This window comes from Lissotriton vulgaris, unplaced genomic scaffold (assembly GCF_964263255.1).
Source record: "Lissotriton vulgaris unplaced genomic scaffold, aLisVul1.2 SCAFFOLD_260, whole genome shotgun sequence".
NCBI classification, from domain to species: Eukaryota; Metazoa; Chordata; class Amphibia; order Caudata; family Salamandridae; genus Lissotriton; species Lissotriton vulgaris.
In genome coordinates, this window is record NW_028246903.1 from 1166284 (window position 1) to 1310462 (window position 144179).

Sequence of the window (144179 nt, forward strand, 5' to 3'; positions counted from 1 at the left end):
GTTCTACTGGAACTTTCCTGGGATTCTCCGATCCTACTCCCCCAGTCTCCTCACATTCTGCTGAATCCAGAAGGAGCTCCCCACAGGTTAGTCCAGGAGGGCTCATTGCGCCTGATGGCGTGGAGGCTCTCAGGCGTCGCTGGACGCTGCCTGGCCTTTTGAGAACAGCTGAGGACTTGCTTTCCAAGGCTCGGGCTGACAGCACGACCAAACGCTACCGATCAGCATGGCATAGGTGGAGCCGTTGGTGTGTGCGACTGGGTTTTGATCCTGTGGGGGCGGCTGTAGTTCATGTCCTGAACTTTTTGGCCGACCTAGCTCACCAAGGTCTGGCTTATCGATCGATCAATACTTTCAGGTCGGAGATCTCGGCGGGACACGACCTGGTTCAGGGTTCCCCGGTTGGTGAACACCCTTTTGTTTGCAGGCTCTTGAGAGGTATACGGCTTTCTTTCCGCCGGAGCCTCGGTATTCCGCTCTGTGGGATGTGAACTGGGTGCTGAATTTGTTCCTTTCCTGGCAACCGAACAGGTTCTTATCTCGTAAAGAGTTGACGGCTAAATTAGCCATGTTGTTGTGCCTTGTTTCATGCAGGCGAGTCTCAGACGTGCGAGCGCTGGATATCACGGCCAGGGTTTTTTCTCCAGAGGGAGTTTATTTTACCGTCAGCAGGCGGACCAAGACCCTTACTAGGGTTATTTCCTACCCAGCCTTTTAGGACTCCCCTAAACTGTGTGTGGTGCAGTGCCTCCGTGCTTATGAAGATATGACTGATGATACTCGCCCTCCGGGTAAGGGGCAGCTACTTATTGCCCTACGAAAACCGTATAAGGCAGTTACTTCGCCAACGATCGCCCGGTGGGTGCGTTGGGTGATGCAGGAGGCGGGGATCGATACCAAGCAATTTGGGGCTCACTCAGCGCGAGGAGCCATGGCCTCTAAAGCTTTTGCCCTTGGGGCTCGACTGGAGGATTTGATGAGAGCGGCTGATTGGTCCTCGGACTCCACGTTCAAGAGGTTCTATTTCAAGCCAGTTATCGATGTGGCTCGGTTGGTGGTCGATAAGCTTTGAACTGGCATAATCCGGAGCCTCCGGTCCTGACATAGAATGAGAATTTGCCTAGCCTTGGTGCTGGTAAGTTCCAATTCTATTAAGGACTCGGAGGCGAGGATTATCCCCCCCAGTGACTTCCTTGAAGTGGACCCTCCCCGTATGCATAGTAAGTAAAGCGTTTATGTTCCTTTAACGGATGTACGGCTATTGCTCTGCGATGTAATGCTCTTCCTTTTTACTGCTGACGTTCTGTTGGAACGGGATAGATCTGATGGTGTATTCTATTGCAGGTGCGGATAATTCAAAACAGGATGCGTGATTGGACTAGGGTTGAAGCTTCGCGGGAAGAAAGAGGAGGAGGCAAGAACAGCGGAGCATGATGGGAGCCACCGGTGCATGGACACTGTGATAGGACTCATGTTTGACTTTGTTTTTTCCCGAATGTTCATGGGAAAAGTAGTTTGTGATATATTTTTTCTTGCTGCTGTAGAGAATAAAGTGATGAAAGAAAGGCATAATCCTCACCTCCGAGTCCTTAATAGAATTGGAATTTACCAGCACCAAGGCTAGGCAAATTCTCATTCTCCACCTTCTACCCTCTCTGTAACATTTTCAAAGTCAGCATGCAGCAGGTGTCCCTCATTTGCAATCATGTCCACTTTATGCACTCATGGCGTCCTGTAACTGCTACTAGAATATCACAGCAATAGAGGCTTCAAGGTAATCCAAAGTAATCCACTCTTGTTGCGGTGCGGCGGCGGTGGACCTCAACTCTGAGTGGCTGTATTTATCCAGTTTGTTTTGCTTTTGATTTTGCCATTGGGTGGGCGTGTTTCACCAGTTACTTAGACGTTGTGAAGAAGTACTTATTGGATAGGGAACAGGTACCAAACCTTAGCTATGCTTTGTTAATCAGCAGAAGAGAGATGCCATTGGCATTGTTGTTCATTCCCAGTGGCATGCATATTGCTGCAATGCAATGTGTTACTACTGAGCAGCCTGATCTTCTTTTTCTTTCCCTCCTTTTCTCTATTATTTAAGTGTGAAAAATCATTGCCTCATGTACAACCGCATGCAGCCTTGTAGTTTCAAGGAAATATCAGTGGTTCTCCAAGCACGGGCGATTTGGGGGAGACCAATATCAGCAAAGCTAGTACTGCCAGTGAGGAAGAATGTGGCCTGTTCACAGTCCAGTACTGCTGCTCCAAGTACCATCCCAAGGCCATGGCCAATGCCCAATAATGTGCCCTAAGCCCTGTCTGCCACTCCTCCCAAATGGAGCCCCCTCAGGCCTATGCCTCACAGAAGCAGCCACCTCAGTTGTATCTTCAAATCAGTAGCAGAAGCTCCTCGCTTGCATATGCCTCACGTTGCTGCCAAATCTCACAGCATATTTCTCTTTTTGCTCCCAGAAGGGGAGTAGTTTGCATTCTTTTCTAGGGTCGCCAACATATTGGGTCTGGGGTATGTGGCAACATGAACTGCATAGAGCTGCCATTGCGATCCCCCTGCGAGGGCAGTATTCTCTCCCTAAACCTCAGTACTCCTCACTGTGCATCTGGAGTACAGCCTCAGGGATTACATCCACAGGCAGAGGATGATCCAGAGGGACAGTCAGAAACACAGTCATCTCTACCTCTCCACAGTCAATTGCCAGGTCCACCTCAAGCTCCTGGAGTCATGGTGAATTAGTTCTGCAAAGAGGAGCTCGATGGCCAATGTCTCAGAGAGGGCTACACTAGAGGCTCTCAAATAGGCATGGTACATCCACTCCTTAAAACCCTATAACCTCATTACTCATAACTTGAAAAAAAAATTGAAGACCATTATCTTACCCACATATAAACAGTAACTTGTCTTTGAGACACGGTTTAACTTACCGGACAGGCAGGAGATTTCTGATCCCCTATCCAGTCTATGTTAGATCTGAGCTACTCTCGGAGCTGCATTGCTGGATAGAACTTCCCAACTCTCAATCTCCTGCTACCCCAAGGTCAGCACTTTGAAGTTTGAATCTAGCCCCATATAGCTGAAAGAGTAGTGTTGTCAGGTGAGAACCAGCATGTCTCTTTTCATTTTGTTTGCAGTATTATTATTTCATCTCACAGCGTTGTCTTCAGAGATGGATGCCTTTTTTTTCCAATTTGTTTTAGTTGAAAGTGATTCATGGAAGTCAAGATGCCCTGATTTGTGATCTTAGCAATGGCAGATGAAAATTCAACTGTTGTGACACTCAGTCCACTTTCCACTGTTCTACTTTACTCTGCTGTCTTGATAGTCTTAAGATGTAAAAATGACAAAATGATGAAGTAATACATCACAGAATGTGTCACATTATGCCCTGTAATTTGCTATTTCTTTTATGCATAATTTATTCAACCCTGACACATAATTTGGCCCTTCTCAGCCGCAGAATTTCAGTGGCCCTGACTGAAAGTCTTCGATACCTATCATGGTTTCCTGGGATAGTGATGTCATGCCTTGCTGGATTTCTCTCAAAGTGGACTGAGCTGAACTCATAAGCCAGTGTTTCAAAGTTTTGGTTACATTCATCAACTTATGTCTTTCCAGCAACATGTAGAAAACATAGAAATATAGCAATGGACCAATGCACTGGAAGAAGTATGGAAACATTTAATAACAACCTGGAATCCATGTGTCTACTTGTGGCATGAAGAAACAGGAGGGCACATCAGATTCTTGTTTTTTTTAAAGAGATTTTTTTTTCAAAACACATCAATCCCTGCATCACTTCCATGATTCTCTTCCCCTCCAATTCAGAGCAAACAGATGTAAGCCAACCATTTGTTTTACCTATGAATAGGTACAGTGCAGGACAGGAGTCATACCCATGCAAGTTATCTCACTTCCAACTCCATTTTTTCAGAATGGCAAAGAAAAATGGCTACTCTATTGAGTCAAATGCCTTCTTTGCACCTAGAGATACCACTGTTATTGGTTCATGTACTGCTGTCACCAGGGCCATATGTTTATTTAGGCGTCTTAGATTTAGCTTGGTAGATTGCTGTGGAATGAATACAGACTTATCTGGATGGATCAAGTCCGTGATCACAGTCTGCAGTCTGGCTAGTGTCTTTGCAAGGCTCATGACTTCTGAACTAAGTAGGTATATCGGTTAATAAGACTCGTGAGCATCAAGGGTTTTCCTGGCATTGTGTATTAGCATGATTGTTGCAGTTCGTAGATCCATTGACAATGTCTGAAATGGAGCGCCTGCCTGTACAAAGCGTGTAGTGGCTTAACCAACTTATTTGCCAATTCATTTACAGAATTCTATGGGAAGGCCATTGGGTCCAGGCAGTTTCCCAATCTCCTTTTGTGAGATTTTCTTTCCTATCTCCCCCTCGTTTCCACCGTGTTCTCGCGAAGCACTTTGTGGGACAATCTTCAACAAAGTTGTTGAGTTCCAACAGCAGCAGTGTGAGTCATGACTGATTTGGAAGCAATCAGAAAATGTTCTGCTCTTTCTTGAGCCCCCAATACCTTCCCAACCTTGGGTACATGAATCTGTCCAAGATGTCTTTGTTCCCATTTGCGGCTGGCCAACCATGCTAGTTGTTTCCCAGCCTTGTCCCCTGTTTCATAAGGCTTTTTTGTTTGGGGAGATAGTTTGGTTTACATCTCTAAGTAGGGTAGCTTTGTATTGTTCTAATTAGCAGCTGGGGTGCAAGCGGCTCACATTGTAGGGTGCTGTACATGTTCTGCTTCTAATTTCCTGCGGTCCTGATCGAGCTTCTTCATCTGTTTCTCCCTCTCTAGTTTGTGACTTACCTTGCCAGAGATAATTACCACTCTAACAGTGGCCTTATAGGCCTCTCAGAACGTGCCCACTCCCTTTACTTACCCAGTGTTATATTTAACATAACACTTTGAGGCATCAGATCTCTTAACTCCGAAAAGGAGAGAAGGAAGCTGTTCAATCCAAGTTCTCTAGCAGATTTTAACTCCCTCAGCTACCACTTTGTGTGTTTCCATTTGATAGATGCTTCTTGTCCATTTTTTCGCCTTAATGGCTGGAAACATGTATGTGCGTCCATGAGCAGCTCACATAGCTCAATGTTTTGAGAAAAGGAGGGTATACAGTTCCAGAATTTGACATTTTAGAGAAATATACTGGCAAGAGTTTGGCTTCTGTGGGTAGAAGGGCAAAATAAGACATAAGAAAATCAAATCAAATCAAATCAAATCAAATTGATCTTTATTCGGTTGTACGTAGAACATCCATAAAAGCACAGTATATATTACATCTAAAAAAGTACAATTAAAAACAGTTGGATTAAAAAATGGTAAAATAACAACAATATGACAGTTTTCCAAGGTTCCATTCATCCCATAGATATAGACACTTTTTACTCTTTATATGGAAGCTACGACCATAAGAGTATAAGCTGCTAATGCGTAGACACGGAATGAGCCAATACAATTGAGGTAAAAAGCTTACAGGTTAAGAAAAGTGACAAACAATGCGTCAGGAATTGATATAAAAATACAGTAGAATCTAAAAGAAAATAAAACGGATCTATTTTACAGATACACAAGATACGAGTCACTGTTACTCTAAATTCTGCCTGTGCTTGATAGTCAATTTCAAGAAGTTTACTATTGATTTAGCAAAAGGTTCAACTTCTAGAAATTGAAGCGCAAGGAATGCCGGATGACACCTGCGTAAGCCCATAATTTTTAAAATAGGAGTGAGCCACTGTTTCCTCAGATCCTGGTAAAACTTGCAGAAAAGTAACGTGTGGATCGTAGTTTGGGGGGAGCAATCGTCACAGGGGCATGGTTGAGGATCTTTTTCCCAGTTATTAATCTTAGGGAAGGTGACTAGGTGGTGAAAAATGTTAAGTCTTAACCTTGTTAGAAAAAGTCTTTCATATCCTGAAAACTCGAAGGTTAAATAAGGCTGGACCATCATTGTTGTCTGAATCTGTAGTGAGTGTTGTACAGTAGATTTAGAGACCTCACTGGAAAATCAAAAATCAGGCAAATCCTTTACACCTGAAGTCGTTTAGTCTTAAAGGAATGTCTTGTTATAAACAGCTTTGGAAAGACTTGGAATGTTTTAGAAATGGTACATTTAAGCCACAGCATGAAATTATAGCAGTTTCCAGGATTGTCAGAAATGTGACTGTGCCACAGGTGGCAGTCTGATAAGTAAATGGATGGTTAGACTGATGGAGGAAGTATTGTGTATGCCTTGTGTGTTGCTTTCAGCAGTTTTCTAAGCTTTGCCCTTGCCACTTGAAGGATAACTTGCCTCCCACTTTCCTTCTGTTCTCAGGGATAGCCATATTGTGGTGCTTATGGGGGTAAGCATATGTGGAAACAGCCATTCCTGTCTCTACACTTCTCTGGTGTCAACCCACTTAGTTTCTGCAATGGTCACCTTACTGAGGTGGACTTATACATTCGAAACCCCTACTTGAATGACCAATATTAAAGAGCAACACGTCTTGCTAAGCTCAAACAAGGTGTTTGGACATTCAGAGGAAAATAAAAAGTACAGAAAATGGTTGCAGTGTTGTATGCAGTCCACAATTGCCCAACCAAAACGTTTGGGGGTAATTTGAGGGAATTACAAGATGTTCTTGCAAATTAAGTCATCAAGAAATAGGTGAAGAGAAGTCATGTAGAACAAAGTAAACAGTAAGAAACTCCAATCTTTTCTAAACTCCTTCCTTGTCTTTCCTTAAGTGGTAGTCTTCATATCACATAGAAACACGCAAGTTGGAGGACAGATTAGCCAGTAATTCCAACCAGCATCTGGGCAGTGTTTGGAGCCAGAAGTATCAGCAAGCCAAACAGGAATCCTCCATCATCTTGACTCCAAGCATTCTTATTTCTAGGTGCTGCGGTTGCTGCCTCACCCAAGTTTCTTTTCCATGATGAGCAAGGCCGAGCTTCATGCTGATTTTTCCTATGATATTCTTCTCCATAACCCCCCTCCTGAATGGTGCAACCAAGCCTAAATTGACCTTTTTGCTGTAGCTAAGGCTCGGAAATGTTGACATGTGTTAAACCAATCAATTAGGGGTTGTAAAGCACGGCTACTCACAAGTGAGGGTCTCAAGGCGCTGTTGAGGGACGGTGCTGAGTGTGGGGATCAGCAGATCAGACTAAGTGCTGCGTTCATCTGAAGAGCAAGGGCATGAGGTCCTCCCTGAATTTCGACAGCAAGGATGATTAGCTGAGGTGGATGGGCAGGGTCTCCCATGTCTTGGAGGCGAGGTAGGAGAAGTACATTCCTCCATTTCTGTCCTTGCGATTCGTGGGACGGAAGCTGGGGGAAGCAGGGCGGAGCAGAGGTGTCTGTTGGGTATGTAGAATGTGGGGTGGTGATTCGGGTATGCAGGTACGGCGTTGTGAAGGGGCTTGTATGCGTGGGTGAGGAGTTTAAAGGATATTCTGCTGTTGACTGGGAGCCAGTGAAGATAGCGGAGGTGTTGAGTAATGTGGCTGCGATGGGGGATGTTGAGATAGAAACATAAGATTGTTTGAATACTTTTTTAGCTATGTATCTTATAACTACTTGTCTCATCGCAAAAATAAGTTTATGGTTTATTTTATTTTTCTCCATTACCACTTCAATCACTGTGGCACTGACCACTGGGCTGCCTGTACCTTTGATTTTTGTTTGACACCAGATTTTTCTTCATCTTTAGAGTAATACCTTTTTAATAATCATGTAAGCATCCATTGTTCAACCAGCCTGCGCTGCTTGTGAACTGACTTGTTGTTACCTACTAAGGATCTCTACTATATTTACTGTATATGCTATATGTTTACACACTGCATATCTGATGTTGTTAAAGTATTTGGATAGTTTTCCCTAATATATACATCCCGGATGTGGTTCTTTTCTGCTGACAACTGAAGACTTGGGCTGTCACAAACGATTTCCGCCCATTGCGGAACTGAAGTGTTTTGGTGATTGAGTCACCCTTGACTGGGCATAATTTGCTAAATTATATGGACAGATGCAGCCCTCTGGTAATTTCCTAACGTCTTGGGACGGCTAAATTCTCCCGCCTGCCCAATCTATGTTTTAACGAAATATATGATTTGTATGCTGACCTATTCAAGTAAAACAGCGGGTCGCATTGTTAATCCGAATAGAATCCTTGGACTCTCAATTGAATTTTTGTCCTGATGATGACTGTGTAATTCTACAGAGGTCGAAACGCCGTTGACGCATTGTGGCCATAAAACTAATGAAGGACACATTATTTTGTTCTATGTTGTTCCCTCTATGTGACATGTATTTTTTGTCAGCCACCTGTTTGGTCTGTTTTACATATTGTCTTTGTACCAACACCCTGTATTGAGTGTCATTGTTTCATCTATTTTAAAAGAATACATTTGTCATATTTTTCCCAAAAAATTACTGTATATGGGTCCCTCTATATTTTCCTTTCCTTTTTGCCCTTTTCATTGCTATCTGAATATTGATTTAGTACCTTTTTTGTGAATGTTTTGAATTGTTGTTGCTTGACGACAACTGAAGACATGTACATGAAAGAATATTAAGACAATTTATATTTTGGAGGATGGTGGTTTGGCAGGCAGAGTGACAGAGTAATTTACCATGGCGCCTTGACCGCACCGCCTCCTGCTAAATTATTAAATGACCAGCAAGCCGGCAGTCATTTCTTAAAGCATTGCCAGGAACTGCCTTCACAGCAGTTCCTGTCCATACTGTTTGCAGTTTGATGCACGGCTCCGTAAAACATGACAGAGCTGTAAGGAAAACTGTTTTCTTTTTTATTTTGAACTAGCAGCCCGTCCCTGTCCGGGAGCAACAGGCTTCCCGACCCCCGCCTGCCCTGACATTGTCCAGCAGCCCGGGCCCCGCCCAGCCCGTCCCCCGCCTGCCCCAACCCCCACCTGCCCCGACCGCCACCTGCCCCGACATGGGTCCCCTTACCTCAGCCGCCGCTCCGCCAGCCTGTCCGCTGCTCGCACCGCCGCTGGCCTGTCCGCTGCTCCTCACGTCACCTTTCCTCCTCCCCAGCGCCATGTCCGCCGCGCTTCTGGACGCCGCTCCTCCCCGTGCTCCTGACGTGAGCACGCACGTCGCGGCCGACGCTACTTCGGAGGGACTACTTTTTTTTTACTGTAAATTTTTTAAATAACGTTTTAAAAAAAATGTATATAGCCTATAACCATCTATACACCCTGCCGATTCCAACGGTGTATCGGGTGTGTGGATTGGCGCTGTGGTTCCCGAGTTTACCTGCCTCAAAGGCTGAAAGTTCTTCCTTTATTATAGTAGTATAGAAAAGAAAATACTAAAGTGCCAGATTCACATAGTCTGTGATTCGGTCTTGGAGACACAATGCAAAAACCAGACATCTATCCTGCTGCATCTGCATCAAACCTTTATGAAGCCAACTACTCCGAAAGGTAGTCCACCGAAATAAAGGAAACAGACAATGTCCTTTCTATGCTGCATTATTTGCTTATATTTCCACCTTCTCCGATATAATACGTGCAAGTGAAGTCTTATTTGAAGCTACACATGCATTAATAACTACAGATCTGGTAACGTTTTCAATGTACCTATTGCATCCATGTGATTGCTAGAACCTTGGACCATATATGCTATTTACTGGTAGCAAAATACTGGTAGCACTTTGCAACCATTATATTTGAGACCCGTAAAGATTGTTAAAGAGCAACCAACGTACTAATAGGTTGGTTTTCAAAAATCCAAATGGGTAGTGGGTCGGAATCTGACCTACCTCATGCATATTAATGAGGTAGGCCAAAAGTTGTGATCATCTATGTTTCTTTGCCATCACAGGAATGCTGGCTGTTGAGGTCAGCAGACCACCTTGCGGCATTTTATCTGGCCATTTTTCCTACAACAAACACAGATATCTTCGTTTTTTTATTTATTTAACAACATGAAGCTATGTATGTACACTAATGTAAGCATTCCTCCATAGAAACACTCTTGATTATAGTTAGGGACAGCGAAAATGACACCACATGCTCCTTGACCTTGATGCCATCACAGAAAGGGGCACTGAATGACCTTAGTGATAGGCCACAATTGATTTTTTGAAACCTCGAGGCTGCAGCGTCCTAATAAACAGGTGTTTATAACAAATACAGATAAACAGCTACCCAATCGAACAAAAGCCAAAGGTATACAGACTTTTAAATCACCAACAGCCAGGCTGATAAAATCACAGTAGTTGCAAGCAGCAACATAGGTGCATGGTAGTGTATTGTAATTGGATAAATATAGCGCTTACTACCTCAACGAGGTATCGAAGCGTCTAGGCAGCAATTATCACCTCTTGTAATGTCTAATTGATAGCCTCGTCTTGCATGACAAGAATCCAGCACATTTGCATAGCAGGAAATGCACAGAGGTGCTTGCCACACTTCGGGCGGTGATCTCATGTCTATGGTGCAGCCAGAGGTATATTTCTTATGATAGGCCAGCACCCTGGCTTCGTGCAGAGTGGTACGTATGTGTTAATGTGAGCAGTTTAGGGAAAGTGTTAGCCTCCCGGTGTTATATGCAGCCATGCGAAAGGCTGATTTACAGCCGCTTCTTGGGGCGGTCCGCGGTCCTCGGCTCCCGGTGGGCTCTCTGGTGAGCTATGCTGATTTAATGCCATGCTTCACAGTACCACCTGCTGGGTCCCATTTCAGCTGTCATAAGAAGTCCAGGGCTTCATTAAAGTACGGGCAATTACCAGGGGGGGAGGCTTGCATCTCCGACGGAAAAGAAGCGTCTTTCAATTTAAGGGGATAACATTGAGAGCAGCCACTCGGGTATAGCAATGCATGCTACACTGGCCTTGAGATATGCAATATCTATGCAGTCCCCACATTGCAACAAATACAGACACAATAGTGCAGCGCTTTAAGGTCATGACGACAGCACAGTTAGCCATGTCCACGGTCTGTAAATGGCGGGTTACAGACGTGCACTGAACAGGATTTCCGAGTTTTTGTTTACAGAGTTTTCTGACCCGTGGAGGACACTGCTTGCTGTTGCGCAGGGAAGGCTCAGATTTCAGACGAAGTGTCTGCCAGACAATGTATGCCCGAGTCAGCCGCGGCTTTTGTAAAAAGCAGCGATTTCTACAAAAGCGCCGATTTCGCGGGCACTTTTGTAAAAATCGCGGCACTTTTACAAAAGTGCCGTTTTCGCGGCAAATCGCGAAATCGCGAAATTGCGATATCCTGGAGGGTCTGATTTCTATGCTTGGCCCAGCAAGTACCTCCTTGTGATCAATGCCTTGGCAAGTCTCATTGCTAGGGACAAAAACCCTAAATTCGGGCACAAATACCGCTTACATAAGTATTTGTAAAAAACAAATTTATACCTTGGTACCTTGTGATGCTGAATACATAGTTTATTATTTTCCAATCCTACTCATTTTGTTGCACTTGGAATTATGAAAATTGAGTGAACCTGCCGAGATTCGAACCTGTGACCATTAGGTCAAATGCAGATTCCTGAGGCAGAGGCATCATGAACCCTCCACTTTAGTAGCAGGAGTGGGGTTCTTCTGTTTGGAGACAACCGCTCATAACTAAAGCTATAAAGCAGTGGCACTCAAAGTAATGCCCAGGGGCAGCATGTGGCCCTCCTAACCTTCACATGCAGCCCTCTTAACCTTCACATGCAGCCATCTGCTGAACGACCGCTCTGGGTCTTATTTTACTTGAGAGAGAACTAACTTTATTCAATATATTGAACACACAGGGAAGCGTTTATTTTCAAGCTATAAGTGGAAGAAAAGAAGCAAATAAGACATGCTGCAGCACATAACTTTAGAAACGCATTCATTTTTTGATATCTTGCAACAAATGTTTAAAACTATGACAAATGATTTTCAAAATGTAAAAAGGTGTATTTCATTAACATGCAGAAATCTTTCACCTTAGTACAACAGATTAAATAAGTGCATTGAGAAGTATTTATTTACAAGTGATGGTTTTCAAAAATGAACTAAGAAACGTACAACCCTTCTCCCACTCTACAACAATGCCAATAATGAACTTCGAGGCAAGCCATTTGTCACAACGAACCCTTTGGATGGCCTGGATTGTTAATATACATGGACAACATTATAGTTTTTTTATTTTTTATTTGTTCGTTGTTTCAAAGCACAGATATACAGCATATATGTGGACGACATAGTACAATCTTTTAGACACAAGATCCCACACAGAACATTAATCATAGGTGCCCCTTAAATTTCTTCCTCATGTCTCCCCTGTCGATGCATCTCCATTTCCACAGTTGGTGACACACAAAGATCTCCCCTGTATTTGTTCCACTTTGACCATTTCATGTCCCACTTCTTGGGGCATCCCTGAATCTTTTAAACCTCGGTCTCTTCCTGCATGCATCTGTCCATTTCAGTCACCCACAGGGCAGTGCGGGGTGGGGTTAAACTCCCCCCATCCCTTGGCCAGTTCTCTTTTTGCTAGCGTGTATCCCAATGTAGTGAACTCTTGCTCAACTTCGGTCAGGCCAGAGTCCTCCCAGATATTCAAAAGTCCCAGCTGTGGAGTCAGCTTAATGGTTTTCCCCAGGGCTGTGCACATACGGGTCATGGCTCCTTCCCACAAGGGGCGTACCATGGGGCAGGACCACAAAGTGTGGTAGAATGTGGCTTGTTGGTCACAACCTCCCACACAGCGATCGTCAGGTCTAGACCCTATCCTTGTTTAGACAGTCCCTGTCATGTACGATCAGTGGAGTATCCTAAGCTGAATTAGTTTAAATCTTTGAGTAATTGCCGCTGCGCATGGGGACATTATCGCGACCGGCCAGTCTTCGTCGTCCATGGGTCCTACGCTGCTTTGCCACCTCTCCCTAAGCTTCGGGAAGTCGCCCGGTAGATTGTTACTCAATTTCTTATATGTCAAGGATATAGCCTTTAAGTCAAGCGGTCCATCGAGCAGGCGGTCCTCTAAGGGTGATGGCTCTGGAATGTCTTTTGGAGAAGGGAACGCAGTCTGCAGTGCATGTCTAATTTGCATGTATCTGTACGCCTCTCCCTGTGTGAGTTGATATTGCTGCTGGAGCTCGGTAAAGGTCATTATCGCCCCCTTTTTAACCAAGTCTTTGACTATGGATATCCCAAGCATATCCCATTTATCAAAACCAGGTTGGTAACCCAGCAGCCCCAGTTGTGGAGTAAACCATAATGGTTTGGCCACTGAAAGAGTGCCTGTCCAACCCAACCGAGAGGTAACTATTCGCCAGATGTCTAATGTGTGTTTGGTCGGGCCGAAGAACTTTCCCTTATTTTTCTTGCTTGTGGCATACAGGGCGCCAAGGTATCCAGATCGGTCGGTTTGATATCTATCAAGGGAATACGCCGGGTCATTCGGGGGACGGTTAATCCTGTGATTGACGGTCACCAATTGGGCCGCCCAATAATATCGCTGTATGTCAGGAAGGGCGATGCCACCATCGTACCAGCTTTTCGTCAGTTTCTGCAGAGCAATCCTAGGGGCCCTACCATCCCACAGCAATGTGCAAACCCCCCATTAATTGCTGTGAAGTACGAGCCTGGGACTCTGTAAACATTATAGTTTCGTAACTCAAACACAAGAGCCGCACTGGCGTAACAAAACTTGAGGAGGCCCTCCTGCAAGGTACTTGGAGGGGCCCTCTCCAGAATCATTCAGGAGCTCACCTACCAGAGTTTTGTGCTGAGGGTTCCCCCTGGAGTTTGTGGGCCCGCTCCTTGTGGGCTGCGGGGGCCTGTGTTACGCCACTGAAGAGATGTTTTTGTACAGTACATATCCTGAACACATCTATTTCAAGGTGCTCTTACATGTGATGATAAGGAAAAAGGAGGCAAAGAGAATCTCCCACGGTAGTGATACCAAGTAGATAAGGTCCACCGTGAGGTGTGGTAGGAGGAATAGTGAACTAGATATAACAAAATATCATCAGATCTATGACTCTTCTTGAGACTACAGACTCAATCTAGAGGGCAATATGGAATCTCAAAATTGCTCCATGTCTCACTGACTATACAATGTACATGCCTCGCTTCTCCAACCTTGCCTCGCCCCCCTTACCCCTCCAGTAAATCCCCACTCCCACCCTACTGGCATAAATGCAGCCTTTGGGCACACTGGTTACCATACTCTGTGGCCCTTGGGAACATATTTGTGAGTACCTAGGCTATAAAAGAATACCAGCCACAATAGGAGAGCGAGTTGGAGCAAGGAAGAAAGATACATAGGAAAGGAAAAGAAGGAAGGAATATTGAATAGAAAGAATGGTGAATGGAAGATAGGGTGAAAGAAAGGTATGAAGGATGGATGAATGGGTGGATGAATGAATGGGTAGGTAGATGAGGGAATGGCTAGTTGGATAGACAGGCGAAGGGATGGCAGAGTAAAGTGAATTCAGAGGATTAATGGCTATATGGATGAAAGGCTTTATCGACTGATGGGCAAGTCAAAGGATGGATGTATGGTTGGATAGATGGATTCATGCATTGATGAAGGATGTATGAAAGGATGGATGGAATGGGGAAAGATTGAATGATGGATGAACGAATGAATGGATGGCAGAATGTAAAGTAAAATAGTGGATACAAGCAGTGGATGGAAGGGTGCAAGGTTGAATGAATAGATTATTGGATTGAAGAGTCAATGGAGGCCTTCAGCAGGGGGCAGGTTCCCTTGCTTGAGGTGCTTGGAGCCATCCGTGCTTTGTTACACAGTGGAGAGTATTTACATTTTCTGACTAATCCCTTGTCCTGAAGTGCACACATTAGTACACTGAGCCACCAGATGCAGTGTGTACATGTCATCCTCTTTGTTTTCCTTTATATTTCGCTACATTTTATACCTCGGGGTAAATCGTGCCTAAATAACAACTAAACACCTGCACCAGTGTTGGTTTGCACCTTCCCACGGCCACCATCTGAAAATCTATGTTGGGTGCAGTTTGATTTATTTTTTAATATCACCGGTTGCTCTTTATTCTTACTTTGCATTTGCATGTTTGGCTTTCCTTGTGAGACGATTGAGGTAAAATCTAAAGTTTAAAAACCTGGGAAGTAGTTGTCTGAATGACATAAAACACACTTTGTTTCTGGTGAAGAGAGTTCACATCACGTTTGGAGACAAACAACCCCACAAGGACCTTTCCGCAGTATCTTCTTCAGTGACATTGCTGAACTGATTGGATGTAAGCCACGGGTCTTCATGTCTTCTTCTTACCTTGGGTGTTTATCATTTTCTGGTTGCTGAAGTGTGCAGAGGTTTTTTTTTACAACATAGATTAGAAGCATCCAGGAACAAAAGCAGGAACTATATTGATTTAAGATAAACTTGATTGCTTATATTTTGAAGCAAACAGTTTCCAAGAAGGCTGTAAAATCTATTGCTTAAGAAAATGTATGATAATGGTTAATGATTGGTGCTGTGTGGACCAGCCTTGTTAAATCCTTCCGCTGCAACCCGAGATCATGCACATGACTGTTTTTCAGTTCTGGTCTATCACTTATATTCAATTAATTTCGAGACAATTATTTTTAAAAGATAACTATGTTAATTTACAGCATGCTTAACACTTGCATGACGACCTCTGTGCTGGTGAATCTCTCCTTAGCTTCAGAAATCATAGAAATTTGATAAATTGCGAAATTATGTTCTGCAATCAATCAGTGATGAACCTGCCATTATCACAATACCACATCCCTTAAGGAGTCACCCTGTCTCACTAGTGCCTCTGGCTCGTTGAGACAATATAGAGCTAGGTGGGGTACAGCTCTTGATAATTTCACACGGTCATAGGTACATTCAAGACCCTTTAATGGATCCCTCTCCTTAAAGGCTAAGGGGCAGATTTACAACTTCTGGCGCATCTCTGCTAATCAGCAGGGATGCGCCAGAAGAGTTGCGACGCATCTGCCCACCGTGCGCCACCAGTGATGCGCCACATTTACAATACGGTGTGCTGTGTTTCACGGATGGGCAGATGCGTGTCGAATCCCCCGGCGGAAATGCGGCGCATTGCTGGAGTCGTGTTGGAAGCGCCACGCGGCTTCACCAAGGCTCTGTGGTGCCCTATGCCTAACATGCTGTGTCAATCCTTACGCCTGCTTCAAGCAGGCGCAGCGTTTTGACGCAGCATGGCCGTTAAAGTGACTCCGTGAAATCTTGTATATTTCCCTGCGTCACTTTTATGAGGCGTCCCTGTGAGGGAACGCCCACCCTGCACTGGAACACCCACATGAAGCCTGAGGCAGGTGTCATGTGGCGCAGGGGTTTACAACGTGACACATCTCCCTAGATGCGTCTCGTTGTAAATACGGTGCAACATGGCACATGATTTACTCCGCCGCTGCGTCACAGGAGTGACGCAACTGCGGCCTAAATGTGTCGCAAAGGGCTTGTAAATCTGCCCCCAAGTAGCTCATGACTCAATTTATTTGTACTATTAGATGACTTGCAATTAACACAAGGGCTCATCATAAACGTGTGTGTGTACTACACTTTTTAGAGGATCTACTTTACATGAACCTGTTCCGTGGCCGACGGGAGCCCTACCTGGCTGGTGCTGCGAACGACCGTTGGCCGACCCAGCCCCACCCGTTTTTCGAACGTTCCACACTGGCGCGGAACGTTCACAGCAGCTATGGAGTTAAACATGGAAATGGTGTTTCACTGTGATACCCCCTGTACACATGACTGAACCTCAAACTGAGGTCACTTGGAGTCTCTTTGTTCAATTGACAGTTTTTGCTAACACTAATTCTTGCCGCGGTTACAATCATAGCTTCCACTATGCGAAGGGCGTCCCACTACCACAATATAGCCCATTTTCCATTCTTATTGCACACAGTACCACGTTTAATTCCCGTTTGTTGGTTTGAGTCCATTCCCATGTTAACTTCACGATAGGGTAAGTTTTCTTGTTCTAATCATCTGTTATTATTCGTTTTTCGTCCCATATATCGAACTCTATCCTGTTGGTTTTCTAAATTCCCATCGCACCAGCAAGATCTCTTCTGCCCTCTGGTTAGTATCAATGGCATGATTTAGATTGTAGGTGGGGCAAATGAGCGTCCACTATTGCAGCAGAGTTCTCTTCACACCCATGTAGTGTAAGAAATCTAACACATATTGAGTTCTTCACCAATATGGTGGAAGCTTTTCTGCCAAATGCTCTGTATTTTGTCATAGGAGAAGCCACTGTAGAAGACTGTGGTGGAATCTACCACTAATATTGGGAATTACTTCAGCAAATGTGGGCGCTACAAACGTACTCCCAAAGTGAAGGTATGCTGCCAGGTACCACATGTACATTCCAATCATGGAGTCCCACTCTGCAACTCTGGGCAATAGCTTGCTTAATCTCCACGACGGCCCCTCGCAGCGGGATGCCTGGCTTTCACCTTGGGGATGCCCAGTAATGGGTTATCTAACAGGGGAATACCAGGACGGGTTCCCTAAGCAAGTGCTTAGAAACCGGTCGGTGATACAGCGCTATATAAATCAACTACATTTACATTTACATGTGTAGATGCACTAACTTGCTGGGTGTTTGGCCCAGCAGGTTAGTGTCACTTTATTTATCTGTCAGTGACAGTTTGACACCTTTTGTGCAGGAGATTTTACTACATGTTGTCATAACTTGCGAAATTTGCCGCAGCATAATCACACAAAATCACAGTAAAATTACGTGACATTATGCAGAATTATGTGAGGAGAATACCCCTGTATTTTGTTCTATTTTCTTAGCACAAAATGTATCCTCGCATCCAAATATGCAAAACAAATAGTGCTACATGCAATCAGACAGAACAGGAACAGCAGCAGCAGCCAGCAGCAGTCGCTCACGTTCTGTTCCTATGCTCTTGTGTATGTTTTATTGCCCGCGATTACTACGTGAACTAGTGTATTTGTGTAATTTTCAGTAATTTTGCATCGGAAAAGTAACGGGAAATTACAGAAACTACTCTGATTACTCCAATGTAATTACAATTTTGCTGAGGCCTAGTTTTGACAATAGCAACTCTGCCAGACATGGTGTTGAATCATCCACCCTAGATTGGGTGGCTGAGCCACAGTCATATTTGATGGAGTTCTCTCTACATTGGCAGGGTGGGAGGCAGAATATTTTATCAACAGGCCACCTACCTCCCTCCAAATGGGGCAGATAAGCAGCTTGTGCCACAGAAGGTTTCTCTACCATTTATTGGTAGATTTTCTGTTAATAACCTACTCTACATCAGGTCGTGCATCACCATTATGTAGCTGTATGTCTATGTCACTCAGCATCTTGTTCACTCTTTTTGATGTCATGACATTTTGAACATTTCCAATTTTCCCCACTTTAAGGAGTAAAAATGGTTTGGACTTATCCATTTCATATGAATCCATGGATCTCTGCTTTGGAAGGATGTGGTAAATGGGAAACACTGCAATGATCAAGCTACTGCCTATTCTAGGAGAAATTGACACCCACTGGTGAAACCCACCCCCCTGGATTACCCTCACTGGGACAATTATCACTGATGCTAATTTCATTATCTCCTAAAACAGGAAGTAGTACCATCTGAAAGTAGTTCCCTGGCCAGGAAACATTATGGAAATATGCATGCAATGCACCTTAACATAATCATAGTCATGGAAACACGAAAAATGCTTACAAAGTAACAATCTGATTAATGCCTATGAAGTATCTTTGAAGCATGCACTGAAATACCTTGACTATGTCCATCACATATTACCTGAAGGAGTGTCTTATTTACTCATTCTTCTTGATCTGTTGGGAGCGTTCAACATGTTTGATTGAGACATGCTTTTTTATACCCAGGAAAATCAACTAGGCTTTTCAGAATGACTATGAGCTTCTTCTCCTCATTTCTAACCTACCAACCTTAGATAGTGAGAATGGGGGTTTCATCACATGAAGATTTGCTGTGACCAGTGGTGCTCCCCAAGGATCAATACTAGGCCCTGCTCTGTTCAACTTATATATGGAGACACTAAGATTGATCATTGAAGACACAGAGGTCTCTAGACTACAATTTGTGGGTGATATGCAGGTTTAGTTAAAACACCTATTCCCGGTGAAATCATCATGCTCCAATCATATCCAGGAAAACCTCTCACTTGAATGCCAGAAACTTTTTTTTATTCTCAAGCCACAAAAAATTTAGTTGTCCTTCATTACACCTAAACACACAAATAAATTTGACACCTAGGTTGTTGTTACCGTTGAAGAGTAAAATTGCTGACATCATCCTCTTCTTCATTCCTTTTTTCAAACAAGCTCCAGCATATGCAGTCATCAGCCCCCACTCTCTCAAAACAACCAAACTTTGAACCTCCTCAGACTCTTTGAAAACTACTGTGCAAGCTCAGGACATCAGCAGCCTATACTTTGGAAATGCTATTTTAGTTGGTACCCCACAAGCATCGCTTGTCTCGCTCATGGAAGTTTTACATTCCGCGCCAGATTTGTTATTCAATTGAAAATTTTGACCACATCATGCCAATTCAATGTATACTCTATTGGCTGCTGATTGCAGCTAGAATCCATTTCAAACTGTGTTGCTGTCCCTCTAAAACAGGAACAAATCTACTTATATAACAAAACTCGTCACCATTTCAGCCGGTGCAAGGAAGCTCAGAATATATGACTGAGCAAACGTAATGGATTAGCCTAAGTGCCCTATGATTTTACCAAGCGATTTGGAGTTTGCTGCCCATAATGCATTATAATCTGTAATGTTTTAAGTAAAAAGGGTGTTTTATTAGATATATTTTAGCATTTTTTAAACTAATTTTAGTTTTTTATGTAATTTTATCAATCGGTGTTATACTGTGAAAAGGACGATTTTAAAGAATTTTATTATGTATTGATGCAATGCTTTTATGGTATATTTGACATGAACCGCATAAAGTTTGGGAAATTGAAATTGAATGGATATGACTTGCTGTACATGGAAGTTCTTGCATCAAAACTATTCATCTTCAGAAACATTCCTTCTCTGGTGTTGTGACATCTGCTTGGGACTCTCATTCACATGATAGTAGAACTAAAACCACACCTCTTCTTTGAGAAGCAACTAACAGGGCACATCTACCACTTTTTCCTGACAAAGATTAAGCTCCCCACATCTATATACTCAAATGCTTTTTCATGTTACTATTATGGCTTTCTGTTTTGCTCCTGGTGTACTGCTGCTCCAGCACAGCAACTTTGTTTGTTCAATAGTGCTCCTATCTTTTCAATGAATTTTTAAAACGTTCTATGTAAAGCACTAAAGTATTCTCTGTAGTGCAGGTGTGGAATACAAAACTGTTCAATAAGTAAATATATACATTTACCAATAAATATATGATGACATTTTAGCTGGTCTAAAATGATATGAAATCCCCAATTAGCTATTGGTATCTACATTGTACATTGGATCTGGTCACTGCATACTCAAGAAACATGGAAGGACTAGCTTTTGAAAATTCATTTGTATTGGAACTACTGTAATTTCCAACTTTATTTTGTCAGCTTGAAGTTGATTTTTTTAAACTATTTTTATTAATGTGTGCACAGTGTACAATACATTTCAAAAGTAATGCGGCACCAAGATTCCGGCCACACATTTTTGGTTGGAACAAATCAGTGTTAAAGTCAAGTATCATAGAAAATCAACAGAGTATCATTTCCATTCCAAACACCCCCTCGCCCCGGGGTCCTGAGAATCTGCCTACCCTGTGGGTATTAGATTTCCCCATTACGTGGCCTTTCCTTTAGAATGGGGTACAGTGTAAGTGTGGTATAGATACCTGTTTAGTACAAGTGGTTCCTTGCACTCTAAAACCTTTGGTAGGTTTGCCAGCTTCCCCAGGTTTTTTCCCATTTCCGCAGGCAGCCCCTACTCAAGTATATGGTTTTCTCCGCTAATCTACACAAATCTAGATCAGACTTCCATTCGGCTACTTTTGGAGGGGCGGCCAACCCCAACATTTTGCGATGTTTCGTTTTGCCACCACTGCTGCTAGAGTCAACCAAATTTTCATGTATCTAGGCCAAGCCTCCTACCCTGAGATTTGTAGTAAATAACATCTGGGTTCAATTGGGTCCAGTAATCTTGTATGATCGGACAATCCCATAACAGATGGTAGAAGGTCCCCACTTGGCACATCCTCTCTGGCACTGCCTTGTCTTTGCATGGGCCATTCAGTGCAGTACTGTTCTAGCATAATAGGCCCGATGTAAGATTTTCAGTTGAATCAATCTGAACCTGGATCTTATCGCTACCCTCCTTGGGCTCTGTATTGCTTCTACACAGTCATCATCGTCTAAGTTTCCAAGGTCGCTCTACCATGTTGTCCTCAGTGGTCCAAGCAGGTCAGGGGAGTTTCTGATTAATTTATTTAATATATTAGCAATATGGCTTGGTGGTCAAAGGGTCCGCTAAAGTTGATTTTTACCCTTGGTGGTATTTCTGAGCTGCTTTGATATAGCTCACCAGATAAAACTATGTTCCACCTGTCTATTTCTTCTGCAAATATTACCACAATGGTGGTATTTGCCAGTTGTTGTTATGCCATGTTGTCAGAAGTAGTACAAAACACCACTTCTGCTAAGATTTAGTCCAAGTGCAGTTTCAATCTTGGCAGAATGGCATTCTGTTACAAAAGGTATTTCTTCTGTTATGTATTAAAAATGCATTCATGCATATGTTACATATACAAACATATTGAATAAAGTGTAACTAGGTTCATACCATGTTCAAGCTATTAACGTGTAGTTTTGCTTTTCTACTTATAATATCATTTGAACGCACTGTCATGTGTGGCAGCATGACCTTGGTATGCTAATGATACATGTTACATGCAGGACAGGACTGGCTGTATGCAAAAATGACTGTGTTTAACATGAGAGAATATGTTTATAGGCATAGGGCCTAGACAAAAGCATAAAGTCTTTGAAGGGTAAATCTTGCAAATGTGTGCTAGATCAAAATGTTTTTAGTTTGGAAACTCCATGGGCCCGAATCACAGAACTAACTTAATACAAAATCCTAAACTTACTACCATTTTGGTATTAACAGAAGGCACTTACTCATTTTGGTATTCATAGAAGGCACTTACTCATTTTGGTATTCACAGAAGGCACTTACTCATTGATGAGTAAGTGCCTTCTGTGAATACCAAAATGAGTAAGTGCCTTCTGTTAATACCAAAATGGTAGTAAGTTTAGGATTTTGTATTAAGTTAGTTCTGTGATTCGGGCCCCATGTCTTCTGTCACCTTTTCAACTAATAGGACAGAGAAGAAAAACTTTTCACTTTTCCAGTGCATGTGGTGTCATCCCACCTGCAGGGGAAATATGACCTTGTAGACATCTGTCTCAGAAAGAAGAGGGAACAATAGCATTAGTTCGCAAAGCTTCCATATGTGTCTGCAGTGGGACATTGCAAGTTTTTGTTGCAAAGCACAAGTTGAGCCCCTCCTCGCTCAATAAGACACCATTAGCAATAAAGGTTCATAAAGTACAGGTGGAGGGGCAGGGTAAGATGCATGGACTGGTTGCTAGGGGGAGATGCTGAAGGGCTGAATTCTGGCTGCAGACACCAACACCACATAAGGTATGCGGGGAGCTTTTGATGGCTTAGGATAATTAGACTGAAATAACTAATTCTGCCATTTAGGTTGGATGACTGTAATTATTATAGATACTTTGGATAAATTAAAGACTAATAAAAAAGGATGTGTGATGAAATATGATTAGGGCTTTTTTAATTTTATTTTTCATACTATCTGCTGTGTTGTCATTGTGAGCATTCTTATACAGCCATTATATAGAGAATGACTGCATTATAAATAACCATATAATTGTGAAATGCTAATCATAGTGTGTGAGTACTCATTCAGGGTACTTGGTTGTGGCCCCACTTCATTATCACCTGCTCATAAGATATTTACAGATGGGGTTATCTTGATCCTAAAACTCCTCATCTAGCAGAGAATAACTGTCTAGAGAAGGAGTGAGAGACACCGGCCAGTTCCCCCCTTTCCCCCCCAAAAGGATATATTTTCTTATAGAGCTAAGGGGATGTACTGGGGGTGACCTCAATCATATTGAGGTTAATACAACAGCACAGTGCCATAAAATAGCATGTATTGTAATAGCAGATATGCATATGTGAGCTACACATCCAAGCAATTTGTTGTTTTCATGTAAGTGATAGCTGCAATACACTTCTCTCGTGCTCCAGGGACTGATGCAGAATTCTCTTCACTGGTGCGTCCATCAGAAGCATTGCACTGGTGCTGGAGCTTGGTTTTAGCCATGATTGAAGTTGGTGGAGAGTTTGCTGTTTATTTAGTTTCCCACACTTGCAAATGGCCATTTCCTCTTACAGCCAGGATCTTGCTTGTGAGATCATAAATGCATTGCACTCAAAAAGGTGAATAGGCAAAACAAAGTCAGTTCCCACATGTAGGCTGGCACCTTATACCGGAAAATAGGTAGAGTCAAATCCCTGTGCACTTGAAGCTGTGTGTGCTTGTGTGTCCTGAAACCTAACCATATAGCACTGGTAGGGAGTAGTCGCAGGAGTACCCTTGCCTCCCCACATGACTGTTCAGGCTGGAGTGTTATGAATTATTCTTGTCTCATGCCAAACACGTTTCAGAAGCTGACCTAAAAGGGGTCTTTTAGTTGGACTTACTTAGGGTGAACCAGTAAACAATTGGATAGCTCAAGTGAAGTCCTTGCAGTTTATGTGCTGACCCCTTGTATTGTGTCTAAGAAGGGTTCAGGTTGAAATTAATTTTGTGAATGTTCATCTCCAGGCAGCAACAAAGACAGTATTTTATAGAGGTTGAGACGTGTTTAGTTGTCTTTGTCCTTTAATTGTTGTTGCCAGCAATTTTAAAGTTAATTTTCTAGCCCTGTCGGTTTACAATATCCAATCTATCATTCATGAAGAAGCATGGTGGATCCTTGTCCCACAATGTTTTACCTTAAAATTGATCATAGTGAAAGGAAAACCCTCTGATGTTTTGGGGTCCTAAAGAGATGTAATTCTTGAGAATTATTCATAAAAGTGAAGCAATGTTAATGCAATTTGATGTTTAGTCTTTACCAAATCCTGATGAATGCTAAGTACTTCAATTGTCAGTTGGTTGTAGGTCTACAATTGCCTTTATCACTCAGAATTGCCAGATGCATCATATTTTAACAATATGTGGTCTGACTTTACTCATATTAAATTGTGAGGGATCATCAACGTGGAAAACCAGCTGTTATTAATAGATCCAATGTTGACCAAGGAGGACATGATGAGGATATACATCCAGGTTTTGTGGTTTTATTGGGAAACATTTTTAATTGAGAGCACAAACTAAGGGCCCAGTTCCGATCTTGTTCAAAAAGCATACTGAACAAACCGGTCCAAAATGCTTTCCACACTACTCGAATCGGGGGAGTCTGACCGAACGAGTATGATGCACTTGAATGCATCCGGATACGATTCGGTTTGACTCTCATTGACTTAAATGGGAGCCAGTGTACCGAACGTGTACACGGGCTCGCATTGACAAAATGGGTGGTTGGGGATAATCGTGTACCCTGTGGCGGGCACCACTTGGTTCCTGCCATACTGTGCATAGTTGGGAAGAGGGGACCCAAGGGTACCCCATGGGCCAAATTCAGGGGGCCCTGGGTGAATGGGGAACTGCTAAGGGCCCCCAAAGACCGATTCTGGCAGCTGAATTGTTCTGGTCAAACCTAAAAGGAAAAGCAGTCCGAATCACTCATTGTACTCGCTCATTCATAAAACCAAGTCTATAGAGATGCGCAAATCGGTTCCGGAAGGCTCATCCTGTCTGGAACGCCTTCCGGAATCGATTTGGGCAGTGCTTATGGTTTCCAGGCATTTTACTTGGTCGTTCTGAACTGTGAATAATTCGGTGGGAAATAAGGGCTCCGGATCGGTTTAGGCAATTCTGAATCCAATTCCGAGCCCTTCCGATCGAGATTGCAATCGGGCCCTAAATGCAAAGTCCTATCTTAAGTAAGAGAGGAAACCTCCCTTGGTCCAATGCCAATATGAAAATTTAGAGGAGGATTCACATGAGTGATGTGAAGAAACTAAGAGTAGCCAATTTTTGACTGTTCATTAGAAAACATTGATTTGCACTAAAAAGAAATGAATAATGAAAGATTTGGACATCTACTAGAAAACGATTTTAAGCTAATAGGCAACATATGTCCAAAATTAGGTGTGAGAAAGAAATTAAATAATCTCGGAAAGTAGTCTCTCGAATAGAGAGAATTAAAATCCAGTGAGGATTTAGAAAGGATTGAGCTACTGAAGAGGGAGGCATGTGTTTCTATGTTTTATACTAAAGGTCTTCCAATTAGTGTTCAAGAAATCAAGCCCACAAATGAGCTGATGGCTAAAGATGCAGGGGCTGGTGAACTGCTCTCAAAGGATGTATATTCAAGGATTCAATAACTGAAGAACTCCTGGGCCATTGACCAAGATTGAATTTCTGTCATTGTTTGGAAGCTTTATTGTGTGTATGCAATTCTTTACACCTGTCGTGTGATTAGCCATGGTAGCGCCTAGAATTCTTTCAGCACGGGAAAGCTTAAATCGGATCAGTGTTTAAGAAGAGTTAATTATTGGCACCAAGAGATCATCTGTCCACCAGCAAACTGTTAGCTGACATTATATATCTCAACATCTTACATAGGCAAATGATACTCAGAAAGCACCTGAAAGACCAGACCTGATTTGGCAAAGGGTATTTTCAAAGAACATAATATATTTGTTATGACCAGCTTGGCATGAATGGCTTGAAGGAAAAAGTAACTGCTACATTGCTGTCACACTGATTTGGAAGCAGCATTTAATCCAATTGTTTGCAGCCTGCGGTGGAAAAAATGATGTGATATGAGACTGCCTTTGGACTTTTTAGAAGGGATGCAGAGAATATATCAATATAATGAGGATGCTGAATGTATAGGTGGAGGGGTGCTATGGATGGAGAATGAAAATGGTTAATATGAAGCCACACATCACTATCTCCTTGCCCCTCGACCATTCAGTGTGTATACTGTTCGATGTTTTTCGGAAATCAATTTACAATCTCCCACCAAGTTCTGGATGCCCTGCTCCTCACTAGTACAGTGGATCTCCTGTTGATGTCATTCTGTGTCCCCCAAGCCCTAGGGGTGTCTGTGAATGATGTTTTTGAGTGCCAACCTATTAAATGCTCTGGTGACTGCTTTCTTGGTTTTGGGGCTGGGCTACCTTTGGTTGATTAGTCACCATCCTTACCGCTTACCCTGAGTGGTTCCAATCCTTACACCTGCTGTTGCTCCTAGGATCCACTCATGAGTGCAGGCGCTAAATTTGACATTGTGAGCAGGTTCAACCCAGTTTGGGGTGATTATCTTCTTGGAAAACCTCAGAATGCAAATGTGGTGTTTTCTAGATGGCTTGAATAAAGCACATGAGTGCCACTTTGATTTGATATACTGCATTTCTAAAACGATTTTGAGGGATGTAATGAAGTACAATTGTCCACTTCAAACAGCACATCTGTAGTGACTTTCACTTGAATCAAAAACAGCTGGGCTCTTGATGCTAAATGTAAAATGTGCCAGCTTGTTGGACAGTCCAGTCCCCAAATGTGGAAGAGGTTGAAATACTCATAACATTTCATTGGCATACCAACTCACTCATCCACCCGTTCAACCACTGAGCCATCCACAGAGTGACTGATGCATCCATGCCCCTACTCATATATTACTCATCCATCCATGCACTCCTTCACCCCTGCACCCTTGCATGATTTCACCCAGTCATCTATTTATACATTTACTGACCAACTCATACTTTCGTCCAGGTTCTCACTCATTGCATCCATCCAGGTACTCATGAACTCACCCTTACATCCATCCATTCGCCTTGTGATACGCCCCTGAATTCATTCATCCATACATGGGTTCATTATCAAAATCATCCACTCACCCATCCACAAAACCGCATGGACAAACTCACCAACTTTCACTTATTAGAATTGTCAATGTTTTTTGTACCAATGTCTGCAATATGCATCAGTAACTAGACAGTGGAAAACCCCTATTTTTACTGTTGTAAATATGACAGTATGTACCTCTGACTTTAAACAGAATAGAACAGCAGACACAATACAGTAACTGAATTAGGTTGTAGAATATTTACTTTGCAACACTATTTACACAGACTGAAGTCATGACATGATTTTGATTTCTCATCAGATGGCAGTAATCCAAGAATATGTCAACAAGAAGAAGTCCTAACAATGAAATTTGCAATATTGTAGAAAATGCAACTCAACATCCAGAAACAGTTGTAGTGAGTAAGGAAAGGGTGCACAGAGAGCAGCAGTTCCGTTTAAATCTCATATTTACAATCTATGGTTTATAACACCATTTAAAAAGCAATTTACTTCAGAATTACAATAACTTATTTAAAAATCCATGTTTTAAGTACCCTATTTTCATTCCCACTCTAAGGCACATTTTGGCCTTAAAGTAAGAAATACTGGCAGTTGTGGCTTCATCTGTATATCTTAATAATAGATAACAAACTTCTGGCAGACGTTAGAAAAAAATGAGCTCTGCTCTCTGAAAAGCAAACTCTTTCACTGGTGACCACCGTTGCCATGCTTTGTACCACATGGAACTATTTCACTGGGGACCCCCATTTCCACACGTTTGTCACTTATTGCATATTCTTAGTTTTGGGGAACAACAGGCAGATTTGGGTGTTTAAACGTATGCTACGGTAAATTCCATACACTTTTGCCCAGTTAACCCCTTCGATGCTCATGGCGAGCTCAGCTTGTCATGCAGTACACTGGTCGTGTGCTCATGACGAGCTGAGCTCGTCATGAACAATGGGAATAAATCAGAAGTAGCACAGAGGGGGAATTGCTGCAGCACTGATGGTGTTAAATGTTTGCAGGTTTGACATGTTGCAACTTAATGAAGCGTCAGATATTTAATACACCTGGTAATTACTGGGAGTGTTAAATCCCACCCAACTCAGAGTTCTGACTCCTGCAGAAACAGGGGCTTCCACAGAGGTCGGAAATTATCCAACAACTTGGAATCAGAACCTTAGTATATGGATCATGGAACCAAATAGTGTATGATGACACTATGGTGTCAAAGTTTGTTTCCTGTCAGTTCCACTATTCAGATCATTTTGATTCCATGACAATACTGAAATCCAATTGTATTTGACTTTCTTTTTTCTATGTACACTTTGCCTCCAGCATCTTTGTATCATCCACAAACTCAAACCTAAGCAGATGCTTTCTCTAGCTTCCTGCAAATTAAACAAGGATTTTTGCATTTTGTCATAAGCATGAGCTTTTTTTTAAATCTTAAACAAGTTGTCATCATCTTTGTTCCCCCTAGATTTGCATTTCGTTTCTTCTTCACATTACATTATTTTACAGTGGCATAATGCTAGTGTTCTGGTATTTGGGTGAGCTGAGTAGATATTTGTAGCCTGTAGAGGTTTCATAGAATTAAGCATTAAATAACAATTAACTGATTTCCTAAAGTCAGAAATATGCTCCTGTGGGGTTAGTCCTAGACTTCGAACAAAAGTCATACTTTCTTGGAGTCTACAAACAAGCATGTGTAAACATTTATGCATTTGGAATGCAACAGGACACCCGACCAATTCTATTGGTGTTCCTTCTTTCCCACTGTGTAACTCCTACCCTTAACATGAGAGAACAGCAGACTGTTTTCAGGGTGGAACACTATAAGCAAAGATTTTGTGAATTCCCACCAACTTTTGTTAATTAATCTTTGTAGTTGTTCCCACCATGGAATGCTAAACACCTTCCCTCAAAAGTGTATGTAACCATATGTAACATAACAAAAAAGCGCCATCGTTTTCTACTTTTTTTATGTTTTGTGACTAAATGTGTGGAATTTGCACCTCTAAATACTCTGATTAACACAAATAGGCATCAGTTTGGTGCACAAATAACTTGGACCCAATGCTACCAGTAAAAAAGGTGATGAAAATCTACAAGTCAAGATATGCACACCACATGGCAAAATGTAAGGACTATCTTTTCTGTGCATAAATATGGCTACTAATGAGAAACACTGAACATAAACCTAAACCCTAGCTAAAGCTAATCACAACTTTAAGGTTCTAAAACAACTGTTGGCCACAACTTAAAAGAGTCACATTGATAATACTATGTATAAAATACCATGTAAAAAGAACGTTTTTTACTTTGAATTGTGCTATAATCTGAAATGATAAACCACCAGATGTGTCCATCAGCCTTTCTGATCTCAGAAGCAATTCGAAAATCATTTCCCAAAACTCTTCACAGATCAAGAATGCTTTCTAGTTTTTTTTCTTTTTTATACTGCAGGAAGCTGTGAGACCTAATGAGAAAATCTCCAGCCACTTGACACAATACAATTGAGAACCTAGGGATTCCTAAAGATGGATGACATAGGTATAATTGGTCATTGGCCAATCATCATGTGAGACATTACAGCAACATCCCAAAAAAAGTTTATTTAAGTTTCAAGAGTCATAGACAAGGTATAGATGGATGTTGTGTTTCCCACAAGTGCTCAATGCATGTAGTAAAAGATCACCAACAGAATGTTGTGCTTCACAGTCTTCACTTTTGGAAGTCGCTTTTCTTTTATCCACGCAACAAATTAAATAGTTCACTATTCCTGCAACAAACGAGACAGTTCACGATCTCTGGCTTCCTTGCAGAAATTCCTTAATTGCAAACATAGAAGTTTATTTTTGATCAACTTAAGGGCACACCGGTGACATTTTTGGCAAAAACACACAAAGTTTCTGACTCGTTCCACCAAACAGTACTTTCTTGTAAATCAATGGCAGTGGTAGTTGCAGCATTTGTCATATGCCAACTTTGTTTTGGCATCCCAAGTTTGTTTCCTGGTGGTGGAGTCAATGTCCAGTAGAGTCAGCGTCGGCCATTTTGAATCAGTGGTAAAACCTAATGGCAGCTTAAGTTTGATTGTATGGGAGGACTTTTGTAGTTTTAAAGACAAAGCGTCCTATCAGGCACATTGCATCTTTGTTAGCGGAACAGCTCTCTCTGTTTGACTGGGTGACACATAAAGGTCACATCTTCAAAGAGTTATCTCATCTGTTTGATTTTTGACTGTACAAGTTATGAAGCTAGCAGTCGCTTATCCAATGCCAGTAATGACATCTTTGCCATCTCTGTGGAAGATTCAGGCTTCTGTTACCTAAAAGAATTGTTATCTGATGCAATTAACAGCATTTAATCACCAATTAATGTTGGAATAAATAATTGCATTTATTATTCACTGCAATGTGAAATAAAAAGTCATGTCTAGGCATTTTTTAACCATTCAGGTAAGACTAGCCAGAAACACTGACTCTGAAAAGGGGAAACATCCTTTACGACGCAACTTTTACCACGCAGTACCTTTACAACGCAGGTTTTTCAACTCAAGTCATTACAACGACTTGCGCTGGGGGGCGCTCTAGAATAGGTAATAGTTTAATTTACTATCCAATACCTTCCCTACTATCCACGGGGACTGGAGTTTGAATAGTAAATTAAACTATTCACTATCCAGCAACCCCCAATGCAAGTCGTTGTAACGACTTGCGTTGAAAAACCTGCGTTGTAAAGGCATGCGTGGTAAAAGCATGCGTTGTAACAACGTACATCCTCCAAAAAGAGTTATTCCTGGAAATGCCACAATACTGATTTTTTTAACTTTTGTACTTTAACAAATGGTAAGGCTAGGGTTGCTTCTCTCCAGAACTTGATTATCTTTTAGCCGTGGACTAGTCTCACCTTATGCTGGTATTCGGTACCAAAGATACCCCTCACATACACCCCATATTCCCCCTGACACCACTGTTCAAAAAATATTGTTTTCGGTTTCTGCTGTACATCCATGGCCCTAGTACTTTAAGTGGACAGTCTCATGATATTTGTACTGAGAGAGTGCCCGGTGCCATCTGACCACCCAAGGATATGTATTAATAAATATGTTTCATTTTGGGAAGAGGCAGCACAGCTTGAAAGTGGGCATCGATCTACTTGCGATTGTTGCCCCATCGTGACCCCATAGTACCCGTTTGTTCTCAGGGTGCCATTACTGACTTGTCGTAATTGCGGACATCTGAATGGTGTTATGCTATGAGTTGAAGCTCCCAAAATGAGGGTCGTGCAGGACAGTCGCCATGAAGATGACCACAAGCAAATCATAGCCAACTATGTTAAGGTAAGCTTTTCCTTTTCTGTGAGACCAAAGGAGACCAGGTGGGGGCAATCTAATAATTAAATAATTTGAGGCTCTCTTTGTAAGGTGAATCCAATACATGCACCTCTACAATGCCTATCATCACAATGAGGTTTTTGTATAAAAGAAGAAAAAGGTAATGGTGAGTCTTAAAAGCAAAAATGAATTGATCTGATTTTATAGCAGTTGATCTACGCTTGTGGGCTACAGGAATAAATCAGGGACACAATTTCTTGATCCGTTGGGTAATGAGGAGAAGCACCTCAAATGTTATAGGTTCTATACTAATAAACAACAAGCAAACACTAAACCTGCCCAGAAAGCTCAAAGAAGACATCTTGGTAATATCAGCCAAAGTTAGTCCTCTTTAAATGTTATTGTGCATTAAGTTTTAGACTCTAGAGTATACCCAAATGGTCTTCAAGATATTGTTAGACAGTTTTGTAGGATAGATGTACCTAACTTATCATAGGTATGTCATATAATATTAAATTAATCTTAGTTCCTCATTAGATGTCATCACTGGTTAGTGCAACATGCTATTTTACAGGCCAGGAGAGTTAGAATTTCATATATATAAATTATTTTCCTAAACTAAAAGAAGGCCATAAACAGCTAAAAAAATATAGATACATCTTTATGTTTCCCTATTATTCACAGATCACAGGTCTGATGGTTGCTGTTCATAAAAATAGATGAGACTTTTTGTGTAGTTTAATTGTGCCTTTTTTTTTTAGAACACATCTTTTAACAATCTGCTGGTCTTGGCACAACAATGTCCAATCAGTTGTTTTCTGTTCGCCTTGATGATGGGAGTCTCAACTGTTTCTCAAAACTGAGTCTTTTCAGAGTTCCCGATAGTTATTAGTACAAGGACGAGCTACATTGCTTCCTGTTTTGTGATGGTTGCTTGAGGAATTGACGATGGTTGTTTAGATATAGCAGCAATTGCACCAGGGATCACTTTATAATGCTCAGGCCCGGACACCGATGGTGGTGAAGGCTGTGGTGTTTCAGGAGTAGCTGCAAAAATATTGAGGAGAACAAAAAATCAATAGAGAGAACTATTTTCTAAACTGAAGTTGTTTTAGAACATTATTCTACAGTAGTCGTTCCCATTTTGGACTTGATTGACACATTTTAACTTTAAGAGAGTGTTTAAAAGACTTTCATATTAGTAATCATTTACAATCGTCTAAGGATGCATAAAGAAAACAGAAAGGAAGCACCTTGAGGGAAAGAACTTTGCAGGCCAGTTTCTGGTAGAAATTGGCAAAAATTAGACTCCCCTTGCTGGTTGCAGGTATGGTTCAGGTGGATGGTGGGTGGAATGGTGGGCTGATGGGGGATCTGTGATGGATACAGCTTCTATTTTAGCCTTGTGGCTTGTCTCACACCTCAAATACCCCCTCACTTGTACAAAGTCATGTTTACCGGATTGGTTGGTTGCCTCTTTTTGTGACTTTGGCCTACTGCAATTGAAGTTGGTGGGGGTTGCGAGATGTTGAAAGGATTCGATCGTGAGACACTGAAGTTAGCACCTGTGGCAATGAGGGGGAAAGTGGAGCATAGGGTTATAGCATGTGACTACGAGTGGTATGCTAGTGTTTTGCTGTGTCATGCTACAGTGGTGGACGGGTAATGGTTTTATTAATACACTCTTTCCTTTCAATCTTCCCGTGTTGTATGTCTTTTGAACACTGATGCATTTTCAATTTCTGCACATTTTACTTTTCGTGCACATTTTAAAATTGGTAATAAAACTGCTTGTGTAATGCAGCTTAAAATCGTCAGTGACACAGAAACATTTCCATAAAGGGCAAAAGAAACTTCTAACAATCAGCATCAATCCAAGGTTTTACATTAGTTCATTTGGTTTAGATCAGGACAATAACTGACCCACTAGCACAAAGTTTTATTGGAATTAGGAAATGCCTTTAAGTTGCAGGATTTGTATTCTCCAAGATAGTAAAAAGCAGTCAGCATAGAAAGATGAGACCTGATTTAGTCTTAGAGTTGCCTGAGACTGTAAATTCTTTAAACATCAGAACTTTCTGGTGGAAATTTTTATGAACCAGCTGTTTTGAAACTGATGCAGATTTTACTCTGTTGGCATTATAATGTTTGTTGAAGTTCAGGAAACAGTGTTTAAATATACATTTAAAATCTTACAAAAAGAGATACCTACACATTTGTCCATGCGCAACTAGTGTGTTGGCAACAATAACGTTTGTTGCTAGATGCTCCTGGACAAGGTGAGGATGCAGTGGATGGTGCGCGTGTGGTGTCTCGTTTGTAGATCCTAGAAAAATCCATTCAGAGAAAGTCTGTTAAAAGACCATAGGAGAAATGTCCATACATTGAGAAAGAGGCTGAACTACAGCAGATGTAGGTCTTGTTGTAAAAGTATGCCAACACAAATATTTGAGGTCAAGAATACATTAATTAAGCAGACGAAGACGACACCCAAGGTGCATTGTGGATAATAATCTTGCATGTTTGTCAGAATTATAGATCACATTAGTGAAAAAAGTTGTCATAATTACTCAATATTATGCAGCCTACCAAACCAGGTCCTTGATGAATGTACATTGTATAGTCATGAAATGGCAGTAGAGACTACCGCATAGATGACAATGTCTTCAGTAAATGCTCCTAAACATATCACTTTGTAAAACTGTTTATTAGACCTGGCGGTAGGCAGGGGCTTTTGATTTTACTAAAATTATATGTATACTATACCTACTTAAAGGGGCTCTCAGCTGGCTCTCTTATACCATTGGTCTGTTATTGTGTCATTCATATTTTCTTCCGCCCACCACAGCATATTGTATAGGGCATGGGGTCAGTCCACTTCAGGCCTTATCTAAATTTACCGTGAGGGACGACATTTTGCTCTTTCAAAAGGAGCACATCCACACACATAGCAGTGTCCTTAAGTGCCATGGAATATTGCAGCAAAATGTGTTTTTTGAGACCCAAAATGAATTTTTGTAACTTTTTCGATCAGTAGTTGAATTAATCTAGATAGCCTCTGTTCTTCCCATTCCTCTTTTGTTATTCAGGCAATACTTTTCGTAAAAACGATGTTTATCTTTGTCTGAACTTAGGGGCATATTATCAAGGGGGTTTATCTCCGCTTTATTGGCTTTAAAAGCCAAGAAAGCGGAGATAAAATTATCTCCCTATTACCTAACTGTTGCTAACACCAGTTAGCGACAGCTAGTAGGAGATAGCGACCATCTTGGGCCCCACTTTGCATGTCAGTGATATTTATCACTAATGACATGCAAAGTGGGCGTGCCAAGATGTTAGCGACTGGAAACAGTCGCTAACATCGCTATCTCCTATTATCAACTTTTGGAGATATTCGCGCTAAGCGCGAATATCTCCAAAAGCTAACACCTGCCCTGAGCAGTTCTTAGCCATGTTATCCAATGGGAGGTGGATAACATGGCTTAGAGCATTAGCTCGCTAATGCATGAATATCGCTGACTTTTCAGCGATATTCATGCATTGCGGCCGTTTTTTATTGCATTTGCAATAAACCTTGGTAATACCAAGGTTTATCTGCGATAAAAATCGCCGCAGGTATGCAATAAATTTTTGTCTCTAACCAAGCAATAGCGATAATTATCGCTATTGCTTGGTAATATGCCCCTTAGTTTTTTAATTTCATGATTATATTTCTTTAGGCATGATGATCACTGCAGCACCACAGTTGAGATTACATATTGAACTTGCTACCTAAAAAGAAAGTCAAAAGCATGCCTGGGAGACCTAGGTCCTGATTTAATTAGCGTCAGATGGCATGCATTTTGTGTTTGGACAGGGCTGCATCAGCAGGAAGGAGCCCTATACGTAACAAAATTGTTATTTATTTTATTTTCGAAAATGTAAATTGCAATGGGTCCCTCAACATGGGAGTCCACTCCCATGGCGAGGGGGCCATTTAGCAGTTTGCACTACCTTTTATCACGAGTATATTCCTGGTGGTGACAGGCAGTGAAAACTGCATTTCGCCAATCAAAATTAGGTGGGCAGAATGACATGTCAGCCACCGACAGCAATTACTCCATAGTGCCACCGGAGGTGATTTTTCACAGTGGAGACAGAGTAGTGTCAGCCTTAATTAACCTTAAGGTCTGCCCGCATTTAAATTCGGCAGGCAGACCACATTCTTGGCTGTAAGGAAACGCCATCGCTGTTGCGACGGAGTATCCTTACTACCAAGAATTTAATAAGGCCCTTACTCTTGGCTCTGCGAATAGTTGTACCTGAAGTGAAGTGAGACATATATTTAAGGAAAACCAAACTACTGATTGCCTGGAAGGCCTTGCGGCCTGATGAAAAGCCCAAGCAATATAAAACCAATTCTTACAAATGGGAAGCTGGAATGCAATGTTGTTCCAATTGTGTCTGCAAAACTAACATCTGCCTTTAAACAGTTTAATTATGGCAGTATCACATAAAGCTCAAATAAAACAACCTGTCTGAAAAAAGATTAAGTGTGTGGCTGAAATGTATTGGCAAACATTTTAGTTCAAAAGAATTTATTAGAATTTGAGGCAGTAAAGAAATAATTAAACATAATAATAACATTTTGAACAGCTGTTTTCAGCCTTCTCTCATCTTCTGTACACGTTTCGGTCTTGTATTCTGGACAAACGTATTTCAGATTTAATAGTTTGTGCACTGTTCATACTTACCTCCTAGAAGCATCTCTTGGAGCAGATTGTCAATCTTGGCCATTCCAAAGAGTTTGACAAACTGAATCTGCTCTATCATTTGCCAGGTTATGCTCTGGAGTGTAGGGAGCAGAAGCAGCAGTTCGCCGAAGCGACCCCGGGAGTCGTACTGCCTGTCGTTGATGTAGTCCTCCAGACTGACCTGCACTTGGTAGCGCATACGTTTGATTTTGGTAGGATCACTCAACCCCTTAGCATCTAAAAAAAACACAGAGAATAAACATATTTTTTTAGGATCTTCGCTTGTGTCCTTGTGGTTAGAAAACAACGAGGTATCCAGTCTTTGTAAGTAAATGAGTACTTAGAGTTTGTGTCTAACTGATCTTTCGAAAGCTAAATTTACATAGTTACACAGTTACCAAATTGAATTTTTTAGTTCAGTTTTCCACATGTTCCCGGTTACAAAGTTACACATTGTTTTTGTTGTTTTTAATTGTTTTATTAACTAACGCTCCCAATATTTTAGTAGGACTATACAGAGGAGAAACACGTTTGGTGATCTCTTTGTTTAAATTAGATTAACTTAATGTGTGAGTTGCTTCTTGTCTGCTGATCACAACAATGTTTATGAAACAATAGAACCACTTTAATTTCTGATGGCAGACAAGTATACTTTTAGTTCAAACAATTACAGTTGTCTTTGAATTTGCCTCAAATGACGATAAGGAACAGGTCGCAATCTCCCCCTGTAGCCTTTTGGCCGTAAATGATTGCACGTTATCAATTCTTAGACTTTGCCCTGATTTTGTGATATTTCAAAACACAAATAATCACATGAACTTGAATAGCAAATTACCTAATTGCCTTGTCTTGCAAGAAAAAAAACTACGATTTCTATAAATCTGCTCAAAATATTGCATCAGGTAACTTATAATTATCCCCAGATTTGAAAGTTTCACAGGAAATTCCCTTTTCTGGGATTTGCAGGCATGTCTGATTGTCATTCTGGGAAGAGGACGACATAAGAAGAACATTTGGTGAGGAGTCCAGGCTCTATTTTGTTGATGCACAATGGAAAACAGAAAAGGTTTTCCAAGTGACGAATACCAATAGTTCCAAGCCTGCTCACAATGGATCACTGAAGAGACATACTTAAGTTTGCCTCAAGAGAACAGGACCTCAGGAGCTGTAGAGCTATTTTATACACCACACTTTTCAGTGCTAGAAAGCAAAGCATGTTGAGTTTCTTCCCTGCAGGCCTTGCCCTCACTCCATGCCCCTGCACTTGTACTGATGGTAGCCTCTTCTCTGCGATCACTGCATCTAGGCATATCCCGCCGCACTAACCTTTGCCTACCAGGGAATGCTACCAGGAGGCATTCTGAATTAGCTTTTCCTGTGCTTAAGTGAGGAAAGAGTCACCTCTGGACACTTAAGGAGCCTACGGCCAGCGGGTTATTGTTGATAATTCTTGGGCAGTTACTACTGGCTATTAAGTATTCCCATGATCACAGCGAAGAGTATCACCAGTTGCTCGTCTTCAGCTGAGTTTATATGGAATGGTTGTTCCTTTTGTTTCACTCAATTCTCTTTCTATGTATTTTTTTTTACCACTAAACCTCATTGTTACCATCTTTTTTGGATCCACCATTTTCCTCGAGCTTCTCACATCGCCTATGTGGGCGATCATCTCGGACAGTGTTGAAGTAAGGCCACTCCTTGGTATAAAACCAGGTGTTTTGGGGGAAGGTGAGGTTTATGACGTAAATGATTGCACAGTCTGCTGTTGCTTATATTTTACATTTCTGAACACAGTTCATGGCTTATTGTTGAGTTGTATTTTTTTGGTCCCACTGGAGTGTATAGCGTCAACTGTTTGCTTGTTCTGCATCTCTTAACTCCTGATCCCCTACTGGCCTTTCCTAATCTACTTTGTGACAAATTCACTGTTGCTGTGCACATTCAAAGCAAGACTGTAGATCCCAGGCCACTTGTACAAACTCCATCAGAGGATCCATATGTTTTGCCCTTTGCACCACAAACCAGGACACCTATCCTCTATGTGAGGATGTGTTTGATCAGCAAGGCGGGGGCACTTTTTAACAGTGATCACCCAGAATCTCGAAAATTCCTATCACATTATGTTACAATGCATTTACATGAAGCTTAGCCCTCCATTTTCATCCGCCCCTTGCAATGGTGGGAGTTTCAAAGCCTGTCGATAGGTTTCTTTAAAAATCGAGGTGTTTCGTTGTGAGTAGGTCATGTGCTTTAACCCAGCTTCAGGCTTACATTGGGTTTGCCTATCCTGACCCTGGTTTAACTGTAAGAGCTTCTCCTAAGAGTCAAGTGTTCATTTCATGCTCTGTATGTTTGAGCATCTTAGCTACTCGGAGATCGCACATGTTTGCACAACATCCACACTGAAGCTAATGTACCACCCTTACTCCTTTATCCTGTTTTCAAGGGCGGAAATTGTTATTTTTGAGGTGTAAATAACAGTGTCTTACAGTACATATACATACCAGGGTCAAAAAATATAATTGCCTTTAGGCAGGAATATTCATTGTCATCGATCTGGAGATCTTGGAATGGTAGAACCAGTTCATCCAAAATTCTGACAGCGACACGGCCCACTTCAAGTTCTGGACAGTTTCGTGGAATTATGTGGTCATTTCCTGGAAGAAAAATTGCCATGTTACAGAAAAATGATGTTTAGGTACTTATATTAGAACAGCCCATCTGCCTACAGGCAACCCAAAACTGAAGAAGAGCAATTGAAAGTTGTGGTGAGCGGGTAAGAAGTAAGTGGACCCTACTGGGTTCTAAGCTAAGCCCCCTTACATGGGAAATCTATAAATGTCCATTAATATAGCAAGGATGGCCACTGTCTATATGCAGCCCCCCCCCCCATTCAGAGTTTGGAGATCACTGACAGAATGTTGGAAACAGAAATTTCATGGGGACAGAATATCATGTCAAAAATATTGAGGACCAATATATTGTGAAGGTAAGTGCATTCAGTAAGTACAGATTTACTATTCTTAACTCCACATCTACGGAGCTTGAGTTATATATCGTCAAGGTACATACATATGGAGTCAGATATTGTAAAACGTTGCTTACCTATAAAACCTTACCATCACAATATTTTTGTCCTTGATATTCTTGGAATTAAATTTTGTCAGCACAGTATTTTTTCTCCAATATTTTGTTTAAACACCACAGTCTGATAGTACAAAACAGCCATTATATGAGTCCTGAGCATTACTCACGCCTCTCGGCCCTGGGCCACTGCACCTTCTGCGGTGTTGCTAACTAAGCCATGGCGACTCACCATCCCTCCTTGTGACTTATGTTTTCTATTGCTGAATACTCAGAGCCATATTATATGTGTTCATTCTTACCTCCCACTCCCTCTTTGACTGCCTTACATTCATGCTCTCCTTGTCACAGATTTACTCCACTGATGCCTAGAATGGGTGTACGTATATACTTTTGCGCTTCACATCCAGAGCAGTGGTTATCATAAAATCTGTTTTTGTATACATATGTTATGTTAATTTCGATTTATATAGCGCCAAATCACTGACAGGTCTCTTAGCGCTTGCTTTGGGAACCCGTCCTGGCTTTCCCTGCGAGATAACCCCTACTGGGCATCCCCAAGGTGAAGACCAGGCATCCCATCGCGGTGGGGCTGTAGTGGAGATTAAGCAAGCTATCGCCCAGAGTTACAGAGTGTGAACCCATGATTCGAGTAGGCACCGAGGCAAGAATTATCATGTTCCTGGACATTTTTTTTTAGCTCAAGACCCTGCCGCGTCAGGAATTGAACCCTGGTCCCGGGTGTGACCTCTGCATCAGGGTCTGCCTCCTCTAACCAGTGAGCCACACTTCTCCATAACTGGTTGAATCTGCTACTCACTTACCCTTTCAATAAGAAACTGTTTTTTGTATTGGTATGGCCTCATCAGTTTTAACAGCATGTGCTGGAAAACTATTGCTTGATGTTTTAGATATGGTTTTTAAATACATTTTTTTTATTGCAAAAAGAATTCAAGCTCAAATCTGAAATGTTTACATGCAAGGAAAGACCAGGGATATCAGAAAACTGAATAGGTAGTAGATAGGGTCAGGAGAAAGCTTCCAGTTGTGTTTTCAAGAAGGGAGTGCATTTTGGATTGTGAAGAAAACCCAAAATTTGGGTGGATTCCTTCTCTGGTCGATAGCCGACATGGACATGATAAAAAGCTCCATGGTGTCGAAACAGTCACATTTCTGCATTTGATTCAAATATAACTCACCGCCATAATTAGCTACCATGAATCTTCAATACCTATACATCATTGAATTTAAAAATTAAGTATACATACATATTTTTAAATTTTTTTAAATTCTAAAGGTTTTTTATCACTCTAAACCAATATTTTGGTATTTAATATATATTTTACAAGAGGCGCTTCTATGCACATGATCATGTTGTAATTGGGGGTGGTATGCACCCACTGAATTTGTGGGAGGAGTAACATTAATTGTTTGCATCCATCCTCATCAGCCACCAGTTAGATTCATAGTAATAATCACATATCTGTTCTTCAGCGCAGTCACCAAGGAAGTAGTAAGTGGCCTTTGAAGTCTGGTTGCATGGTACTGGTACCCCACTAGAGTATGTGTGTTACCTCTTCTATAGCGCAGAGGGGGGGGGGCTCGAGCTCCAGGGGGTCCCCTCAGGAACTGGGCATGGGCAGCGAGCCCCTGGGCTGAGAGCTCCTGAGTGGGTCCGGGTCTCCATGTACTTTTCAGGGGGCCACCCTCAAGTTTCATTATAGCACTGGAATAGCGGGCCCAACAGTAAAATAGTAGGAGGCAGCTGTAAGCCGAAATGCATTGGCCATTTTAATTGGTGCATAACATTAATATTTTTTATTGAAAATAAATTGTTTTTTCTCATGCTTCTAGCAAGAGGTGTCCCTACTTTGTGGCAGAGGAATTCGACAGGCAGACAGAAAAAAACACACGTACACACACACACTCGCACCCACACACACCTGCTCCAATCCACTCACGCATGGAAATACAGCATAGCACAACATCATATTTCATTGCATTGACAACATTCCCAAAAATGTTTACCTAAAAGTAAAATATCTTTGTAAACCATTGACCGCTTGGCAGCTCCTAATAACAGGTGTTCTCCTGCATGTGCTCTTAGCAAAGCCACCTGGAAAAAAACAAAAAGCATTGATTTAGAAGCTTCGAGAAGCTATCTCCATGATGTACTGGTAACAATTCTTTAAAATATATAGAGTGGGCTTTGGCTCTGCTTAGTGGAGTATTGCTCTATCACTATTGGTTATTTGGAATATCACTCCTCCTACCTGGAAGTGTCTTCAGTGGAACACATGAGGAGTATTTTACGTCTGAAACATACACTCAAAGATCACGCAGTTACCCCCATTCACTTCCTTTTTTTTTTCTGTAATTTTTTATTGTAGAAAAATATATATTTACATGGACCATAACATATACATGGGTGGAGGAAGAAAAAGAAGAAAAAAAAGGTATCTCCTATATGTATGCTGGATAAAACGTGATCCTTTATTGTTATTGTCCCCGGTAGTGGCAAAAACAAAAGTGTAGACTTTAATGTGGTAAATAGCGTTTCTGTATGCCAAAACATCAAAACAGTATTTGTGAATGCCTATATTTACATGGGTTGGCACATTAAACTCAGAACATAAGACTTTGCCAATGCTTGTTTTTGAATACAATAAAGTGTCTACTCATGAAATTCCGCAACTTACGTTTTTTGTTGGAATAAAACATAATTATTGTTTGGATATACTACAATGTTTATGAGTAATCACAATTTAACACATGTTGTGTATATGCAGCCCATATATTTTGTTAACAAATTCTTAAGTGCAATTTGAAATAAGAGGCACATTTTAGAAGTAAATGTAAAGTACCTGCAAGCTCTTGCAAAGGGAACAAAGAATGGCCCACATAAGCAGCGGGAAAGCTCCTTGTGTGAAAGGACCATTGCTTTTTTGTTTTACACCAACACAATTCTGCTTTATGAGTTTGTGAAAAACAACCAAATGACTAGGGGTCTGAACCAACATGGAAGGCTGACAGTCATTTACTTGTTCCCACATTACAGCCACCTCTCTGATCGTTGCATTGTAGGCATTAAGGGCCATATGTATCAAGCAAATTTGCATTCGCAAACGCCGAAATTCGCAGAATTTCGGCGTTTGCGAATGCGAATTTGCTAAATGGAATGTATCAAAGAAAAGCTGGTGCAAAACAAAGAATCGCAAAATTTGCGATTCCTTATTTTGCAATTGCATTTAAGGAATCGCAAATTTTGCGATTCCTTAAATGCACTGTATGAAGCCAAAAAAAAAATACAAATTGTCGTTAAGGAATCGCTAATTACCACCAACTTCAAGTTGGTGGTAATTTGAGAATTCCTTGAAAAATGCAAATTTTTGCATTTTTTAAAGTGCCATGTGACTCACATACATGCCCTTAGGGCATGTATGTGCACCATATGTACACCCATGCTTATTTCAGGGGTGCAACAGGGTGTCCTTTGGACACCCCTGCACCCTTGAAATTATTCTCAATTTGCGATTCTCAAATTGCGAATCACAAATTGAGAATAACTTCACATTCATTCCTTTGGGCCTCCTGGCCCATAGAAATGAATGGGAAATTATTCCTTAATTGCGATTCGCAATTTGCTAATCGCAATTAAGGAATACTAAGGATTCGCAAAAGAATTGCGATTTTTTACATACATCCCAATTTGCGATTCTGAAATAGCGATTTCTAAAAAATTGCTATTTCAGAATCACAAATCTGGATGATGATACATATGGTCCTAAGATCCCTGCTAGGCAGGCACGGATTTCTAAATATTGCGGGTGATTTTCTGCAAAGGCAAGAAGGTGAAAGCCTCTGCCAACCTTATGGGCGGGTGGGGCACCTGCCAGGGTCTAAATGAACACTTAGGGGCCTTATTCTAGCACACATTTCAGTGTATACATGAAATGAAGGGCCCTTATTGGCAGAACACATTCTGCTCATGTCCCATCAGAACTTAAACTCTGTGGCATTTGTTGAGTGGTTTGAGTACTTGGAAACCGCAACCACCAAAACTCACTCAGGTTATCTCGAGCCTTCTTTCTTGTGTTATCAGCTCTTGTCAGGTAATTCCATATCATACCATTTCTATGTTTGTATTGCACCAAAGTCCAGAAGGAAGCAAGCTGCTGTGGGAATTCGAAGGTACCAAAAAATGATTCAAAGTGATAGAGTTTTAAGAATCTATTAAAAGCGAGAAATTGTTCAATTTGTCTCAGGTTGTCTGGGTGTGAGGTAAATGAGAAACATGCAATGCCTGAAAACAATATCCTTCCTGCTTTCTTCCTCTCCCTCCTGCTTTGCTTCCCTACTGATTTCTTTCTTTTTGGCAGATTAGAATAAAAGTGTATGTTTTAATAAATAAAACAAGACCAAAACAACAATAATCAGTAGAACCGGATATATGCAGGTTTAAAGATGTCAGTGAAAATAGCGCCAAAAAACCATCTGTATAGCTGGTTTCGCCGGAATGGGACAACAGCACAATCTTAGGCCTACCGCAATGGAGCTCAGGCCTGCGACAGGGACCCAGTTAGGCTCGCTGAATGAGGGTGCCTTAAATTGGGGTTGTGGAGCATTGCGAGATTCTGCGTTGAGGGCGCATCGCAGAGCCTAGGTGATGCGCCGGTTCCGAGGAGCTGCAGAACTGAGATTCGAGGTCCTGCATAGTCAAGGCTGCCATTGATGAAAGATATGCGATGTGAAGGTCTGAGCCAATGAACCTAATGGGAAGTGAGTACTGAATTGTAACAATGTTTGTAACATACAATGAATTAATTTAATGATATGAACGGGGTAAACAGGGGGTACTAACGCTGTAAATTTGATCGATTGAGAATCGGAGGGCCACTGACATGGTCTAGTGACGAATTGAGACTCCTGGCTTAAGCATGAAGTATTGTGTGATGATATTTAATTGTTGGTTGATCACTGCACTTTAAAGGACAGAAACTCACTGCACGGTTAGCATTAGTAGTTCTTTAAATTTGAGTGGTATCTGAACGTTACCTTTGTTCAACATCAGGGTTATTAAATATTAAAATAATATTTAAAGAGTGTCAGATGAAATAGTATGGCAGACATACATAATAGTTATGTTGGTTTAAAGCAAAATAGCCTGTAGAGTTTGCTTGATGGATTTACCTTTCTTCACAGAGTTGTTTTTTTCTGAAGAAGCACAACCTATGCATGAAATGTATTAGGATTACACATCTGTAAATGTTTCAATTGTGATTCAGAAGAAGTAAGTGAAAATTATTAGAAAAAGTTTGAGACATTAATAAAGCATTTTTTTTTGTGAAGAACCGATTTACCTAAATTCGTTTTGAAAGAAGAATATCGAATAGATGACAGACTTTTGTCTCATGAGTTTGTTTTGAATCTACAAGATATCTTTGTGACCATGAAAAGATTAACACCTCCCATGCTCATGACGAGCTCAGCTCATCATGAGCCACGGTTCTCGTGTGCTCATGACGAGCTACGCTTGCACGCTGGGCAAATTCCCCTGCTGTGAGAACGTTCTAAAGAAACGGGTGTGGCACTGTGCTGCATGACGAGCTGAGCTCATCATGAGCACGGGGGCGCTGTGTGCGCACCCCTCCCCCCAGCTCAGCGTGTGAATGTGCCCAGCAGGGAAGGGGTTAAGTTATAGACAGACAGAAGCACTTGAGTCTGACTGCGAGGGAATGAACATGGTCAACACACAACAGAATTCTAAAATATTGAAAAACCCATACCTCTTCACTAAATTTCCTCATCACACTAGACGTGTTCCATGCAGACCATGTGAAATTTCTCTTAGGCCCCCATATATTCTTTTCTTTTCCCACAAGTCTCAGTAGAGATTGTATGATGAAGTATGGGAGCGTTTATCCTAAGCGTCATCATCGTGGGCTGCTTGCCATCTGTAGTACAGATACTTGCCCTGAACCCTTAAAATCAGCCTTGAACCTTTGCAGAGATTGTTACGTAATAACTTTTTTCAAATCATTAATACTTTTCAAAAGATTTCCCTTCTTGTCAAAGTGTCCTAGGATGGAATTTTATCTTAAAATGCATTACTGGGTATATCCCAATGCTCTTTCCTCAGACATGATGTGAGAGACCTCTTCTAAGATGAAGCATGTTAATAGGCATTATCTTTTCAGCTGGCATCTCTACATTGTGAAATGCTCACAACTGCTATTAGTGTGGGTGTGGGTAACTTGGTTATCTAGCCTTTTTATGCGCTGATTGCTTAACTGCCTGTTCACGTTATCTTATTTTTCTTCTTTTGCATTGCCTTTGGCTGTTTGCCCAGTTTAATTTCCTTGCAGGGCTCTTTATGATGTATTATATTACTTGCCTTCTCACTGGCCAACTTGACCACTTCTTGACTTTATTTGGATGTTCTGGGTTGTTTATCTTATTTTTTAGGTCTATAGACAGATTTTGCTATCCCTCCAAAGACTTTATATTATATACAATATATCTAATTAAAGATGGGTAACCGTTAATTATAGGGATGTTTTATAACCAGGGGTTCTGAGTGACACAATACAGACAACTGAGCTAAACTCAAGTTATCTATGATGTCAATCAGAACCTCGATGTGAACACCATTCCTGTACTATACCCAGCTATAATTTGATGTTATGTATGGGCCCCAAACTCATCTTCCCCTGCTTTCAACTGCTATACAGAGGAGTAATGTGGGACCCATATATAACACAGCCTCTCCTCTCTGTCCCACTTATTTAAACTTACCTGCAGTCCATAACCAACACCCATCACCTTCCTTGCATTCCTTCCCCCTCCTGCAGCTGTGCCTTCTGCTTTCATTCAAAGCAGACAAGCAGTGATGATACTCTGTTAGCCTGGCTTGGAAGTCCTTTATGACATAGCAAGAATGGTTACTGAGTTTTCTTACAAACTGTGCTACGTCATAGCAGCGGGTTATGACATTTGGGGCCAGATTTTTTGCGAATCGCTATTTAGAATTCACAAAACGGAATGTATGTTCAAAACCGCTATTTTTTAGCGATTTATTATTATTCTTTATTTGCGAATTCGCATTTTGCGAATTCGCAAATAAAGAATAATTTTCAATGCATTCCTACGGGCCAGGAGGCCCATAGGAATGATAGTGCAATAATTCTCAAATTGCGAAATCGCAATTTGCTAATCGCAATTTGAGAATTATTTCAAGGGTGCAGGGGTGTCTCAAAGACACCCTGCTGCACCCCTGAAATTTACATGTGTGTACATGTATGTGTGTCACATGCCACCCTCACAAATGCCAAATAGGGCATTTTTAAAAGAAATCGCAAATTACCACCAAGTACAAGTTGGTGGTAATTTGCGATTTCTTAACTCAAAATCGCAATTTCAAAATGTATCATACATATCATTTAAGGAATCGCAAAATTTGCGATTCCTTAAATGCTATGGCAAAATAAAGAATTGCAAATAATTGCGATTCCTTAAATTGCAATTTTTTCATACATATGAAAAAATGCAAATCGGCCGTTTGCGAGTCGCAAAAGCCTTGATACATCTGGCCCTAAAAGATTAAAATAAATGATAGAGGTTGTGTTTGAGAGCCATACATAAAAATATACTAAAGAGAGGAACATTGGGTAAACCCTGTTCAGCAATTTGACATTTTGGCTTAGCACAAAGGACAGCATACATAAAGGGCGGAATTGTCAGCCCACGTCAGCCAGTTTTGCTGGAATTGTCATTCACGTTTTAGATCAGTCCAGGGCCCAGCAATCCAGTATTCAGAGTAGCGGCCATGTTGAGTGACAGCATTTTGTCTCTTTGCATCTTTGTCTGCACAGAAAAGATCTGAGAATCAACTGGTGTAGGCACCACCACTGGCCCCTGAGCATCGCCCTCCAAATCGCTTTGGAACGGTGTGCTACGAGAGTGTTCCAGTGTGATGAGAAACACTTTACAAAATGTTATTTTAAAAATTATAAGGACGGTTAACGATTTGACACCATGCATTTCATCATGTTTTGTGGGCACTATGCGGAGATAAGAAAAAATATTTGCTTCCAATTCTGAAAGAGGCTGGCTTTATTCAAGTCAGACCTGCTCTCATCCACCTTCAGATGTTATGTAGCACCCGCATTACTTTCCATGTGGCTAGTTTTTTAGTGGCGGCAATTAGAATTAAAATGAAAAGTATACCATTGAATGTATTATTCTGATTGTTCTTATCAACCATCTTTTTAATTCATCCAGCAGAGTATATGTTTCAAAAGAGCTTCTGCACTGAGTTTGTAAATACATCAATTACTCTATTTTATGAATGTATGTACATTTTTATGCCTTTTATGATTTTAACAAATCGAATAAAGTGTATTTGACTGACTGACTGACTGATTTGTCAGTCCAATATGTTGTTGTTCTCAGTAGGATTATTAAATAGTTTACATGGTACACTCAAATTTAACAACTGTGTCTCCTTGGCAGTAGGATTCTTTTAGTCTCATATAACCTTTTAGACATTTTCTCTTAAACTTTCATTAGATGTTTTAGAGGTAATGAAAGTGTTAATCTTCAAATATTCAACAAAAGAGTTTTCTCATCACCCAATTTTTCTTACTAAAACTAGTCACAGAACAGATACATCATCACAAGGGCAGGGCTTGGTTTCAAGATCATGTGCATAGCCCAGGGGGTAGCACGCAGGTCCATGCTATGTTAAACTGATTGCTGTTGTTGTTTTTAACCATGCATATTGGTACTTTGTATATCTATTCATGCTGCTATGTACTGTACACTTTTATGTGTTTGCTTTATGTGGTGCTTTTATGGGTGGTAGAATACCTCTGAATAACGTTTTATTGAATAGTCACAGAAAAGTGTCACATCCTTTTCTAATATATATATTCATTATGTACAACCTTGAGAGCAATAATGGATTGAAAGTGAGTCAACATTTTAATAAGTTTAGTCGATAATTTTACCCAGCTAAAGGAACCTGATTGCACATCCTATTTTTCCTTTTTTGCTGTTTGTGTGCCAATTACTCTTTTTATATTGTCTAATAGTTTGCTCAGCAAAATACTCATTGACGTGTTTCGACTTCAATTAGCTGAACACATCTTTCATGACGTCATCATCAGGACATTGAGTCACTCTTCTCTGCATGTGTTGGGAGACTTTATTTAATGAAGATTAGACATGGTTCAATAATATTCTTTTATTGACCATGTGTGTGCATTATTTGCTTGTTAGTTTATGTGTGCAGCTGTGAGGAAGATGTGTAGCAATGGAGTAGAAAGGTCAGGACTTTGGCAGGAATGGGTGCATGACAAAATGTGAAGACTTTATATATTCACAGTGGAGATCCAATTTGGCTGAGTGCTGTTTGCTCTCTGCTTATGCTTGGACAGAGAACATCAGAAAGAATAGTGAAGCTCATGCCAGGCAGTAGTGGGCATTGGCGCTAAGCGACGTGGAGACGTCTATCGTTTCTTCAGTCTCAGTATGAGTATCTACTCCCTGTTAAAGTTTATCCTTGTCTCAAAGGAGAAACGTGTGTGCACTACTTGTTACCAAGGCTGCACAATTGTAAAAGATATTACTGAACATATCTGCAGGGGCGGCCTTAGGCATGTGCAAGTTGTGCAGCTGTACAGGGCCACCAAACCCCAGGGGCCACCACGGCAATATATATGCTTAATATAATAATCCTCTGAGGATGTATACATATTTGTGTGGCGGCTCCTTGCAGGGATTTGGCGGCCTCCGGCTCTGTTCCACTTCCAAACACCCTGACCCCCCCTCTTCACTGGCCTCCGTGCTCCGCCCCGCCCGGACCCCCTCTTCTGGGGCCCCCTACCTGCGCTCCTGCGCTCCCTGCCCTCCCTGCCCAGGGCCGCCATGAGCCTAGAGCCGCCCCTGATATCTGCAATATATGAATTGCTAAATAGGTTCAAATCTGCCAATTTTATAGAATAATTATAAGAAATTATGTTTGCCATTCTCGAGGGTCAAGATTTTTTAATTTTTTTTTACAAGGAAGTGTGCTCTGCATTGAAAATGTTTGAAGACCATTGCCAGGTGTCATACTCCTGGGGGATGAGTTGTAACTACAGGTAACTATTTTGAATAAGTCTCAACATTTCTGATTTCCTCATGTTATTATTTAAACTCTTTTAACCCCTTCGATGCTGATGACGAGCTCAGCTCGTCATTAGCCACGGTGGTCGTGTGCTGATGACGAGCTGAGCTCGTCATGTAACGCGGCTTTTGGAAAAAAGCTGCGTAGCGCAAAAATAACCCCCGCACACATGTGGTTAAGGAGGATGACCGTCTTCAGTGCACAGTGGATGGGACTGCTCAAAGCAGCAACCCGCAGACCTTCAATATAGTGACACAACGACTAATAACTGCAAACCTCCTTCCATCTAACGTCTACTTTTGCAGCAAAATAGTTCAGATGTTTTGGTTTTACCAGTGCTTGTTTTCCATGTCAGCACGCTTATCATTTCCGGGCAATATTTCTTTTTAATTCCGGAGATCTTCTCGTGCTTTAGGTGTTTGCGTCCAGTGAGAACGATATGCATTTGCATAGTTTGTTTCCCGGTAGGTATTCCTTGGCACAAGTGCTTTCACAGCATTTCCCGTTTGTCGGTGTGCAGTGTTATCTGCTCGCGTGCCACCATCCTGCATTGCACAATTTCGCAATGATTAATCAGTTTTCGGTTGCATTTTAGCTGCTATGGATCTGCTAATTCCGATTCGAAGGTAAACTGTTGGCAGTTTCTTTCTGGAATAATAGAAGTGTTGATCACACCAATTAATTTCAAATTAGGCCAGCAGGGGCACTTAGCTTTTGCTTTTAAGAGAAGAGATAGCTATAGGTTCTGGATTCTGAGCACGTGCAGTTCATGCAGTGGTGCAGACCTGCAATATGTTTTTAGAAACTTGAACATACGTCTGTGCCGTAAAAAGAGCAAATACATTTGTTCCAACAAGACAAACAACACTTAAGAGTTAATGATTGCAGACGTCATTTGAAAAGTAACCAACAATCCCTGAGAACCTTAAGAATCATTGCTACCTCTGTTAAAAATCCCAAGTTTTTACAGAAACACGGGTTAATAGTTTGACAACACCAGTGTCACTCAGTAATCACCAGGGAAGCTCTTAGCTGTAGAAACCGCTGACTAATCATTAGCACTGCTTTGTGTAATTGGCAAGTCTAAGAAAAAAGCTAATTAAATATGCACGAAGAAAAATTGTGGAGGTTGGACATTCTTGAGCTAAAACTCCTTTACCATTGGTAATTAATGTGTATTCTGAAACCAGTTTTTTGTAATTGAGCATTGACTTTCAAGAAAATGCCCCTCCGAAATCGTGAGAGAATATAGGCAGGTGGTGCAAGCTATGCGTGAGTGCCAAACAAAGAGTTAAAAATACCTCATAATCATGGGGCACATTTTATTCAAGAATATCACACAGAATACTGCTGTAAGTCGATTAATTTCTTTTATCAAAATAAAAAATAATTTAGCATGGGTTGTATTTTAATATAATTGAAACCAGAATATTGTCTATCTGTAGTTATGCATTGGAGGGGGACAAGAAAATGCCAAATGGGCAAAAAAGAATTGCATGTGATCCCTTAAGAATCTAGGAGAAGACAGTTCGGAGATCAAAGTTTCAATTGCTCCTTTGAAGACACAGAGGAACGTGAAGTACCTTATTCCAACACATACGTTTAGTGGTTGGTAGCTATCAATAATGAGGATGTTTTTCATGAGGAGTTGTGATTGAAGTCGTAGGTAACAAGAGCGAAACTTGAGCTGTGGCCTATTTCTATCTGTGAAACATGAACAAGTTGTAATTGGAATTAAAAATTATGGGTCCCCATCCCAGGCCGAACCCTTCCCTACTACTACCACTACTAACTACGTTTATATAGCACCAAATGCATTGCAGTCTATTGAGTCCCCCACCTGACCGCTGCCAGTCAAAATATGACCTGGTGTCCGCCACCTACCTCAAAGCTACCGCAAGATAACCAGGTAAGAAAAAGTCAATTAACTAATGAGAACCTAGAAGTGATAACATGGAAGCTGAGAAGTACGTTTGGATCAGTGCACCTGAAAAATACTGCCTAAAAGAACAAAGGGGGTCATTACGATCACAGGCTGTCGATGGAAGTCTCACCGCCACCGTAAGGCCATTTTCCACCCGCCATATAATGATGGCAGGCGGTCCTGTGGCGATCTGAGTTCAAGCATCGGATGGGCTCCTTGAGCCCACCGGTGCTACGGAAGCCTTTCTATCCCTAAAATGGTGGCGGTGCCTACCAGGCACCGCTGTAGGGATTAGGATGGTCCCTCCCCACCGGCCTTTCCATTGCGGTTCACCTGTGTCGAAAAAGCTGGCAGGGATGGGCATTGGGGGCCCGTATTGGGCCCCCCTTCACCCAGTGCCCTTTTCTTCGGTTGTGGGGGGCACCAATGGTGCCCCCAACAGATCTCTGTACCAAGTGACAGGCACTGCATGGTGGCAGTCATGTAGTACCGGGATTAGTTACACGTCCCTTTTTTCCATTTCGGTGGGTGCTGCAGCCAGCAGCACCCGCCGCAATGGAAAAGGTGGGCATTGTGACTGCCACAGTGGTGGTCGCATTGTAATTTGGTCTGTGAGACCCCCGAACACTATGTTGGGCTGTCCCCATCTCCTTTAGGGTGGCGGGGGGACATGAGTCCACCCGCAAGTAACATACTTTCAGAAACACTACAAGACAATGGAAAACCAATCTTGAAATTAGTTTTCACATTACTTGGTCCCAGAAAGCCAGAAGAATGAATAGATATGACACTCTTTCTGACTGATTCTTTTCAGCAAAATATAGATTTACAAGTAGACAGTATTGCCTGGAATTGGAGATGACATGTGTACATAAGGATTTCCCTGAAGAATGTGTAACTCGCAAAAGCTTAGAAGAACCTTGCTTCATGTTTATTTCAGAAACACTTTTCATTTATATATGTATGTCTGTATTATTATATGTTATTTGTAATGTGCAACTCTATAGCTCCTCTCTGTTTCACATCTTATTCAATCTTTATCTGAACTATAGCATCCTTCCTGCATGAATTCCAGGTCATTGTCCACATGTGTGCAGAGGACATGCAGTAAGTAACTAATCTGAGACAAAATGTAATTGCTGGTAATTTGTGACTTTCAGGAGAATTGTAGCTGTCACACAAGCTTGTCACTTTACTCTCCGTACACGTAAACACATTCTCCAACCTTTCCTCAAAAAACCACAGTGGCAAATGTGTTAGCGCAGACCAGACTAGACTAGTGTAACGGGTCTTAATCGTGGTAGCCTAAGAAAAATATTGCCACTTTTCAAAAGATTCAGAACACCACAGTCAAATTAGTTTTTAACATGCCCAAAATTGATTGCACTTCACAATTTTCAAAGAGTAACACTGGTTAACTGTCCATTATCATGTACAATTCAAATCAACAAGTATGGTCCATTAGATCAATAATAATATTTGGCCCTTGTTCACAAAATAATCTCCCCGTCACCATGAGTATTGCAGTCCCAGCCCCATGTCCGTTTTGCTGTCCTGAAATCACAGGTATAAGAAATGTGGCATAAGAGCCTTTCAGGTGCCTGACACAGAGTTGAAATGCCAGTTCCCTCTCTGTATGCTCTGAACCAACACCCAAAAAATCTGAAACTATGATACCACCTGGCTGCATGCATTATAATTATCTGGTTGTAGATTTTTCTGGGATCCTCCCTTTTGTGTGATTGTTTTACAGGTCTGATTTAACCCCTTGGGCGCAGCCGCGATTCTGCGCCTGTGCGGCCGTTTTAATGAGTGGGCGGGTTCATGACGGCCCCCAGCCGTCATAAGCACACGCCCACCGTGATGCATGACGGACGGGGACCGTCATCAGCATGGAAGGGGTTAATGGATCCTAGCGAGTCCCCCACTCCACCCTGTGCAATTCAATGTCCATATAGCACCACAAGACGCTTAGTGGTTGTTGTGCTCATGTTTGTTGTTCTTGTCAAATAACTAGAATTGTGTCTTGGTGGGACTGACCATCAGCACGATGCTGGGCATCCAGGTCTAAATGCCCAGTCCTGAATTTCCAGCAACTACCTGAAAATATACATTACATCTATTATGTAATAAACAATAGCAATACATGTATTTTACTTTGCAAAGACTGATACAAATGTTGAACTATTTTAAAAAGACTCCATGTTAGTTTCAATTTTCCCTCTACCAGTCATATATACTGCACTCTCCCTAGATTAGTTAATCAAAAATAATTTTAATTGGAAAAATATTATGGCCCTATATTATTTCCTGATATTTAATGCTCATAATTTATTGGCAAGCAATCTAATTTAATCCTTATGTTTCTTGAATCCTAAATCATAGAAACATTGATTATTACAAGGGAATTAAAGTCAAGACTTTGGTAAGACATCCAGGAAAGAACAGAATCACTAGTTGTTTGACATTACAGTTATTCTTCACTTCCTGGACAAATTGACAGTGATGCTGGGGAAAGATAGTAGAGTGGCAATTCCGCTGAAATGTGGAAAATCTACTAAATAGGATTAAGAAAAGGCAGGCTAAAAGTAAAAACACAGCAAGAAGAATAAAGACAAAACAGAAAAGAAATAAAAAAAGAAATAGAGTGCTTTTAAGTGTTGCCCTGTGATCAGAAAATACAAATGTCGCAGTACACCACTGAAGAATGGGTAATTATTGAGGAAAAAATGTTTTATAAGCTTGGACCATAACGAGTTGAAAAACCATTTAGACAAGGTTAGAAAGTGACAAATTTATGAATGATTAAACACTTGCATCAGAGGATGTATTGGACAAAAAAGATCTGAACACAAGTTTACAAATTGAGAAAGTAATAGTTATATAATAGAGCAATAATTCTCAACCATATAAGTATAAGAAAAGGGAAGATTTACCCAGACCGAATTGAAAATTAAAACTTGGAAAATGACTGGTTGAGAAGCCACTCGTAAATGAAAGACAACCTAGCTAAAAATATTGTACAGTGTCTTTATATTACAAGCAAAACAATATAGCAGATTTTAAAGTGAGGCACAGATCAGACAAAAGTGTACACCAACTCACAGCTAAGAAATTCAAAGAGAAGTACTTTTTAGAAGATTGTTTATTCAAACAATAAAGTGGAACGTTGATTCAAGCAAGAGTGGAACATAAGTCAAATTAAAAAGCAGGTGTAAAAGGCCTTAATAGCAAGAATATATAACCTACCATCATATCATTGGGTATTGCAAGAACGTGGTGAAAGGCTCCAAAATAATGAAAGGAGGTTTTAACATTAATCAAAAGTTAGAACTAATCATCATCACAATATACTTTATTCCAGCGTACTTGACCAAGGCTAATGAGCAAATGAAGCTATTTATTAGTTTGTTTTATCTAGTAGATAGTTTCGATACAAAAATGTACTGCCATTCAAATTTGAATTAAAATAATGTCAGTTACGGCATTTATTGATATTTTGTTTCCCTGGGGAAAAGCTTTTTGAACATAACACAGAGAATATTAAAATATTGAAGGCTTCATTTAGAGTTTGGGGGGCAACTGAAATTCCTACACTTTCTGGTAGAAACTCTAAACATGCAGTTCAATCTACCACTGGATTGTTAGAGCTTTGTCCAGAAATTACAGGTTTTTCAGTTGCCTTCGAACTAAAGGAAAGACCCTCTGACATAAAATGCAGCCGCGGTCGGTAGCGAATTTCGTTGCGTGCACTGCATCACCAAATGCGATGCAGTGCACGCAACATAATTTGTTTTATTTATTTATATGTTTACTTCCCTGTAAAACTCTGTAATCCATACATTACCACCCCCCCACCTAGCCCCTCCCCTTTCCCCGTCACCGCCCTGCAGGTCATCCCACTAAAATATCCTCTTTGGGGAAAATGAATGGACTTTATGAAGTGGATAAAAGCAGCCCTTCCTAGATATCGGAGGGAAAACTATAAAGTCTGTCTTAGCCTGTGGGTTTACTTCCTAGATGAGGACCAAAACGAGTAAATAGGGATATAAAAATGATCAACTGACTCCATACTTTAAAATATGGGTCAACTATTTGCAGTGGCCAAACGCAAAGAGGAACTGGTTGTTGATAAGGCCCAAAAATAAGAAACTAACATGTTTTAATGTGAAGAATAATTGCGCATTGAAAAGAAACAGCAACGGGCCAACACAAGTGGAAAAATATAGCTCAATGTAGTTTGCAGGAAAATATGATACAGAACAACACTGCAGAATAGAATAATCAAGACATGACAGAGGAAATTATGAGGATCAACAAACGTTCTAACCATCTGCACAGGTCTGCTTTTTATCCCACAAACCATTTAAAAATGGCATCCAAAGCCACAAATTCATCAGAGTTTGGTGGGTTGATAGACTTCATTTGATGGATTCATGACATCTACAAAGAAGTAGAAGCATGTATGCAGTCTGCGAGGTACACACAGATCAGTGACAGTCTTATGTAAAGTGCTCTGGGGCGCAATGGGATTTGTGATCCTATTCTCTGCATCCCTGGGGCACTTTTGAACGACAGAATGGACCACAGGCACATGTGCAGCCACGGCCCGTGGAGGGAGTTTTGGTGGGGCGGAGAGGCGGGGCGGGGGAGGGGCAGGGTGGGGGGTGCTAAAAACTGGAGTATGGATAATTGAAGGTAAGTAAACAATTTTGTTTTATTAATTAAATTGTTTACTTACCTTCAATTATCCATACTCCAGTTTTTTAGCACCCCTCCCCCGCCCCGCCTCTCCGCCCTACCGAAACTCCCTCCACGGGCCGTGACTGCATATGTGATGCCCTTTCTTTAAACAAGGATGCTACACATGTTGCCCCAATGCTACCATTAAGGAGCGTCCCACATTTGCATATGGGCGTGGCCCCATGCAAAGGAGAGAAACAGTCTGCTTCTGCGCTTGCACCGTATTATAGATGCTAGGGCAAAGGCAGAGAGGAAGTCAGGATGTTTACTGACTGGGCTCTACAAAGCCCCAGCACGCCTTCCTGGAAGGGAAAAAGAGGGTCCTATGGAACCCATAAAAATTGCCCTACAAGCGGGTGCAGTCACTCACTGAACCTGCCAGCAGGGCGATATCTGTTTCTTTGAAAGTGCATTATGGCTGTTGCCTGTACTGTGGAAAGCGGACTGGCTGCTTCAGTATGACGGCCTATCTTTTGCTAATGCATTGCCGACAGGGCAGTTCGAGTTTACGGTGGCCCTGGTGGCAGCCTATTATCAATAATAGGGTGCACTGCCTTGTTTGTCCCTGGTGCAAACAGGGACAGTGTGCTCTTACTGTTATACAGGATCATGTATGTATGTATGTCTTTTGGTAGAAATACTTTGTGGCAAATACATTGTAGGTGAATAAAAGAAGGATTGCAATCAGGAAAAGTTTGTTTGGTAGAAATATATTTTAGGTGAGCTAAATAATTGCATGCTTAGTAGAATTATCTCTATAAAATGTGCAATTTTCATTTCTTTTTCACGTGACTGATTGGTATTTGTGCAAATGAGAAACTACCAACCTGGTCGTCCAGGGGCAGCTCACAGAATGCTGGGATATATTTAGCCCACTCCACTAGGACCAGCAGCTGTTGTTTCATAGACTCACAGACATCTGTAATGTTTGCAATCTTTTTTGCTCTTATGTCTCCATTTATTACAGACATAGACGACGTTATCTGCAAATGGGACACATTAAACACAATCATGAACATGTTGAAAATGACAACTTTTAGATCAAGCATCCATTTCACCTGAGATTCAAAGATTTTCCTGAGGAATTATGCAAGCATCCACCCCTAGGGAACATTGTATATGGTGTGTGCTAAAAATGGTTTCTATCCTAGGACAAGGGCACACGTTGCTGCATTGCTACTGTGTAGTCACCATGCTTCTTGAGAATGACTGGTAATTATGTGGGACCAGGCAGCTTACACCATAACATGTCTGATTCTGTTTGTTTTTGTTTTTAGTGATGTTTCATCAACATGCCTGGATGATCCAAAACCAATCAATAAAGGTTTCTAGCACTTAATCAGTAAGGCTGGACCAAACTATAAGCGAAACAACAAAAGCATTGCCAGTACTGATAACTTATTTACCATCTCATTCAAAACCAATCACCCGGGACACTCAAAGTGTTTGAAAAAGTTAATAAATATTTGTATTTTATTTTTAAATAAAGTTCATTATTTAACAAAAGGACTCCCTAGTTCATGTTATTACCTTCATGAGCACAAATACTTTACATTCAAGACAAAAACATAACAATACATATACTCATTTAACAACTTTGTATGAATGTTTTGTGCCTAAACAAGTTTCGTTTGTTTAAAGAAGAGTATCAGGTCTCTAGTATAACAAGCATTGACATTTCATTTTTCCATGACCTGAATACTAAAACTGTTTGGCCAAACTTCCCCCCTGGGTTTGTGTTATCACTTAAACTGACAACGGCGGTGTTCTTTTTCACCTTTTCCCTTGGGTTTCTCACTCTTTCTTCTTTTCTTCTTTTTAATGCTGTGGAATTTTAGCTCACTCAAATTCATACAAAGTCTTTAAAGGAGTATATGTATTGTTATGTTTTTGTCATGAATGTAAAGTATTTGTGTTATGGTTGTATTAGCTTTCGTGGTTCGCTAAAAGAATAACATGGACAATGCTCATGAAAGTAATAACATGATTTAGAAAGTCCTTTTGTTAAATAATGAACTTTATTTAAAAATAAAATAAAAATATTTATTAACTTTTTCAATCACTTTGAGTGTCACAGGTGATTGGTTTTGAATGAGATGGTAAATAAGTTATCAGTACTGTCAATGCATTTGTTGTTTCGTTGGATGATCCAATGGCACTATTCTGAAATTAAGCATGTCACTTTTCTACAAATACCTTTGCATATTTTAGCACCACCTGTTATATTGCACCTATCTCAGAGTTTTCAAGTAAACAATGTCAAAAGTTCATCACTCACAGCCATCATTTTTCAAGTTGACTTTTTACTCAGGGTATTGTATTATGCATGCTGTGCTTGTGGGAGAGTATTTACAGAAGTGCCGGTATTCAAACTCAGACCGCCCATGACAGCCCGATACCCCTCTACCGGAAATTGTGGAGGGGATATATATATATATATGTTTAAAAAAGTAAAAAATAATAATTTATTTTAACAGTATTTCCCATGAGGTTCTATTTTATGTCTCTGCCTCCATTTCTTTCTATTGGAGAGTGTTGCAACAGAAGTAGTTGGTCTGTGGTGCTAATATTACTCCAAGTATGAGCTGGAGTATATTTACTACTGTTTTGGGTACTTTGTGGCTGTAGTAACTTGAGAAATCCAGTATGTGAATAACAATGGGTATACTCTTTTGTGGGTGGGTGCTTGTCCTTCCCTAAATCACTCATTTTTCATCCCCAACCCCTTCTCATTTAGAACTAGATATTCCCCTTTTTCCAGCTACTCCCATGGTTTCTCTTACATTTACTAAGCAGTAAATGTATACCTGTGAGCATCTCCCTACAGAAAATAAAAGTGAGACAGAGGTGGAGATTTCCACCTGTCTGTTTATGAATTACATTGTGACATAGGTAGTGCTACTCCAGTACTACTTTACATATTACAAAATGTAGTTTATGAATCAGGCCCTTAATATTCTGTTACAATACTACCTAAGATCAGACAGGATCTGTGTGTTTAACAATTTTTATCAGTGCCATTATTTCTTGCTCAATGTCTCTCAGGGGAGCGGTGCCATAGTCCAAATCAGCTAGAACTCTTTCCTGCAATATGGGACACACATTATATTAAGATTAAATATGTTATGTTTCTATCCAGATAGATTTGGGAATTTAAATTGGGACAATAGCGACTGATGCAAGAAGGGACATAGAGTTCTGCAAGTGGAAATTGAAGGCAGATAGACAGTGGTGGAACTCTATTGTTTGTGAATTAGGCCTCATGAGGTGATGATGAGTCGTCTTTTTCCATATAGAACCATGATGTTTACTAGATGGTTAATAAACCATTTAAAGTTGGATCTTGAGATACATTGAAAATTCTGTTTAAATAGTTTGTTATCATGGCTCAATAGAAAGGGAACGTGAGGATTTCATTCACATTCATTCATATGCCATCACTCAATGGCACTCTCATACATTTTGTGCCAGTTTAATGTGGACTGAGACTCATTTCTGGGTCAAAACGTATATTGCAAGCTTGTCATAAGTAGGACCAATAGCTAGTATTATGACCAGTCTGGAACATACATTAGCACTCTGTGTTAGTAATAGTATTAGTGCCATAAAATATACCTGCTGTGAAAGGACTTCTGCTTGGATTAGTGCATTGATTGAAGGCAGACTGCTATCTTCATAACTGGACCTTCTTGTGCTTATTCTGTCTCGCTCATTCTGTACGGCTGCAAGAAGTACTTTAGTTCAATAAAATGAATCCCATTAATTTATAAACATGAATTTTTCAGATACTTATCGCATGACATGCATATAATTCACCAACATATACAACAATATATTAACCTCACGTTTCAGTTTAGTCTTGTAGCTGCATTTTGAAGGCTGGCAAAATATCTTGCTGTAGGATACTGCCCTAAATTCAGAAATTGTTCTATGGGTAAGGGCATTAAACATTATGGCACCATGGATGAAGCTTGTCACAATGGGTACAGGAGTTTTTGAAAAAATGTCATGAAAAACTGAATGTTAGTTCTTTAAAGCAGCCACCTATGGTAGGTGTCACTTATTCTGGCCTTGCCTAGTCGAAGAATTTATAAACCGGCCAGTCAGTATACTGAGTGGCCTCTTCCTGCTGATTCTCATAAAAAGCTTTCGGAGAAATTGACCATTGTACACCCTCTGTTCTCTACAGCAGTGCAAATGTAGCATTAATGAGGAGTGGCACTGTCTATTCAAAGATCTTAGAAGACAACCTGGAGTCTGATTAACAGTTATACAGACTCGTAAGATGCTTCAGCCCTCTGTTTCCTCATATGGGAAACAGACTTCTAGCCTCCTGTCCTCTGATATATCTGCTCCATCACCTCAGATGTTTATTTTGTGGCATCCCTCTCCTAAGATACTGCAGGATTGGATTATTTTCTTTAACCCCCTCCTTCTATTTGATCTCCTCCCCTCATTTGATCAAACTTCCTCTGCCTGATCTTACTCTCAATAAATTGTGAATCTGTTGTTAGTAGTGTCTTTCTCTGTTCTCTGTAAGTGGTCAGGGGCGGCTCTAGGCTCATGGCGGCCCTGGGCAGGGAGCGTAGGTAGGGGCCCCGGAAGAGGGAGTCCGGGTGGGGAGGAGCGCGGAGGCCAGTGAAGAGGGGGGATCAGGTTGTTTGGAAGTAGAAAAGAGCCGGAGGCTGCCAAATCCCTGCCAGGGGCCGCCATGCAAATATGTATCCATCCTCAGAGGATTATTATATTATGGATATATATATTGGTGTGGTGGCCCCTGGGGTTTGGTGGCCCTGTGCAGGTGCACAGCTTGAACATGCCTAAGGCCGCCCCTGAAGTGGTGCTGGTTGTCCTACGGCTATGTGATTGTAATGCCCAGGACTGGTCTGTCCATTCTGCCACTCAAGCATTTCTGCAATTCACTGCATTGGGGTGGGGGTGGAAGATTTAGGAGCAGGGTGGGACGACATGAACCAGCCACTCCCCCATTGACCCAATGCTAGTTGTGGCCTCCTGCTGTGTGGGGCTGGTTTGCAACTTTTCACCAGGGCTGATTTTTGTTTTCAGTTCGGCCTTAGTACAGTGTGCTGATACCTTTGGTGCAATGTGAGGTAAATGTAAAATGCACAATGACAAATCAGAGATTGAAAGTTTCAGTGCAGTCTATACTGCAGTTGTAAACTACCATTCTGACCTGGAAAAATAAGCCTTTTTTAAAGCCTAAACCTTCATTTTTAATACATATAAGTCACTCTTAAGGGAGGCCCTAAAGGCCCTAAAGGCTGATAGGGCATGGTATTTATAAGGTAGGACTTGTGTCTTAAAGATTTACCTGTCCTGGCTATGGAAAACTACTAAAGTCGTATTTCATTGCTGTCAGGCTATCTTTTCTATAGGCTAATACTGCATTACCTTAGTACTTTTGATAACTGCTACCGTCCGGTTGGGACCATCTAGAGAAATGCTGATTGCACTCAAATGGCTGGTAATTCAAAATCCTCATAATGGTAAAGTTGGATTTTACTTTACTATACTGAGAATTCTGCCTTAAGACATTTGGCATTTTTCTGCCTAAACCAAATGTGTCCTTCTGCCAGTGTCCAGAGGAATGTGACTATGAATGGCTCTCCTGTGGTGTTTTGTGTATTCATTCCAGATTAGAGACAAAGGACCAGATGTACGACCCTTACATTTTGTGAGTCGCAAATTGCCTAGTTTTGAGACTCGCAATTTGCGACTCGCAAAATGCAATGTACAACAGTCTAAGGCACTGTTTGTGATTCCTAATGGGGTCGCAAATTGCCTGCCTCATTAATATTCATGAGGCAGGTGCAATTTGCGACCCCATTGGGAATGGCTAGCACTCCCAGGGATGGTGGCCGCTGGGGTCAGCAGACCACCATGTCTGTGACTACTTTTTTAAATAAAGCAGTTTTTTTTAAACGCAGCCCATTTTCCTTAAAGGAAAACGAGTGCATTAAAAAAAATGAAACATTTCTGTTTCAATTTTTATGAGCAGGCAATGGTCCGTGAGACCACTGCCTGCTCTTAAAAAATATTTTCATCGCCAGTGACAAAGGGGAAGGGGTCCACTGGGGACTCCTTCCTGTTTGTGAGTGGCTTACTACCTACTTGAAGTAGGAAGTAAACTGCGAGTGTTTTGCGACCACAATTGCAACTGAATCTGCCTGGACATGTCTGAACCCTGCTACTGGCTTCTGCTGGAGGGACTCTTGATCCCGAAGAGGTGCCCACACGTCCTGGACCCTTGTCCAGCATCAGAGTGTACTCGTCCCGAAGAAAAGGTGGAGATGTGGAGAAGTGTGGCTCAATGTGGAGAAGTGTGGCTCAATGTGGAGAAGTGTGGCTCAATGATTAGAGCGGCAGACCCTGATGCAGAGGTCTAGCCCGGGACCAGGGTTCAATTCCCCGCCTCGGCGGGTCTTGGGCTCAAAATTCCACGGACCTGATAATTCTCGCCTCTGTGCCTGTTCCAATCATGGAATCCCACTCTGCAACTCTGGGCAATAGCTTGCTTAATCTCCACAACGGCCCCCACAACGCTAAGGTCACCTTGGGGTGCCCAGGAGTGGACGCCTCACAGGCAAAAGCCAGGATGGGTTCTACAGCGGTATTCGTACAAGCGCCTTGAGACCCTTGTGGGTGAGTAGTGCGCTATACAAGTATCAATTTAAGATACAGATGTTTGGAGCTCCTTGGGAACATAAAGTGACTTCTTCACATCAAGAATCGATCTCCCATGATAATTGCCAATGCAAAGATCTATTTAAACCTGCTCTTTGCGCTGACAGTGACCGTCTGCGATGACTGCCAGTGTGAGGCCTGCATATCAGCGATGTCATCAGTGATGTATTTAATGATGTCATTTGAAATATCATCAGTGATGTCATAAATGATATCGTAGTACATGTCACGAGTGATGTAATATGTGAGGTCATAAACAGTGCATGGCTGGGGCGCAAGTTAGAGTTACCTATGTTACCTATAACTCATGAATTTCTGTGTTTTTTAAAATTTATAATGTTAATGTTGTCACTGACATACTAACCTAACTATAACATTACTTTAACGTTTGTTTTGTGAATTTCTAAGGTATTTTTTAAAACAAGAACAGATCTTTTGATCACACCTAAGTATAATGTTACTTTGACTTTTTTTCAGTTAAAATTCTAGGGTTTTGTAACGTAAAGTAATATTTTGCTGCCTTACATAAAGCCAGCCCCCGCAGTGCATGGCTGAATGGTCTGGCTAGTGGGCACGCCATGCTGCAAACCCCAGACAGGCAGCCAACCCCAAACTTCTGCCATGCACCACAGAGAGTTGGCAACATTGCCTGGCAACATATCCTGGCCCAGGCCAGGGTTTGTGGCCAACCCACTAGGAGGCAGCCGACCCCCTGCTTGCCGCCAACCTGACACTGTGCACAGTCTTTCGTTGCACATGGCATACGGTTTAGCTGTAGGGACTGGTTTGCAGCCAGGCTCTGCATCCAACTCCCCACAGGTAGCCACCCAGGGGCAGCCACACGCAGCACAGAGCCTTTGCTCATTTGTGGCATGGAGTTAGCCACATGGCCTGTGTTGCCGCCAGGTCCTGTTTCCAAGTCTCCGCAGGCAGCCAACCCAATGGTGTGTACAGGCTTTGTCATCATGGCCCCTCTCCCCAAGCTTCACTAAGCCCTGGGAACCCCTTCCCCATGGGCTTTGTTTTCAAAAGGGGAGGGGCTGGACGGCCCCACTTCCTGAGCCTTTAAAAGACCCTTTTAAAGGCCCCATCGCCCTTTAACTATTTTTAAAGGGAGGGGGGCCACATCCCCCACTCCCTGAGTCTGATTATGCTCTCGGAACTTCATCCCCACTGCCTTTTTTTATTTAATGCAAGGGGGCTGCAAGGCCCCCCTCTCCGAGGCTCATTACGCGTCAGGCCCCATCCCCCTGACCTTTACTTTTGTTTTAAGTAGGCCATGGTCCCCTTCCTTGAGACTTATTAGGCTCTGGGGACCCCAACCCAGATTTAAAAATGTTCTCTACAGGTGGGAGCAAACACATTTGTGTCCAGTGGGTGGCCTCCCCGGTTTGCAGCATGTGTGCCTGCTCCAGGGACTGTGGTTCTTGTGCCAAAGAAGGCTCAGGGAGGGGGCTATGTGGCTCCCCCTTCCCATAATGGATGAAGTCAGCCTAAGGGAATGGGGTTTCCTGGGCCCTTGGAAACTCTGGAAGGGTGGCGTGCACCCTGGGGTCCATAACGGCTCAAAAAGGAGGGCAGCACACTCCTCCCCTTAAATAAACAATGCATCCCCAGGGTTGGGCTCCTGCGGCTATTATTAACCATTCTGTTGGTTTCTTTTCGATACCATGGGAGTCCCACAGGATAGCGGCAAAAATTGCAGATTGTCTTTTTATTTTGCCCCCCTTCGACCTTCTGGTCCCCATGGGGACTAGGCAGGCAAGGTATCCCTATTGTTCACCTTTACACAATTTTTTTTTAAATTTCAGGACAGGGGTCTAAGTCCCTGAGTCTTGTAATGACTGCCAGCAACATTTTTCTCATGTTGATTGCAGCCAATCAGAGCACTCACTCCCGCAGGAGTATGAGTCCCAGGGGACCAAATTGGCGCAAAGGAAATAAGGCTCCATGGGTGAATCAGAATGCTCTATTTTTCTACTGGCATTCCTGCTAGAGTCTCTAGAGCTTCTCCCAGATCCAACCATCTACATATACAATTATTTTTTACCCATAAATTCTTAAAAACCACTAAAGGGTTTTACAAAAAGCACAATCTGCGGACCAAAATCTGACACATTTGGAGTAATTCCAATCAGCAGTTTTTGCTGTAGCACTTCTTAATATACATATATATACCAATTTAAATCAATAAAAACATTTGCTACAGTCGCTATTACATATTACAAGTGATCATCAAACCATTCTCAAGTCTCTACCATTGAAAAACTGGAACTAGTGGGGGTCACTTCAACGCCAGGTTACAGTCCTGAAGAGTTAAAAAAGCTCTCTATTCTGTAGAAAACTAAGATTAAATCAGCATGCTAGTTCCTTGAATTAGTAAGGCAGTTCTTGAACTCATTCTCAAAATTACACACCTCAACAACATAAAGAAGAAAAACACACACAAAAAACACTCACTCCCAATCAACCTCTGGTTTCGGGGGTATTGTGGTTACATTTTGTCTGAAGCCGCCATGCAACCAGCTCTGGGGCAAGAGAGAATGGCATGGCCAGAGTCTACACCCTGTACTCAAATCCCACACTACGGGCCCGATTCACAGAACTAACTTAAGACAAAATCCTAAACTTACTACCATTTTCGTATTCACAGAAGGCACATACTCATTTTGGTATTCACAGAAGACACTTACTCATTTCGGTATTCACAGAAGATAGGAGTCCTAACTTTAGGATTCCTAAATGCCTTCTGTGAATACCGAAAGTCTTAAAGTTAGGATTTTTCTCAGTTTAGTAGTAGTAAAATTAGGACTCCTAACTTTAGGACTCCTAAATGCCTTCTGTGAATACCAAAAGTCTTAAAATTAGGATTTTCCTCAATTTAGTAGTAGTAAAGTTAGGACTCCTAACTTTAGGACTCCTAAATGCCTTCTGTGAATACCGAAAGTCTTAAAATTAGGATTTTTCTCAGTTTAGTAGTAGTAAAGTTGATAAAAAAATCCTAATTTTAAGGCTTTCGGTATTCACAGAAGGCATTAAGGAGTCATAAAGTTAGGAGTCCTAACTTTACCACTAATAAATTGAGAAAAATCCTAATTTGTAAGACTTTCTGTATTCACAGAAGGCATTTAGGAGTCCTAAAGTTAGGACTCCTAACTTCTGTGAATAACGAAATGAGTAAGTGCCTTCTGTGAATACCAAAATGATAGTAAGTTTAGGATATTGTCTTAAGTTAGTTCTGTGAATCGGGCCCAATAAGCCTATCGCTGTCTCTGTAGGCACTTATTTTTGCCTGGGCCAAAGTGCATTATTGAAAATCTCAAACAATTTAGGAAGAAAAAATGTGTTAAAGGGAAAGCTAGCTTTCTTACCTCAGGATGTAAACAACTTTTTTTGGGTTACAAAAAGCATATAAACTCCCCCAAAAAAACATCAGTTGAGCATGCCCCGAACCTACGCATCATTCTGGACAGCAAGCTCACCATAAAACACCAAATCAACGCAATATCCTCAGCCTGCTTCTTCACTCTTCTCATGCTCCGGAAGATTTTCAAATGCCTCCCAATCAGCTCAAGATGCACCGTCACTTAAGCCCTTGTCACTAGCCGCCAGCACTACGGCAATACACTATCCTCAGGAATCACTACACACCACGTGAAAAGACTGCAGACCATACAGAACTTAGCGGCCAGACTCACCCTCAACCTCCCTAGATGGACCCACATCACCCCACACCTCAAGAAACTCCACTGGCTCCCCGTCCACAAGAGATGCCAATTCAAGATGCTGATTGCAAAAAAACACAGTTGATGGACAGAATGCAGAACAATGTCTTACATTCACCCCAGTACAAAGATCTGGGCCTAAATCCATCGTTTTTTTGCACTCCACACCACCCTAGGTCAGACACTGGCTATATGCAAATCAGCCTTGACCCTGTGCCTCATGGGAACAGTCCAGCCCGAACTACCAAGCCATGTCTTTCCTAGACCGGAATCAAGCATCCAAGGACCGGTTTCTGGCTATCAGCCTTCTCCAGCCTGGATAGCTTGACTCCAGTGACGTGGAGAGCCTGGGACTCACGTTTGAGCATACCCAGCCCACTCGGGGTGAAAATTGCAAAAAATACAGTTGATGGACAGAATGCAGAACAATGTCTTACAGTACTTTAAGACATGGTTCTGCATTCTGTCCATCAACTGTGTTTTTTGCAATTCAAGATGCTGACCCATGCACACAAAGCCCTACACCATCAAGGACCAGCAGAAGTCAACTACCGCCTGAGCTTCCACCTACCCTCCAGACACCTGCGCACTGCTTACCTCTCTCACACCCTACGCAACTGCTGAAGCAACAGGGGAGGATTCTCCTTCTCCTACCTCTCTGAGAAGTCCTGGAACAGCCTCCCCTCTATCTCCGAACCTCATCCTCCCTTCTGGAATTCAGAAAGAGACTCAAGACCTGGTTGTTCTATTGATTCATCCCGAACAGTTTGGCTCTCAGCACCCGGATACCCTTGCAGGTGACTAGTCGTGCTTTAGAAATCCTGATTGATTACAAATCAGAACCCCAAAACCACCCAAATACACCAGATGTACCAACCAATGGAACGCTATGCACCCCTGACAAGTAGCAGGTAAGTCATGTAGAGAATGATCGACAGGTGGGTGCATCTGAAAGCATGGCCGAGGAGCAGAAGTCAGAAATATAGAATGGAGGAGTAAGACAAAAAGAAGGCACTGTTTCTCAATATCAATTGTGAGACATATTGGTCATCTTGACATTTAGGTTGGCCAGGTAGACTGTGCATTGCTTCCATTGAAAGTAGCATTTGACTATTGTTTGGAAATGAAGACTTTGCCTGAGCACGATAAAACTGAGGCAGTAGCAACATGTGTTATTTACAGCAGTTAGGGCCACATGTATGAACCTATTTTGCGTTCAGAAATGGGCCGATTCGCAGAATCAGGGCATTTGCAAACACAAAAAAAGGCGTTTCCTATGTGTCAAACCATAAATTGCGATTCGGTAAGCTGTAACCCAATTGCAAAATGGGTTCGCGATTTGGTATTTGGAAGGAGCGTGTTTAAAGCGTCCCTTCCAAATACCAAATTGCAGTGGTATGTAGGAATGTTTTGTGACACTGAATATGGTCGCAAAGCATTTGCATTTTACCACCAACTTCAAGTTGGTGGTAACCCATTCACAAATAGGAAGGGGTCCTCAAGGGACCCCTTCCCTTTTTTGCATGGGGGCGAAAACGTTTTTTAAAAGCAAACTGTGTTCCCAAGGACCACTGCCTGCTCTTAAAAAATTAAAAGAAAACTTTTCAATTTTTTCTTTTAAACGCAACCCGTTTTCCTTTAAGGAAGACGGGCTGATTTAAAAAAAATATATATTGCTTATTGAAAAGCAATCATGGACATGTTGGTATGCTGACCCCAGCAGGCCACCATCCTGTGATTTTAGTGAATCCTAGGGGTCCCAAATTGCGACCTACCTCATTAATATTAGCGAGGTGGGTCAATTTGCGATCACTTAGGATTCGCTAAATGAAACTCTTGGAGTTTCATACATTAGGAATAGTGAGTACCTAATTGTGATTCGCTTTAAATCACAATTAGGTGATCTTATTCCAAATGTAGAGACAACAAAAACTATGGAATGGTGTCGTATATAAAAAGAGGTTATTATCATACTGGTGGGCATCTGCACATCCCACCTTCATTTTAAAGTTATGGCGGCGTGAACCATTCATGAATCTCTTCCATAAATATCAAATGATGAAGCTCTGCCATTGGGTGTGCTGATGGGATTCATTTTTGTCATAACACATACAGACGCACCACAGACGGTCTGTTTGCTCATATGGCACTGCACTGTTAGACCAGTAGTATCTTCTTTTGTTGTGATATATTGTATGTGGGGGATTTTGATACTACTAGGTCTTTAAAAATTTCCTTTCCCCTTTGACCCTTGTTCAATCGTTGTTTTTTGTTGGCGTGAACCATTCTCCACCACCTATGGCCAATTGGACCATTCTCCAGAAGTAATGCCCTTGTGAACCATTCTCCACTTTTTCCTAAATATCAATACGTTGCTGTCCCTGGTGCTTTCTAAAATGTCGCCGGGGCCATCAATAATCGTTGCCAGGGCAACGAACCAGGTTGAAGGTGTTTGCCAGAAGATTTGCAGATACTTGGGTGTATTAGCGCCTGCTTAGGTCTAACCCACGCCTTGCATGTAGTAAAGACTCCGTTTATAGTTACGTCTATTGATAAAATGTTCCTTCTGCTTGATTAGGGGAATGGCTGAGCTCTGGTGAAATTAAAAGCTTGCATTCAGCTGCTGTAAAAGGAGGCCCCAAGGTTATGCTGTCGTTATCAGCGGGGTGGGGGCGGGACAGGGGGAGCCGAGTTTAGTCACGGAATGGTGTTTTTTAAATGTTTGCTCAGTATTACCTGGTCATAGCCCTAACGTAGCTTCTATTGAATATTAACAGACATCAGGGCCTGTCTGACAGAACACGGGCATGTCTGAAGAGGAGTCCTCGTGCCTGTCAGTCAAGCGGGGTCTCTTTCTACCGACACGTCTTGTTTCAGGTAATTAGTTTTGTTAAATGAAACATCATTTTAACAATGTGCTCTCCGAGTATAATAGCACTTTTATTCAACGAAACAAAATAGTCCATTAAGATAAAAATCAGTGTTAAATGGCCAACGCGAAAAGCTACCAACTTTCCCCCTTGAAAATCCGTAGTTTCCTTTTTTGAAATACATATACTAATTCATAATCTAAGTTATTTATTGAGGTGTTGGCAGGTCAGGGTTCAATGGTAGTTTAATTTATTGCAAGGTGTACCGACCTATAAACTAGTACTACAACGCAAGTGCATGCCCATGCACACATGGGCCAGATTTAATTCTTATTCATGCAGCGCAGTGCAGCAGTCGCAAATGCGCTGCTGCCCTGCGCTGCGTGAAAAGAAGAGAGGTGGAGAGCACCATATTTACAGAAATATTGCACTCTCCTCCTTTTCCCGAGCATCGGCGCTGAAATCTGCTGCCGATCGCCGCGGAGACACCTTTGCGCTATAATGCAAGGGTGTCTCTATGAGTTTTTAGTGGAAGGATAGCCTTTCAGTACAAAATAAAATGCTTAGACTAACTTTAACCCTTTCCCCTCTTTGTATGTGTGCTGTAAAATGCAGCACACATACAAAGTTTGAAAAGGAAAGAGAAATTAAAGCATTTAGTGGCAGATGTATCAAGATTCCATTTTGCGATTCCTAAATAGCGATTTTTAAGGAATCGCTATTTAGAATTCGCAAAATGGAATGTATGAAAAAAATCGCTATTTTTTTGCGATTCCTTAATCTTCCTTATTTGCGATATCGCATTTTGCGAATTCGCTAATAAGGAATAATTTCACATGCATTCCTATGGGCCAGGAGGCCCATAGGAATGATTGTGAAGTAATTCTCAAATTGCGAATTCGCAATTTGCTAATCGCAATTTGAGAATTATTTCAAGGGTGCAGGGGTGTCTCAAAGACAAAATTGTGATTCCTTAAATGCTATGCCAAAATAAGGAATTGCAAATTTTTGCTATTTCTTATTTTGCAAATTTTTGATGCATGCCAAAACATGCAAAAAGACCTTTTGCGATTCGCATAGGCCGAAATTCAGCGAATTTCGGCCTCTGCGAGTCGCAAAAGGCGTGATACATCTGCCCCTTAGCGACTACTTCAAAAGGGCACCGTTTTCTGATGTTAAACATTGTCTACTTTATTTAGTAAATAAGGTTTAGTGTTAGAAACCTTGGGTGGTTGGCTTGGAACGCCCAGGCACCACCCATGGTACACCCCCTTGGTGCTAAGCAATGCAAAGCAGCGCTATGCACTACTTTGCGTTACTTTCATGTTATTTCCAGCGCTAAACAAGTTTAGCACTGGAAAGTACATTGGAAAAAAAAAGATTTCAATCTGATTTGCATCACTTTTGTGACGCAAACACAGCTTAAAAGCCTAGTAAATCTCCCCCATGTAGTTCTATCCAGGGATGATCCGAGCAGCAGCTCGGGGCAGTAGGACGACTCAACCCAACGCAAGACAGAAAATAAAAGCACCGCAGGAAGAAGGATGCACGGGCTGCTCTAAATGCCTACATCGGCCAACGAGTTGCTGGTACTCGGTACGGCCACCAGAAAACAGGACCTACAGATCCAAGCGCATGCAGATCACCTAGGCAAATGCAACTTTTTTTCATTCAATGGAAAATTATTTTCGCCTTTTCCTCATATACTCACCATATCTGAGAGTGACCATTTCTCTTCCCACCCTAGAAAAGGATGAATGCCTACCGTTTCTACAGTGGAAAGCAGATTGAGAGGAGTTGTGAATACTCATAATTTTACATGGTTGTAAGTATTCACAAACTTCAACGCTAACCACATCTGCTCATTGTCATACACCGTGAGTAGGATTTACAGGTGTGGGGTGCGCACGATTGTTGTGGAGATCTTTGCACATGTAAATGAGTTTATGTTCCAGGAATCTGTGAATTCCTGGCAGCCAGTTAGTTGTGAAGGTATGTTTATTACCAAATTTACCTTTGTGAATAGGACCCATAGAGTTTGGGGAACTATCATCAATTTGTGCCAATATTTTCACTCCTCTAAGTCCTTTCCTGTTCCCTCCACGATGTATACTCAACACTTGGCACCCGCTCATCTTCGTTAGCCACCTTGCTCTTAGGTGTAAACATTATAATAGTGTTTTTTTCTTAAAGAGTTACATGTGCTGTAAATAACAACCTTCAGGAGGCCAGAAGGCTTATTACCAGGTTTCGAACTCTTGACCTGGCCATCAGCACTTTCTTCAAGAAACCAGCTTATTGAGTTACTTCTACAGCATGCTGAGCATGGATTCCCAGCTAGAGGAAGAGTGAAGTACAACAGACCCTATATATAGAAGCACTACTTTGTAAGACAGTTGTGCACTTGAAAAATGTTTATCCATTCCAAATGTCATGCTTTCTTAAAAAGATAGGGATGCTCCAGCTAAAATGGAGTCTCACCGGACAAGCGACTGCAAACCATTGAGGGTGTCCAATCTATACCTCCCATCTATGGGCTAGCACAACATTCCCCCTGTGACAAGTACTATTATTTTCGGATAAAAAACATCAAATTGTTCTTTTTCCTTATCATTGATACATTATTTACAACTTTTTATCATTCTGTCTCAAAATGTTTGTGGTTAAGAAGCAGCCTCATTTCAATCCAGAAAAATGTAAATGTTTTTTATTTCCTTAACTACTTTTTCCCCTTTCTCCTGTCACTCATCCACTGTCTGTTTCCATCCTTTCACTGTTATGTCTATATCAGTAATAAACCTTGATTTCTTTTTTTGTATTCCTTTTATTTTTAATATTTTATAATAACAATCCATGAATATTTGCTGACTGTTGTTCAGATATCATTGGGAACATTTGAGAAAATAAACCTCAACAGCTACTTTCCTTTTGCAAATATGCATTTCACACACACAGTTTAAACACATTTATGATTCCATGTTTAGGTTTTGAAGGTTGTGAGCCTGATTCTTTTGTGCCTATGTGTGCTGCCCTTTCATTTGGCCTCTCGAACTCTATGTTCTAGAGACTGCCGTTGTGTGTAGTGTAAGGATTTAGTATTTATCTGCAATTGTAAAATGATGATTCTTGACACTGCAAGAGCATAAAGTTTATTCATTTAGGAATTTTAGAATTCTTTTGGCTTATTTCAGTGCAACCCTTCACAGGTGGAGAAAGCATCTGAACAGGTAAAGTGGAGTCTGTAGTTGTGCTTGCACGGGTATGGTACCAGAGAGTCAGGATGTCCCATTTAGATTACAAGTTTGCATTGTTCAGTTTTCAGGAGTTTCTTGGGGCTCATATGATTGGCTTGGAATGGCTAAGAGCATTCCATAATTTTGGACCTTGACCGCCCAGGAGACTGCTTCAATGGAGGTCCTCTAGAACAACTGGTGCTCACTCAAGCGAATAACCAAGGAGTGGAGGTTTAGATGATAATCATGGTGACATTTGGCTTAGAGACAACAAGGTGCCTTCCTCCATTCTAATCTCAAGGGTAGAGGGGTTGACCATTCATAGTCTGAAAGTATCTATGCAGCTCTGCTGGACTCTCACCTCTATTTAATTTGTCTTATCCAAAAAAGAGAAGCTCATGGAAACCAGGTGTCCGGACTCGAAAAGAAGACGAAAAGGCCCGTGATTGGGCAATAGTGGGATAAAGAATATGGGCTACAGATAAGGGACTTCAGTTATAGTTTAAGGAAGAAGAGCGATGAGGATGTGAAAAATGTCAAATCTCTATCAAGGACAGCAGGAAAAACCTGAGCTCAAATATATGCAGTTGTGCAAGCATTGTTTACAAAGTAATCCATAATTCATATTTAAACTCACAGCTTATCTAAAAGATATAAAAATATGCCTCATTATTTATAAAAGGAAACACCACTGTGTCAGGCAATTAGTAAGAAAGGTGAAAGAGTGCAAGATAATAGTGCAGTGTAATGAGATCAAGTGACATGGCAGTGGAAGGCTTTACTACGAATCACCCACATTGTGCCAAGCAACTTAGAGATGGAAATAACTAGAACTGGGCAGGAATTTGAAATGAGGATATGTAGAGCCTCTTGGTGAGTGCGCACTCCAAGTAGTCTGCGTGCCAGTCCAATTCCGAGTATAAATCTACCACAAAGTGTAGACTTACATGTCCCCACCACCGGAAACCAGGGAGTGGAGCCAAACTTATGGATGTAAAGTTACTACTGGTAATTTTTCACATGTAGACGGAGGTCTCCACCACTGAAGTGGAGCCCCCTCTGTAGTAAAATATAGAAAAAAGTACAAAACTTTAATAAACTTTAAAATATTTTTGTATAAAATAGGTTAATGTGAAATAGTAAGCTAAAATACTTAGATTTGTTTTGTAACCGAGAACAAATAAAATAAATGTCAAAGCACTATTATTTTAAAAATGTATCAATATATTGATTTAAATATATATTTAATTAATGTATAAGAGATTTATTTAAAGATTTATTTTATTTAAAAAAATCCAATCTACAGTAAAATGTGTCTTTTTATTTAGTCTGTATAGAAAAAACTAAATGTTATTTATAGAATTAATTTGACATCATTTGCATTTCTTTCACAAAATATCAAAAGCCAAATTCATTTATAAATTTGACAACGTTTAATAAGCATGTATAATGAAGAATTATGTATTTTTTATTTATTAATATATTTGAATCACTTAATAAAATGTTTATATCTTTACTAAAACTCAAAAAAAGGTAACTCATCATAACATTATTTCCCAAGGTAAGTTTTATTTTAAGTCCCCACCGCCATTATTTTCTCTGGAAAGGTGTTACAGTTACAGCAATTGCGCATGTTTGTTGCAGGACTTACTCCATGGTGGAGCTGGAGTATATTTACTAGTGTTTTGGAACCTTTACCCTGTCATTACTATAGGAGTGCAGTTTGTGAATAGCAATGGCCTTACTCTTTGTGGGCGAGTGTGGATGTCCCACCGAAAACCTCTCCTTAGCACTCTCTTGCGCCCTCCTTAGTCTTCCTAAAACCGTCTTCCTACACAACTTTCTTCTCGTGGATCCTCCTGATAGTTGATGGCAACTAGTTAAGATTTCACTGTGAATTGAGAAACCACAGTATCACCTTATACTTCGGTCCCACTTCTACCTAAATTTACGAGGAGTTGGCTGTTGCCAATCTGCTATGGACTTCACCCTAGCTCAGCCACCGAATATGCCACACTCTTCTCGCCCCCTCTAAATATAATAATAAATATGAAAACTGCTCTGAATAATCAGATTGCTCGTCCAACAGGCAGCATTGCTGCAAGCGGCAGTCTATAGATCATTAATGAAATATGTTGCCAGTGCCATTTTTCAATGAACTTGCAGGTCATTAGGTTTATTCAGGATAGAGCCATGAGGCTTTCACCTGACTATGGTCGCCTGAAAGAGACCAGTTCTATATACAGAAAGGCACTTTATTGGTGAACTTTAGGAAACATTACTGGTCAGTTTCAGGTGGTTACTGATCAGAGTGATTTTGGTCATTTAGGTGGCCAAGCATTGCAAAATTGGTTTTGTGTTGGCAAATTAGTTTTTGCCTTTGTATTAATATGGGTTGCAAAAAATGATCCCCCTCACCCCCATCTTACGCCATTGTCCCTGCAAACCATCTAGTGCACCATTCGGCTATCAGGCCACCCGGATTGCACAACATTGATTCCACCAGGGTGTATGAATATTTTGCACCTTCTATTGCTGCAACTGGCAGTCCAAAATTCTAACTCGTGGGGTCTTACAACTGGGTATATACAAAAGTGGGCATGAAAAACAGTCAGATCATGAATGGAAGTATTGCAAAACCATTAAATGACTACTTAGAGAGGAGCAGCGAGATAATGTTGTTGATAGAATAACTAACAATGTCTAACCATGCATCAAAGGGTTTTTCTTTGTTCGTCTGCTGATTCCGCCTACTTTTCGGTGACAATACCCAAAGTCAAATCCCACAAGATTCCGATTAGTTACAAACATTTGTTTCATGTGTGACTGTCAGCTACTTCGTACAATTACAGTTTTCTGCTGAACTTGACCCTTTGTGCAGTTTGCCTGCAATCCTGAGTAGGTACATTATCGGTGTTGCACAAATAACAATTACAGTCTGTAATCAGGAGTTCACAGCTAGTATTCATCTACACCCATTCTTTTAAAGAGGTTGTTAAACTACGATCTGAGATCACATCCTGACTTGTAAAATAGATAAACTAAAACGAAGTAAAGATTTTTGTACAGATAATAGCCTCACCTTCTTTCTTCATGCCAGCTCGAAAGCATTTCTTTAGCCTGCAGTATCGACACTGGTTCCTCTTGTCTTTATCTACAACACATTGTCTGTTGAACCTATTAAACGAGAAAGAAAGTCGTGAAAATTGCTTTCTTTCCAAAAGTCTTTCAGATATGAACGTTTTCTTTGCAACTATCATAATAGTTTAATTATTTCATTTTATTCATAGTTGTATACAGTGCTCACTCTGGGCATTATTACGACTATGGTGGTCAGACCGCCAGGCCGCTGCGCGATGGTTGTGAGAATGCACCAATCCAGCAGCATCCCGATTGCAGCATTACGACTTGAGTGCTGGGCTGGCGGTGTGACTGCAGCAGTTCCGCGGTGGCGGCATGCCTCAGCTCATAGAGAGAGCCTAAAGCAAATGTCACCGCCGTGCAGCGCCACTTGCATGTCGGACACACTGTTTGCATGCACCATGCTGTGCACGGCACACAGTGCGCACCCGACAGGCATTGCCTCCATAGGCCCCGCTTTCCTTTTAAAACAAACAAATTTATCTTGAAGTCGGTCCCACGTCGCTGCTCCTGCTCCCCTGTCTCCGGCCACAGGAATAGGAAGCAGGCAGCCAGGCTCCGGCCCCTAAGCCAATGACAATGTTGCCATGCAGCGTTGTGATTAGTCGGAGCACTGTGACATGGCGCTCAGCCCGGGGCTGGAGGGGTGGATATGTTCTTCATGCAGACTTTAATGCAGCCTGCATGGAGAACAGGGAAGTGCGTATTGCTGGGACCCCAAACAGTCATTGCACACTTCCTTCCCTGCCCGGTTTCGTGAGCACAGCAGCCACGCCGATCAGCAAAGCAGCAGGACCCATCAAAAAAACTTAAGGTTATTATCATTTTATGTTTCTCTTCTTCACACTGCTTAAAACCAGTGGGGAGACGCCCCTCCACCATAGCGGAGGAGCCGCCCCCGAACCATTCACTGCAGATATGACCCCGAAAATAAACTGCTTGGAGTCATTTGAAAGTACTAGGAGATGGTAAATAGCTCATGGAATGGTCAATTTGCAAAAAAACTAAATCTAATCCTCCGTCCAAACAGGTCTGTATCTAGAGTGTGGCTAAGCATGAGCAAAAGATACCCAATATGCCTATATATATATAAATATATAAGTGAGTTCGACCGCCCTAGGGAAATTAACATGGGGAAAACACGTTTTGGGACCCCTGCTTATCTCGGCCCCCGCTTGACAAATCCCCCCCAAACTTTCAGGGAAGGACCGGAGCTCCGCGAGGCAAATTTGAGGAAATTTTCAGGCAGATTCGTCAACCGACGTCAAAGTTATTCACAATAGAATTTTGAGATTTTGCATTGAAAAAAATCCTTACTATAACTACCCACTGGCGACTGCCAGTAGGTAATATATATATATATATATATATATATATATATATATATATATATATATATATATATATATATATATATATATATATATATATATATATATATATATATATATATATATATATATATATATATATATATATATATATATATATATATATATATATGTGTGTGTGTGTGGGGGGGGTGTGTGTGTGTATAAATACATTTCAGAGAACACTCTAGCAATTCCAAATTCCACACCAATCTATTTACATTGTATTTAAATTTACCATAATACTTGTGAAGCTATACTGCAGAAGCAAAACAGGTCCATAGGACCTATGCCACACAGAAACTAGGCAAAGGTTAAAGTATTTGTCACAACAGATATTTGGAGCCTTTCTATGATTAACTTTCTGATTTCAGTGCCCACCAACAAAATGCCTTTTTGTTATGTGTCAAAGAGTACAACTGTCATTTGTAAGTTCCATAGGTGCTCTAAACCTGTCTCGATTCAAACCATTATTCTGTACTTGCAAGGAAATGCGAAGAGGTGTCTCTGGCCCACAAACTCATGGAAGCCCATTCAACCCCATTCCTTTCGCAGTTCAACAAGATATTCAAAGGATGGCTCAGGAAAGCTTGCTGCTCCCACTTCACCTTGCTGGATGGTTAATCTCTCACCCTAGTCAGTCAAGCATGCAGAAATCTACATGGGCAAGCAGCTTCCTCAGACGCTCTCTGCAATTTGATGAAGTTGGCAGGACAGTCAACTGTTTCGCTCTTGGCCATAGTAAAGATTAATTCACTGCTGGTTGTTGATTGTCATCACAAATTATCCATTCCAAGGTCAAGTAGTCCTTGATAACTCTGCAGGAATTTTGTTAAAACTCATCGGTCCATTTTTACGTGCAGCAGTTAAATTTATCACGACATTGGACCCTTGTGTTGTATCAGCACTTTACATATCATCCTGAAATGGGTTTAAAACTCTTCTAGGTAAAAGCTTAGGTGATATTGCTCTGGTGTAATAGTCAATGTAAGGACCGTAATGCACCAGCTGACTATGGTTTAATGATTCATCGTGATCAATTGATAGGCATCTTTTGAACTTAAGGTAATTCATTTTATTCTCCAGCTGCTGAAACCCAATGCTTCACTGCAATCAAATTGACTTTCTTATTTGAAGAAGGTGCAATGCCATGAGTGCATGCACCAACCTGCCAAACCTCAAGGCTTTGAGAGATTGAATTTATCAATCTCACATCCAAATACCAAATGCCACCTTTGCAAAACCTCTCATTCTATTCCACCTATCTCACTTCCACTCATCTATAATGCTATCCTCCATCACATTTTCTCTTGTTATTCACTGTCTCCCACCTGTCCCATCTTCCACTGCTTTGCCAGCTCCTCTGCCATCCCTAACCTTTTCAACCATCTTGCTTCGTCCTTCCATCGTATGACCACCTGGCCCCCTCTGTCAACGTCTGTCTTGACTTCTCTCTATCACCTCGCCATTTTGATGAACGCTCCCCTCCTCACCTCACCCCACTCCCTTACTCCTACCACTTATCCTATCTTTTTCCCTTACTCTCCCTTATCCTCATCCCCCTCTAGACAATGACACATGTGTACACATGTACCAGGATATAAAAGTAGAGATGTGACTGACGTAATGGGTTATTATATGGAAAAATTGCAAAAAAAAACAAATGATGGACAGAATGCTGAACAATGCCACGCATTCACCCCGGTACAGAGATCTGGGCCTAAATTCATCGGGTTTTTTTTCTCACCATGCTATTCCAGTTTAGACCCAGCCATATGCGAATCAGTCTTGACCCTGCTCCTCATGGGAGAAGTCCAGCCCGAACTGCCAAGCCAGGTCATACCTGGAGCAGAAACAAGAATCTTCACCAACTTTCCCTTAGCAAAGTGCTGACCATTTTCAACGGGCAATCTAGCACCCAAACAAAGGTATCATTCCAACTGTCAGCAGAAAGCAAGGTTTACAAGATAGCTACCAGTTCTCCAAAGAACAATTTGATGGAAGAGTTGGATGGATGGGCTAACCATGGAAAACGCTGTTTATTTGTTTGAGATTCTAGACCATCCTTGCTATCTTTACTCTCTTCACAGAATGAAGGCACACAAGGCCTTTTGGGTGCCGTCAGGCATTTCCTCTTCTATGTTGATTCTTTCTTGGAAGGAACCCCGATTTCCAATGACAGAGACCCTTCTTTCAATTTTTTCATTTAAAAGGTCTCCTGGTCTCAGGAATTAATGCCTTTCGGCAAATTTATTGGGTGTTTGGCAATACATTTAACAATAATAGGTCTCTGGGTGCCTATGTTTTTTTTTGGCTGACACAAGGAAGTACCTCTTTTTGTAGCGGGTCTTTGAGCACTAAGGTGGACAGCGGTAAAGAAGAAGGCAATAATCACATAATTTATATACATGTTAGAAATGATTTTCATTTCAACTAAGAAGTCTGCCAAAAGACAACTACATATATTACCACAGAGCAAGCACACTAGTTATATCAATATTTGAAAACTATACTTGATATCCGGTATGAATGTAGCTTTTGCATGATATTTTCAGGTAATGTGGACTTTGGAATGTTCCTAGCAAAATGCAAATGCTCATATATAAAAACAAACAGTGATCCGGTAGTATCTAAATTCAGATTCATTTTTTCAAGCATTGTTTACTGGTGACTGATGAAGAGAAAGTTAAGAATGGGCCATAAAAAAATCTGACCTTAACATGCACACTTTTTAATTTTTTTTTAATTAAATATACGTATTTTAACTAGAGCTCTAAGCTCAGCATGAAAAAGCAGTCTCCAATATCCTTGTTACAGTCGAGTTGTGACATCATAGTGACATAGCTGCTCCTCCATGATAATATATGACAGTTGAGTTGTGATGGTATTGTGCCTTCTGCCAGAGCCAGCACCCAAAGTGAATGCAGGTCATGGAACCTATTTGCTGCTGCAGTTTACACAACAAAAAAGAGAACTTGCTTTGCATTTCTCTGACTTGTTTTTGTAAAGTGAACAGAGATCAGCAGAAAGGACATATTCATGGCAAGTGTTTATATTTCGCACTAAAGGACGCTGCAGGAACAACAGAATCTCTCATATTGTTTCTACATATTTTGAGCGACACCATTTTTTAATCTATCTTTTTACAACTGATTGCTGTTTTTTGGTGTGTTCTTTTTTGCACTGCAGATTCTGTTCTTTTTATTTTTGTTTTGAACCATGATATTGCTTTCATGTGAAGGGGCAAGAATCTAAGGATTTAAGTGGTTTGTGGGAAGGGCAATATTATGGCCATGTCTTATAAGAAATAAAATACCCTCTGTCGTACCTTAAAAGGATAATGCAAGTAACCTCAGAGGTCCATGACCTTATAATGGAACTAACTTGGCATTGAATCTAATTCCTCTCTATGGTCATGGAATTCCACTGTGATTTGTAATAGCCTTATAATTTATGTCAGAGGGTACTTTATCTCATATACATTGAAGATGTTTATATCTATATACAAAATTGTATTTCTTGTAGAAAGGAGTATGAAGACACGCAAGGCCTTTTGGGTGCTGTGGTGACAAGCAGCTAAGCATTTCTTGCTTAGGACCAATACTTTTTGATCTCTGCAGTTCATTAGAGAGATCTGGAAGGCAAATTGTTTTTCTACATTTTGAAAGTATAGCACAGTGTTCCATAACAAGTGAATAACAGACTATGGTGAGAATCCTAAACTTTAGTCATGTGTGTGATGTATGTTTATGTCATCAAGTGTGAGAGATTAGCCAAGCAGCAGAATTTGGAACTCACACAAGCTTTGAAAATGTTTCTGAGAGATTTTGCACTACATAGAATTATGCCTTAGATAATAAGGAATTTGCTATTCTGGTTCTGTTGGACCTGTCGGCTGCTTTTGACACCATCTCCCATGACATTTTGTTACAGCGACTCTGGGAGATGGGGGTCCAAGGGAAGGCCCTGGACTGGTTCAACAATTATCTAAAAGATCGTTCTACCACTGTGCATCTAGGTTCGATGGCTGCGTGTAGTAGGTCAGTATGTATTGGAGTACCGCAGGGGTCTATCTTTAGCCCTATGCTCTTCAATCTTTATGTTACTCCCCTGGCTAAGATAATCAGATCCTTCAGCCTTGAAACCATATCACATGCTGATGATACCCAGTTGATGGTCACCTTCGGCCCTGACCCTGCGGATACTATAATCCGGTTCAAGAACTGCATGAACCACATCGACAACTGGATGGGTCAAAATAAACTTCAGTTGAACAGCAAAACCGAGATCATTCTGTTCGGCAGGGCTGAAGATCATTGGTCTAGTGGCTGGTGGCCCCAGGCACTGTGCCCCTGTCCTTCTCCAAAACTAACTATCTGCAACTTGGGGATCACCATTGACAACAAGCTTTCGATGAAAGCACATGTTAACCGTGTACTGGGCACCTGTTATGGCATTCTACGGAAATTACGGAAGATCTTCAAATGGTTACCAATTGAAACCCATAAGCCACTCGTACAGGGCCTAATCATTAGTCGAACAGACTACGGCAATGCCTTACTGGCCTCCATCAATAATGACCTCAACTCCAAATTACAGGCCCTTCAGGTGTGGCAGGGTATACTCAGACATGAGTCCCTTTCTCACTGCTCCATCAGGATTCAAGCAAGCCGGGCCGAAGACGGCTGAAATGCCAGAAACCGGTCCCCGGTAGCTTGTCTCCTTTCTGGTGAAGAAATGGCTTGGTAGTCTAGTCTGCCCTGTTCCCATGATGCACTGGGCCAGGGACAGACTGATTTGCATATAGCCAGGTTCTGAGCTGGGATGGGGCAGTGAGATAAATAACGGTGATGGATCCAGCCCTGATCTTTGGACTGGGTAAGAGTGGTCTGCTTAATTCAGACACTCTGTTCATCACCACCCCCTTTTCTGAATCGTTTTTGGCCACTATAGGTGTGGCAGGGTATACTCAGACATGAGTCCCTTTCTCACTGCTCCATCAGGATTCAAGCAAGCCGGGCCGAAGACGGCTGAAATGCCAGAAACCGGTCCCCGGTAGCTTGTCTCCTTTCTGGTGAAGAATTGGCTTGGTAGTTTAGTCTGCCCTGTTCCCATGATGCACTGGGCCAGGGACAGCCTGATTTGCATATAGCCAGGTTCTGAGCTGGGATGGGGCAGTGAGATAAATAACGGTGATGGATCAAGCCCTGATCTTTGGACTGGGTAAGAGTGGTCTGCTTAATTCAGACACTCTGTTCATCACCACCCCCTTTTCTGAATCGTTTTTGGCCACTATAGGTGTGGCAGGGTATACTCAGACATGAGTCCCTTTCTCACTGCTCCATCAGGATTCAAGCAAGCCGGGCCGAAGACGGCTGAAATGCCAGAAACCGGTCCCCGGTAGCTTGTCTCCTTTCTGGTGAAGAATTGGCTTGGTAGTTTAGTCTGCCCTGTTCCCATGATGCACTGGGCCAGGGACAGACTGATTTGCATATAGCCAGGTTCTGAGCTGGGATGGGGCAGTGAGATAAATAACGGTGATGGATCAAGCCCTGATCTTTGGACTGGGTAAGAGTGGTCTGCTTAATTCAGACACTCTGTTCATCACCACCCCCTTTTCTGAATCCCTTCAGAACACCGCAGCCAGACTAATTCTGCACCAACCCTCAAGATCATCGTCTTGTTCCAACCTAAAAGCCCTCCATTGGCTGCCAATTAGGTTGAGGGGGTCAATATAAAATTCTTTGCCTCGCACACAAAAGCATTTATCACACATTTATCTAGGAAAAAAATTGCAAAATATCAGCCAGCCAGAACTCTGAGATCAAGTTCTAAACTTCTTTTAACTCCTTTACGGATGCGCACTGTGAGAAACGGTGGCCGCTCCTTTTCCTATCTTGTCCCCCATTTCTGGAGTAAGCTTCCATCATACATTTTGTCCATTCCAGACAACCTGCCCTTCCGCAGAGAATTAAAAACTTGGCTGTTCACCCATTGATGCGATTTAAGAACCTAGGTGTGTCGATCTGTCTGCAAGCGCCTTGAGAACTAACGTGATATGTTGCACTATACAAGACTTTTTGACTTTGACTTTGACTTTGACTTTAATAGTCTAATAGTCAACTGTCTAAGTTACAGGGTTAAGTTTAATGGAATTCTATTCCGAGTAGAGGAATTAGTGTGAAGAGTTAACTGATGAGTTATTCCGAATCTTCATGAGAAGGTGGGGTTAAAATAACTTTTTATGCCTTTGCATTGTTTTGTATTGTACTACAAAGAAAATTGAAATGTTATAGGTGAAAATGGACTTCCGAGCTTGTTTTATCAAAAGTGTGTCAAAACTGCGACAAACATGTGCACCCTACTTTTTGCACCCCTGGGACACTTTGATATTACAGACGTTACTGCAAATGCTTGTGCCGCCGCTCGTTTCACTGCTATGACCTCAAAGGGGGTATTTCCCTTATTTCCATGGAGCTGGCCCTGTGCTGTTTTAAGGGTGCGATTTCAGAGGCAAAGAATCCACCATAGGCACATTAGCTATGAACTCCATAGAGGTTTGATCACCAACCACCGAGTGCACCCCTTGGAAGGGGAAATGAGTTCTATTGACCACTATGTATCCCCCTGCAGGCAGGTGCAGTCACTCACGGCACCCTCCCGCAGAGGGGCCTCTAACCCCCTTTCAAATGCAGGCTGTAGCTTAAATGTATATGTTGCGTTGTTCAAGAAGTAGAACCAATTAGGCTCAGGTCCCTTACTATGATTGTCATTTACAATTTAAGTTTTGTCTTTTTCAAGGATTTGGCCAAAGGATGATACAACAGTGGTAGCTGCCTCGGAATGGGGTTGGTGGGGAAGGCCACCACGCCGCCTCTCCTCTGTCCTCTTCGGGTCTGCTACAGCACCGGAAGCACTCAGGCTTCTGGGCTCCTCCAGCCAATCAGGATGGTGCAGAAGCAGCATCCTGATTGGTCTGATTATCATGTTTGGACTCTCAGTGCCTGGGGAGGCTGGGCATGTTCTCCATAGAGCTGTGCAACACAGCCCAATGGAGAACATGCAAAGTGCGCATGGTGGTTTGGCCAGCCCCAGAGAGCCTGCCAAACTGTCATGTGCACTTAGAGGAGTGCAAACCACTCCTCACTCTTCTTGGCGTTACTGAGCCCAGCCCTGCCCCCATCTGGCTCTGAGTGCCGCGTAGAAAAATAAAATGATATTAACGTCCTGTTACTATAATTTTCTTTTTCTTTTGAGCACAGATTAAATAGCAGTGAGGCAACGCTACCCCACCTTAGCGTAGGAGACGCCACTGTAATACAACCAAGTATAGAAATTGTCAATCAAGCTATGAGGTGCATATGAAAGCTCACACTTCCTGTTTAAGGTAAGTCATCATACACTTAACTGAACTCAAGTGATTTCAAAGTTCAGGATATTATTCCGGCCATGCTTGTAGGATTTTGCAATAGTATGAAGAAGCATGTATTTATGGATCAGCCTAATATGAAGTATGTTTAGAAATACATTTTCTGGATTTTTTAAAGGCACGATGAGTATGTATGTGCTAATTTAGAATTTTCTTGATTTTATGTGTGGAAACGCAGATAAGAAACACAAATGACTGAAAATGTGTTTATTCCAAGCATAGCATCTAATGATCTGTGACAATTTCTTTTCATGTATCTGCACAATAATTAGAATAAGTCTTCTAAATGCATATTTATTGTCACTGTGGTTTATTTCATGGCATGAACCTATGGAGTGTATACACCTCTACAGATGTGCCCTTTACCAACGTTAAAGTACTCCTCCTTATGAATGCAGGCAAAGCTGGCATGGTTACGCTCATTGACAGTAAACCAGATCTGCATCTGATGACCCACTGCTATTTCTGCTCTGCAAGGCGGTCCTTCCTAAATTATTATTTCCTCAGTACTCTGTAGAGTATTTACATACCACTCTGTCATTATTTGACCCCACGCATTTCATGACGTATATGGGAACAAATAAATTATTGTTCAATAAGTAATGTGTGGCAAGGAAATGGTGGAAGTGGTGTGGCTCACTGGTTAGAGGGGGCAGACCCGTAAGCAGAGAACGGCTCGGGACCAGGGTTCAATTCCTGATGCGGCAGGGTCGTGGACCAGTGTCAAAACGGACTCGATAATTCTCGCCTCTGTGCCTACTCTAACCAGGGAACACACTCGGCAACTCTGGGCATTAAGCTTGCCTCATCTCTACAACGGCCCCCCACAGATGCCGGGGATGCCTGGTTGCACCTTGGAGATACCCAGAAAGGGACCATCTCACAGGGAAAACCAGGATGGGTTCCCCAGCGGTCTTCAGTGCCAGGATACTCCATGGAGTCGCAGTGCGCTTTACAAGTACACCCACATTTACATTTACAACTGAAAATGGCGGCAAGGTCGCCTGCCAATCACCGTGCTCCATAATGATTCTGATGGTGTTACATCGTTGATTGTTTGACCTCTACATAGATCCCACATACAAGTCCAACTAATATCCTCTAAGTTCAAAAACGTCTTGCACCTTTTTAATCTGATGTGTCAGCTGTATAGTTTACTCTAGGCCATGGGGCACTCACAAACATCTTCTCAGGGACAGCAAATTTGGTCTGTGATATGACCGAGGCGAGGGCTGCATTGATAGCAGCAAGGTGGCGGTTTGGGGAGGAGTTTCTAGTAAGGTGGGTGTAAGGGAAGCTAGGCATATATATCTCGTGTCAGAATTGCACAACGTAAAACCAAAAACGTGAGATTAATCCTGGCTTCTCCACTTAACCAAACTATGTGATCCCAGGTAATCATTTTATTTCACTTTCTCTTCTTTTTCTTCATTAGCAGATAAGGACCTCGACATACATGACTTCAGGATGTGGGCTATACAAAGCTTTCTCCAGAGTTTGATTTAATAAATATGTTGTTTATGCATAATAGAAACCCCAGCCCCCCAAAGGTGCACTTGATAACTGACTTGCCTCTTCGTGCACTGTTGCCATTATCAAGGTCTGGGGAAGAATGAATGTTTGTCAATTCACGTTTGAAAACAATCACTTTAGAAAACAATACTTCTCAATGCACGGATAATCTGATGTACTACAGTGAAACGGTTCTGCATGTTAACAAAATATTAACAGACTTGATCATACTTTTACAGCAAGATCTTTTAATAAATGATGGTGTTACTAAAGTAACTTCCTTTCTGGAATTTCAATTAACCTTTAAATAAATGCTTGTTGGCTTATTTAACATATTTTTTTATGTTAGTGCTGAGTCAGTAACATTAGCCCAGTGCTGCTGTTGATCAGGGGGCCGCATGTAAAGGTCAGGAGGGCCGAATGCGGCCCCAGGGCCATACTTTGAGAGTCACTGCTTTAGGGCATAAGGGGCACTCTTCAACGCTTTTCATCTACAAATCATTGTTTGCAGGCGTGCTCATTGAATTAGTTCATTGGAAGCCAAACAAGGTTACAATGTATAGAAAGCATTAGATGAACACTCAAAAGTCCAGGACTGGAGCTGGTGACTGCAACAACAGTGATGGAGGTGGTCACCCTAGTTCTCCCTGGACCATTTGTGGTAAGGTACCCTTTGTGTGCCCTTAACCCTTTGTGTGCTGGTAATGGGACCACTCCATCACCAGCCACGGACGCGCTATGCTAATGACGGAGTGGTTCCGTCACGGCCCGGCCGCCACGCCTGCGTGGCAGCGATTTCGCGCCTGCGCTGAGCATTCTATTGAGCGGGCGGGCCGTGACGGAACCACTCCGGCACAAGCACAGCGCGCCCGTGGCTCGTGATGGAGTGGTTCTGTCACGAGCATGGCGGCGCCACGTGGCCCCCCTCCCCCCTAGCGCTGCGGTGGAATTACCGCCACAGCCAAGGGGTTAAGTAATATCAGAATAATTAATAACACATTTTAACATGTCATCTTACCTGCAGGAATACATGTGATTTTTCCTTACACTTCTTCTGAAGAAACCTTTGCAACCATCGCAGCTCGCTGCGCCGTAATGTTTGCCAGTGGCCCGGTCTCCGCATATTGCGCATAGTGAGCTGATGCCAATGTTGTTTGAGTTGTTGATATGTGCTGCTTCAGATGGTGAAGTATCTATAAATGATAGAAAATAATAGGATGCTTATACACTTGGGTAGGAGATTGCTCTCTTCTCTAGCATACAGTTCCAATAAGACATATATCGGCAGATGATACATCCAAATTTCCCTACCACAGATTTGTATTGTTGCACCTTTATAATTTTCTAGAACTGTGCACACATTCTGTAATGACTTAAGACACATGCATATTTTCCAGGCACATGCTACCCAGTGCATGGCGTGAACAACCGGGTATTCAATGGATATGCACATTAGGAGGATGATCATATCCTTTATTTAGATTGGTCATCATAATTGTAGGTCCAAACCTTATGTGGAACCAAGTCTCCTAGTAATTTCAGATCACCTGTCCAATTCACTTCTAATTTCATATCAAAGAACAAGGCATTGTGCCATGCAAGACACATTACATTAAGGCCCTCATTAGGTATGGCTTGGATTTTTGTGCGTCATTAATGTACCTGATAAATACCAATATGGATTTATTACACATAGGGCGTGATAAATAGCACATATTATGAGCTATTCCCCAAAGTGGCACATAACATGGAGATTTTAGTGCTTAATACACAAAACTATGTATGCCCTGGAATTTTCCAACATTTTTCCCCCAACAAATTTCATCAGGTTTGGCCCACTGAAATGTATCTTATCGGTGTGGATTTTACTGCACTCATTATTTACCTGATGCTATAAAAACCTCAAAACGTATAATTCCGATTTGTTTGGTTTTGGAGTTACTCATCATATTGGAATGTATTGGTCCACTCCTAATGAAGGCCTTAGTAAGAATATATAGGTTCAGGTGGATCACTATACAAGTATCTGAAACCCTCTATTATCGCCATGCCACGCACAACCTTTTAAGTCTCAATTTTCTATCTCACTGTGACAAAACAATTGATGAGTACAGTATTTCTCAAAAATGGTTAATGTTCATATAGAAATTATTGTTATTATTTTTTAATTTGATTAGCGAGTCACCCTGGCATGCTCTATCTAAAATGTCATAGAGCATGCTCTGCTATAACATGTTCTTCCACAACATATATGCCCTCGCTCTCTACAGCTCACCATGAAGCCTTGCTGTTAAACCTCCACCACAAAATACCCAATGCACAGAACACACAAATAGGAAAAGAAAGCTAAAGCAGGGCATCAAAACCTAAGATTAACAGTACATTGGTAAGCTTGTCAAACTGAAATGATCAGCCAAAATCTGGAACACCAATGGTGGGAGTTCATGGTGTGCAAGACTTCATTTGCATGAACAAACAAGAGGGTCCCTGGGTATCTAAATAAAGGGAGAGGAAGGCAGGGTAAATACTGAAAACAAAAACATTGAACCTCATCCTATATTTAATATATGGCCAGTACTGTTGGATTACATCTGGTCATTACTTGTATCATACCCTCTGCGCCCTGACGAAGGAACTGTTGGGATATAGTTCCACTCCGAAACGCGCGTCTGCGCTTGTTCTTTTGAATTCACCTATAAATTGTATATTTTGTTAGCTGTTGAATTATAAGTTATTGTGTTGGCTGTTTGTTTTTGTCTATAAGACTGGTATGTTATGGTTGGCATGCATGGGATTTGTGTTGTCTCATCGTCATTCTGCGTATGTTAAGTTTCAGTGGGGCTGTTTTATTTAATTAATGTTCTATAAGTAAGGTTTCATATAATGATTTGAAATGTGAATTGCTTTATTGATAAATAAATATACAAAAAATATAGGGCAACAGTGCTTTTGAACAATAAAATATAAAAGAAATTCTGTGTTTGGGACAATGATGTTGTGTCTTACTTAGGATGTATCACCATTAGTTAATTAATGTATAGGGAGAGGTTCAATGTTTTTGTTTTCAAGACTTCATTTGCTGCATTGCGTATTGGAGGTGCTATCATATAGAAATTAAGCAATCCCCCAACTCAAAGAACATAACACCCTTTATTGGGATCTATGTAACTCATTCCTTGTATAACCACAAAACTTCATAGAAGCTCATGGAACTCTTCAGGTACTGAATGTGTGACTCCATCTCCAACAGCACATATCACTCACCTTGCTAGTCCCTCTCTCACCGCACTGGGAATTGACCACATTTAACTCACTGACAGAGGAGGCAATGAGATTAGCCTGACAAAGAGGTGCCTAAAACAGGCAGCTTTTAAGCCATTATGTGATGACGGAACTCCTATTGTCACTCAAAGCATATATCAAGACAAAGATAAATACCTCAATTCTGAAATCAGCAATCCTGACCCCTTCAAACAAATGTTTATCATGATTTTTAGTAGAATTCATCTGTAAACTAGTAGCTCTTGGCCAATTACCAGCCAATATCCAAGTCATCCTTCCCCAGTATAATCCTGTAAACGTGGTAACAAGATGTCTTCAAGGGCACATAGAACTGAACCACCTCCACCTGTTTTGGCACCACAATTGCATATGACATTTTGGACCGTGATTATGTTGCTATGCACACAACCTCCTGTCAAAATGGAAAGAAAGAAAGAAAGAAAGAAAGAAAGAAAGAAAGAAAGAAAGAAAGAAAGAAAGAAAGAAAGAAAGAAAGAAAGAAAGAAAGACAGCTTGCAAAGGGTACTGAATCCATCATGGATGAACATGGGAAAAGCCCTTGTCCTCTCAGCAGCCTAAAACCCTGCAGGTTTCCGTGCATTGCTGTGAAGGTTAAAGGATTAGTTGACTGTTTCTGGGTTCATTAATTATCAGATCATGGTCTTCCCTCTCAGAAGCAGTCAACAATACTGTTTGAGAAAACTGAGTTGTCTAAAGGTAGGATGCCATTAGAATTACTCAAACATCATCACTGTAAAGACTGCAAAACTAAAATATTGACTTGCTTTCTCTGAAGCAGCTTTAACCCCTTCGAGGCTAATGACGAGCTGGGCTCGTCATGGCGCTTACCTGCCGTGCGCGGATGACAAGGCCAGCTCGTCATGGTGTATAGGATTTATGTTTTTTTAGCGCAGGACGGGAAAACGCCTAGCAGCCAAGTGGTTAAAAAAATGTTTACTTTCAAATGCTTGCTCATAACAGTGAAATCTACAATCCATTGGAAATGAAGCCAGGTGAACAAGGCAACATCATTGGATTCCTGACTTACATGTGTTCTGGATGAAAATAAGCTTTATTTGAATTAACGGAACTAAGTATGATTCTGGTTCTGAGAGAGCTGAAGTCTTAGATATTATAGTTAAGATGGTCTCTTAACATGGCAATGCCTCCACCCTTCTCTGTGGAGGTATGGAATTGGGAGTTCTATATGACAAAGAGCTCTTGTTTGCTCCCTCAGCCAATACATTTGTCACAAGTGGCAGTTTTCATCTATCCTTGCTCTGGGAGAGTTCCCACTCCTTCAAAGAGACCTGTGGTGGCACTGGAAAGAACCCCAGGGATGGCATGGTAAGATTACAAAAACATTCATTTAAATGGTCCTGCCAATTGTATGCATCACACTGATGTACAAATCATACAACTGCTGGATGGCTGATATCAAATCTTTTCTTCTCCCTCTTCCTTTCCTCTGTATTGCTTTTTATTATTAAAAACAATAATAAAGTGACAAAAAAGTGACTGCCAAAAATGTTCATTGACAGGCTAAGAAGTTTACAAACCCAATCAGTCAGAATGTACCTTTTACTCTCTGAAAGAATGGTGACATGCAACATGCCCCAAAAGTTTTCTGGTGGCTGTCAGTTCTTTCAATAATCAAGTTCAAGTCATCTGTACTGTACATAGCACTTGCTGGAGCAAAGGATCATTGTCTCAGTAGGTAACAGCATCCAACATGCCAGCCAGAACATGCTTGACATATCTTGCAAGACACCAAGAAGCTTTCAAGTGGTTGAAACATAGAGGCAGATCCCGGGGAAACCACGGACCAGGCTATTGAATGCTGACAGCCCAAATATGAGGGCAGAACCCAAATGTATGTGCTCCAATGTGCAACTTTTTGGAAGTGGAGGAGCAAAAATGCCACTTAAGGTTTGAACATCACTTTGTGGAGGAGCATCTCCAGGGATAACAAAATGTACCAGTGCAGGCTTTGTCTTGATCAGTGTTGGTCAGTGTGGAAAAGCTGATGGCACCGGTTGTGGTGTGTGGGTGGTGTGACAACGGCAGCACGTGATATGATAAAGGCGGAGACATGGGTGAGGACTTAATGAAGGATTCGCTTTTTAATTGAATTTAAGTGCATATTATAGAGGATAAACTTTAACCTTCTTTGTCCAGGACAAGGGAATCTGCACCAGGGCCAGAGTAGAACAGAATTATCCTGTAACTGCAACTAAAGGCCGTAAGCAGAAGATTCTCTTGAACGATTGTCGACATCTTGGGATGAAAATGATAGCATTATGGAACAGTCCAGTGTCGTAACAATAGCCCTCGCAGCCACTGTGGTGCGGGGGCGGGGTGAGCTCCACTGGTCTCCCTTCGGCACTGTGCACGGGTGGGCCTGAGAGTTCCTGAATGGGTCTGGAGCATGCATTGGCCCCCACCATGTACTTTCCAAGGAGGCTCCTTCAAGTTTCTTTACGACACTGGCCCAGTCCTGGAAATTGTAGCTGATTCTGTGGTTTGCAAAAATTGTAATACATGATCACAGATGCAGAGTCTGTTAGTTCTGCAGGTGGAGTAGTTAGTGAAATCTTGGAAGAAGGTTAGCCTGGATTTTCCGGGTCATTTATTAAGTTATCTGCTGAGAGTGAACTTTTAATGGCTATGATTATACAAAGATGATGGAAGCAACATTGAGGCACAAACCACAGGGAGAACAAGAGGTTTTTGGGGGTGATAGAAAAGGTGTTGCTACATGTTGCATCATTGAACTCAATAATCATGCCATACTTTGTAAGAAACTACACTAGAACGCAACAGGAGGAAAAGGGTGGCAAATAAAAAGGGCATATGAACTATGACTTGATCCAAGCTTAAGTGGGACATGGCAACACCACCCTGTCATCGGGCAGGAAATTAAGTGAAACCTTAAGAATACATGCGCAGTATTCCTTGGAATTAAAAAAAAAACGTTTTAAGAGAAGGGGAAAGGCAGGTGATACCTAGTGATATTCTGTGTTATCTGAGCAGAGAGGGTCTGTGAGAGGGGTAGCAGCCACCAGGGTGGACAATCTTAGAGCAGCCAAGTCCTGCCAGAGGTAAACCTCTGCTGAGTTGGAGTGGATGAGGTGACAAAAAAACTAGTGGTACCCTGTCAGGGCTTGAAAACAGTGAGGAGTGGAAAAAGAAAATCAAATACACTAGGGGCATGAGTGGCAAAAGGAGCCATCATAGAAACTAATAACACGGAGGAACAGGATAGTATGGAAATACGCAAAGCAGGCAAAGCAAACTTGGGAAATATGGGACCCGGTAATATATGTTAGTTGGAACAACCAGAAAGAGTAAGGTGGTCCTAGAGGGCATTGTGGAAACTGGTACTGTGTCATCTTGCATCTCTGACGTTACATAACTTAAAAAGTGGAGGGAATAGCACCGTTAGGTGTTTTTTTACCACAGTTCTTATTCTCCCATGAGGTGAGAATGTGCAATAACATCTCCCCTTCATGAAACAGTAAAAAATGCAGGGGAGAACCAATTAAAGAGAAATGAAATGTGTTACCTTTCCTGTAACATCCAGCATGTGACGCATAGATGTGATGGAAACCTTCACGGGATCCTTCCTATTCTGTCTCACTTGGCAAGGTGCTTAAGTTATGGAAATGCTTTCCTGTCTAATGCTACTGCTACCAGTATGCATAGAGGAGGTTATACAAGTTGGCATCCGTGATGCCATTAATGATGGGTTGGCATAAGTTATATAATGGCAATGTATTGAGTATTTAAGGTGTGGTAGGTTTTCTGGTTCATCCTTTTACTTTTCCAGTGACAGTGTGACATTTGCAAAAGACTTTTTACATTAATATTATGCTGACATTTATTTATTTTAAATTAGTAATCAATGAATTGTTTCCCTTCTTTCTCCTCTGTCATTTATGCTTTTCGTGTAGTTCCTACAAATCTACATAGGATCTGCGTGTTTAGACAACATAAACTAAGGGATTTGTGTCCAGACTGATTCAAGACACCCACAAATAGTATTTTAACCTTTAGACCAGTTAGCTCACAGAGTCACCATCAGCCCCCTAACTTTACCAAGGAGCAAATAGTTTCTGGCAACTATCGAACATGACAACCCTTGATCCTTCAGGGATTGTGGAAACAGTGCAGCACTTTTTGTTCAGTCAAATGTGCTCACTTAGTCTAAGAGATTCACAGAATAAACAATGAGGACATTTTCAAAAAGCATTTATTGAACCAGCGTCATTCTAGTATCACTATCGGTGCTGCACATTTTTCCGCTGTGCGCAGAAGATTTAAAAATCCCGCGGTTCATGACCAGCTCAGCTCGTCATGATCGTACGAGAGGTGTACTTCATGACGAGCTGAGCTCGTCATCAGCGTCAAAGGGGGTATAAAACATGTTTGCTGTGACAATCATCAGACAGAAACAGATGTATAAGATAACAAGCAACAACAGTGTAAATAAAAGGTAAAATTCTACCATGGTGCTAAAACAGTGAATATATGCAGGCATAAAGACATGAGAGTAAACAAACATAATCCTACTATGCAGACCCTAAGTGTACATTAATGTACCTAGCATGTATGTGGGGGGTTTCGACTAAGAAAGAGCCAACCCCATTACCTGGTGGGAGAGAGTTAAGGACCTCGTCTTGGTCTCGAGTTGGACACCCCGCAGGGGATGTCAGGTATCTGCATGTTGTAGCTTGTGCAGGGCGGGACCCCAGTGTCTTGTGTCAGTGTGGAAGCTTCTCCTCTCTCTATCGTAGGTATGGCTCTTTAATACCATAAAGATAGCGTCAGGGTTCCTTACACAATCGATATGTGGTGAGTATGATTATGTAAATGAGCCGAGAACAATACCTGCAATTATTCAAAGTAGTTATTTCGCCCTAAGATGAAGATGAACTTGACTTTTAGACAGAGCATGGTAATGCTGTTATGTACTTATTGTGCTGAATCTTTCTAAGAATCCTTATGCATATTAAATTAGGCTAAATTCAAGGAAACCGATCAACATTTATTTAGCACATAACTGGATAAAAGGTCAGTGTTTAGAACCGTTACGCAGAGCAAGGTAAGACAAATGTAGGTAAAAAGTTGTGTAGCTAACTAGGCCTAGATTGGGGTACATTGGGGTTCATAACATGCTATCATGGTAAAATACCGTTATGTTGATGTGGTTTATGCGTTGTTATTGTTGCTCTCTGTAAGTTGCACTGCTCTCACATCATGCCATTGGTGCGATACATAAAATAATTACAGTAAAATAAAACAAAATAGGACAAAATCTCATTGGAGGTTTTTGATCCTTACACACAAGACATTTGCGATGTTCTTTGTAGTGTTGACAATAAGGTGGCAGAAAATCAATCCACCTCATGGCCTTTATTGTAGTTAGCCTATTGTTCAATAAATGCCCCTCCCATAGACATAAAGCAAGGCAACATCGTTCAAATGTACTTTCTAGTCACGCGTTCTGCAGCAAAGTAATTCAATTTCTCATGGATTAGGCTAGTCCATGCTCTCTGCAATATTATCATCCATAATTCCTCTCAGGGCCTCTCCTGTTCTTTCGTGGTCATTTCTACCTTCTGCATGCCACCCTCTCCTTGACTTCTAGCAGCCCCTGCCTGACCTCTCCTGTCCACTTGTAAGTAAGTTAAGTAAAAGCATTTCGGATATGAGGTTTGGGCTTTCCCCTCGGCATCTGATTGTATGCATAACGGTTTATGTCTGGCACAGACAGCTTTAGATGCCAGCCTGACATGTTTTCACAAATTCTTTAAACTGTATACAGAGTGGGATTTGGCTCTGCTCAGATCAGTATGTATCTGTTACCACGATTTTTGCTGTTTGTTGTATAATTCCGCCCCCCCCCCCCATGGCCTCCTTACAATGAAAAGCACGAGGAATTATTTTACACACATCATATTCCATTATTTATATTTCTGTATATGATATTCTGACCTTAAATCCTTGGCAGACACCATCTAAAATTATTTCAGGTTCTCCTCATTGACGAACAAACCTGGACTGGCCATTTTTTTTCATCAGGCACTTCCCCTGTGGGCTCTTCATTTGATCTGCAGAAGGGCAAGAGTGTCATGGAGGTTCTTGATCCTAATACTAGCATTTTCCCTCTTGGGCACCTAAAAGACAGCTATTGTGAAGTATTGGGTCCCTGTTTAGCCCAGCATAGAATCTTTTTTTGGCAACTAGTTACCTTTTGATGGTCTCAGAATAATGGGCCCCGGGTGGTGTGTCCATTTCTCTTTGCCCTGATGAAGATCCAATTCAATATTTCAAACCACCACATGTCAAACATTGACGCATATATCATTATATGCCTGTACTGTTTAATCTATGAATTTGCAAAACTTTGAATTGAATGTTTACTGATTGCATCTCTAGATTGTATTAAGCAGAACCAGGCTATTTGTTTCTTGTATTTTAACACAGCGTTCTCAAAGCATTGCACTCATAAAATCAACATTTGTCACTCCCACTAAGCAAATATGTATATTATGTGTGATATTTGATTCAGTAGAATTTTCACTTGTGAACAGGTTGATGTTGGTGTGTGCTTGTCATTCATTCACCAACTGAAATGAGGAGGACTTCCTTAAGCCTCTTTATGAATGGTTAATTGATATTATATAATTCCGACAAAATCACGGTGTTATATTTCTTTTTTTTCCACCGGGCATTTCCCCCGTGGGCAGGAGCCATTGGAGTCTGATCTTGAAAGCCCAGCCTTCTGGCACCACTGTCACTTTCCCCAGCTCCCTGAGGTTAATTGAAGCCGGCACAGGGGGTTCAAAAGATGAGAAAGAAAGTAAGAAAGAAAAAAAGAAAGAAAGAAAGAAAGAAAGAAAGAAAGAAAGAAAGAAAGAGAAAGAAAGAAAGAAAGAAAAAAGAAAGAAAGAAAGATAGAAGGAGAGTGAGAGAGAGAAAGGTAAGAGTGAGAAGAGTGAGAAAAGCAAGAGTAAATAAATGGATGGAAAGAAAAAGAGTGAAGGAAGTAAATGAGGAAATGAGAGGGAATGGTTAGAGCATTTTTGAAGGGCAGCTTCTAGTTTCCAGTCCGACCCTGGCTTATTACACCACCAGCCTCAATTAACTGAATGACAGCCGCAGTAGGATCGCCATTACCTGTGCCAGATTTGTGCTAACAATAACCCCTTCGAAACCACTACTAATTAGGACTGGACCTTTCAGCCCCCCTGCCACACCCTCTGAAAAGTGAGCTTATATACTTGTCTTTGTAGTATATACCTTCCCTCGTGCTGTGCCCAGCACGAGGGATTGCTTTCTCTTGTTTACGTTCCACTCCTCCGTTCTGTTCTAGCGCTCTGGGCAACGCTAGTCAGTTGCCCGGAGTCCTGGAAACGAGCGGCGGTTTCTCCCTGTGGGTGTTTCCACTTACTAAATAAAGAAGACTTGAACCTGCAACTCTTGCCAGAAATACTCTTATTTCATTTGGCGAAGAGCGGGTCCCGAACCTACCATCTTCAAACACCCACCAGGAAGTACTCGGCCCACTCCCTCGATGCCCGCCCTCCTACCAGGTGCTTATCTACTTGTTGGCATCCCGTCTCATCTTCCTGCTCTTCAAGTCGACGGAAGCTGTTTTTTGAACTGATCTTCCTCCATTTCCCAGCGTGACGGCTGCAGATGGTGACGGTTGCCTTGGAGGCTCGCGCTTCATTCAGTGAGTACTACGCATCCTTCAGCGTCATTGTCCCAGCGCGTCATCAGTTTCTACGCGCACTTGACGCTTACGTCCTCGATGCTCCAGCGCTCCTCCTCATCACGCCCTGACGTCAGCACGCTTGCGCACGGCGGCCATTTTAGCTCGTTGCCTAGCTACAGCTGCCCACAACAATACCTTCTGCGCTGTTTTCCACACCGAGTCAGTTTCCTGATTCCTGACGCCACAGCGCGACCTTCTCTTCGTTCTCTTCGCATTTATTGATACTGTGGAGTCAAATACTGGTATTTCTACAACATTATTTATCACATTTAACAAACTTATTAATTTTGTTTTTACTCCTTCGGTGACAGGCACACCCCTGCCTGCATTTCAACTGTTACTATAAGCTTCACTCATGCTTATTATTTATTGAGCACATTTTCAACCATTACTGTGATACTTTTCATTTTATTTAAATGGCTTCTGCTCAGCAATTTGCTCAACCCCCACCCTTTCTTCAACTCCCTGGAAAACCTACTATTCCTTGGCGTCAATGGGTTAGAGCTTTTGCCAACCATATTGTGGCAATTGATGCAGTCAAGTTCACTCCTGAGAGGAAAGTTGCCATTTTATATGGTTGCTTGGGCGTTGCTGCGCAACACACTTTTGAGAACCTTCCCAGATCTTCTCCTCCCTCTGGAGATGCTGGTGATAATTGGGATGAGTATAAGGAAGCCTTATCTAGACTCGCAAGACATTATGGTGAAGAACCTAATGAAATGCTTGAGAGACATAACTTCTTTAAAAGGAGACAATGAGAAGATGAGTCCATTGAGGAATACATTGCTCAGTTAAGGATCTTGGCTTCTACTTGCGAATTTGAGTCTAATCCCGACATTTACATTCGGGATCAATTTGTTTTTGCGTGTTTTTCAAAAAAGATCCAACAACGCCTTTTGAGCTGCAAGAAGCCTACACTTCAAGAAACTATTGACATTGCCAAAAGCATTGAAAGATCCATCACCACCTCTAATGCTCTGCAAAAAGACCAAGCTCATTCTTCTCTTCACTCTCCTTCATATGACAATGCCACTTCAATTAGTGTAGTTAACACTAATAGGTCTGTTAGAACATTTCAAAAGAAACCTAACCCTAATCCTTATTGTTACAGGTGTGGTTCTAAGTCACATATTGGCAACAACCCTTCTTGTCCTGCTTCAGGAAAAAGATGTGTCTTATGTAAAAAATTAGGTCATTTCCACGGTATGTGCAAATCTGTCAAGAGATCATCCAGACCCTCTGTAAATAGTATTGTATGTCCTGATTTGGATGATTGTATGATGAATTTCAAGACATGGTTGTATCTATCCATTGCAACTTCATTGATACCTCTAATTTGGTTAAAGGTCCTTATTGCTCTGCACTGTTTGGGAACATCGAAGTTACAGTTATGGCAGATTCTGGATCTCCTATAACCATTCTTAATGAAGCATTTTTTCTTGAAAAATTGAACAATTCCATTTCTTTGCTCAAACCTGACCTTAGTCCCAAAGCATTTAATGAATCTGATATTATTTTGCTTGGCTACTTCAACTATAGGCTTGAATGTTTTGGGAGATCTATTATCACAAAAATTTATATTGCAACCAAGGGTCCCAATATAGTTGGCTGGCAAGATCTTGCCAAAATGGGTATCTTCCTAGTTCCTGGTTCGGATCATCCCATTAGAGTTGGTGACCCACCTGAAGGCTATTCCCCTGTTCCACCTTTTGTTTCTGTTTGTCTTCTTTCTGATAATCATGAGGCAGACATCAAACAAATTTTGGACAAATTTCCCAATGTTTTTTCCAACCAACCAGGTACCGTCAAAGGTTTTAAACATGAAATCAAACTTAAAGCCTCTGCACAACCCGTTGTTCATAAAGTCCGTCCTGTTCCCATCAGTGCCAGAGACGAACTTAAATCTGTGCTCACCTCCCTCAAAAAGGATGGCATAATTGCACCTTCGGATTCCTCCGAATGGGTTTCACCCATTGTTATCGTTCGTAAGAAGAACGGTGAGGTCAGGCTATGTGCCGACCTTCGCACCCTTAATAAAAATATTTTGGTTGATTGCCACCCCCTTCCCAAAATTCATGACCTTCTTGCCAACCTAGGTGGTGCCAAGTATTTTTCCCTTATTGACTTGCGCTCTGTACTGCTTCTGATGTTCAAGATATCGGTGACATCGAATGTGTTGTTGCCACTCTTGACGCCACCATGTTGTGTCCTTTCATTTCAGAGGATTCTTGGTCAAAAGCATATGAAAATGATCACAATTTAAAATTGGTTGCACAATACATTTCTCAGGGCTGGCCTGAGAGTAGAAAATTGTCCAATGAGCTTAAGGCTTTCTCCATGATTTCTTCTGAACTCTCCCTTGTTGACAACCTGATTATGAGGCATGATGTTTTTGTTCCCCCTTCTGATGTCAGACCCGATATCATTAAATTTGCACATCAAGGGCATCTAGGCATCACCAAAACATCCCAACTCATCAAATCGCATTATTGGTGGCATTCTATTGAGTCCCAGGTAAAGTTTTACATCGATTCCTGCAATGAATGTTTGCTCTCGGATAAGAAATGGAAACCCATTAGTACGCCCCTCCATCCTGTCCCTTTTCCACTCAAACCCTGGGAAAAGGTTGGGTTGGATTTTTCTGGCCCCTTTGATGTCCTTCCCCATGATATGAAATATGTTATTCTTCTTATTGACTATCATTCGAAATGGTTGTATCACATGTTTTGTGACTCCCCCTCCTCTGCCAATGCCATCAAATTTTTGCGAAATTTGTTCATCATTGAAGGTTGTCCTTCTGTGGTTGTTACCGACAATGGTTCCCATTTCATATCCGAGAAATTTGACTCGTTTTTAATGGAACATGATGTTGTTCATTTCAAAGTTGCCCTTTATTCGCCCACTTCAAACGGTTTAGTCGAACGGGCCAATAGACTGCTCAAAGATGCTGTTCAGACTGCCATTTCCTCCCACAACGATGTAAGAAATTTTGTTGAAGAGAAGTTTTGGTCATACAACATTTCTCCTCATTGCACGACTGGCATATCTCCCTTTTCTTTGTTAAGAAATAGGAACGTTCACACCAGATTGTGTCCCACTTGGTTATCTGAGAAGAACGTTCAGACCCTTCGTCCCTCTGATGTTTCTCTTTCTGAAAAAGTCTCTCAGAAACAATCCCTTATGAAGGTCAGGCATGATTCAGGTAAATCTTTCACTTCTATTGTTTTAAAAGTTGGTGATTGGGTCCTCATCAAGAATCCAAGAAAGGTTGCCAAAGGACTCTCAAAGTTTTCCACCCCAGTCCAGGTTACTGCTGTCAGTAAGGCTTCTGCTTTACTTGGAAGCAGAGGATGGTGGAACAAAAGAGCTTTGGTTCATCTATCTGGCTTACAGGCTCGCTCCTTGTTGAGTTTGACCCAAGAACAATTTGATCAGTGTGACTGGTCTTTTTGGTTAGATTCTCCAGGTTCTTCTTACTCATCTTCATCCTCTCCTTCGCCAGATGCATCTGCATCTATCGCTGTTTCCTCTCCTCCTTTTTCTGGTCCCTCCTCTTCTTTGCTTTCTCCCTCTTCTTCTTCCTTTCATTCTGAGATTGGTGGGGAGGTTTCTCATCAAGCTTCCGCTCCATCTGTTCGGTGTAGGAGGTTACCTGTCAGGTTTAACGACTATGTGTTAAGCTGAAATTTGTTGCTTTTGATGTCTTTACTCACATGTATTTGCTTTCCTTTTATTGTTCTTTATTTTTCCTTTTCTTTGAAATGTTGTGAAGAGGGAGAAGTTGTAGTATATACCTTCCCTCGTGCTGTGCCCAGCACGAGGGATTGCTTTCTCTTGTTTACGTTCCACTCCTCCGTTCTGTTCTAGCGCTCTGGGCAACGCTAGTCAGTTGCCCGGAGTCCTGGAAACGAGCGGCGGTTTCTCCCTGTGGGTGTTTCCACTTACTAAATAAAGAAGACTTGAACCTGCAACTCTTGCCAGAAATACTCTTATTTCAGTCTTGCATTAGCTTCACTACCACCGGATTGGCTCAGCCTAGGACAACTTCCGCCCAGCCACATTTGCCAAGCCCACACCCCTGAAGGCTGACATTGTACCGGGGCTCACCAGGACTCTACCTACATAAATTGTCCTGGTTACTGGTAGGCAGAAGAGCCGCTGCCAATCGGACATTTCACCACATTTTAGATAGAGCTTCAGTGACCTGAGGTTGCTGTGCAAAAACAGACATTACCACTAAAATATTTCGGCTACCTTTGCAATTTTTTTTGTGATTTGTACATAAATGAGGCAGAAGGAAAATTCCCATTGGTGTGCTACCTGGAAAGGGGTTTCAGGATACATTTTTTACTGCTCGAACAATAATTAGGATTTTTATATTGAAAGAAAGCGTTCGTAAACACGCGAGCCAAAACAGTTCGTGTAACCTTGCCGATGTAACCAATATTTCTTTAAATTCAGCAAATTAGTTATTTTTGATTATTTAAAAATGTACGAATATGTGTGTATCTCACTACAGTGTTCTTGATATTAAAGTTCTCTTCTTTTCAAAGTTATAAGGGAAACTTGAACTTTTTTATTGACTCCTTGCTTTTTTTATTTAAGTGAGAGAAAACCCATTACATTTTTCAGTGTGTTCTATTTTTATTCTTTGCAGTGAGAAAGGTGTCAACAACGACTGTAGCCATGATCTCATTGAAACCTTGGGCCTCATTTATGAGAAATCACGCATTGCTGCGTGAAAGCAGCGATGCGCCACTTCTCAGTGCGCACTCCTTGCGTCATGATTGATGCGTCATATTTATAATATGACGCATCATGTCGCAAGGAGTTACAGATATGTCAGTATTTCTGACGTATCTGTAGGCGCAAAAGTGACGCATTGCTGGAGTGTGTCACAAAAGTGACGCAACTCCAGCAATGTGTACTTTCACATGGGCAAGTCCCATGTTGTTAGTGCGTACGTCAGTCTTACGTCTGCCATGAAGCAGGCGTAAGATTTTGACGCATTAGCGGCCAAGAAATGGTGCACTGAAATCTCATAGATTTCACTGTGTCACTTCCATGACCCTTTCTTGCACCAAAACGCCCCCCCTGCATACATTATACCTGGCGCAGGTATAATGTGGCGCAGGGGTTTACAAAGTGACGCATCTACCTAGATGCGTCACTCTGTAAATATGGCGCAACAAGGCGTATTTTTTACGCCACTGGTGCGTCACAAAAAGTGACGCACCGGCGGTGTAAAAGTGACGCACCGCCTCATAAATAAGGCCCATAGTTTTAAAAACTTTAGCTGTCTAAAAAGGCCTCCTGTCACCACCAAACACAATACCATACACCACTGCAGCCAACATATAGCATACACAACAGAAAGTGGACTTTGTCGGCCTCTTTTTGGGGTGGGCTACCTTTTGCCATAGGTTCCATTGGCTTTGCATCAGGTTTTGGATCAGCCCATAGCATTTTGTTATTCTTAAATTTGACATAAGTGAGTAGAAACACAAAGTAATCCTCACACCGTGATGCAAAAGATCCTCACTTTGTGAGTGGTAATTTGTGTGCCTGAGTAAAAAGTGATGAGTGTGATGCTCCCCTAAAACTTGCTACTTCTTAGGCTCTTTTTTGGATCCGTGTGATCACAAATATTGGTTCTCTTCAAGGTAAATTTTGACTCCTCTTTTGTATAACATTTTCTTGAAAATCATGATCCATCAATAGTTGTTGATCTTCCTAAATCATTTTATTGGATTAATATGGCATCTCCAATTGAACAAAAATAGCTGTTAATATGTCCATTTAAACAGAACCAGCCAACACATGTTTCACCCATTCAACGGCTGGCTTTCCTGGTGCTTTGTCAAGGCAGTCACAATCAAAATAAACACATAATTGCACAGTGGTTCCTCTAAGTATAATTTAAGTATGAAATCACCACTAGTGTGCCCTACAATGGCTCCATTACCCAAGTAAATACCATCATGTGCTCTCATTAGTTGCTTTACGAGGTAACATTGGCCCTGTCCTCCAGAGTGTCAGATTCCCCACTCCTATGAGAATACTCTGTGATTGGGTAATAGGCGCAGAAGAGAGTGTCAGGCCTTCCTTTCTTGGTGTAATTTGTGCGCCTGGCACCCATAGTACAAGGAGCATCCTTGGATATTCAAGCTGCTCATTTCACAGCCTGAGACCTCTGGTGCTGCCCACATACAATTCTGTGTACTTCGCATTAGTAGAGCACGAGTAGCCCTGACTTGGAAGGTGTTCAAGAGCATCTTTAAGATTATGACATAAAGTTTCAATTAAACCAGGGCTCGAGCCGGGGTACCACGCGGGTGGACGGCGTCCCCCCACTTATTTTACCGGGGGATGCCATCCCCCCTGCCAAACAGCTGGACTTCACTCTTTGGCCTCTCTGGGACGAGGAGCTCGGCACCTTTCGTGACGAAACTTCCTGTTGTGACGTCACTTCCGGCGACAGCGTCCCCCACTTCTTTTTTCAGGACTTGTGCCCTGAATTAAACATAAAGCCCAATAATTCATGAAGCCTAACCAGGGCCACTCGAATTATGCGATTGTACGGCCGCCATGATTTTCACATAATCATAGATTTGCCACATAGTCCATTATCTGCTGCACGATTTCCAGATTTTAACAAAAAAATATTTAGTTTCGAGCTCGAACTGGTCAAAAGTTACTAAAAATGCAACGACACGTGTTGCAATGCAGTAAAAGGCCTTTTACAAAGGTTGAATGGCCACCTTTCTGTTGCTTAGTGCTATAACTGGGTGCTAAACTGGTACTAATGAGGTGCAACCAATATCCAGACAGTGTAAAAAGTACCAAGGGCCCGATGTAGGTGGCCATTTACCGGCCGGTAACGGCCAAATTCGGCCGTTACCGACCGATAAATGGGTTTTCAGATGTAGGGGGCCTATGTTTTACAGATTCTGTAAATTTACCGAATAGGTAGATTTACAGAATCTGTAAAATACCGAATCGGTATATTTACCGAATCGGTAAATCCACATGTAGGTGGCACTCCTAAGAGTGCCACAGGCCCTTTAGAATCGGTATTTTACCACCCAATCCTATTGGGTGGTAAAATACCGAATTCAGGTGTGCATGCATATCTGTGCATGCACACCTGTGCAATGTGACACACAGACATGCCCTTAGGGCATGTCTGTGTGCCACATGGCACACAAGTCCGGAATTGGGGTGGTAGAGGGTTTCAAAGTGACACCCCCTGCACCCTTGCTGAAATCGGTATTTACCGAATCGGTAAATACCGATTCGGTAATGCCCATTGATTCCTATGGGCTTCAATGTCCATAGGAATCAATGGGCATTACCGATTCGGTATTTACTGAATCGGTAAATACCGAATCTTTACGATTCGGTATTTACCGATTCTGTTTTACCTACATCTCCCCCCCCCCTCTATTTTACCACTTCTTAAATACCGATTCGGTATCATTCGGTATTTAAGAAGTGGTAAAATTTAATTACCTACATCGGGCCCCAAATAATGAAGTAATACTAATAGAAAATGTGCATAATTAGCCTTTTCATGCTGCATATTTTACTCTACTCTGCCGCATAATTTGGGCCTCCGCTGACACATAATTCCAGTGGCCCTGGGCATTAACAACAAAGGTACTTAACCTTTGAAAACATACTCGGGTGCAAAATGACTTGTACTAATCCTGATGTGGTTCATAAAGCATTGTTCCCAAGAGTGCATTGTCACTTAGCAGAGGCATCAGTATGCCATGTTGCCAATGTTTATTCTGAACTATTTTCTGCGTTTCTTATGCCCATGCACCATGATTTTAAAAACTGTTTCTAAAACATGGTCAATCCAGCAGGAAAGTTATGGAAATGTAGTCTGGATAATCTTGTCCATTTGCATGGAATGGCCAGTCATTGATTGTCAGTGTCAATGTATGCGCGTGAGTTATGCCAGCCGGGTTATTAGCTTCTCTTGGCCAGTGTAGATTGGTGACTGTCTGTGAGTGTCCCACAGTGTCTCTCTATCCCAGGGGACTCCAACCTTACATGTAGCAAGAGCTACTTATGTTCAATCAGTGCCAGATTAAACTCTGTGGAGGCCCCGAGGCAGTCGAAATTTCGGTGCCCCCCCCTCCCCCCTGCATATTATCTCCTGTTACCCAATGCATCGGATTTTTTTTACAAACTCACAGCTGCCAGAAGATGAGCTTTCAAGAGTCAAACTGTTATGTGGATCTGATGTCTCTGGTTTATGTACTTTAAGTTGTCAATGGGTACATGACATTAATACAGTATTTTCTCCTTAGAGTCTTTAATGCAAAGTTTTCGTTTCTTTGAGTTGATTCATTTTTTTCTATCTTTTGGCAACAATATTTAAGAAAGCTAGATTGTATTTTTCTTTCAAGATTAAATCAATGTTATTTTGTTTCGTTATCTTGGGGCCCCTAAAAGGAGTGGGGCCCATAGGACTTGTGCCTACTTTGCCTATTTGGTAACCCAGAACTGTGTTCAATGGAAACTGTCCTGAGTTACTAACATTATTAGAGTTTTAATACTGACAACACCTGACAAGATTACATCAGTGGCCACCATGTGCAAGATGACCGGCAATGATCACCTCCAGGCATCAGGCATGGTTCCCAGAAGTAATGTAAAAAATGCTTTGTCAATGTGGGCCACATCTACGAGGGTGATACACAACAGCCACAGCTGTATTGACCCCGGGACCAAGTTCATATTAGCAATAAGTCTTCCCGAACATCTGCTCATGAGTACTGAAAATTCACACATTTTAGCCTCAAATACATACGTTTCAATGTAGGTGTATATATATTAATTCAGTCAAACAAAAGCGTCCAATATAGTACAGTGGGCTGCACACAGGAGAGGTACTTATAGGTAGCTGGAGAACTGCCAATAGCTCACGAGCTGCTCGTTGGAGAAGCCTGCTCTATGCATATCTTACATTGTCTGACTGTGAGTGCCTGAATGAATGTATCTGTCAATATCAATACATGTTCACAAATGTTTTTCTGTCAGTGCATGTTTGTGAGTGTCTAAATGAGTATCTGTGACTGCCCCTGTCTCCCAGTGAGACTCACGGATAATCCCTAAATGTACAATTTGAGTAACAGTGTTTCTCAGTGTCTGTCAATGGTACTGCTTTCAATGCATGTCTGTGTCTGCCTGGGCCTGTCTATGGGCCTGTCTAAGTGTCGGTGTTGGAGTGTGAATATGTTTGCACTGCTGTGAGTCAGTGTATCATAGTATCAGACTTTGTCTGGATCAGAGCGCCTGGATACCCTATTGGGTGATTAGCCATGCTATATAAATCCTGATTGATTGATCGATTAATTGGTTTATTTTCCCTGTCAGACCGCACCTGTTTGTGAGTTTATGACTTTTGGGATCACTGCTGGTGTTTGCCAGTTTCTCTTAACAGTGTCTGCCAACATAGACATGCCAGTGTCTTTTTTGTAGTGTCTACCAGTGTCTGTGTGATACAGTGTCACCGTCTGTCACTGTCTGTGTTGGTAGCTGTGCACAGCTGTTGGCTAGCACCTGTTTCTGCCTGTCTTGTTGGGTTCTGGCTGGCAGTGTCTTTGTCTGTCTGACACTGTCTCAATTCGGCAGTGAACGTGTTTTTCTCTTGCTGTTGGTGTCATTCTGTCAGTCTCTGCAAGTGACAGCCAGTGCCTGTAGATTATAGGATGACCTGATGTATTTGACTGTGAGTGTATATGAGTGCCTGCCAGCCAGTCAGTGAGAGAGTGCCTCTCAATGAGTACAGGTTTATGATTATCTATGAGTGTTTCTGTGTGTCTGTGAGTTTCTCTCTCTCTCTTGGACTCTCCGGAGTGCCTCTCAATGAGTACAGGTTTATGATTATATATGAGTTTTTTTGTGTGTCTGTGAGTTTCTCTCTGTCTCTTAGACTCTCCGGAGTGCCTCTCTCTGAGTACAGGTTTATGATTATCTATGAGTGTTTCTGTGTGTGAGTTTCTCTCTCTCTCATACTCTCCAGAGTGCCTCTCAATGAGTACAGGTTTATGATTATCTATGAGTGTTTCTGTGTGTCTGTGAGTTTCTCTCTGTCTCTTAGACTCTCCGCAGTGCCTCTCCATGTGTGCAGGTTTATGATTATCTATGAGTGTTTCTGCGTGTCTGTGAGTTTCTGCCTGTCTCTTAGACTCTCTGGAGTGCCTCTCAGTGAGTACAGGTTTATGATTATCTATGAGTGTTTCTGTGTGTCTGTGAGTTTCTCTCTGTGTCTTAGACTCTCCCGGGTACCTCTCCATGAGTGCAGGTTTATGATTATCTATGAGTGTTTCTGTGTGTCTGTGAGTTTCTCTCTGTCTCTTAGACTCTCTGGAGTCCCTCTCAATGAGTACAGGTTTATGATTATCTATGAGTGTTTCTGTGTGTCTGTGAGTTTCTCTCTCTCTCTTATACTCTCCGGAGTGCCTCTCAATGAGTACAGGTTTATGATTATCTATGAGTGTTTCTGTGTGTCTGTGAGTTTCTCTCTGTCTCTTAGACTCTCCGGAGATCCTCTACATGAGTGCAGGTTTATGATTATCTATGAGTGTTTCTGTGTGTCTGTGAGTTTCTGCCTGTCTCTTAGACTCGCTTGAGTGCCTCTCAATGAGAACAGGTTTATGAATTTCTATGAGTGTTTCTGTGTGTCTGTGAGTTTCTCTCTGTCTCTTAGACTCTCCTGAGTTCCTCTAAATGAGTGCAGGTTTATGATTATCTATGAGTGTTTCTGTGTGTCTGTGAGTTTCTGCCTGTCTCTTAGACTCTCTGCAGTGTCTCTCAATGAGTACAGTTTTATGATTATCTATGAGTGTTTCTGTGTGTCTGTGAGTTTCTCTCTCTCTCTCTCTTATACTCTCCGGAGTGCCTCTACATGAGTGCAGGTTTATGATTTTCTATGAGTATTTCTGTGTGTCTGTGAGTTTCTCTCTCTCTCTTAGACTCTCTGGGGTGCCTCTCAATGAGTACACGTTTATGATTATCTATGAGTGTTTCTGTGTTTCTGTGAGTTTCTGTCTGTCTCTTAGACTCTCCGGAGTGCCTCTCAATGAGTACAGGTTTATGATTATCTATGAGTGTTTCTGCGTGTCTGTGAGTTTCTGACTGTCTCTTAGACTCTCTGTGGTGCCTCTCAATGACTGCAGGTTTAGGATTATCAATGGGTGTGTCTGTGAGCTTTTGCCTGTCTTTTAGACTCTCTGGGAGTTTGCCTGTGCAAGGCCTTCTCTAAATTCCAATCTGTGAATGTTGCGAGGGCTTCTCCATTCGTTTCCTTCTTCGAATGTCTTCTGTGAATGTTTGCCTCTTTTAACCTCATGCGCGCTAGTGTTATTCTGCTCCTGCGCTGAGATTTTTCAAATCGCACTTTGCGTGACGAGCTGGGCTTGTCATCAGCGTGCGAGCGGGCTACGCCATGACGAGCCCAGCTCGTCATCAGCCTCGAAGGGGTTAACAAAGTAATATTATTCTTTCTTGTGGGTATGAGGGTTTTTATATGTGAATAAAGTTATCACGTGAGATTTCGCACCCCTACTAGAACGCTTCGGCAATAAGCTTTTTTTTTGCATACCAGTGTTATGTGATCTTCAACTGAAGTTAACTAACACTACAACTCCCAGAATGCATTACATTCTTACAAGAAAAGCAAGTTCTGAAAATCGTGCGCCATGATAAGGTGTCAAGCTACAAGCAGAATTTAAGAACACCACTTGCCACCACCACCACCACTGTCTCACAAATAAATACATGACCGTATCTCACGGGAACACTGAAGCACTAGTCTGCTGAGAATTGTTTCAGTCACTTCAGGAAAATCTTTCTAGTAGAGAGAGCTCTTTGTAAAATCAGATTTCGGGTTTCTTTCACTCCACTCAGAAACCACGAACCCTGAACCAATGCACACCAGATTTCACAAAACCAACAATATCATCTACCAAACCAGATAGGTATTTTGGTGGAAATTCGTCCAGAATCTCAAAAGATATAAATACGCAAAAGAAATGGCACACTCTTCTTTTTTTCCAAATGTAATCTACATATACTATAAATGAATCAAATGTAAATGTACATATGCAGGCAGGCGTGTACACGGCAGACACACACAAAAATTCACGTACACACTTGTGTCGACCGTTTACCTATTTTGACACATTTTAATGTTGTCGAAAGGTAAGAAGGTAGTTTACTGTAAGCGTAAGACTACTTTGCTTTTTGATAGATAATACGTTTGAGTCTCGATTCGAAAGAAAAAGTGTCGATGGAAATGCCTATTAAACTTTTAACAGAAAGCTAATGGTGCAAGCAGTAAAGGCCTGGGGCCTCCTTTATGAGGCTGTGCGTCACTTTTACGCCGCCGGTGTTTCACTTTTTGTGACGCACCAGTGGCGTAAAAAATGCGCCTTGTTGCGCCATATTTACAAAGTGACGCATCTAGGTCGATGCGTCACTTTGTAAACCCCTGCGACACATTATACCTGTGCCAGGTATAATTTATGCAAGGAAGGCGTATTGCCGCAAGAAAGGTCGTAGAAGTGCCGCAGTGAAATATATGAGATTTCACTGCGTCAATTTTAGGACGCTGTTGCGTCAAAATCTTGCGCCTGCCTCACAGCAGGCGTAAGACTGACGCAGGCCCTTTCACATGGGGCTTGCTCCATGTGAAAAGACGCATTGCTGGAGTTGCGTCACTTTTGTGACACACTCCAGCAATGCGCCACTTTTGCGCTTACAGATACGTCAGAAATACTGAGGTATCTGTAACTCCTTGCGACATGATGCGTCATACATTTAATATGACGCATCAGGAATGTCGCAAGGAGTGCTCACTGAGAAGTGACGCTTTGCTGCTTTCACGCAGCGATGCGTCATTTCTCATAAATGAGGCCCCTGGTTCACATAGAACCTCACTCTGGTGGCGGAGTCGCCACCATCTTGGGAGAGTCTCCGCTCTCAGGGCGGAATCTCCGCAATGAGTATTCTCTGAGCGGAAACTCCGTCAGGAAAGCAAAGGCTTCTGTGAATCAGGCCCTGTGGGTTCGCAGTGGCACATTATACGTTTTTACACAAATACGACCATTTGACGATTCTAGTTCATAACCGCTGCTTTACAGCTGAGCTGCTAGGAGTGGCCGGGCGCTAATAGTAATTTGGGTGAAAATGAAACCCCTCTCTAGTTCTCACTAGTGTTGGGAAACACGTGTGATTTAACTGCTGTGTTAACTTCACAAATGGCTCACCTATTCTAACTTAACTTAAGATTCGCAGATGTTACAACTGGATGCTTCGCATCACTGAGTTATCTGTAAAGTAAACAGCCGAAGTGACATCTACCCTCACTCACACTGGGACACCAAACTCTACTTTTTGTGAGAAATGTAAAAAAAAAAGCCGTAGCCACCAAGATTTAAAACAACATACCTTTTTCCTAGCCAAACTGGTACATACAGGATACATGCATTGGTCTCCTGCTTGTGCCATACACGCCAAACGTATTATTCACACCTTTGCTCCTAAAGAGCTTTTAATTAATCTGTTCTGAATGCGGTGTCCATAAGCAATCGAAATCCCACTGAATAAATGGAAGACAGTCTAATTCCAAATAATCATACTCTTGAATATCTGTCTGGCTGACACACTTTACTAGAACTACTTAGAACAGGTGCCATTTTTTATAATTTGCTGTCTGTATGTTCTACCGAATAAGCAGGCCACTGTTTTTTAAAAGTGCTTAACAATATCTATTCCCATAATCAGTGTATTCAATTTTTTAGGCGTATATTTTTAATCTGTTCCTCAAATAAACAGTTAATTTCTTCTAATTATATTTAATGTTGCTAACCACATACATGTTTAATTCTTATGAACTAAACATTATTTCAACATTCATTGCTTTTCAGGGTTCAGTTACCCTTTCTTCAGTTTAAAAGATGTTCAGAGCAACTATTGCTGTTTTCCAACTCAGTTTGACTTATTTTACCTGCCTGAGAAGAATGACAGGACAGGCTTGACAGGACCAGTCAAGATCTGAACCAGTCATTTGCTAAAAAGCTGATCACAACAGAGAAATGACCCACCTGATGTGTGTATAGGCTTGAAAGAACCTGCTGACATGCCTAGAGTCACTTTCACAACATCAGAAAAATGACCAGTTCACAAATAGTCATACACACATTCCACACACCTGGTACTAAGACTATTGACTCTGTAAGCACATAGCTTGATTACTCACAACTGTGTAAAATATACAGGGGCAAAGTTATAAGCCTCTTTCGCCACTTTTGCGTCACTTTTAACATGGGAAAAGTGACGCAAAAGTGGTGTAAGGGGCTTGTAAATAGCCCCACAGTTTCCAATACAGGTCTAGATTACTTTGCTGGTGTCAGAGCATTTTTTGCGTTAGGATTCGGTTTTACATGGATTGTATATTAATGCCAGTGCAATTGTGCACCAACATTTCCACGATATTTGGAAGAGCTAACCAATGTAAAATGCCATGGTTTTGCACGTGTATGTTAGTGGAAGTATGTTTAAAAAAGTGAAACCTCACCAGAACGATCCCTGTAATCTGGAATTGTTGCGGCAAAATTACACTAGTGAGCATTTTGGATCGCGATTGTGAACTGTTGCATCAGTATAAAAGAAGTACTCTCACACTTAAAGTATTTTTGCCCAAAAAGAAGTACATAGTACTGTTTTTATTTTCAACATGTACATGTATCGAAATGTTATTTATATGAAGAGCAAAACTGAATTGCAGCATCAGAAATTTGAGGTTGTTCATATCCAACAAAAATATTCCCGACATTAGCACTTTGGTGATACTTTTTTTTAAATAAAAAAACAGGACTAACACAGGGTGTAGAGCAACGTGGTAAAATGGCAACGCGTCGTTCACCGGTATGAAAAGCTTTAAACATTAGCACAGTCCTATAGAATACAATTCCTCTGGTTTTCCCAATACTTTTGATAAAATGTGGCCTAACTCGTAAGATGTTAAAGTTAACTGTTAATTTCTATGACATCTAAGATGTTGCACTTCTTTACCTCAGTGAACACTACAGACATATGCATGATTCTAAAATAATCTAAAAAAAGCTAAATAAATATATAAAAAGAGAAATTGGCTGTTCACATAACAAGGGCAGGCAATCCATTGCTGTCACACACACTCTGTACAATTGACATTTTATATATATATTTGATTCACATGAAACACTTTCCACAGGCTGGACTTTCTGAATGAAATTGAACATAATATAATATAAATATACTGTATAGCTAAAACTATTAAGCAGCTACAATAACTAATATAAGTACATGCAAATGTGCTGATTAAAAATAATAATAATAGGCGAAATCTACAACGTAGCAAGTAGTGGCCTGAAGTAATCAAAGGGGGACACGCAGCGCTTTCCAAACTTCTAAAAATGTTTAATAATATCAAGTAAGGTTTTACTGAAGTGCCCAGACTTACCGTTGCCCATGGCTAGTACTTGCATGTTTTCGAACTCCAGGGTGGTGTAGGCTGGGTCTAGGGCCTCGCTGTAGTCTGCCATCTCCATGTCTAGCAGGGCTTTCGAAAGCCGCATTATCATCAGCAAACAGCGCCCAGGCCCCAGCCAGTCCCTTGTTTGAGGTTATTGGCCCTCAGAACCCCGGCTGCCTCCGCGCTGGCCCGTCCCCTCTCTGCTGTCCTTAATTTGAGAGATTCCTCTGGCAGGATTAGTTTAGCTTCAAGGCCTATACTCTCTCGGCTCAGGGGTGGAGGCCTGGGCGAGTTAATGTTTAATCACCCCTCCTGGTTGATGTACATGGCAAATACTCTTTTAAGGTAGAGCTGCACTGATTTTGTTGACTGTTTATTACATAATTGCGCACACTTTGCCAGTTTCCGCTACTGGGTAGGTCAGTGCCCTCCTGTATCAGTTATGTTTTTTAAAAATACATAATATAAAGGGAGCTCTGGGGCTTTAACCCCGGTTTATTGTTCGCTGTTAGCAAAGGCGTTCTTCAAGGCAGCACCGGCGAGACAATCTTCCACCATCATCAGCACAATGGAAAGTGATGCCACAGGAGTGCAAGGTAAACAATCACTGCAGTCTCTCAGCCTGATGCTATCTGGAGCTAATTAGCATTTTTAGCACTACTGCCAGTGCTGTAGCAAGCGTGCTGTGGGTCCCACTACGACCAAGGGAAAATGGGCCTTACACCCCCATGTTTGGTGGCAAAAGAGATAAATAAAAGGGGCCTAGAGGCCTTCCACAACACAGGCCCAGGTGTCACTTAATTTGTACCAGTGTTTGCCGGTACGAGGCACAGGCTATAGTGTTCTGGGAACCAGGACTTTTCATCATCAAACTTAGGTCTAAAGCAAAAGAAAGAAAGGCAAAGGTGGGAAAAAGGAAGAAGAAAAAGATGGGAAAACAATGGCTGAGCAAATAGGGCTGGCAAACAGCCTGCAAGAATGAGATAAATAGGCAAGAGGTGCAGGGTGGTGTAAGAAAGAAGCTCGAGGTGGAATCAAGACCAGGCAGACTTGGTACTCTCCGTCTCTGGCATTTCACAGCACCGGTGCAGGCTCTAAAGAACAACTTTGAGCTCTTGCAGTTATTATTATTAATATTAATATTCAAATTAAGTACTGCGGCACCTGCTGAAATAAAGCAATCTCGCCCTGGCTACAGTTGGCCACCTTGCAGGTTGGTGTTTATTGTCTACCACATCTAAATCCGAATACAATTTTTTTTCTTTTGTGGCTATCATTTTTTTTTTTGGACCAGTGTTTTTCCTGCAGTTTTTTTTGCTAATTTAATTAACCTAGTGCGTTTCTCTCTCTCTCTCTCTCTCTCTCTCTCTCTCTCTCTCTCTCTCTCTCTCTCTCTATATATATATATATATATATATATATATATATATATATATATATATATATACATATATATATATATATATATATATATATATATATATATATATATATATATATATATATATATATATATATTCACTGAAAAAACCATAGGTTTCACACCAGTTATAGTTAGAAATTAGCATTTAAAAAACCTATGAAATTCACTGAAAAAACCATAGGTTTGACATCCATTATAGTTAGGAATTAGCATATTAGCATTAAAAAAAACTATTAAATTCACTGAAAAAACCATAGGTTTCACACCAGTTATAGTTAGCTGGAAATTTTACTGACATAAAACCATTGAAATTCCCACGTTATAGTTAGTTGGACTCACTATAACTTGCGCGCCTGCAATGCACTGCTTTTGACGTCACATATTACATCACTCATGACATGGTGAGTGACATCACTCATGACATCACTGATGACACCATCCAGTGAATGTGTGTCTTTCTGAAAAATAAATATGTTTTATATATGTATATGAAAAAGGACGATGGAAGAATAAATGTTTAAATAAGGGTGTTAATGGATGTTTTATAAAAAAAAATTTGATTGGTTAACTGGCTTATTGTTAGCGAGTATTGTTTAAATATTTAAATGTTTGTATCAGTGTTTCACTTTGTGTATAAGTGGCTGCATGGGTTGGTGAGTAGCTACATGTGTGTGTATATGGGTTATTAGATGTTTTTTTAGTATCAGTACGAGTGTCTGTATGGTTTGGTGGGGGTGTTACTTAACACATAGATGCATCAATGATTGACTCACTGTTTCTATGTCTTTTGAAGACAGCATATGTGCAGGACTGTATGGGTGGATGTGTGTGTATATGTGTGTGTTAGTGAGTGAATGACTGTCTCACTAGTGTCTTTATCAGTAACTACATATGTTTTAATCTAGTATATGTGAGTATTAATGTATATAAGTGAGTATATGTGAGAGTGAGAGATTGAAAGAGTTCCTGTTTAAATAAGTATGTGTTTCTATAAGTGATTGTTTAAGAGAGTAAGTATGTGTAAGTTTCCTTAGAAGTAATGTGCTAGTGTGTGTATAGCTGTATATTCAAATACATGGATGTTCAATAGTTTATTTGCATGTGTGAGTATGTGTGTGAGTAACTTTTGGATGACTGTCGGTGTGTAACAGGATGTATATGTGTATCACTACATATGATGAGTGAGTATATGTATGAGTGACTATATAGAACTGTTGATGAATGAGAGGATGTGTATATAGATGGTGGAATTACTGAATTGGTTGTTGTAACTGGTATGGGTATCTCCATTTTTTTGAAAATGTTAGTTTCTATTTTTGAATATGTGTTTCAAGGGTTACATTACACTGAAAGGAGGTCTCTCACTCTGTCACAAGGATGGTGTTATCAGTGATGTCATGAGTGATGTCACTGACCATGTCATGAGTGATGTAATATGTGACGTCATCAGCAGTGCATTGCAGGCGCGCAAGTTATAGTGGGTCGAACTAACTATAACGTGGGAATTTCAATGGTTTTATGCCAGTAAAATTTCCAGCTAACTATAACTGGTGTGAAACCTATGTTTTTTTCAGTGAATTTAATAGTTTTTTAAATGCTAATTCCTAACTATAACGGATGTCAAACCTATGGTTTTTTCACTGAATTTCATAGGTTTTTTAAATGCTAATTCCTAACTATAACTGGTGTGAAACCTATGGCTTTTTCAGTGAATTTCATAGGTTTTTAAAATGCTGATTCCTAACTATATATAGGTCCCCAAACCTATGTTTTTTTCTTTGAATTTCAAAATGTTGTTAATAGCAAATGTCTATAGCTATGAAATGTAATATTTTTGAAAATGAATGAATCCTATATTTTATTTGTATTTAAAACAATTTTTTTAATGTATATAAATATTTTTAAAAAATTATTTTTTTACCCAGGAGCGCTCCCGGGGCGCGCCCCGGTGAGCGCCCCGGAAAGCGTAGTCTTTTGAAGCTCCCCAGGGCGCGCTCCGGAGAGCGTCCTGTTAGCGCTATTGCCGCGAACAAAAACATCATTGTGACGTATCGGGTAGCCGGATCCACGTGATACGCACGGCGTAAGCGCACCCGGAAGCACTCGAGCGAATACGATCGCGCAATGTAAATATGTGACGCGCTTACGCGACGCGACCGGGGGCTGCCCGGGGGCGCGCCGCGTAAGCGCGTCGGTCATGTGACCTGAAAATAACACTTTTTATTGGTGCTGAACAGTTTTGGTTTCATAATGATGAAATCCCTGGTCTTGTGACCTGAAAATAACACTTCTCATTGGTTCAGGCCTTTTTTTTTTCTCCAAATGATGAAAGACCCCACCTTTTTTCCTTATTCTGACTTTGTCCTTTGACTTAGGAAGACCTGTTTTGCAATCTTTGAGGTATATTTTGTACTTTGAAATGACTTCAATAGCAGCAGCAGCTGGAGCATCTGCACCACCACCACCACCACCACCACAACCACCAAGAGGACCACCACAAGATTACATTGGCGGTCAACAAGAGGAGGAGGAGGAGGAGGAGGAGGAGGAGGAGGAGGAGGAGGAGGGGAGGAGAAGATGGCTGCAAGAACACAATACCCCATACCAGCCAAACCCACACATTGTATGGGAGTTTTTTTCGATCCCAGAGGGCAAGAAAAAAGTCAATACGGCCACAGTGACTTGCCTAATCTGTGGCATGGAACTTTCCAGGGGGAACCCTAATAAAAAATACTCTTTTGGAAACAACACCATGATTCGCCACATGCAGCGCAGGCATCCGATGAACTATTCTGCTGCAGAGATGAGGGAACTGGCCAGTAACCCTCCCCAATCTTCAAGCACCACCTCCAAAAGAAAGCAACCCACTCCATTGGGACCAGAGGCAAGGGAGACGATCCCTTGCATTCAGCCACGGTTTGCGGATTTCCATATAACATGTATTCATTGTGGTAAGACCATCTCCTATGGTGAACTGAGCATAAAGCTCATCGTCCTTGCTGGGGACAACCACAAATGCCCCAAAAAACCCTAATTTTTTCTTATTTTTTTTTTGCTCCAGTTGAGCCATTTTTAATTCCCTGTTTTTTCGTTTCTCCCCATAAAAATAACAAAAAAAATATAAAATAGTTCATAAAAGCCAAAAAAAGTACAAAATGTTCCAAAAACACAAAAAAATATAAAACAGCAAAAAGAAGAAAAAAACAGTTCTTTTTAGAACTACCTCCAATTTATAAAAAAAGGCTAAATTTTTTAATAACTCTGTCATTCTTCTTTTCCCATGGGCCGCTCTCCGGTCCGCTCCCCGGTGCGCGTACCGGGCGCTCCGCGCAAATAAAAAAAAAAAAATATATTATTTTGCACCGCTGGGCCCTTTTCTAGCCCCCACTTCAAACCTAGGGGGTCAGGGGGGTCTACCCTGCCCCCTTATGGTCATTTCCCCCTTTTTTGTTTTCCACCACTTGTGTCTCTATCCTACCGAGACACAAGATGGCGGCCATTCCGGACTGTTTCGAATGTTTACAGACACCCGAGAGCCAATCAGCTTTCCGTGCGCACCTCGCGTGTCGCGCCCGCTGCGCTCCCCGGTGCGCGTACCGGGGCGCTGCCATAGATATATATATTTTTTTGAACCTAAATTACTCAAAATCCACTGGAGCACATATCTTGAGACATAGCAAAGGCACATCGGGCTACCAGTCCCTACAATTTTGCCAAGTTTGGTGGAAATCCATTCAGCCGTTCGGGCTAAAAGTGAGTTCTACCGCCCTATGGAAATTACCATGGAGAAAACACGTTTTGGGACCTCCCTTTTTTCTCGGCCACCGCTTGACGAATCCCCCCCAGACTTTCAAGGAAGGACCGGAGCTCCGCGAGGCAAATTTGAGGAAATTGTCAGGCAGATTCGTCAACCGGCGCCAACGTTATTCACAATAGAATTTTGAGATTTTGCATTGAAAAAATCCTAACTATAACTACCAACTGGCGACCGCCAGTGCATATATGCAGGTATATATTAAATTGGCAAACATATCGATTTCTGCCTAGTGTAAGTTCAATTCTTTTCGGTTTGTGACAATGTTGTTGATACATCTAGGTAGTACTGCATCCCCACAATTGTGCCCTGAATGGGCTATCTAACCCTCTCTTTGTGTTTTGCTTACTTACTGCCCTGGATGGGCTAAGGGAAGGGAGGGAAGGGGGTGAACTTACACTAGGCAGAAATCGATATGTTTGCCAATTTAATATATACCTGCATGCACTTTTGAAAAAGATAATTCATTGAGCACCTTATGGTTTTTTAACATTTTGCACTGAGCACTTTACTGAATACCTACGCCATGAAATGTAATACTGTTGCGCATTTGCACACTATAAGATGGCCGCCACACAATGTAAAAAACAACAACAAACCGTCATTTGTGTTTATGAAAATGTGGGCTTTAAATGGCGTTTGGTATCCAAACACAGGTGAACACTGACGAAGCCTCCGGGCGAAACGCGTCTGTTGAGTGGGGAAGGGGCTTGAATAAACCTTTTTGAATAAACCTTTTTGATACTGAAGGCATGGTGTGCTGGTCGTTTGTCTAGCCGCAATTGGAGTGGACTTGTTCGGAATATATATATTATATATATCCCAAGCAATACGATCCATTGATGCACGAGAGCGCTCGCCAGTGTGTGCTAGACCCAAGGGCAGGATCACAGCCCCAAATTCAATTTTGTACAAGAAGGGCGGCACTTTTGGGTAACTAGGGTAACTTTTGAAAGTTACTTTATTTCACCAACACTCCACCGACGCGTTTCAGCCTCACGGCTTTTCTCACGGACCGTGAGAAAAGCCGTGAGGCTGAAACGCGTCGGTGGAGTGTTGGTGAAATAAAGTAACTTTCAAAAAGTATCCGGTTGTGCCGCCCTTCTTGTACAAAAAAAAAAATATATATATATATATATATATATATATATATATATATATACAAGCTCCAGGATGTGTCCATCAGTTTGGTTTGCACTCGACCAACAGCAGCAGAGAGTCGGACTCTCTTTAAGGTACAGGCGGTTGCCGCTTGAATCACTCCGTGCAGGTGTGCCTGACGCGTTTCGAAAGCTCCTCAGCTTTCTCTTCAGAGGCTTTCACGGAGATTCGCGCTCCCAATTTCAACAATGCACGCCCTCCAATGGGAAGATGATGTTGGCTGAGCATTGTGGGAGCGGTAGTTCTTATAGATGCAGATATGGACTCAGGCAGGGGGGTCCGTCTTGAATCCCTGCTGTTACCCCACATATTCGAAGAGGTGTCTTCTCCTCGAGTGGTCCCCTTTCTTTCGGGGAGGTGCACAATCCCGCGGCAGGACGGCCGCGTAAATATGCAAGCTCCAGGATGTGTCCATCAGTTTGGTTTGCACTCGACCAACAGCAGCAGAGAGTCGGACTCTCTTTAAGGTACAGGCGGTTGCCGCTTGAATCACTCTGTGCAGGTGTGCCTGACGCGTTTCGAAAGCTCCTCAGCTTTCTCTTCAGAGGCTTTCACGGAGATTCGCGCTCCCAATTTCAACAATGCACGCCCTCCAATGGGAAGATGATGTTGGCTGAGCATTGTGGGAGCGGTAGTTCTTATAGATGCAGATATGGACTCAGGCAGGGGGGTCCGTCTTGAATCCCTGCTGTTACCCCACATATTCGAAGAGGTGTCTTCTCCTCGAGTGGTCCCCTTTCTTTCGGGGAGGTGCACAACCCCGCGGCAGGACGGCCGCGTAAATATGCAAGCTCCAGGATGTGTCCATCAGTTTGGTTTGCACTCGACCAACAGCAGCAGAGAGTCGGACTCTCTTTAAGGTACAGGCGGTTGCCGCTTGAATCACTCCGTGCAGGTGTGCCTGACGCGTTTCGAAAGCTCCTCAGCTTTCTCTTCAGAGGCTTTCACGGAGATTCGCGCTCCCAATTTCAACAATGCACGCCCTCCAATGGGAAGATGATGTTGGCTGAGCATTGTGGGAGCGGTAGTTCTTATAGATGCAGATATGGACTCAGGCAGGGGGGTCCGTCTTGAATCCCTGCTGTTACCCCACATATTCGAAGAGGTGTCTTCTCCTCGAGTGGTCCCCTTTCTTTCGGGGAGGTGCACAACCCCGCGGCAGGACGGCCGCGTAAATATGCAAGCTCCAGGATGTGTCCATCAGTTTGGTTTGCACTCGACCAACAGCAGCAGAGAGTCGGACTCTCTTTAAGGTACAGGCGGTTGCCGCTTGAATCTCTCCGTGCAGGTGTGCCTGACGCGTTTCGAAAGCTCCTCAGCTTTCTCTTCAGAGGCTTTCACGGAGATTCGCGCTCCCAATTTCAACAATGCACGCCCTCCAATGGGAAGATGATGTTGGCTGAGCATTGTGGGAGCGGTAGTTCTTATAGATGCGGACATGGACTCAGGCAGGGGGGTCCGTCTTGAATCCCTGCTGTTACCCCACATATTCGAAGAGGTGTCTTCTCCTCGAGTGGTCCCCTTTCTTTCGGGGAGGTGCACAACCCCGCGGCAGGACGGCCGCGTAAATATGCAAGCTCCAGGATGTGTCCATCAGTTTGGTTTGCACTCGACCAACAGCAGCAGAGAGTCGGACTCTCTTTAAGGTACAGGCGGTTGCCGCTTGAATCACTCCGTGCAGGTGTGCCTGACGCGTTTCGAAAGCTCCTCAGCTTTCTCTTCAGAGGCTTTCACGGAGATTCGCGCTCCCAATTTCAACAATGCACGCCCTCCAATGGGAAGATGATGTTGGCTGAGCATTGTGGGAGCGGTAGTTCTTATAGATGCAGATATGGACTCAGGCAGGGGGGTCCGTCTTGAATCCCTGCTGTTACCCCACATATTCGAAGAGGTGTCTTCTCCTCGAGTGGTCCCCTTTCTTTCGGGGAGGTGCACAACCCCGCGGCAGGACGGCCGCGTAAATATGCAAGCTCCAGGATGTGTCCATCAGTTTGGTTTGCACTCGACCAACAGCAGCAGAGAGTCGGACTCTCTTTAAGGTACAGGCGGTTGCCGCTTGAATCACTCCGTGCAGGTGTGCCTGACGCGTTTCGAAAGCTCCTCAGCTTTCTCTTCAGAGGCTTTCACGGAGATTCGCGCTCCCAATTTCAACAATGCACGCCCTCCAATGGGAAGATGATGTTGGCTGAGCATTGTGGGAGCGGTAGTTCTTATAGATGCAGATATGGACTCAGGCAGGGGGGTCCGTCTTGAATCCCTGCTGTTACCCCACATATTCGAAGAGGTGTCTTCTCCTCGAGTGGTCCCCTTTCTTTCGGGGAGGTGCACAACCCCGCGGCAGGACGGCCGCGTAAATATGCAAGCTCCAGGATGTGTCCATCAGTTTGGTTTGCACTCGACCAACAGCAGCAGAGAGTCGGACTCTCTTTAAGGTACAGGCGGTTGCCGCTTGAATCACTCCGTGCAGGTGTGCCTGACGCGTTTCGAAAGCTCCTCAGCTTTCTCTTCAGAGGCTTTCACGGAGATTCGCGCTCCCAATTTCAACAATGCACGCCCTCCAATGGGAAGATGATGTTGGCTGAGCATTGTGGGAGCTGTAGTTCTTATAGATGCAGATATGGACTCAGGCAGGGGGGTCCGTCTTGAATCCCTGCTGTTACCCCACATATTCGAAGAGGTGTCTTCTCCTCGAGTGGTCCCCTTTCTTTCGGGGAGGTGCACAACCCCGCGGCAGGACGGCCGCGTAAATAGGCAAGCTCCAGGATGTGTCCATCAGTTTGGTTTGCACTCGACCAACAGCAGCAGAGAGTCGGACTCTCTTTAAGGTACAGGCGGTTGCCGCTTGAATCACTCCGTGCAGGTGTGCCTGACGCGTTTCGAAAGCTCCTCAGCTTTCTCTTCAGAGGCTTTCACGGAGATTCGCGCTCCCAATTTCAACAATGCACGCCCTCCAATGGGAAGATGATGTTGGCTGAGCATTGTGGGAGCGGTAGTTCTTATAGATGCAGATATGGACTCAGGCAGGGGGGTCCGTCTTGAATCCCTGCTGTTACCCCACATATTCGAAGAGGTGTCTTCTCCTCGAGTGGTCCCCTTTCTTTCGGGGAGGTGCACAACCCCGCGGCAGGACGGCCGCGTAAATAGGCAAGCTCCAGGATGTGTCCATCAGTTTGGTTTGCACTCGACCAACAGCAGCAGAGAGTCGGACTCTCTTTAAGGTACAGGCGGTTGCCGCTTGAATCACTCCGTGCAGGTGTGCCTGACACGTTTCGAAAGCTCCTCAGCTTTCTCTTCAGAGGCTTTCACGGAGATTCGCGCTCCCAATTTCAACAATGCACGCCCTCCAATGGGAAGATGATGTTGGCTGAGCATTGTGGGAGCGGTAGTTCTTATAGATGCAGATATGGACTCAGGCAGGGGGGTCCGTCTTGAATCCCTGCTGTTACCCCACATATTCTAAGAGGTGTCTTCTCCTCGAGTGGTCCCCTTTCTTTCGGGGAGGTGCACAACCCCGCGGCAGGACGGCCGCGTAAATATGCAAGCTCCAGGATGTGTCCATCAGTTTGGTTTGCACTCGACCAACAGCAGCAGAGAGTCGGACTCTCTTTAAGGTACAGGCGGTTGCCGCTTGAATCACTCCGTGCAGGTGTGCCTGACGCGTTTCGAAAGCTCCTCAGCTTTCTCTTCAGAGGCTTTCACGGAGATTCGCGCTCCCAATTTCAACAATGCACGCCCTCCAATGGGAAGATGATGTTGGCTGAGCATTGTGGGAGCGGTAGTTCTTATAGATGCAGATATGGACTCAGGCAGGGGGGTCCGTCTTGAATCCCTGCTGTTACCCCACATATTCGAAGAGGTGTCTTCTCCTCGAGTGGTCCCCTTTCTTTCGGGGAGGTGCACAACCCCGCGGCAGGACGGCCGCGTAAATATGCAAGCTCCAGGATGTGTCCATCAGTTTGGTTTGCACTCGACCAACAGCAGCAGAGAGTCGGACTCTCTTTAAGGTACAGGCGGTTGCCGCTTGAATCACTCCGTGCAGGTGTGCCTGACGCGTTTCGAAAGCTCCTCAGCTTTCTCTTCAGAGGCTTTCACGGAGATTCGCGCTCCCAATTTCAACAATGCACGCCCTCCAATGGGAAGATGATGTTGGCTGAGCATTGTGGGAGCGGTAGTTCTTATAGATGCAGATATGGACTCAGGCAGGGGGGTCCGTCTTGAATCCCTGCTGTTACCCCACATATTCGAAGAGGTGTCTTCTCCTCGAGTGGTCCCCTTTCTTTCGGGGAGGTGCACAACCCCGCGGCAGGACGGCCGCGTAAATATGCAAGCTCCAGGATGTGTCCATCAGTTTGGTTTGCACTCGACCAACAGCAGCAGAGAGTCGGACTCTCTTTAAGGTACAGGCGGTTGCCGCTTGAATCACTCCGTGCAGGTGTGCCTGACGCGTTTCGAAAGCTCCTCAGCTTTCTCTTCAGAGGCTTTCACGGAGATTCGCGCTCCCAATTTCAACAATGCACGCCCTCCAATGGGAAGATGATGTTGGCTGAGCATTGTGGGAGCGGTAGTTCTTATAGATGCAGATATGGACTCAGGCAGGGGGGTCCGTCTTGAATCCCTGCTGTTACCCCACATATTCGAAGAGGTGTCTTCTCCTCGAGTGGTCCCCTTTCTTTCGGGGAGGTGCACAACCCCGCGGCAGGACGGCCGCGTAAATATGCAAGCTCCAGGATGTGTCCATCAGTTTGGTTTGCACTCGACCAACAGCAGCAGAGAGTCGGACTCTCTTTAAGGTACAGGCGGTTGCCGCTTGAATCACTCCGTGCAGGTGTGCCTGACGCGTTTCGAAAGCTCCTCAGCTTTCTCTTCAGAGGCTTTCATGGAGATTCGCGCTCCCAATTTCAACAATGCACGCCCTCCAATGGGAAGATGATGTTGGCTGAGCATTGTGGGAGCGGTAGTTCTTATAGATGCAGATATGGACTCAGGCAGGGGGGTCCGTCTTGAATCCCTGCTGTTACCCCACATATTCGAAGAGGTGTCTTCTCCTCGAGTGGTCCCCTTTCTTTCGGGGATGTGCACAACCCCGCGGCAGGACGGCCGCGTACATAGGCAAGCTCCAGGATGTGTCCATCAGTTTGGTTTGCACTCGACCAACAGCAGCAGAGAGTCGGACTCTCTTTAAGGTACAGGCGGTTGCCGCTTGAATCACTCCGTGCAGGTGTGCCTGACACGTTTCGAAAGCTCCTCAGCTTTCTCTTCAGAGGCTTTCACGGAGATTCGCGCTCCCAATTTCAACAATGCACGCCCTCCAATGGGAAGATGATGTTGGCTGAGCATTGTGGGAGCGGTAGTTCTTATAGATGCAGATATGGACTCAGGCAGGGGGGTCCGTCTTGAATCCCTGCTGTTACCCCACATATTCTAAGAGGTGTCTTCTCCTCGAGTGGTCCCCTTTCTTTCGGGGAGGTGCACAACCCCGCGGCAGGACGGCCGCGTAAATATGCAAGCTCCAGGATGTGTCCATCAGTTTGGTTTGCACTCGACCAACAGCAGCAGAGAGTCGGACTCTCTTTAAGGTACAGGCGGTTGCCGCTTGAATCACTCCGTGCAGGTGTGCCTGACGCGTTTCGAAAGCTCCTCAGCTTTCTCTTCAGAGGCTTTCACGGAGATTCGCGCTCCCAATTTCAACAATGCACGCCCTCCAATGGGAAGATGATGTTGGCTGAGCATTGTGGGAGCGGTAGTTCTTATAGATGCAGATATGGACTCAGGCAGGGGGGTCCGTCTTGAATCCCTGCTGTTACCCCACATATTCGAAGAGGTGTCTTCTCCTCGAGTGGTCCCCTTTCTTTCGGGGAGGTGCACAACCCCGCGGCAGGACGGCCGCGTAAATATGCAAGCTCCAGGATGTGTCCATCAGTTTGGTTTGCACTCGACCAACAGCAGCAGAGAGTCGGACTCTCTTTAAGGTACAGGCGGTTGCCGCTTGAATCACTCCGTGCAGGTGTGCCTGACGCGTTTCGAAAGCTCCTCAGCTTTCTCTTCAGAGGCTTTCACGGAGATTCGCGCTCCCAATTTCAACAATGCACGCCCTCCAATGGGAAGATGATGTTGGCTGAGCATTGTGGGAGCGGTAGTTCTTATAGATGCAGATATGGACTCAGGCAGGGGGGTCCGTCTTGAATTCCTGCTGTTACCCCACATATTCGAAGAGGTGTCTTCTCCTCGAGTGGTCCCCTTTCTTTCGGGGAGGTGCACAACCCCGCGGCAGGACGGCCGCGTAAATATGCAAGCTCCAGGATGTGTCCATCAGTTTGGTTTGCACTCGACCAACAGCAGCAGAGAGTCGGACTCTCTTTAAGGTACAGGCGGTTGCCGCTTGAATCACTCCGTGCAGGTGTGCCTGACGCGTTTCGAAAGCTCCTCAGCTTTCTCTTCAGAGGCTTTCACGGAGATTCGCGCTCCCAATTTCAACAATGCACGCCCTCCAATGGGAAGATGATGTTGGCTGAGCATTGTGGGAGCGGTAGTTCTTATAGATGCAGATATGGACTCAGGCAGGGGGGTCCGTCTTGAATCCCTGCTGTTACCCCACATATTCGAAGAGGTGTCTTCTCCTCGAGTGGTCCCCTTTCTTTCGGGGAGGTGCACAACCCCGCGGCAGGACGGCCGCGTAAATATGCAAGCTCCAGGATGTGTCCATCAGTTTGGTTTGCACTCGACCAACAGCAGCAGAGAGTCGGACTCTCTTTAAGGTACAGGCGGTTGCCGCTTGAATCACTCCGTGCAGGTGTGCCTGACGCGTTTCGAAAGCTCCTCAGCTTTCTCTTCAGAGGCTTTCACGGAGATTCGCGCTCCCAATTTCAACAATGCACGCCCTCCAATGGGAAGATGATGTTGGCTGAGCATTGTGGGAGCGGTAGTTCTTATAGATGAAGAGAAAGCTGAGGAGCTTTCGAAACGCGTCAGGCACACCTGCACGGAGTGATTCAAGCGGCAACCGCCTGTACCTTAAAGAGAGTCCGACTCTCTGCTGCTGTTGGTCGAGTGCAAACCAAACTGATGGACACATCCTGGAGCTTACATATTTACGCGGCCGTCCTGCCGCAGGGTTGTGCACCTCCCCGAAAGAAAGGGGACCACTCGAGGAGAAGACACCTCTTCGAATATGTGGGGTAACAGCAGGGATTCAAGACGGACCCCCCTGCCTGAGTCCATATCTGCATCTATAAGAACTACCGCTCCCACAATGCTCAGCCAACATCATCTTCCCATTGGAGGGCGTGCATTGTTGAAATTGGGAGCGCGAATCTCCGTGAAAGCCTCTGAAGAGAAAGCTGAGGAGCTTTCGAAACGCGTCAGGCACACCTGCACGGAGTGATTCAAGCGGCAACCGCCTGTACCTTAAAGAGAGTCCGACTCTCTGCTGCTGTTGGTCGAGTGCAAACCAAACTGATGGACACATCCTGGAGCTTGCATATTTACGCGGCCGTCCTGCCGCGGGGTTGTGCACCTCCCCGAAAGAAAGGGGACCACTCGAGGAGAAGACACCTCTTCGAATATGTGGGGTAACAGCAGGGATTCAAGACGGACCCCCCTGCCTGAGTCCATATCTGCATCTATAAGAACTACCGCTCCCACAATGCTCAGCCAACATCATCTTCCCATTGGAGGGCGTGCATTGTTGAAATTGGGAGTGCGAATCTCCGTGAAAGCCTCTGAAGAGAAAGCTGAGGAGCTTTCGAAACGCGTCAGGCACACCTGCACGGAGTGATTCAAGCGGCAACCGCCTGTACCTTAAAGAGAGTCCGACTCTCTGCTGCTGTTGGTCGAGTGCAAACTAAACTGATGGACACATCCTGGAGCTTGCATATTTACGCGGCCGTCCTGCCGCAGGGTTGTGCACCTCCCCGAAAGAAAGGGGACCACTCGAGGAGAAGACACCTCTTCGAATATGTGGGGTAACAGCAGGGATTCAAGACGGACCCCCCTGCCTGAGTCCATATCTGCATCTATAAGAACTACCGCTCCCACAATGCTCAGCCAACATCATCTTCCCATTGGAGGGCGTGCATTGTTGAAATTGGGAGCGCGAATCTCCGTGAAAGCCTCTGAAGAGAAAGCTGAGGAGCTTTCGAAACACGTCAGGCACACCTGCACGGAGTGATTCAAGCGGCAACCGCCTGTACCTTAAAGAGAGTCCGACTCTCTGCTGCTGTTGGTCGAGTGCAAACCAAACTGATGGACACATCCTGGAGCTTGCATATTTACGCGGCCGTCCTGCCGCGGGGTTGTGCACCTCCCCGAAAGAAAGGGGACCACTCGAGGAGAAGACACCTCTTCGAATATGTGGGGTAACAGCAGGGATTCAAGACGGACCCCCCTGCCTGAGTCCATATCTGCATCTATAAGAACTACCGCTCCCACAATGCTCAGCCAACATCATCTTCCCATTGGAGGGCGTGCATTGTTGAAATTGGGAGCGCGAATCTCCGTGAAAGCCTCTGAAGAGAAAGCTGAGGAGCTTTCGAAACGCGTCAGGCACACCTGCACGGAGTGATTCAAGCGGCAACCGCCTGTACCTTAAAGAGAGTCCGACTCTCTGCTGCTGTTGGTCGAGTGCAAACCAAACTGATGGACACATCCTGGAGCTTGCATATTTACGCGGCCGTCCTGCCGCGGGGTTGTGCACCTCCCCGAAAGAAAGGGGACCACTCGAGGAGAAGACACCTCTTCGAATATGTGGGGTAACAGCAGGGATTCAAGACGGACCCCCCTGCCTGAGTCCATATCTGCATCTATAAGAACTACCGCTCCCACAATGCTCAGCCAACATCATCTTCCCATTGGAGGGCGTGCATTGTTGAAATTGGGAGCGCGAATCTCCGTGAAAGCCTCTGAAGAGAAAGCTGAGGAGCTTTCGAAACGCGTCAGGCACACCTGCACGGAGTGATTCAAGCGGCAACCGCCTGTACCTTAAAGAGAGTCCGACTCTCTGCTGCTGTTGGTCGAGTGCAAACCAAACTGATGGACACATCCTGGAGCTTGCATATTTACGCGGCCGTCCTGCCGCGGGGTTGTGCACCTCCCCGAAAGAAAGGGGACCACTCGAGGAGAAGACACCTCTTCGAATATGTGGGGTAACAGCAGGGATTCAAGACGGACCCCCCTGCCTGAGTCCATATCTGCATCTATAAGAACTACCGCTCCCACAATGCTCAGCCAACATCATCTTCCCATTGGAGGGCGTGCATTGTTGAAATTGGGAGCGCGAATCTCCGTGAAAGCCTCTGAAGAGAAAGCTGAGGAGCTTTCGAAACGCGTCAGGCACACCTGCACGGAGTGATTCAAGCGGCAACCGCCTGTACCTTAAAGAGAGTCCGACTCTCTGCTGCTGTTGGTCGAGTGCAAACCAAACTGATGGACACATCCTGGAGCTTGCATATATATATATATATATATGTATATCAGTATATATTATATTATATTGCTTTATTGATATCTGATCCAATTACCAAAAGCAAAAAAACAGGAAAAGGTCTCCGACCCCATTTCTCTTCTTCTTCGAATTCAATCCAGTGTTGGAGGGAGCTCCTCTCTTTACTCCAAATGAAGCACCAGAAAGATCAGATCAGGGCCGGAAATCTCCATTTCATTTTTGGTACTAGCCTCTGAGTGGGTACTCTGGTATACAGCTTCAGAAGTTACTGTGGTCACAGATCAAGGCGGATAAACTGTGCTTGGTCCTGAAGAAGGAAGGAGGTTCATGCAACCCCTGCCTGCCCAAAGACTCGTCTCTGGCTACTAGGAAAGCAAAGAGTCACTTTGAAAGCTCAGTGCGGTCTTCAGAAGGTTTTTTGGGGGGATAACACAACCTTCTTATGGAAACTAACCCCTCAATGTAATTTTGTTAGAACCATATATGGAGTCACTCTTTTAAGTCCATCAAACCAATGACCATAACCCAGATTCACAGATTCCCTTCATTTCCCGTGTAACTTGCTGCTAATAGAATGATTAAAATTCTATTTTTTTGTATTAAAATTTTTATTGGTTTTTATAATGAAAAGCAACACAGAGGAACTGAGAAGAGAGAAGAAAAAGATTCAACATCCAACAGTTGCACAATGTGTACAATAAGGTGGTGCATACAGATACTGATAATAAAGGCAGGAGAATACAACAGGCATAACTCCAGTACATAAGAAGCAACAGAAGCATTTGACACCTGACTATGTGCAACAAATAGGACTGGATGAAGTGAAGCAAGTGGAAGTGTCAGATGTACACCTTTTGTAAATGCCCTGGTATTATAATAAATAAGAAAGAAAGAAAAAGAGGGGGTAGAAGGACAGGAAGGAGAGGGTGGAATCATGTGATACTGTGCGCGGGCAGGATCCAAGATTCAGATATGATAAGAAGAGTAATAATAAGAATTAGTGGTCGGTATGTGGTTGTGGGATTTCCCTTTTGGTGGAAGGGTCGTGAATAGAAAATTTCAAGCATATTCCAAATATCCTGAGAGGGGGGCAAGTGCAATTTTAATGGTTTAGTGACAATCCCAAAATCATGATTCTGGATAAATCACTGGACTGTCCAGAGCTGCAAAAAGAACTGTATTGCCTCAAACAGTTGTTAACAGTTCTCTTCCTATCTCATTCTATTTTGTGTAATCTAATGCAAACTCAGTGCCACAAACATATTGCTTAATGTAGAGCACCTCATGTTTAGGTGTTTGCTTCATCTGTGGTGGCTTAGTGATCAGGACTTTGAGGTGTAGAAGAAATACTAGCTGTAATTCTCCGGGGTTTGAGTTGTACGGTGTAATCATCTTGCTCCAAATCTTCAGACTGCCAGAGATGCAAATCAACTTGCCCAAGAGTGATGGACCTTGTGACCTATCACACATCCACATGATGCGAACAACGACATGCAGAGGAGGGGGGGAGGTGATGGATTTATAATCCAACACCTTCCCTACTGTCCACATAGACTGGAGTTGGAATAGTAATTTATACTATTCCAACTTCCAGCGCCCCCCCTCCACATGCCGTTTTTACGACTTGCGGAGTAAAGGTATGCGGAATCACAACGCGGTCGTGATAACGACCGCGTTGTGATTCCCCGCGGAGAAAAAGGCTGCAGGATTAGATCATATATTCGCATAAAGCTGACACAAATAATAGTAATTTGTGACATATTGTGGGCATTCTTGGCAGGATGATGCACAGTCCTGGCACATTGTTGCTAAACATTATCATTTTGTAGGAATCTTTGGAACCAGTCCCTTCAATAATAGTGTCCTCTGATAAAGGGGCCCATTCTTTACATTTTGTGATGATCATTGACGTAGCAGGTGCCATCCTTGGTATAATTGTGGAGTACCTACTGTTGGACTTCACCCTCTCAGCAGAGTACTCCACCAAACATTTTGCTTTCATCCTCCATTTTCTACCCCCGTTTTGGTTGGCTCTTAGGACTCTGCAGACTTTACCATGGCTAACCAATGCTAAACTGCTTGTGCTTTGTCCTTTAAACATGGTGAAATTGGCTTTCACCCAATCGGCTCCTTTACTTTACTTGTAAATCCCTAGAAAAGTGGTACTAAATGTATCCAGGGTCTGTAAATTAAATGTTACTAGTGTTCCCGCAGCACTTATGGTGCCACTCACTTAAGTAGCCTTTAATCCAGCCTCAAGCCTGCCACTTCAGCCTGTGTGTTCCTTTCCGACATGGCAAACTAAACCCTTTACCAGGCCTAAGCCTTCCTTTTTTTAAAGCACATAAGTACCCCTTGGAGTAGGCTCTAAATAACCCATAGGGCAGGAGGAGCAGTGCATTTAAAAAGTTGGACATGTACTTTTAATTTTTACATATCCTGGAAGTGAAAAACATTCAAATTCATCTTTCACTAATGCAAGGCCTACCTCTCCAATAGAATGGCATTGGGTTACTTTATTATATTTAATAAATGATAGCTTTCAATTGGGTAGGAATATTGAGTTTGGTCTCTGAAGAAACATAATCTAAACTCCTCTTTAATGATAAAGTTAGTTTTTAAGTAATAATTCTGAAAATGCCACTTTTACAAAATATTTATTTTCTTGTCTCAACCATTTGATGCCTGCAGCCTGCATCCTGGATAACATGACTAGGTGTATCTGGAGGTTGGTCTTCGAGTATTGCTCCTAGATAGCAAGAATAGGTGTTGGAAGGGTGGGCCATCTCTGACTTGAGGGCTGAGCTGTCACCTACCACACTTGCACATCACAAAGACTCAAGCCTCAGCACACTCCCAATGGGTTTCACAGTAGTCTTTTGTGCCCCAAGGCAATTGGGGGCCAGGGAAAGTAGGCAAAACATTCCAACCACGTATCGGGGTGTAACCCTCTGAAAACTTCTCCTAACTCAAAGCTGGCACCAAGGATAAATAGGGGACTCTCAATCCAACTCCTAGTTACACATTTGGATTGCAAAAACTCAGAAGAAGTACTGCAGTGCTGCAAGAAAGGTTGCTATTCTGTTGCCTTGCTTCTCTGATGCCGTACTGCCTGCGTAAGAAGGACTGGATCTACATCTTGAACCCAGGACCACCAGAGTGACTCCAAGAGCAAGTTGGCTGCTCCTGATCAGAGACTCAGGAACAGAAAATGCTTCAACCACCTTATATTCTGCAACTGTGCTCTGTTAGGTGTGAGTTTTACCCGCAGGCAGTAGCGGTCGGTGTAGGAGTGCTGCCGGGCGGTGACGTGGGGAGGGGGAGGGGCAGGGTGGGGGGTAGCAAACTACGGAATCTGGCCAAATACAGGTAAGTAAACATAAAAATAAATAAAATGAATTTCATTGTGCGCGAAACAAAATTCATTTTATTTATTTTTATGTTTACTCACCTGTATTTGGCGTATTCCATAGTTTACTACCCCCCACCCTGCCCCTCCCCCTCCCCACGTCACCGCCCGGCAGCATTCCTACCACCGACTGCTCCTGCCCCCAGGTGGTGCCATCCCAGTCCTGGACCCTTGGAAGTGGCCCTGACGGTGCTCTAGTAGCCGGGCTGTCGTCTTTTGATGCAGAACTGATGCTGCGTAATACATCTCCTCAGCTCTGCATCAGAACTGCAGCTGTGTGATGCATCCCTGACACTGGACCCTGCAGCTCTTCGGGAAACACCACTGTGTGAATGCATCTTTGATGTAGGACCTCATACTGTAGGCTGCAACTTCTTAGAACTCTCATTGCGTAATGTATTCTTGATGCATTAGAACAAACGCATGTTTTGCACAAATTCTTTCAGCACTCAATTCCTTATAACGACTTGCTTTCGGGGGGGGTGCTGGATTTTGGACTAGTTTAATTTACTATTCCAACTCCAGTCTATGTAACATTTGGGAAGGTGTTGGACTTTAAATAAGAAAAAAATGTTTTTGGTAGCAAAATATGAGGTTTGCAGGGGATTCTGGGTAAGAAAACGCTTGGAGATCCACACAAACCAAACCTCCCTGGACTCCCCTGGGTATCTAGTTTTCGGAAATGTCTGGGTTTGGTATAATTTTCTAGATGGCTGCCAAGTCTGGGATCAAAATTCAGGAGCCCCCATTGCTAAAACAGGTTGTTTTGTGATAGAAAGGGAGGTACCTGGGTTTTTTCTCCTGGACACTGTGGCCAGCTAAGTAAACCTACCAAATTCAGACATTTCTGAAAACAAGACACCCGGGAGAGTCCAAGGAGGTGTGGCCTGTGTGGATCCCCCAACGTTTTCTTACCCAAAATCCCCTGCAAACTCAACTAAAAATATATCACATTTCCTCACATCTCTGTGTGGGGTCAGCGTGCTGGCACAAATTTTCTACCACCCAGCGTTCCCCTCTATATCCTGATAATAAGTCTAGCGGAACCAGGCAGGAGAGAAATAGGTCTAAAGTTGCAAAATACCTTGGTAGCGCAGAAGGCTTCTTCAGTAGGGAGAGAAGAAGAGCTTGTTTTGAGCTGGAGGGAACTAGGGCCTGGTCTGAAGCTTCATTAAGCAGCCAATTTAACTAAGGGTACACCACAGGTGCGTCAAGATTAAGGATGACAGGGGGCCAGGGGTCAAGAGGGGAGCCTGACTTGCACTTTACAAGCTCAATTGCAGATTCCTCAATTGAAATAGGGGTAAAGCTAGACAATAGCAGTCCGAAAAAAAGTTTCAGGTGATGCTTGAGTAGCGATACTCTGAGCCGGAAGTTGTTTGTAAATGGCTTGAATTTTCCTAAAAGAAGTCAGAGAGGCTCTCGCAAAGTTCCAAAGAAGGGGTAAGGATGGTTTTAGTAGCCTCAGGGGAAAGAAAAGAGTTGATTGCTTTGAACAATTCACGGGGACGATTCACAGCTTCTGAAATGGACATGGCAATGAATGATTTTTGGGGCAACCGAATGAACATATGATATTTTTTAAGAGCAGGCTGGTAGATCACTTTTGCTCCTTTATCATAATTTGATCTCCATTATCACTGCCAACCAGGTCACAGACACCTGGATTGTTATGAATTAAACAGTAGAAGCCTGTGTGCTTGAGTAACCAAAGGAAAGGTGCAAACTGTATTTTGATAAGGTACCATGAGATTAACAATTAAGTATATGACCAGGGTTAGTCCCCTGCAGTAAGTAGATTTGGAAAGTTGATGAGCCCAGACTAGTGGAGGGTTTTAACTTGTCCATGTAAGATTCCACTAAAAGGAAAGATGTATGTTCTTGCTTCCAAGATCCTGATACAAGCAAGTGGTTAAATCAATTTTCATTCCATTTTAAAAGCAAGCAGCTTGAAGAAATTCAGCTACAGAGGATCATGGGACCTCACAAAGCTGAGGGATTACATCAGAATGAAGACAGTTTACTAGGGAGAAAATGTTCTTCTTTTTGGGGAACAAACTCAGATGTAGTAGCATTAGAACTGAATTGCGAATGCCAAATGATTTATGTGATTCTTGCTGAGAAGAGCTTAAAGAAGCGAAGAAATGAGAATGACTTTGGGACTGAAGTGTCAAAAATGGAAAGTATTTTTTATAAATGCTTACCTAATGTGCTTGTTTGGGTAAATATTGATCACCAATCATAGTTTCTGAAGAAATTTTGAGTTGTTTCATTTGTGTATAATTGTGTTATTATAGCAATTGTAAGGATAATATTTTTTTTATTTATGGAGCTAAACAGTAAATAATATTAATACAATTTGAGGCAAATTAAAGTTGATACCGATCTTGGGTTGGAAAGAGCACAGCCATTACCAGTCCTACATCCATTTCTTCTTTTGGGATCCAAATATTTTACTTTTGAATTTTGCAATCCTTATCAGCACCTTGGAACCCTCCACTCTCCCATAGTTCTTCACTCTCCCAACTTTCCTCCCACTCCTTCTCTTCTTCTTTCAGCATTTTTGCTTTTTCCCCCCAGAACTTCTTATCTGTGACCGCTGACTGCAGGGCGGGTCTGAAAGTGCTTCCCGAGCATTGATATCTTCCATTAGTCTCTTCTCCTTTAAACACCATTATTACTTCACCTCCTACATTGTATACACCAAAAGGATTTACCACTCAGATTCCAGTTTTACTGTGATGCTGCAGTGAGATGCCTAACATCATCTCTAGTGATACAACATCCACCGCAGACTGCTTAACCCCACAGCAGAGAGCTGGAATTCCATATTATGTATACCATGGACAAAAAGGTGCCCTCTGTCCTCCATAACAACCCCCCAAAACACAGTAATGACTCTAAATTTGGAAACCAAGGGCCCTATGTTTTTTTTTTTGCATCTTGTCTTTTACATCCCTTTTGGCAACTCTACTCATGCTCGTTCTATCCAGGCTACTGATTTATCATGACAATGTCATCCGTGCACTAATTCTTTCCAATTCACTTTCCCTTGCCTTTTCAGTATCCTGTTCCTTGTTTCTTAAAAAGCATCCCCCCCTCAGGGATTTAAGACACAGGCTCATTGAATCAAGGCTGAGGACAGCCTCTGGCACTTAGCAATTGTCTTAGCACCAAATGGGCACATGTAAGAGGAGGTTTGAGTCTCCAGCCACATGACTAGGACTACGTTTTTGTACATGTGTGTGTACGCATGCGTGTTTTGTATCCAGTTTTAAGGTCCAGATTCAATAACTGTGGGGCATATTTACAAGGGGACATTGCCGCTAAAAGTGACGTTCTGGTGGCGATATCCCCTTCTCCTTATGTACAAAGCGAAGTTAAGCCACTTAATGTGGCTTAACACCGCCTTGTAAATTAGGCACCATTTCACGCTGCACTTAGCGTGAAAGGGACGTGAACCTGGGTGTTCCGCCTCAACCCCCATTGCTTTTTGACGGTGCCCCATATTTACAAGGCTGGGGCAGTGCAAAAACTAAGGCCAGGTAAAAACCTAGTCTTAGGATGGCGATACGAGAAGAAATTATTCATTTCTCTTCCTATTTGGTCTTTGGCAAATCACCTTAAAGATTGTTCATGCGAACACAGGTGTCCCTTCCTGCACGTAAACAATCGCCCCTACAGTGCAGGCACTCTTGAAACATGGCACATGGGTGCATGCACGGGCACTAAACAGCTTTTTTAGCAGCAGCACTAGGGGAAGCGCAGGGGAGTGCCATATTTAAAAAAATATGGCGCTTCCCTGAGTTTAAAAAATCTCGGCGCGAAGCGTTACTGATTTTGGAGTAACATTTTATTGTAAATACCCCCCTATATTTCTTAGCTGTGCTTAGCTTGCACATATTGGTGTTTCTCTTTTCATCAGTTCATATTTCGTGGGAAGCTGGCAGAGCTCTATACCCTGCATCCTCTGTTTTTATGTTAAAGTGTTTTTTCTCGAGTGAGCAAAGCAAGTGTATGGTCTGTTGGTGCTGGAAAACAAATAAACAGATAACAGTCTTCAGGCAAAGTTAACCCTGGAATTGTTTAAAGAACATTCTTCAACCTCTTGTGAAATCGTGTCAACAGGGAATAGACTTTAATTCAGCAGAGAGGGAATTCTAAAGAAATGGTGCCAGCACTGAGAAAGGGGACACCCTCCCCAGGGCATAGGCTTCTTAAATATGGGCACCTACAGCTTGCTTGATGATGTTCAGCTCAGACGTTTGCTGGGCCGGTATCAAAGGAGATACCTATGCAAATGTAAGAGTCCTGAACCTAAAGAACCTATGGATCATATGGAGGCCTATGCACAATTCATAGGATCTTAAACTGCATCCTTTCAGGAATAGTAAGCCATTACAAGGACCCATGGACAGGGGAAGCATGGCTTAATGTGAAGTATAGATTGGCTATCCAGAGGCTTTTCATTGTATGAGATGGCTTTTATTATAGTATGGTATCTTTCTTAAATAGATTACAAAATGTGATCTAGACAAGATCATCTGGATTGCCTAAGACACTGGGGCGGCTCCTCCACTAGTGCAGAGGAGCGTCGCCACACTGCTTTCTCAAAGTGAGAGAAAGCCAAAACATAAAATGGTAATAACTTTTGGCTATTACCATTTTATTTTTTTTTCCACATTGCGGGTGGGCGGTTGGGTGGAGCTGCCCGGGCAGGAGTGGAGTGCACAAAGACTGCTTGGTCTGCACTATTGGGCCACCCAAACCAGTCATACGCACTCTGCACTTCTCCATGCAGGCTGCATTGTAGCCTACATGGAGAACATGCAGCGCCTGCGGCCCCTGACTGGGCGGCGTCCCGCCCAATCACGTGGAGCGTTGTGATTGGCTTAGGGAAGGGGAGGGAGGCTGCCTCCTTCCTGTTCCTGTCTGAGGCAGGTGAGAAGGAGCAGTGAAGACGCAGGACCCGGCCGGCAAAAAGGATAGGTTTTAATTTTTCATTATTGACTCTCCCCCGCCTCCCTATGCGACCCCCCTCCATTGGTGACTCCTTGCCTGCCCCCCCACCAACCGCGAGTTATGCGGGCTGCGACTGCTAAGACAATTTTTCTTCTTCCATGGGAGGAAGGAATGAGAGAAGAACTGATGAAGTGAAGGTAGAGAGAACCTAAAACTCTGATTTAGAGTTTGTTAGACGGGTTACTCAGTCACAAATTTGACGGATACTCCATCTGCCGTATTAAAAGTTGCATCGAACAGAGTAACCATCCGCCAAACGCTAAATCAGGTGCTAAGTTTCAGAAACATTAATTGACAATTGCTTGGATAATATTCATTAACTTGAAAAAGGAGGTCAGATGTACACGAAGCTCACCCAAAAGTGTAATACCCAGTGTAACTGTTACAGGGTCAGCTAATACTCTGGTGACTTTAAATTCCTCAAAGAGACATTTTGGCCACTACTATTTTAGGGGAATAAAAAATCTTTACACAGGACACTTTTACCACTTTTCTCTTTTGTATATTTGAAGTACGCTTTATAATGTTTTTTGGCTCTGCCATTTAAGTTTGCCATTTTTAATGAAGGTTTTAAGCTTTGCCAATGCTTAGTATGTATGGTATTAGATCGCTTTGAGGAAGAGAATTTAATTCTAAAGTGATATATAGGATACTTATCCACCTCACTCAAGACTATTGATGGTCGACTGCCACAGAATCTCAATGTTATTAAAGAAAATCATTTTACGCTAGACCTGAAAAATACAGTGCTTAGTTCTTGGTGCAAATAAGTTAATGCCGAAGCAAGGCTAAAAGGAACCAAATAATGATCAAACAATACAATGAGAGCCACAGAAAAGCTAGACATCATATGGGGGCGAGGTGGATCAAGTGTAGAGTGTGGTCTTCATTGTGGAATACCTTTAATAACTTGAAACATACCACTAGGTACTAAGTGACTGCCAAGGTTCAATGCCATTTTAACTGATCATTTATCTGTATCGAGATGCAACGCTTGTTTATGGAGATTGAACACATTTTCAGGCTTTCAAATGGAAAGACAAACCCCATGGGACTTCCTTGGAACAACTTATCAGGCTACTTCTGGTCAGGCCTAAAATCTGACTCTAGGCACCAGCACCACACACCCTGAGAGGGTCTGGCCTGCCACTTAGCACCAGCGGTGGCCGCCACTGGTAGGCGTGGTTGAGCGGTGGGGTGTGGCCGGGTGGAGGGGTGAGTCGACAGACAACGGAATAGGTAAAATTAAATAAATAAATAAAACCTATTCCGTCGTCTGTCAACCCCCCTACTGCCCCCGCGTTTACTTGCACCGGCAATGAATGCTTATTAAAATGTCTCTGTATGCTAAGAGCTTCATGGGCAGAGGTAAAAACAGGGTGGGTTGAAGCTTGCATATGGAAGTCTCTTGTTCCCCTTCATCCTTCAGTCCCCCACACTTCCCTCCAACTCCCTCTACAACTCTGGTGTAAAAGGGGTAGGTGATCAGAAAGCAGTAGAAGTTAGTTTGGAGAGGGGTAGCACTAAGCAGATGTGAATAAGTGTGACTAAAGCAGATCGTGAGCCGCCTGTGAGACATGAATGACTAGAATGAGAAAGGAGCATCTGATATTGTTGGAGCAGCTCATCAGGTTCACACTCACCGACTACACTTTACATGAGGTCAGATTCATAGAGTAACCTTTTTATTGAGTTGCTTTGAAATAAGCTACCTTTTTATAGACTTTGTGAAATCGTGGGCAGAAAGAAGTTGAGATAATTTTTCATCAGTAGCTCCAGGTAGTTAGTTGAAGATTTCCGTTAGTAGTAGTAAGAGGATTGGTAGTGGCAGCAATAGTATTTGATCCTGGTAGTGGCAGTATCATTCCATCAGTAGATGTTTTTATCACTTGAAGTAGCAGTGGTGGTATAATTATTATGTGGTTATGCCTTTGTTTAATGTGTAGAAGTACTAATAGAGAGATCAGTGATAGAGATACCAGTAGTCAAAATAATGATAGATTTAGTCGTAAAACGACCAGATCGAGGTCATTGGCAGCAGGTGATGCAGTTTTGGAGCTATTGATAAAAAGGGAGAAAGGTAGGAATCCACCATTGTAGATGATAGCGTCTTGAGCATTCCAAATGATGGCGGGGCTTAGCCTGTCTTAGACAATATGGCAGATAATTCAGATCCAGCACTTAGGCTGCTTTATTGCCCCTTGAGTCATGGTGATAACAGCTTTGCAATTGCATATTGCTATACATGATTCAACCATGCTTTCATCGGAGTTGATCAAAGATTTTTTGAGAACTAACAGCAGCAGGTGAAGGAGATGTGAAGCTCCATCTACAACATTAATGTGGATTCCACACTGTTACATGCAAAGTGACATATGACCTTATTTAGAGTATTGCATGCTGTACTCCATACCACCAGTTCAGCGGATGGATGTGCTCTGCAGCCGTTGCAGAGTACAGTTGATCAAATTTAGCGATCCTCAATTTAGTGAAGATTGAAGTTGATCCACATAACTCAATTCTAATTGTTAGGCTTATTCTGGCTTGTCCCAATACTGGTGACAATAATAAAATAATGATTATCAGCTATTTTCCTCAGATGTGAATATAAAAAACCATAGTTAATAACTGTCCTATCTTTTCCACTTGTCCCTAGTTTAATTATAATTTACTATCCTCCATGAATAGGACAGCCCCTTTTTGTCAGGCTATTGTTGCCAGATTTGTGAACATTAAATATATCTGTCTATGTCCTTGAGATCAATGCCAGTTGTATAAACAGAAATTATGTCATGCCTTGTTCTTGAGATGAATTGTTACGCATAGGTTTCTAAGGTGTTTAAATTATAGCGGTACATCAAAAATGTGGAATGTGTATCATACTTTTACCAATAGAATTGAGCAACAAACCCATAACTAGTTCAGTTGTAATTCTGTCACGATAGGAAATGAATAACATTAATATTATGTTATGATTATGTTTTACAGAATTTTGATGGTTAAAGTCCTGATGAAGGCATATTGTATATGTCGAAACGCGTCGACTGGATGCCATCTAACCTCTTTTTAATCTATTTTGTGAATACATGTGTATCATTATATTGCCTTTTTATCAATTGTGACCAATGCACTTATTTTTAATATTCTTTTTTAACAAATTAAAAAATCATATTTTTCCTAACTGAACTAGTTTGTTTGTTGAATCTATTGTGTATTTTTCCGTACTGTATGCCTGGGAGTGTTACCTTTCATACATTGTCCCAATACTTTTACCTGTTAGCACCGACATATACTTCGTCTTATTGATTTGCTCAGCCCATTTCTTCATCTATCTGGGACACCCACTTTTAACAGCTTGTGGCCCCCTGAATAGTACTAGATGATAAAATATGAAAGGAAGCCATGCATGGTTGCTAACCTTCTCACATTGTCCCTCGGACGTCTTCCCAGACATCAATGGACAAAAAATCTACTCTGCCACGTAACACATTGAGCAAGTAACTTCTAACCAATACCTCTATTTCAGAATCCTTGCCTGACCACCAAAAATTGATCCTTAGTCTTTTTGTCATGTTGGTCAGTCCTGACTGGCCTTTGACTGCCATCAAAATCAGTATGTGCCATATGTTTTCTGGTCATATGGACCTATTTTCCAAACATAACAATCCATATTCAAAGGATAATTCTTCTATGATCTTCCAGAAACTTTACAGTCTTATATCAACTTATTGTTCTGTTTGCCAATTTTTAAAAACAAATTTGACTGCATGATTCATATTAGCATCCTCTCCCATCACTTGCCTCTATTCATTCTTTATCACATAGGTCCTCATTTACGAGGCCCTAGCAGCACTTTTGCACAGCCGGAGCATCACTTTTTGACTGTCGGGTGGTGCAATGTGCTGCAGCATATTTACAAGGCCAAGCAAAGCCACTTTACGTGGCTTTTCATGGCCTTGTAAATATGTGCCCCTTTCACGCAGGACACTGTATGAAAGGGGCGTTCCATGGGCGTTGCTGTGGGTGTTCCCACGCAAGTCCCATGGAATCTGAAGCATTCCCAGATTTACGAGGAATTGTAAACCTGGGAATGTGTCAGATTATAATGCCACCCCAGGGGTGGAGGGCGCAACGAGGAGAAATATCCTAATTTCTCCTCGTTTTGTCCTCTTTCTATGTGTGCTGCATTCTCCATTGATTGATTTTGTGCAGAAAAGTGTCCCATCTTGGCCAAAATCAATCATCCCCACAACGCAGGCACCCTTGCAACATGGCATAAGGGTACCTGCATTGGTGCTAGGTTGCTTTTTTAGCGCTGAGGTCAGTACACGAATGCACCATATTCTTGTACATATGGCACATTCCTGCACTTTTAGAATAGCGTAGAGCTGCAAAACTGCTTGCGGCACAGCGTTGTGCCATTCTATTATATAAATGAGGCCCATAGCAATCAACACACTTGGCCAAGTGAACCTGTGCCACAATGCAGTCATCATTATCTATGACTGTGGAGAGGCTTTGTCATGTCATGGCATGTCAATAAGAATTTATAGAGCGCGCGTACACCTGGGAGGCTTTCCTCTTTAAGCAGCTCTATGATGCCATGTCTGGCTTCATATTTCCCACGCAGGAAATCATGGTGGTCTAGACTCTAGACCGAAAAAGTCCAGACACCCTGGAAGAAAGTTGCCAGCACATGGGTGCAAGATTAGTTACGTCATTTCTGAAGACAGACCCCCAATTAGCGTCTGTCTTTACAGAAGTAGCATAAGTGATGACAGGTTCAATGTGCCACCGTCTGATGTCAGAACTACCATCACAGTTTTCCCTACCGCAGGAGCAGATTCTGCTATGGGCGCAGGAGTCATTTTAAGGAAATGTTTCTGCCAGCTGGGTGGCATTTTCTAAATTCGGGGTGTCAACCTTGGCTTGAGAGGCAGGTGGTACCCCAGCTGTTTGTAGACTCGTCCACCAGACTTTATATCACCCTCTTAACCCCTTCGATGCTGATGACGAGCTCATCATCAGCCACGGGGGCGTGTGCGGATGACCAGCTGAGCTCGTCATCTAACGCGGCTTTTCGAAAAAAGCCGCGTAGGGGAAAAATCACCGCAGCAGCGATGCGGTTAAACTGATTGTGTTTGCATTTGAGATTATTTAAAATAACAACTGTATTGCCCATATATACCTGGACTACTCCTTAGTGGTCGTGATCTCTCCTGTGATGTACCCCTTGGCAGCTAAGGCCTAAGGTCACAACTTCTTGTAACATGTGCTGACTGTGTGAAGCTTACATTTCTTCCTATTTTCAGGTGGGGTGCACCCACCAATCTGTTAATAAATCCGTACTCTGGAGGGTAAACATGGAAGGGCCTCATTTCCTAAAATATATGGTGGAAGGTTCATTATCCATCCATTTGGGGTGGGGAACCCCTTATTAAGGAATGTCCTAGAGGCAATGACTGATATTTACAACATTGAAGATCAGAAGACAGTCTAATTCAGCCTATTTAATTTCATTGATTTATTTATTTATTTTGAAAGTTTTATAGAGCGCGGACAAGACCCTTGCGGGTATCAGAGCGCTTTACAGTCAATGTGTTTAGTTATATCATACATTAAAGATAAGCAGGACCATAATATATAGCATCAGAAAGCATAACATACAAAAAAGACAAATCAACATGATGCAGAACAGGAGCGGCCTGATGAGTCATGGTAGTACAGTAATGATAAAACGTCAAAACAATAGAACTACACTGAGCATGTAGTAGGGTAGGATAGTGGTATTTGTGTAGTGTAAGAGCTCCTGCTGTGATAGATTTAAGCCTTTGGGTAGTGAAATGGTGTGTAGGTACTGTAGAGAGTCATGCTAGGGTTGTGTTCTAGCATAGTGCAGGGGTGTTTATGTACTGTAGGGGGGTTAGAGAAAACAAGGGTACCCCGTTAAACGAACCTGGGGTTGTAATGCATGTATAATGAACAATGGTTCAGGGGTGGCCTATTTAGGTCCAAGGTAGATGATACAAGTTATTTTTTGGGGATATTCAATCAACTAGGGAGCACAGTATGTAGGGCAACATGTAAACTTTTAATCATTACGGTTGCGAGTTTGCTTTTCACAGTTATGTTCAGGTGCTCACATGAGTGACAAAGGTGCCTAGCTTGACTAAGTGAAGGTGAGGATACATGGAATATCACAAACAATATACAACAAGAAATCCACAACTATATATACAATGGGGGATTTTCATGGGGTGTTGACGACGTTTCAATCGTTACTTAGTCAAGATCATCATCAGGACACGGTGAGCAGTCTGGAACTAGAGTAGAGAATGAGTTTGAGTTAGCACTGAGCCCTACTGGACTCTTTTACTAAATACAGTGCTTGGGTGCTCCCAGTGTAACAGTAATAACAGTTGGCATGCCTAATGTTAAGTACTCGTTTTATAAAAAGGCAACCAAAACATCCCATAGTGCGGGCAGGGGATTCTGAATTTATGCATGCCTAAGTAATGCTATCCAGATAAGTTACACATAGTTGTACTTACTAACTCTGGGAGAAGGTAAATGCAGAGGAGGAGTGTCTAGCGTACTTTATGTAGATATAATCACTTCATTGTAGCACTCGGTTATGGAAGAATCTGAGGTGAGTAAACGTGAAAAATCAAAACTTGTTGTCCTTTGTGAGGGATTCTAGTCAGGTTCTTGGCTACGTAGGGTTATCTCTTACTTGAAATCTCAGCAAGTATGGTGACCCCTACATCAATTATTGGTTCCTGTTAAGTAATAGGTGGTCGTGGTCTAAAAGAAATACATCAATCAATGTGTAACACAGTAATGGTCTATGAGGAGATATCATAAGTAAGAAACGAGTTATGCTTACTTGGATGTCTAGCGTACTCTGTGTATGTGCACTCACTTCAATGTAGTACTCGAGTATTGAAGGATCTGGGGTGAGTAAGGGTGAAAAAATCAAACCTAGTTGTTCTTGGTAAGGGATTCTGGTCAGGTACTTAGCTAAGTAAGGTAGTCTCTTACTTGCAAACTAGAGGAGTATTGGGACCTCTGCGTCAATAAGTGCTTCCAGTTGAGTAATAGGAGGTCGTGGTCTAAAAGGAATACATCAAACAATATACAACCCAGAGATAGTTTAAGAGGAGATGTCAGTTTAAGTTAAAAACCGAGTCATGCTTACTCTGATTCGCGCGTGGAGAATATACATATCTATATGCATATGGCGAAGGTACTCTTAATTTCGAGTTGAATCCTAAAGCCAAGGTATAGTATGG

General features: G+C 42.4%; 1 protein-coding gene across 2 annotated transcripts; it reads right to left on the reverse strand.

The window, feature by feature from the left end:
- Positions 1 to 27280: 27280 nt before the first annotated feature.
- Positions 27281 to 112955, reverse strand: LOC147665698 (hepatocyte nuclear factor 4-alpha-like). Of its 2 annotated transcripts, none has more exons than XM_086949589.1 (10): positions 112608 to 112955; positions 87038 to 87212; positions 75650 to 75744; positions 59650 to 59756; positions 56862 to 57017; positions 41228 to 41315; positions 38620 to 38772; positions 36116 to 36352; positions 33595 to 33708; positions 27281 to 32429 (listed from the first exon to the last, which is right to left on the reverse strand). In XM_086949589.1, exons 1-10 carry the CDS (start codon positions 112726 to 112728, stop codon positions 32287 to 32289), a joined length of 1389 nt encoding a protein of 462 aa, XP_086805715.1. In that variant the 5' UTR covers positions 112729 to 112955; the 3' UTR covers positions 27281 to 32286. The 2 variants fall into 2 exon arrangements, with proteins under 2 accessions (XP_086805715.1, XP_086805714.1); XM_086949588.1 differs by having other exon boundaries at positions 59650 to 59768.
- Between the last annotated feature and the right edge of the window lie 31224 nt (positions 112956 to 144179).

What these genes read in the sequence shown, in the direction of transcription:
- LOC147665698 (XM_086949588.1), bottom strand. Translation starts at nt 112,728, where the DNA reads ATGATAATGCGGCTTTCGAAAGCCCTGCTAGACATGGAGATGGCAGAC. An exon ending in AATCACATGTATTCCTGCAG is followed by an intron (nt 75,745 to 87,037) that starts GTAAGATGACAT and finishes CTCGTTTAATAG; the next exon opens with GTTCAACAGACAATGTGTTG. An exon ending in AGCTGCCCCTGGACGACCAG is followed by an intron (nt 41,316 to 56,861) that starts GTTGGTAGTTTC and finishes GTTTTTTTCCAG; the next exon opens with GTGGCTTTGCTAAGAGCACA.